The 144,179-nt window shown below is 42.8% G+C and overlaps 1 long non-coding RNA gene across 1 annotated transcript; it reads left to right on the top strand.

The window, feature by feature from the left end:
- The first annotated feature begins 34,833 nt into the window (after positions 1-34,833).
- Positions 34,834-110,312, top strand: LOC136610898 (uncharacterized). Its single transcript, XR_010790193.1, has 5 exons — positions 34,834-35,408; positions 84,682-84,760; positions 89,139-89,183; positions 90,883-90,933; positions 109,920-110,312. It is a non-coding gene; the product is annotated as an uncharacterized lncRNA (long non-coding RNA).
- Positions 110,313-144,179: the final 33,867 nt, after the last annotated feature.

Here is a 144,179-nt window from a genome sequence, read left to right as displayed (position 1 = left end):
ATCAAAGTGACCACACCAGCATCTAACTACTTCTAAACCCACAAGGGCAGTCTTACTATGGGGACAGGACAGGTTTCCTTTAAGGTAACACCATCCAAATAAATAAATAAATAAAAGGAAGGATAATTGGCTAGAAATTCTATAAGCAACACAAATTAGACAGTATTATCACTGGCATATAAGAGATCAGTGCTTCTGTCTGCCGTGATTCACTAAAAGTAGGGAATAGATCCCAGTAGATGGTGGTGGTGGGGGGATTCTTTTTCTCCCTTGTACTGGCATCCGTTTCCTCATTTTGCTGACTGATGATGGATGAACAGATCTGCGGAGCGCCATTATGAATGAGGCTATGGCATGCCGGCACAAATATAAAGGACTGTGACTTGGGTCATGCAGGCATTTATAGGTATACAGTCCATGAATATGTATACTGTAGGTGTTTTCATTAAATCTTCTATTAAACAGCTGCATGGAAAATTAATGTAACTGATGGCATAAAGGGGAAATATTTTGATACTTCTAAAAATGTGGAAAATGTTGAAAAGCAGCATATAATAAAGGAGCAATGTGGCTCGAACAGCTGATTTCATTGTTTTGTCTGAACATAATGTGTGTTTTGATTTGCATGGCTGTGAATAGAGCGTGGATTACTTAAGGTGGACGGCTTATATCGACACAGTAACTCTTTTTTTCACAGACTGCAAAGCACAGAAGGTTAGGTCATATCTGCTTCAGAAAATGACTCAGTCCTTCAGTCGGCGTGCTGTGTGGTCTGCGCCGCACAGGTATCCAGCTGTTCACAGCCAAATGAGGCTCTGCATCTTCTGCAGCCTATCCTTGGCCTATCAGGACTAAAATCGTGAAGTAGACATGAGCTTCCTGCCACTGACAACAGGAAGTACAAATTAGACTTTATTCCATTTTTATCTCAGAGAGATTAAAGCAAACACAAGCTAAAGTCATGCTTGAAGCCCACACTGCAGTTAATGAATACAGAGCTCAAACAATCCGAGCCCTTTTATTTCTTATCCAAAGCACAGCAAATGTTATATTTAATACACGGCGCATTCATGACTCATTATGTAAATACAGGCCTAAGATCTCATATTAGCCTCGTTCACACATTACAAATGGCTTAAAAGGAAAAAAGGCCATCACATACATGCTCTTTAGAACAAATATGAGATTTAGTTTTAAACTCACTAAACAATTTGGCCGATTGTTCCATATACACAGTAAAAGTATGAAATGAACTTTCAATGTTTTTGGGTTTGAGTTGAACTTCATTAAATTACATTTATTTTAATTAGAGGAATTGAGAGGATAGTGCCGCAGTAGCAATATAAAAGCACACGGGGCAACAGTTCACATCTAACCAGTGATACAGAGCCTCTTGTGGTGCAGAGTGTTAAAGCAGTGGAAATGAAGTCCTAAGCTCTCACTCACAACCTGAAGGTTGCTAATTCAATCTCTGCTTGGTTCAGGTTGCCGGTTCGAGATTGACTCAGCCTTATGACCTTCTGAGGTTGGTAAAATAAGTACCCAGCTTTGTGGGGCGTAATAAATAAATTACCTGACAGCACTGTGGAATAGGTTTGGACTATGCTATTTATTTTTTATTTGTTTATAAACATTTGCACAGAGTTTTATGCTCTCTTTATCCTTTGTGGTTTCCCTCACTCTATATATACATGGAACGATCACGGCATTAGGAACAGCTGGCGCGGGACATCTTGTGTTAAATTCGCACATAAAAGTCAGGTCCCATCATTATCCCCCACTGTGGCTGAGACAGCTGCATATAGAAAACCCCTATGAGGATTTTATCATTATTTTTCCATCCATGCATCTCTACCCATAGAGACTCCACTTGTTCATTTCCCTTAGATGTAACTTCAATTTTCATCCATCGCTGACTTCAGGTCTGCATGAAATCCTCGTCCCTCAGGACGATAAGATACAAGGGACCGCATGCTGTGTTCTCCGCGGGCAGTGCTGATAACAGCTGATAAGATTCTTTAACAGCTTTTAACGAATGATGTCCCGATGGAGAACAATAGCGATGTATTTAGAGAACAGACTACCCGCTGTTCTCTAAATACATGCAATGAAGTACTAAAGGGCTGATTTAGCCCATTAGTACCAATGCAAAATGATCGCTCAAAACTGTCAGTTTCTGACAAATTTTGAGCCAACATCTGTGTGTGTAAATGCAACTTTACATCCTAGTTCCCTGAAATAGTTTTTAAGGACTCTCCACTTAGCTCCAACTTTGTCTCTGGCGCCAATGTGTACCATAAGTATTGGATTCTCACTAACTATCAACAGCAGTAACCCCTGCACTGAATCCTCTGTTTAGAAAAGCATCATTCATTGTGGATTTTGACTCAGATCAGCAACAGGCTTCATTCCATTAATTGAAAGGGTAAAATCTGCTGTAGGTCTGTGTCACAATTCGCACATCTGCACGTATAGGTATGCGCTAAACACGATAACCAGGACCTTGTTAGGCTAATTAGCCATTCAAATCAGGATGGGGTGATTCCCCCACCTATGTGAATGAGCATTGCCTGTACAAATACATACAATATTTTCGCAGGTACGGGTGCAAAACACACTCGCTCACTGCACAAAAAAATTGCACAGGAGCAAGTGTATTGCAAAACACGCTCATCTGTCAAATTGATTATTCTGTGAAAGAAGATTGATGTAGGCAGGTTTGGGACAAGTCCACATGACTTTATTTACATGGGCATATGCAGTTTTGGTTAGTAAAAAATTCACTATTACTGCGTGTGTTTTGGGTGTGTATGTGTGCTTTTTTTACATGTGTCTTGCATCCATATTCACTGTATTTTTCACTCCCATAGACTTTCATGGACAATTTTGGTCCATGATACAGACCAAAATAAGCCATGCTATGATTTTTTCTCATGTATGTAAAAAACGCACATCTGAATGCACAAATTTAATTCATTAGGGTCCATATTTAGTCCGTATGCAGACAGTAAAAAAAAAAACGGACAGGAAATTTGCCTGTGTGAATGGGCCCTTAGCCAGACTACGGGTACTAGGGGATGTGACCCTGAAGAGGTCTAGTGAAGGTACTGCGACTTACAGATATAATATGTTTGCACCCAAACCTCACAGACTGCTGTTAGTTTCAGTGTATTTTAATGTATTAGCACAACAGTTTGGCCAAGACCATTTCTGACTGTGACTTGTCCTATTAAAGGAAAGATTAAGACAATCCATCACTGTTGGATATATAAATTAGAGGTTCTTAATATCTGACAGCTAAAGAATCCTTTCCTGTTAAATCGGAGATTTTCATGAATTATAGGCCTTAACATCGCCCACCAACATACTGCCTTAAGACCACACCAGAGCCAGACTGCGCCTTAAATCTGCGGTGTCAGTTACTTAATAACTTGTAGTAAAGCCTCTTCAGATACATATACTGACATAAATAACACAGCAGCTCAGAGCCTTGGAATCACCAGAACACTAGTAGACGCATCTATCTGAGTATAATCATCATGTCTTTATCTAGTCCTGAAAAAGGATACAAACGTTTCCTTGGCAAATTTTTGAACAGCACTATAATCATTAAAAAAGTGCCATTTACCATCAGCAAAATTGTGCTTGTAACATTATGTCCCGCTTTATGACATCACTTGCTAATTGATGGAAGTTCAAATGCTGGGATCACCAGGATCCTGAGGCCTCGTTTACACGAGCATCGTTTTAGCGCCGTAGAGGCACATTAAAAATCGTGCCTACCTTGCACTTAAAATAACGTGAATGGGCAATTTTTCATGCGCAGAAGACCTGAGCTTCATGCGCGTGAAAATCGCCCATTCACTGGAGCATCGTGCTGATTTAAAAAAGCGCAGCTGCTCCAAGAGGAGAGAGAGAAGAAGCCCCTTAGGGCTTCGAGATTAACCCATAGCCCAGCTCTCTCTCTCCCTGCTATATGTTAATCCACCATAGCCCCGCCCCACTCTCTCGCTCCCTGCTTTGGAGATCCCTCAAGAGATATCCCCATAGTGAAAAGAGAGAAAGCGAGGCTACAGGGGATCCCAGAGGGATATCCCCATATTGCAGAGGGAGGAGCAGAGGTAGAGGTCTCCTCCCTGCGATTTCCCCATTGCAAGTTGAAAGTGGGTGAGGCTAGAGGGGCAGGACTAGAGGGCAGATTCCTCTAGCCCTGCCCTGCTCTTGAGGAAGCCCTCTTACCCCACCCTGCTCTCTTTTGGGTAACCCGATGCTGGGGAGAGAGGTATTGGACGTCCCCTACTGCCCCCACTGCTGGGAAATTGCTTACAGCAGGACATTTAAAACTTTCTGCCCAGAAGCACATTTTAAATGTCCCACTGTAAACTCCTGTTAGTCCCCTCATCCCCGTGGGGACTAACAGGAGTTTACAGAGGGGCATTTAAAATGTGCTTCTGGGTGAAGCAGCACTGCTGCCATCCTGTTAATGAGTCTATGGAGACTCCTGCGCATCACGCACCAAAGATGGGTCAGGTCCTATCTTTTCATGCAGCACAGACCTGAGATGCAGGTATTGCAGTCATACATTTCCTATCCTTGTTAGGTGTGACTTTTTTGCGTGTCTAAAACTCCTTAATCTGAACGGTTCCATAGGAAACTATTGGTTCTATTAGAAACGATATTTTCATGCACCTATTCTGCATGAAAATGATGCTTGTGGGAATGAGGCCTGAGGGCGCCTACCCACTTGCGTTGCCGATTTTTGCGCGTGAAAAACGCGTCATTTTCGCGCGTTTTTTGCAGCCCTCCATTGACAATCATGGGTGCATTAAGAGAAAAATAAGGACACATATGCAACTGACAGTTCCTATGTGAAAAAACCCCACGAAACGGAAAAAAACCCCAGATGGACAAGAACACATTCTATACTAATTGCTCTTGAGAAAAAACGCAAAACATCACAGGAAAAAAAATTGCAAGTGGGTAGGCACCCTGACAATGATGGGGTCACAGCTAGTCAAGTGCTGCGGCCTCTTCATTGAGTTTTCTTGCACAGTAATGCTGTGCAAGAAACCTGTTTGTCTGAATGGTGAGCTCCTTACACAGAGGGTGGGTAGGAGCATAGCAGTGCAGGTAAAATCAAGAAGTAACCTTGGCCCCTTTGCTTTGGGGGAAGTGCTGGATGACAAATTTCTGCGATCATAATGTTATAGCATATGCTAAAATTACACTCATTGTCTAAAAAAAATCAAATACTTAGAAGGAGTTCGGCATGTAGTTACATCTCAGACAGATATACAAATTACTCTGTGCAACACAATTTTTGTCACAGATAAGCAGATAGGCGGCTCGTAGTAACTTTAGTGCTGAATTCAAATATGATATCCGTTTTTTTTCTGCCACGTAAGGTTTTCCAGTTATGGGAAATAATGTAATCCAATTGCCGTAGTATTGTATTTTTTGGAAATCTGCCCAAACAATTAACTAATTAACTATTTCACAATCGCTGTTACACACCGTACGCTGACTGAATGCTATAAGGGTAGATTTATGTAATATGTAGGGTATGTTTCCACATGGCAGAAACACTGCAATCGTCCACCAATAAGCTGTAATTAATGAACTCTGTTTTACAGGTCATTGGTTAGACTAAATAAAAGAATCAAAATCATAAAACAAAAATACATGTTTGGTATCACTGCATCCGTAAAAGTCCAATATATCAAAGTAATGTATTATTTACCACACACAGTGGTAAAAAATTAAGAACGACAGAAATCCACTATTTTAGTCATTCTGTCTCCAAGAAACAATGCAATAAAAAGTGATCAAAAAGTCATATGTATTCCAAACTAATATTATCCTTTGGCATTAAGGTTTGAAGTGTAAATTCTCTATGTCTGCTATTGCCTAGACTCTGATTGCAAAAAACCTGTATACCTCATAGTTTTAATTTCCAGCTGGACAATACAATTACATCATGTATATTTTAGAGTTAGAGGGCGCTGCGCTGAAAAGAATTTCCTATAAAAGTTCCTGGCTGGAATGTTATTGCTTGTTTACGCAGCAAGTCGTCAGTGTTTCATCCTTTGATTTATAGCAACGTCTACAAGTCAAGTTTACAACTGAAGGACAGCACAGAAATGTCACTGACAAAATAATAAAGACATGAGGAAGAATAACTCTGTCTTAAGTATAGACAGTCACATCTCATTGTCGTTCTGTTATTTGTTTTTGCAAAGAGTAATTTTGTTAAATATTTATTCAAGTGATAACTATAGAAAAAGTGTGAGGAAACTTCAAAGGTGACTTAATTGTGGCGGTATCTAATGACACTGTAGATGGAGATGCAGGAAAACAAAGTAGCCAAAGACTAAAGAAATCAGCCAGGATGCTACTCAGGTGTAAGGGCAGCTTCACATATGGCGGAGATGCTGCAGGATTTCTAAAGCGGATATTGATGTGGAAATTTGCAGCCAATGTGGAGATTAAACAAAACTCCTTCAGATGTGAGGCAAAAATTTTCCACAAAAAATCCACAGCATTTTTGAAAAACTCTGGTTTCTAAATCTGAAAGGGTTAAGATCTGTAGCAGATCCGCAAGTAAATCCATTTAGATGTGGATTTGGCCACTTTGTATTTACTGGGGAAGGGTGGCTTTACACAAGCGTATTTGTGCATGAAGAAGGCTGTTGAGGTAGGTTTGTGTACATATCTACGTATAGTACTATATTTTTTGCGCACGTGTGGCACACCCTTTCCGTGGACTTAATGGCTATTTAAGCCCAATGAGATCCAGATGTGTAATTTTTCTTGCATGTTGCACAATGTCACATACTCCCCCTTACGTATTTGTGCACCTCCCATAGACGTCTATGGGACTTTTGCTGTGCAAACCGCCGAAAGCTAGAGCAGGTCCTACTTTTTTCTGCTCATGCGAAATGCGTTCCTAAGGATAAACCCCATGAAATCAATTAGTCCTATTCTCTGTATTTAACGCACACAGATTTCGTGTGCGCAAACACGATCACGTTTAGAATCCCTGATTAATATGCGTTTTACATTGTAGAAAGCCTGAAGTGATTATGCAATGCGTAAAGGCGGCCTTAGAAAAAAGGTGATGCAATAAAAGGTTGTGGAGTCCACTTACACCTGATGATCACAGCCAATGTGTTTAGAGGGCAGTGGACAGCTGCCGGCAATCAGCTTTGGAGAAGCATGCACAATATGAAAAAGGCTAGCACTTCCATATAAAATCACCTCTTCTTTATTATGACATCAAGAATAAAAAGTCAATGTAGCAGTGCAACGCATTTCAAGCCATACAGCCTCTTGCCACTGTTTGGCTTGAAACGCGTAACAATTTTTATTTTTGATGTCATGATAAAGAAGAAGTGATTTTATATGGAAGTGCTGGACTTTTTACTATTTAGAATAAAGGTCATGTTCTTCATCAGTAAGCCACCTCCTCACATGGTGGAATCATTGCAGGCAATCCATAATGGAATACCAGCAGCAATTCTGCAATAATTCTATGGTGGTCAAATCCACACCTAAGTGGTGTGGATTTGACTGCGTGTTTACTTGCGGAACAGCTGCAGAATTCAGCCATTGTATTTCCGGATTTTTAAAATCCCCTCCACATGGCTTGTACTGTGAACACTGCAAAATCTCCACAGTGATTCTGCAAGCAGAAATTCTGCACTATTTCTGTGAAAAGGGGGCTTTATACTTGTAATAGGTGGTATTTTCTCACATGTTGGAATGGTTCTTTTAGGGCTACTTCAGACGGTGGTACTTACGTGCGTTTTTGCATTCAAAACACAGAGAATAGAGCCCATTGATTTCAGTGAGTTTGTTCTCATTCCGTTTAGGACCTTGTCTATCTTTCTGCATATTTGTGCATCAAAGGTCCCCATAGAAGTCAATCGGAGGTTCACAAATGCGCATGCAAATGTGCAATACATTGTGCACTATGCGGCGCAATGTCAAGAAAAAAAAACACACCTGGAACTCACCAGGCTAAACAGCTATTTAAACATTGCTATATTTGAATGAACCCAAAAACCCTGAAGGACCTCAATTACTTTTATAGGGCTTTTTGAGGTTTTAATGAGTGTTTCACTATTTTTTGCACTATTCTTGCCATCAACAATACACGAACCCCTGATGAAAAGGGAAAGAGAATGTGGTAAAATAACTAACCCTCAGCTAGTTGAAAGCTAGAGGTCCAAGATGTCAAAGTGAAAGCACTTCTTTTTTATTTAACAACATAGAGACTCAGCAAGTGAATACATGTTTCGGGGTCGAGCCCCTTCGTCGGTTCGGCTGGATTAAGCACAACAGGAGGCCTGGGGATGACACAATTCCAAAGGTTTTTGGATGTGCCAGAAGTCCTGTATGTGGCAGGGAGACAGGGAGGAAAGAGGTGCTGGTTGGCAGTGCCCCCATCATTCTAAACACTTTTTACCCCAGAACCATTTCACCGCTCCCATTGGGTCTTGCTCCACCATCCTTTTTTATCTTTGCTACTCACCTGATGAAAAGGGGGAAAACTGTCAAGCGAGCCGTCTTGCAGTCTTATGTAAAGCACTGCTTACACATTGTGATATAATAAAACATTTTGGCAAATGTATATATAAAGAAAAAAACCAACTTGGTGTCCAATCTCCAGTAAATGATGCAGCATTTATGGCACATTTTATTGTCTTCCAAGGAATCCATGTGAATTTGTGGCCTTTCAGGTTCATATGGCTATGTAGCTATATCAGATAGAGAGGTAACAGCCACACCCAAGCCATGGTACCTGAGGGGCCCAAAATACAGGTAAGGAGACACCGGTATTGTAAGCGGCATGTGGTAGATGGGGGACCCTGTAACAGATTTTGCATTGGATCCTCAGGTTACTGTTCATAATATTAGTGTAAAAAAGCCTGCCAACTGCGCCTTGGCTATAGGCTACGTATTTCTGCCATTTTTAATTCCATTCCTAAAGTGATCTGGATTGTAAGTGTGTGCATTAGACGAATGCCACCTGCAACTCTAACTGTGTATACAGGCTTTCAAAGCAAAGTGTTGGTTGAGAGCGAGGAGTTAAGAAAAAAAAGGAGAAAAGACGCACTATGGTCACAAAGATGGGAATAGTTCATTATAAGTGGTTTTCCCAGCCTCTTTCTAAACCTATCCACTTTTGTCAGTCTGATGCAGACAGTTGAGAGCAATATTAGAGGAGGTAATTGCTTGTATCATTCAACATCTTTTGTCCCACAGTCACCGAGACTTACAGAAAAATGGGCACAGGAATACACCTCACTGGATTAGAGGAAAAAGATCTTTCTCCAGTTTCTTCCTACTTACCAGCTGTTATTTTCTATGATGGGGTTGATGCCACGACACTGTCTGAGGCAGAGTGTAAGTTGCCAAAAAGTCCTTTCAGCAGTGTTTAGTGTCTTGCTTTTATCACAAGCTGGATGATAAAGAGGAGATTCTAGCTGCAGACCTGGCAGCGACAGCGAATATTATGCCAGTTATAAATTCAGATTGTGCCTCCCTTAAACCGAGCAAACAGAATGCTAGTTTGTAGTCCTCCAGTAAAACTTCTTTTTCGGGGCTTTGATCTAGTTTTAAAGGACTCCATAAATGGCACAGGTAGCCTTTTAAGCAAACATTTGGCAAGAACAAGACTGTTATCAGCTGCGTGTCGTAAAAAATACTGCAGGTACTTTCTATACACTAGTGGTTGCTAGCTTGTGTCAATAACATATTGCAGTACTATGGCACTACTCAATGGACACTCACTTGCTGTTGTCAAGACCTTGGCAAATAAAGAAAAACACTTGGTTGATTAAATCGCTTACAGGGGTTACCCCGGGAAAAAAAATTCATAGAAAAGGTAATAAAATAATTGATCACTGGTGGTCCAACTGCTGGGACCCCCATGAATTATGAGAGCAGCACATCCAGAGTCAGCAGGGGAATAGAGCACATTCATGATTACCTCCACATTCACTGTCTAAGACCCCCTTCACACAAGCGTATGCGTATTTGTGTGCGCCTGTGTGCAGCGTATTTGTGGACTGACCTCTTTCTTGGGGGGGACGCAGCAGCGTATTTTACTGCAAGGCATGTTCATTTGTGCACAGCAAACAAATATGCACACATTCAAATGGCTAACTAGTCTAATGAGTTTCAGATGTGTTCTTTTTTCTGCACAAATACGCAGTTTTTCAAGAATTTTCTAGCATATTTCTAGCATATTATACCTTTACATTCTAGACAATAATGTGCTGCTGACCATGTGGGTATACTCTGGGAATGGTGAGTAGTACTTCCAACAAGACAATGCAACTTGTCACACTTCCAACACTGTTCTTCACTGATTTGAGGACATAGATGCTCCTCAATTGGACTCGCCTGCACAGAGACCCGACCTGAACCCTACTGAACATCTTGGGAAAAAATGGAATGTTAGGTCAGGAAATAGGAACAGCGTCCATCATTTTTGAGAGAACTTACCAGATGTTTGCAGGATTAATGGAGGGAAATACCAGGTGAAGTATATCACACGTTTGTAGAGAATATACCATGGCAAGTATTAGAGGTCATTATGGCCAAAGGAGCCCCACTAAGTATTATCATATGGCAATAAGTACTACTTTTGATTCTTGCTCAGGTGTCCAATTCCTTTTGGTAGGTTAGTGCATGCTAGATGCATAGGGCCTCTGGACAGATTGGGAATGTGCATATAGTACATAGAGCTATCTTGAAATACTTATTTTTTCTCATATATTGATTATATAAAGTCAGTTGATGAGCCCTAATACAGTTTATACGTGATCTACTGTAAGTTCATGTAGAATCACACCTATGTGTATTTCTGATGTATCAAAATTAGTGATGAGCGAGCATACTCGCTAAGAGCAATTGCTCAAGCGAGCATTGCCCTTAGCGAGTACCTGCCCGCTCGAGAGAAAAGGTTCGGGTGCCGGCACGGGTGACAGGTGAGTTGCGGCAGTGAACAGGGGGAGCGGTGGGGGGGAAGAGAGGGAGAGAGAGATCTCCCCTCCGTTCCTCCACGCTCTCCCCCGCAGCTCCCTGCCCGCCGCCGGCAGCCGAACCTTTTCGCTTGAGCGGGCAGGTACTCGCTAAGGGCAATGCTCGCTCGAGCAATTGCCCTTAGCGAGTATGCTCGTTCATCAGTAATCAAAATGCTTCCCATGAACATGTATAGTTTTAGGCAACTATTACATAAATATGCCATCAGTAAGATTTAAAAAGGTACATTTATAAACCCCTAATAACTTTGCCTTTTAGGGAGTTTTCTTAACTTGAAATAATGCTATACGCATCTCTTTGCTCCTAAATATACTAAATAGAAGAACTGTGGGAGTGGCAGATTGATAAAATGCAGGGACAGAGATTAGGCTCCTATCAATCTCATAAGTCAGGGCCATAGGGTTAAAGAATGTATTTCTACTTATAGAATGAAAAATTTCTTTCTTTAAAGGGGTATTATGGGCATTTACTATTGATGACCTATCCTCAGGGGCTGGACATCTGCATTAGTGGTCAGTGCTGGAACTGTAATAGATGGCTTTGCTCCCATTGTTTTCAATAGGAGTGAAGCAATCTTTTATACCTCTGGCTCTGACCACAGTTGTGTGCATCCAGCCCTAATGCACTGACAGAAGACCGGAGCATCAGCTGGTTAGTGGAGATCCTGACCCCCACGCATCAACTATTGATGAGCTATCCCTAGAATAGGTCATCTGCAGTAAATGTCTGGAACACCCCTTTAATCCTTCCCTAACTTAATTGACACTCCATGTGTCATTATAAGGGTGATTTTATATGCATCAGATTTGTGGCAGAAATTTTTGCAATTGAGGATTTCTGCAAGCCCATTATATATGCCCAGGAAGCTGAAGCATAGAGAGCTGTTTGGTTAGTCCACTCATCACTATTACTACAGAATAACTTGGGTATGACTGGTTCCTAATTAATCAAGGAGTGGGATAGATTTTCTGGGACAAGTCTCCGGCCATCACCTACATACCATGTATGTACTGTTCATTTAATAGTTAATTTATAGAATCTATCCCCAAAATAGTTCTTTAATCTAGAAATCAAGGGGCAGAAGTGAAACAGGATGATGCAGTTCTCCATAAAAATTTCCCATGGCATATTACACGGACGAGCTATCACAGTGGCACACAGTAGCAGCAAAAAGTCCAGTCCATCAACTGGTTGTAATTTAGAATTTAGCTTCCCAAATGAGTTAATTTATTAAACACAGTTGATGGCTCAGGAACAGTGCCAGTAATGTCTGCGGCAGCTCTTAACCACATAGTGGCTGGCAAAGACTGCAGCGCAGTGAGCATTCCTGGATGGAAATTTCCCCTTTAAATCAAATGAACTGAATGGGTTAATAAAGAAACCCCTGCTAAATATATTCACTTGCAAGAGAAATGAATTGTTGTGCGTCCACATTCTGTGCTTCAAGTTGAATATCTTCATACTGGCCACATCTTCTAGCAGCTTTCTTACTATGTGAAAAAAATATACATAGAGGACTGTTTCCACATACAGGACTATGAAATATAGCAAATGATGTAGAAATGAACCATCCTACCCAAGAAAAGCACACAAAGTTTTTCAACAGCAGCACTAACTGACTGGTGTGTTATTATTTATATTGCAACATTGTAGTAGAAGAAATGTAGATTGATATATAGTTTTGCAAAGAAACAAATAAGTATAACTTGTAACTCATTTAATGATATCACTGCTCTTACTACACTTAGGAGTCTAGTGGGAGGTTTCATTCATTGGTTGGCAACCTATCCTGTATGAGCATGCACACAGGGATAGCTGTCAACCACCGATTGGACCGCCCACTCGAGTCCTAAATGCAGAAAGAGCAGTGATTTCAATCAATAGTTTACAAGTTATAATGAACCTTTTCTGACAAAACTATGTATCAATTTGCTCTGCTTATCCTGCTCTATAACATGCTGCTGGCAGATGGGACTACATGTTCAATGTGACAGGTTCCCTTTAAAAGGGTTGTCTAGAACTAGAAAAAAGTCAGTTTTTTGTCTAGATAATGTAAGTCCAAACCCAGCAGACTTTTTCTGCCATGGATCTCACAGAAAATCTGCAACAGTTTAACACAAGACCGACATATGTAACATGCAGAATTTTCTGTGTATTGTGCTGTGGCTTCCCTGTCTATTATATCTTTATATTTTGAAGGGGTGAGATTTGAAATGAAAATCTGCAGCATTTCTGCAGCAGAATGGGTATGCTATGTAGCTGAAAATCTGCAGTGCGTTTGTTTTTCTATTTAAAAAATTTCCACCGCACAAGGATAACGTTTTCAAAATCCAATCCACGTGTATTGCACTGGATTTTTGGTGCAGAATCCTCAGTGCATATCCACAGCAAATCTGCAATGTCTGCACATACCCAAAGAGTGACACATCTGATCATGCACTGTCTGGTTTCGCCATCCATGTCCATTCAAGTTAAGAAAGTGTGATTGTTCTCAGTAAGAGAAACCAAGTAATCTTGTAGATATGATACCTTTTAATGCCTAACAAAAATACATGATGTCATTGCGAGCTTTCTGGAGGAGGACATTGATGGGAAACTGATCAAATTTGCCAACAACACAAAGCTAGGAGGGATAGCTAACACTAGAGAAGAGAGAGAGAGTATTCAAAAAGATCTAGAAAAGCTTGAACAGTGGGCGGTGACTAACAGAATGGTATTTAACAAGGAGAAATGCAAAGTCCTACATCTGGAATAGAAAAATGAAAAAAGCACATACAGAATGGGAGGAAATGGGCTAAGCATCAGCACATGTGAAAAAGACTTGGGTATACTAATAGATCATAGACTGAATATGAGTCAACAATGTGATGCAGCAGCCAAAAGGCAAACAGAATTCTGGGATCTATTAAGAGAAGCATAGAGTCTAGATCACGGGAGATAATTATGCTGTCTGCTCTTCCTTAATCAGACCTTATTTGGAATACTGTGTCCACTTCTGGGCACCCGACTTTAAAAAAAGACAGACAAACTGGAGCAAGTTCAGAGAAAAGTTACCAAGATGGTGATTGGTCTGCAAATCATGTCCTATGAGGAACAGTTAAAGGATCTGGGAATGTTTAGCTTGCAAAACAGAAGGCTGAGAGGAGACTTAATAGCTGTCAACAAATATCTGAAGGGCTCTCACAGTGCAGAGGGATCAGCCCTATTCTCATTTGTACAAGGAAAGACTGGAAGCAATGGGATAAAACTGAATGGGAGGAGACACAGATTAGATATTAGAAAAAACTTTCTGACAGTGAGGGTGATCAATGAGTGAAACAGGTTACCATGGAAGATGGTGAGTTCTCCTTCAATGGAAGTGTTCAAACAAAGGCTGGACAGATATCTAGTGAATCCTGCACTGAGCAGCGGGTTGGACCCGATGACCCTGGAGATCCCTTTCAACTCTATCGCTCTATGATTCTATGATACGTTTAGTGCACCATTCAGACTTATAACCTATTAATGATGCCCCATTTGCATCCAGCAGGCTGCCCTGCACCTTATAGGTGAAACACATGGACACCGGCACCCCAGGCTCCCCCAGCATTCAAAGCTGCTCTGCAAGTTACTGATAAATTTGAGGTATTGGTTAATATTTTAGCTAAAAAAGAGAGTATACGTGTGTAAGATTAAGAGTAGAGATGAGCGAGCACCAAAATGCTCGGGTGCTCATTACTCGGGACGAAATTTTCGCGATGCTCGAGGGTTCGTTTCGAATAACGAACCCCATTGAAGTCAATGGGCGACCCGAGCATTTTTGTATATCGCCGATGCTCGCTAAGGTTTCCATTTGTGAAAATCTGGGCAATTCAAGAAAGTGATGGGAACGACACAGCAACGGATAGGGCAGGCGAGGGGCTACATGTTGGGCTGCATCTCAAGTTCCCAGGTCCCACTATTAAGCCACAATAGCGGCAAGAGTGGCCCCCCCCTCCCAACAATTTTTACTTCTGAAAAGCCCTCATTAGCAATGCATACCTTAGCTAAGCACCACACCACCTCCAACAAAGCACAATCACTGCCTGCATGACACTCCGCTGCCACTTCTCCTGGGTTACATGCTGCCCAACCCCCCCCCCCCCCCCGCACGACCCAGTGTCCACAGCGCACACCAAAGTGTCCCTGCGCAGCCATCAGCTGCCCTCATGCCACACCACCCTCATGTTTATTTATAAGTGCGTCTGCCATGAGGAGGAACCGCAGGCACACACTGCAGAGGGTTGGCATGGCTAGGCAGCGACCCTCTTTAAAAGGGGCGGGGCGATAGCCCACAACGCTGTACAGAAGCAATCAGAAATATAATCCTGTGCCACCGCCATCAGGAGCTGCACACGTGGGCATAGCAATGGGGAACCTATGTGCCACACACTATTCATTCTGTCAAGGTGTCTGCATGCCCAGTCAGACCGCGGTTTTTTATAAATAGTCACAGGTAGGTACAACTTCGCAATGGGAATTCCGTGTGCACCCACAGCATGGGTGGCTCCCTGGAACCCACCGGCTGTACATAAATGTATCCCATTGCAGTGCCCTGGACAGCAGAGCTAACGTCAGATTAAATGCAGGTGGGCTTCGGCCCACACTGCATGCCCCAACCTGACCGGGGTTTTTAATTCATAGACACAGGCAGGTACAACTCCCTATTGTGAAGTCCCTGTGGACCGACAGCATGGGTGGGTGCCAGGAAGCCACCGGCGATACGTAAATATATCCCATTGCATTGCCCATCACAGCTGAGGTAATGTCATGTTTAATGCAGGTGGGCTTCGGGCCACACTGCATGCCCCAGTCAGACTGGGGTTCTTTACAAGTGGACACATGCAGTTACAACTCCGTGTGGACCGACAGCATGGGTGGCTCCCTGGAACCCACCGACGGTACATAAATATATCCCATTGCAGTGCCCAGCACAGCTCAGGTAATGTCATGTTTAATGCAGGTGGGCTTCGGCCCACACTGCATGCCCCAGTCAGACTGGGGTTCTTTAGAAGTGGACACATGCAGTTACAACTCCGTGTGGACCGACAGCATGGGTGGGTGCCAGGAAGCCACCGGCGGTACATAAATATATCCCATTGCAGTGCCCAGCACAGCTGATGTAACGTCAGCTTTAATGCAAGAGGGCAAAAAATTAATTGGATTACACTGTAGGCGAGGGCCCCAAAAAATTGGTGTACCAACAGTACTAATGTACCTGAGAAAAATTGCCCATGCCCAACCAAGAGGGCAGGTGAAACCCATTAATCGCTTTGGTTAATGTGGCTTAATTTGTAACTAGGCCTGGAGGCAGCCCAGTTAAAATAAAAATTGGTTCAGGTACAAGTTTCAACGCTTTAATGAGCATTGAAACGTATAAAAATTGTTTACAAAAATTATATGACTGAGCCTTGTGGGCCTAAGAAAAATTGCCCGTTCGGCGTGATTACGTCAGGTTTCAGGAGGAGGAGAAGGAGGAGGGGGATGAATATTATCCACAGATTGATGAAGCTAAAAGGTCCACGTTTTTGATGGTGATAGAGAACAATGCTTCCATCCGCGGGTGCAGCCTACGTATTGTTTAGGTATCGCTGCTGTCCGCTGGTGGAGAAGAGAAGTCTGGGGAAATCCAGGCTTTGTTCATCTTGATGAGTGTAAGCCTGTCGGCACTGTCGGTTGACAGGCGGGTACGCTTATCCGTGATGATTCCCCCAGCCGCACTCAACACCCTCTCTGACAAGACGCTAGCCGCAGGACAAGCAAGCACCTCCAGGGCATACAGCGCGAGTTCAGGCCACGTGTCCAGCTTCGACACCCAGTAGTTGTAGGGGGCAGAGGCGTCACGGAGGACGGTCGTGCGATCGGCTACGTACTCCCTCACCATCCTTTTACAGTGCTCCCTCCGACTCAGCCTTGACTGGGGAGCGGTGACACAGTCTTGCTGGGGAGCCAGAAAGCTGTCAAAGGCCTTAGAGAGTGCTCCCCTGCCTGTGCTGTACATGCTGCCTGATCTCCGTGCCTCCCCTGCTACCTGGCCCTCGGAACTGCGCCTTCTGCCACTAGCGCTGTCGGATGGGAATTTTACCATCAGCTTGTCCGCCAGGGTCCTGTGGTATAGCATCACTCTCGAATCCATTTCCTCTTCGGGTATGAGAGTGGAAAGGTTCTCCTCATACCGTGGGTCGAGCAGTGTGTACACCCAGTAATCCGTAGTGGCCAGAATGCGTGTAACGCGAGGGTCACGAGAAAGGCATCCTAACATGAAGTCAGCCATGTGTGCCAGGGTACCTGTACGCAACACATGGCTGTCCTCACTAGGAAGATCACTTTCAGGATCCTCCTCCTCAGGCCATACACGCTGAAAGGATGACAGGCAAGCAGCATGGGTACCCTCAGCAGTGGGCCAAGCTGTCTCTTCCCCCTCCTCTTCATCCTCCTCATGCTCCTCCTCCTCCTCAATGCACTGAGATATAGACAGGAGGGTGCTCTGACTATCCAGCGACATACTGTCTTCCCCCGCCTCTTTTTCCGAGCGCAAAGCGTCTGCCTTTATGCCTTGCAGGGAACTTCTCAAGAGGCATAGCAGAGGAATGGTGATGCTAATGATTGCAGCATCGCCGCTCACCATCTGGGTAGACTCCTCAAAGTTTCCAAGGACCTGGCAGATGTCTGCCAACCAGGCCCACTCTTCTGTAAAGAATTGAGGAGGCTGACTCCCACTGCTCTACGCTGCTCATAGAGTCTGGCCAACATGTGGAGCGTAGAGTTCCACCGTGTGGGCACGTTGCACAGCAGTCGGTGCACTGGCAGATGAAACCGATGTTGCAGGGTGCGCAGGGTGGCAGTGTCCCTGTGGGACTTGCGGAAATGTGCGCACAGCCGGCGCACCTTTCCGAGCAGGTCTGACAAGCGTGGGTAGCTTTTCAGAAAGCGATGAACCACCAAATTAAAGACGTGGGCCAGGCATGGCAAGTGCTGCAGAGCCGCCACCAGGTTACAGCCGTTGTCACACACGACCATGCCCGGTTGGAGGCTCAGCGGCGCAAGCCAGCGGTCGGTCTGCTCTGTCAGACCCTGCAGAAGTTTGTGAGCCGTGTGCCTCTTCTCTCCTAAGCTGAATAGTTTCAGCACGGCCTGCTGACGCTTGCCCACCGCTGTGCTGCCGTGCCGCGCGACACCGACTGCTGGCGTCGTGCTGCTGCTGACACATCTTGATTGCGAGACAGAGGTTGTGTTGGAGGAGGAGGAGGGTGGTTTAGTGGAGGAAGCATACACCGCCACAGATACCAGCACCGAGCTGGGGCCCGCAATTCTGGGGGTGGGTAGGACGTGAGCGGTCCCAGGCTCTGACTTGGTCCCAGCCTCCACTAAATTCACCCAATGTGCCGCCAGGGAGATATAGTGGCCCTGCCCGCCTGTGCTTGTCCACGTGTCCGTTGTTAAGTGGACCTTGGCAGTAACCGCGTTGGTGAGGGCGCGTACAATGTTGCGGGAGACGTGGTCGTGCAGGGCTGGGACGGCACATCGGGAAAAGTAGTGTCGACTGGGAACTGAGTAGCACGGGGCCGCCGCCGCCATCATGTGTTTGAAAGCCTCTGTTTCCACAACCCTATACGGCAGCATCTCCAGGCTGATAAATTTGGCTATGTGCAAGTTTAACGCTTGAGCGTGCGGGTGCATGGCGGCGTACTTGCGCTTGCGCTCAAACACTTGCGCTAGCGACGGCTGGACGGTGCGCTGACAGACATTGGTGGATGGGGCCGAGGGCAGCGGAGGTAACGGTGTGGGTGCGGGCCAGGAGACAGTAGTGCCTGTGTCCTGAGAGGGGGGTTGGATCTCGGTGGCAGGTTGGGGCACAGGGGGAGAGGCAGTGGTGCAAACCGGAGGCGCTGAACGGCCTTCGTCCCACCTTGTGGGGTGCTTGGCCATCATATGCCTGCGCATGCTGGTGGTGGTGAGGCTGCTGGTGGTGGCTCCACGGCTGATCTTGGCGCGACAAAGGTTGCACACCACTGTTCGTCGGTCATCTGCACTCTCAGTGAAAAACTGCCAGACCTTTGAGCACCTCGGCCTCTGCAGGGTGGCATGGCGCGAGGGGGCGCTTTGGGAAACAGTTGGTGGATTATTCGGTCTGGCCCTGCCTCTACCCCTGGCCACCGCACTGCCTCTTCCAACCTGCCCTGCTGCTGCACTTGCCTCCCCCTCTGAAGACCTGCCCTCAGTAGGCTTAGCAAACCAGGTGGGGTCAGTCACCTCATCGTCCAGCTGCTCTTTCTCCGAATCCTCTGTGTGCTCCTCCCTCAGACTTACTGCCCTTACTACTACCTGACTGATAGACAACTGTGTCTCATCGTCATCGTCCTCCTCACCCACTGAAAGGTCTTGAGACAGTTGCCGGAAGTCCCCAGCCTCATCCCTCGGACCCCGGGAACTTTCCAATGGTTGGGCATTGGTCACGACAAACTCCTCCGGTGGGAGAGGAACCATTGCTGCCCATTCTGGGAGGGGCCCGAGCACAGTTCCTGAGAGTCTGCCTGCTCCTCAGAATGTGTCATTGTAATGGATTGAGGAGGCTGGGAGGAAGGAGGAGCAGCAGCCAGAGGATTCAGAGTTGCAGCAGTGGACGGCGCAGAAGTCTGGGTGGTCGATAGATTGCTGGATGCACTTTCTGCCATCCACGACAGGTCCTGCTCACACTGCTTATTTTCTAATAAAGGTCTACCGCGTGGACCCATTAATTGTGAGATGAATGTGGGGACGCCAGAAACGTGCCTCTCTCCTAATCCCGCAGCAGTCGGCTGCGATACACCTAGATCAGGAGCTCGGCCTGTGCCCACACCCTGACTTGGGCCTCCGTGTCCTCGCCCGCATCCACGTTCTCTAGGCCTACCCCTACCCCTCAGCATGCTGTATTACCAGTAATTTTTGGGGAAAAGCCCACTGCCTATATAGACTGTATATGTCTTTCACTGTCCCTGCCTCACCACTACTGGCCCTGGACTATGTAAAATTACTGCAGGACGCAATGCTCTGCACGGCCGATATACAAAAAAAAAAGTGCAACACTACTGCACACGGTTAGATGTGGCCCTAAGAAGGACCGTTGGGGTTCTTGAAGCCTAAAATAACTCCTAATACTCTCCCTATAGCAACTTCAGCAAGACAGCACTTTCCCTGATCTCTGTCAGAATGCATCTGTGGCGAGCCGCGGGAGGGGCCGATTTATATACTCGGGTGACACCTGATCTCGCCAGCCACTCACTGCAGGGGGGTGGTATAGGGCTTGAACGTCGCAGGGGGAAGTTGTAATGCCTTCCCTGTCTTTCTATTGGCCAGAAAAGCACGCTAACATCTCAGAGATGAAAGTGAAAGTAACTCGAACATCGCGTGGTGCTCATTTCGAATAACGAGCATCTCGAACACGCTAATACTCGAACGAGTATCAAGCTCGGACGAGTACGTTTGCTCATCTCTAATTAAGAGCCATGTTGAGTACCCATTAAATTATGCGAGGACTGCTATGTAACAGAAAGACTTTGAGCATCTACAGAGCTAACAAGCCTGTAAAAAGACTGCGCCATTTATAGAGCCTAATAGTCTAATATGAAACTGCATAATTAATACAGAGCCAGAGAGTCTAATAAGAGATTGTCTAAGGGTACTTTTAGACAGGAGGACTATTACTTTGCTTTCACAGAGAAGCAATAGTCATTCAGTGAGTGACGACGGCATGTGCTAGAGATCTCTTCCAGCCGCTGGCCTCTATTCCCTGTGAACAGGCCTATGCAAAGATGAACGACTGCCTGTTTATTCTGAAGTCGCTCACTGGTCTCTTTGGTTCAGTGAGCTGAAACAAAGAGACTAATGACTACTGAGCAATTTCCTACTCAGTACCTTGCCAGTTCCAGTATTTACACGAGACAGCTGGACAGTCTAATGAGAAACTGCAGAATTTACAGAGCCAGTCAATGTGTAGAGAGCCAGACATAATGCAAATAGATGGTGCATAGTTAACACGTTTAGGACCAGGCACTGTAAATTTACGACACCTGGTCCTAGGCTTAAAGCTCAGCCTTATGTAAAATTACAGCTTGGATTTAAGCCTTCTTCCTCTGCAATCAATCAGAGGCAGGATGGGTTGTCAGCTGATAACCCGGAGGAGGAGGCAGGAGGGGTTTTTAACCCTTTCTGCCTTCTCCTTCCCTGAGTACACAGCGCTCAATGAGTGCTGTGTACTGAAAAGTAAAAGCAGAAATGTAACTTCCACTACAGGAGCCGGGGAATCATGTGACCGCCAAGATTCCCTGCTATAGCAGAACTGAAGGGTCATCTAGACCCTGACCAGCTCTGCCAGTGACTAATGTCACTACAGGGGATGTTTTTCCCTGTAACTGGGGCTCCTATGGACATGGGTAGTAAAAAACATAATTACATACATCAGTAAATAAAAATTACAGAATACAACAACAATATATACATAAGAAAGAAAATAACCCAAAGCCGACACCAACCAAAACCAGCGCCGTATGCACCCTGTAAACCAAAACCATGCATATTGTATAGCAAAATGTCTGAAACAAAATTAGGAACCCTTTCCCATACTTTATTTTAGTGTAAATATACTAATTAAAAAAAATAATAACTATAAATGTTAAAAAAACATATTTTTAGCTTTTAACCCCAATAAAACGAGAAAAAAAGTAAGTGAAAAAGAGATTTTAAAAAAATAACGCTATATGTCGTGGGGAAAAAAACACAGCAAAAATAAATTTGGTAGCTACAGGAAAAAAAATAGGGCAATAAAACCGCCACATGGGTAAAATCACTAAAAAGTGTCTGGTCCTTAAGGTACAAAACAGCTTGGTCCTTAAGGGGTTAAAGAGACTGTATTTGATTCTGCAAGGCCTGGTAAGCCAAGAGAGTATTGCCAAGATTCCAGAGTCTGTATTGTTGAGTACTAAAGATTGCATTACCTAAGTATTTAAAGCTGTATTGCAACATTCTGAAACTGTGCCAATTTAACCCTTTCCAATCCACTGTCTGACCTCTGAAGACATTATGATTTACGGCTGTACAGCTTCAATGTTGGAAGATGTCCGTTGGGGTTCTCTTACTGTATATTGCCAGCCTGTCTGCTGTCAGAGCCTATCCAACATGTCACCTCATGCAGTACTGGCTTTAGCCAGCATATAGCGCCATTGTATAACAGCAGAAAAAGAGTAAGCCCCCTAGGAAAACCAGGATACAAATTGGATTGGAAAGGGTTAAAGTGACTGTACTGCTGATTCAGCTGCTAAATAAAGACTTTATTGCTTACTGTAACTCGTGTTGCATCTCTTACTCTACCTTCAAATGCAGCATCCCAAGAAACCCCTTTAAAACCCAAAAGATTAAAAAAAAACTAGCCCCATCTGGAATCTAAAGTTTTGAACCCTAAAGACTTTTGACCAGGAGTGCATGTTGCAAATCTTTCCATTACACAATTTCTCTGTAGGTTACAGTTTTGGCTCTGCCTTACAAAATACTGACCAAATACTGCTGTGTGACTGGGCTTTAAGGTAAATTTACATGTGGGAAGCTGAAATATGGAGAGTTGTTTGGTCAGGTCCTTCCGACTGAATGGCTGCTCTAGCTGTTGTCGTACGTATATACCTGACAAAGGGAAAAATATATCATGGTCATTTTCTTCCTTCACTAACAAAGTATTGTTGCTGCAGGGCTATTATTAAGGGAGGTTATATAGAGGTAGTAGACAGAATCCCATAATCAGGACCACTTGACTTCAGGGTCTACTATGTAAATATTCATTTGTATTCTAAAGAATTACTGAGCAGCTGGATTGGATGATTGCAAAGTGTCCCAGTGGCAGAGCATCTCAAGATGATCATCTAGTGGCAGAGATAGTTGCAGAGAATAAAGGATATTTATTTTATGACTTTAGCGTTAAAATGTTGTTGGTCAAGAGAAGAAAAAAAGCTGATGGCTTCCTTTCAAACCGTTTAGCATTTTTAAAATACTTTAATTATAGAATGGTAGAGTTAGTAGGGACCTCCAGGGTCATCGGTTACAGCCTGCCGCTCAATGCAGGATTCACTAAATCATCCCAGACAGATGTCTGTCCAGCCTTTGTTTGAACACTTCCATTGAAGGAGAACTCACCACCTCCTGTGGTAACCTGTTCCACTCATTGATCACCCTCACTAACTATTACATATTTTATAATATTATATTAATTATATATTATATTATTATAATAATGCAATATGGACAAAGACAATCTCTAGCTAATTACTGGATTGGGGGGAAATCTGGATTATTAAATTCTGGATGAATTAATCTTTTTACTGTAATTTAAAATGCTAAATATACAGTAGCATCTTGGTAATGGAATGGAGAAGGAATTTAAAAGTTTCCCTCTTCATTACAAATACTTGCATTGTGGTGCTATGAAAAGAACAATATAAACCAGTATTATGGTGTGATATCTTTTATTACATTCTTTATCTCATGAGATATTTTATTGCTGTGTTGTATTTATGATAGTACTCGCTGCATGTTTATCTTTCTTATAACTTTATCTGTGAATTAGTCATTGTCTGCACTAGAAATATTATTAACAGAAGGAATGGATTTTATTTTCTCTAGTAGGACTCTCATTGTTATCGTAATAAGAATGACAGATCTACATGAAGCCCCGTTAAGGACATAAGGAAGACGTTTGGCTACTGTACTTTGCAATTTGATATTTTGCACTGTGGTTTGAAAAACGTATGTATATGGCACAGTCTAAATGCAGCGTGTTTATATTGTTTTTCCGTAAGATTTATTTGCATCCTCTTTCTGATCAGGATTAACAGGATATATTAGATTTTTTGCACTAATTCAGGGCACAACAGGCTATTAATAGGAGGCACATGGACAGGGTTGCACTTGTCAGGGCAGATCTCCTGCTTGATAGGCAGAGCCATTTTTATTTTGGTATTAACAGAGTGAGTTTTCTTTTTATTTGGAATTGAAAGAAAATTAGCTTTATTCCAAACATTAAAAAACATCCATATTCAGGAACAAGCCAGCCAAACTAGCTTGTTCCTACATGTCGATGCTTTTTAATACTTAGAATAAAGCTAATTTTACTCTAATTCGAAAGCTGTTACTAGATTTTCATTCATTTTGATACTGATCAGAGGGTCTAAATTGATGTACCCTTCCGGTCAGGTGCCAACAGTTCAGACTGGGGGAGGTGGAGTAATGACGTGGGAATGTTGTAGGAAATGGTTTTTTTCGCAAACCCTGGGACTTCTGATACTTCTGGATGAATGAAACAACAAATTGCTGCAGTTGTGAAGGCAAAAGGAGGTCCAACACACTATTAGATAGGTGTCTCAAATGAAGTGGCCATTCAGTCTAGTTTCATCCTACAATAACGTCTATAACAACTATTGAAAGGGCTGTAATGGATGTCATTAGAGGATTTTTTATCTTTAGGGGAAATTGATTTCAAATATGGAATTATAGATTGTAAGTTTACAAAACTGTCATAAGACACCATCATGCTGTTATTGGCATTAGGTGGTCTGCGCTCAGTCATCAGTCATCTGTTCAGGCCCTCTGGCTGGCATCCTGCTCCACCATGCCACATTGGAGGTGGTATCCTCCATCCCTGGACTACAATTTGCCACCAGTCCTCTCTTCCAGGTGTCTACTGGCTGTCATAAGTCTTTTAAGGATCCTTCCCTCATCTCCAAGTGCCTGAATCCTTAAGGTATTTGCTGAAAACAAAGGTGCTCTCCTGGCCTATACTCCATAGCATCATTTACTTGTCTGACCTTCTGCCTGTCTTTTGTATTATCTTCACTCTACCTACCCTGACTTCAGCCTGTCTACCATAGTGATCAAACTTGACCTGCTCAGACATCTGCCGAACTGACTATAACTTCTGCTTGCTGCCTTGATACCACACCCTAGTATTGTCTAGTCACTTTCATGTCCGCTATTGCTAATGGAGATTACTCTAAATCCCTGTATAGGGGTTTGAGGGTGAATGCCTGGGAATCCCTTGGACTGTTCCCTGATATTGCCCAAAGCCATATCTATAGAAATCCAGTGGGTCAATATCATGTACAATACGGTGCTCAACAGTTATACAATTTTAAGAGTTTATGTGTAATAAAACTTACAAGCTATAAAATCATATTTCCCTTTTTTTTAAGAAAATAAACACCCTCTGGCTGACTGGAAGCAGAATCTCATGTAACCAATCAGCTTGGGGGCGGCCATTGACTCTACAATAGGTGAGAAAATTACTTGCTGCTATGGAAACAGTTGGCTGTGCGCTGAATCCTCTAGAATAATGGCACAGGCTGGTTTCATAGATGATTAATCTTTTCCCTTGTGAACTTTCTTGAATAAATTAACAAAACAATATGATACATTTGTTTATCCCAAGACATTTATTAAAAAATTACCTGCAATCATAATTCTCATTGCGCTATAGTGTACCCCATCAACCATATGGTGGGTAATAGACCTGAAGAGGAAGAAAAAATGCTTGGTTTCAACAGGTTTGAAAATTACGAACTATGACACATGAAGTCAGAAGTGAATTACAGAAATAAATGTTTCAATTGTCCATGAGAAAGTAGAATCCTTCTGCTTATCATGAAATAATGCTTACAATGTGTCATGTATGTAAAACTGAATGTTTTGTGTCATTGTTCCACTAACACGCACACATTCTTATCACTTCTAGTCACAGCTTTTCCATATTAAAGGCTTAAGCTAGTCCAGAGATCTACTTGCTGCGACCAATTTGGTACATATATAACATTACAAAGTATTAGCACATGCTCTTATCCTGTCAATAAACCTTATTTGCCTAATTCTATAGATTACCCTTTACTTGGCCTGTAGTCATGAAGTTTAGAAATGCTAAAAGAGGTCTAGGGGCACATGACGAGAACATTGTTATTCCTCTTTACAAGTCACTGGTCAGACCACACATGGAATATTGTGTACAGTTTTGGGCACCGGTACTCAAAAAGGGCATGTCCTATGTCTAGAGAAAAGAGGGTTTCTACAAAGACATAGAAAGTGGTTCTTTACCGTAAGAGCAGCCAGACTATGAAACTCTCTGCCTGAAGATGTAGTCATGGTAAATTCAATAAAAAAAGGTTCAAGAGGGGCCTGGACGCCTTTCTTGAGCGATACAATATTATATTTTTTTAATTATATATATATATAGAAGAGAAAGCCCTCACTAGCTGACTGACTCACTCACTCACTGACTCGCAACTAATTCTCTAACTTCCTAGTTTCATACAAACCTGAAATTTGGCACGACCATTCTTTAGGTCCTAAATAGGAAACGTAAAGTGGTCACAACTTGATTATTCAAGTGCAAAAGTAAATGACCCCCTATGTTATGTACCTAATCTAATTCCAACACTCATTGAAATAGGAACAAGAGGAACAAAAAAAATAACAAGAGACAGTCATATATATATTTTTTCCATCAAAACTTTGATATGCATGTAGAAAGTGTTAACATATAATTCTATGTCTTCTTTTCCTCCTTCCTACTTTAAACATTTCAGGATTTGTTAATAATTCACCAGCTAAAAGGAGGGCTGGGCAACAGTATTTTCTAAGTGCAAACTATATCTTTCTTTAGATAAAATGAAAATGACCCAGCAGAAGGTTAGAAAACAGCGGTGCACATAGAAAAACTTCAGTTTTAGTTTGTACAGTTTACTGGAGTAAAGTTCTTCTGTGCATTAATGGGCTTTACTTTGTGCACTGCCTTTATATTCTTAATACATTACCATTGTTTCACATTATTCTGGAGTAAAGATTCTAAAAGGGGGTGTAAGCCATTTTACCATTGCCTCTATTTTAGCTCTGCCTGTGGGACCACGGGATACATAAAGAGATGAGGTAAACACATTGCAGTGAACAATAACAGTCTTTATTTGAGCAGCAAAGTGGCAGTACAATCCTTCAAAGTTGAAAACAAAGGGAGAGATTTATCAACTGTTTTTTGGTGTAAAAAATTGCAAAAGCTCAAAATTTGGCCAAAGTCCCCATTGCACAAACATTTTGTGACTTTTTGAGCACTACACCACCCTGCATCACGCTTCCAGAAAGGGGGCATAGCCGCCCCAGACCGACATATTTATGTATAATTTACGCCAGAAACAGAAATCTATGCCAGCTTCTAGCTCACGTACATCAAAGTGCTAATGACCACGTCTGTCTTTCCGTGTGTGTGAGTTGAATGCAGAGCCTGACAGCACCTGTGAATGTCAGTTACCGGCTCTTAGCTCCGCCCTTGATCATATGACGGTTACGTCATCACAGGTTCTTTATACTTGTGTACTGAATGAGGGATTATGGGCAGACTACATCCCCCACAAACCCCTGCTGCCTCTGTTCCTATGGATACAGCAGTATTCAGTCTGGCAATTTGTACTTGGTTGGGAGACTCCTGCACACCTGTGTGGAGACTCCAATAAATGACACCTCACAAATGTACACATACATGGCTGGCACTGTATATTGACCAAAAACATTGAAGCATAGTCCTTCACCGCTATCTTCACATCTCCTGAACATTATATCATGTCATCTCAAGTGCTAATGCCACCGAAACCAGTCCAGCCTTCATCTAATTGTCAACCGTTGTCCAGGGATAAAACAAGCCATCACTGTTCTACAAACATGTCAACGTGAAGCTAATGCAGCTTACATGACACAGCGACAATCCACGATGTCACCTCAGCGACCAGCTGAAGTTTGTAAATCACATACAGCAGATATGCGAAAGCTACGAGTGAACATGTCTCCCCCGCGAGCTGCTGAAGTTCATAAATCATGTGCAGCTCATATGCAAAAGCAATGTAGCAGAGCTGTGTGTGTGTGACGTGCATGTAGCAGAGCTGTTTGTGTGTGACATGCATGTAGCAGAGCTGTGTGTGTGAAGTACATGTAGCAGAGTTGTGTGACATGCATGTAGCAGAGCTGTGTGGTGTGTGTGTGACATGCATGTAGCAGAGCTGTGTGTGTGTGTAAAATGCACGTAGCAGAGCTGTGTGTGTGTGACATGCACGGAGCAGAGCTGTGTGTGTGTGACGTGCATGTAGCAGAGTTGTTTGTGTGTGATGTGCATGTAAGAGAGCTGTGTGTGTGATGTGCATGCAGCAGATCTGTGTGTGTGATGTGCATGTAGAAGAGCTGTGTGTGACATGCATGAAGCAGAGCTGCGTGTGGGACGTGCATGTAGCAGAGCTGTGAGTATGTGTGATGTGCATGTAGCAGAGCTGTATGTGTGTGACGTGCATGTAGCAGAGTTGTGTGTGTGACGTGCATGTAGCAGAGCTCTGTATGTGACATGCATGTAGCAGAGCTCTGTATTTGATGTGCATGTAGCAGAGCTGTGTGTGTGATGTGCATGTAGCAGTGCTGTGTGTGTGGGACGTGCATGTAGCAGAGCTGTGTGTGTGTGTGACGTGCATGTAGCAGAGCTGTGTGTGTGTGATGTGCATGTAGCAGAGCTGTGTGGTGCATTGTGCCACAAGAAACACTGATAATTTCCTGATAATTAGTCATTTCTGTATAGGCCTTGTGAGGGATTAGCGTTTAGGATCGGTAGCAACCTGGGCATAAGCAGTCAGAGACAGTGACCCATAGGATAAAGTCTTTAGTCCAGGCTTTGCCTGGGTTTATTTCCAAGCAAACAAAAGCAAAATACAGGCCTTAACATCAGGCAAACATAACGTAAATCCTGCTCGTCCGAGCACTTACTAAACATGTAGCATCCCTGTCTACGTACTGGTAAACAAATGGCTCCTGCACACAGCCAGCCAGGACTCTCAGACCTGCAAAGGTCTCAGCTCTCTCTCTAGGCCCTGTAGGCCCAGGCTTTATAAGGCCTGGTACCAGCCCCACCTGGTATGTGAGAGTGACCATCCCACCCTTCACTTTGGTCACTCCAGGAAAAGCCGGCCCGGATTATGCGGCTTGGAGCCACCTACTTGCTACAACGTGTTAGTAGCTTAATGCTACTAACACTATACTGCCGGCTTCCTCCACCGAGCCCAGGCTGCTCGGTGGCACGTATCTGCCCAAGCGCTCCCCAACGCAGCATAGGAGAGCATCCTAGGCGAGATATACCTGCCCTCCAGCACCTTGCCTGTCACCGTCTCACAGCCTTTAGCACATAGCAAGCCTTTTCTGGCTCCAGGGGCATAAACATACAGTTTATGGGGAATATACACTCACAGTCTCTTCACACCATCATCATTCTCTGCAGATTGTGATGTGGAATTGAAAATCCGTTAAGGGCTTATTCACATGTCAGTATTTTGTAAGCCAAAATCAAGAGTGGGTCTAAAACACGGAAGAAATGCAAATCTTTCCATTATACGTTCTGTCCGTACGTTCCACTTCTGGTTTTGCTTACAAATACTGATGAAAAATACAGATGTGTGAATAAGCCCTTAAATCTGCCTGCAATTCTGCATCAAAATCTAGCTTTGAACCTGCAAGTTTTGGTGTGGAATTTCAAAGGGGCAGAATAAGCCACCAGTTTTTTTTTTTTATTGTAATACTTTTTTTATTGAGATTGTTGTTACATAACAAAAATTTGGCAATAAAACGATTTACAGTACAATAAGTCAAGACATTACGGGCAGCTTTACAAGAAGATGAAAATCAAAGAAAGACTCGGCGCAATGTCCATACTTCATGGTGATGCTGGCCATGGTAAATGTACTGGTAAGTATAGAGTCATAAAAGTCCATATGCATCATAGCAGAGAGTGATGGGGTAGACATGTTGTACTGCGATAAAATAACTTGGTTATATCTATTAGGTGTAAACCATAAGCAAAAAAAAAATAAATAAAAACGTTAAACAATAAACAATAAACAATAACATGGCATCTGTGAGTACGATGTATCTTCAATGGTCATACTTAGATCTCCACAACTCCCACTGTGCATCAAACTGTTCAATGGTATTATTACGAAACGCTAGCCACTTTTCACTAGCGTAATGCTCAGCTAAACGGTGTTTGAACTCTTCTATTTCCGGGGGGTCTGGTTTCCTCCAGTACTTTGCAATTATAGTTTTGGCTGTCATTAAAGAATGCGCTAACAAGGGTCTTATTTGTCTTGGAAGATCTTCAGATCCCAACAGTAGTAAGACTAGTGTTGCTGATCTAGGAATGGGGACTGCAAGTGTACACTCCAAGAAAGTGAATATCCTGTCCCAATACGTTTTCAGTCTGGGGCAAGACCAAAAAATATGGGCAAGCGTTCCTTTTTGACCGCACTCCCTCCAGCATAAGCCATCCCCTATTTTCGACCTATTATAGATTAATGAGGGTGTATAGTACCATCTTAATGTTAGTTTAGTTTGGGTTTCTAGTATACCCAAACCTTTTGTGGACTTGGAGGCCAGCGACAATGCTCTAGACCAAGAATTTTCTGGTATGCTAGCTTTCAATTCTTTTTCCCAGCTTATCATGAATGATTTTTTTTTCAGGGATTTATTGTTAGTCATGATGTCATAGTAAATTCTTGTCTCAGATTTTTTCCTTAAACCCGAGAGGTTGATTATATTAATCAACGGCGCCGGGAGTGCGATTTTGTGTAGAGAAGTGTCTTTCAAGAAGGAGCTTATCTTCAAATGATTGAAGGTTTCACTCACTGGGAGGCCATATTTGAGCTGCAGTTCTTCGAAGCATTGGATTTTATTTGAGACAACCAGATCCCCAATTCGCTTAATGCCTCTGACCATCCAAGGCCTCAAGTCCACGTCTGGCAAGTATAGGTATAATAATTCTATGGGTAATGAGGGTCTGCTCATGCTCTCTTCCGACATTATTTTGTCCGAAAGCTCTCCCCACATAACAATTGAGGTTCGCAATGTCACGGGGGCCTCGGGAAGTTGTAATTTTAATTTTTTGGGGTATAGATGTTTTTCGACAGAGATAGCATACATTAAAGCTTGACCTGGAATGTTTTTTAAAAAACCTCTTTCTATAGTAGGCCAGCCCAAGTCACCACTGGTGGGCAGCAACTGTCTAGATTGGTTCAATACAGTAGCTTTGTAGTAGGCGTTTATGTTAGGTATATCTGCCCCTCCATTCCTTCTGTGTAAGGACAAGACCGATAAAGCTATGCGAGGCTTCTTCCCGTTCCATATGAACGCATTCAGCTGTCTTTGGAATCTATTTAGAGTAAGGTTGGATGTTGCTATAGGCAGAACTCTAAAGTAGTATAATATTAGGGGCAGGATCTTCATCTTATATGCCATGATCTTTCCAAACCATGTCAAATTTAACTTAGCAAGGTGATCTAACTCTTTTTGGGTAGTATTTAGTAGCTTGGGGTAGTTTTCATTTTCTAAGTTTTTTAGCAGCGGTGTCAAGACTATTCCCAAGTATGGGATGTTTTTTTCCCGCCACACAAATGGGAACTCCGCTTGAATCTCCTCTCTTAGGTCTTTTGGCAAGTTAGTGCCAAGTATGAGGGACTTGTCCACATTTAGCTTATACATAGAGACCCTACTGAAGTGTTCCAGTATCGCGCAGGCAGAACGCAGGGATCCCAGAGGATGGGTCAATGTCAAAATTACATCGTCAGCGAATAGTCCCAATTTGTACTGCCTGTGGTTCACCGGAACACCCCTCACACCTGGGTCAACGCGGATCAGTTCCGCTAGAGGCTCAATAGCCATTACGTACAAAAGTGGGGACAGCGGGCACCCCTGCCTTGTTCCATTGGTAATTGATAGCGGATCAGAGAGCACGCCGTCCACCAGGACCCTTGCAGTTGGGGAGGAATATAAAGCCCGGACAGCACCCGTGATTTTATCACCAAAACCAAATTTCTCTAACGTTTTAAAGATATACCCCCAATGGACCCTATCGAAAGCCTTTTCGGCATCTAAAGTTAACAAGATGGTTGGGGTTTGCGTTTTTTCTATCAAATGTAATAGGTTTAGAATTTTACGAGTGCTGTCCGAGGCCTGTCTGCCCTTTACGAATCCCATCTGATCCGAATGGATTATATGTGGGAGGACATGAAGAATGCGCTGTGCAAGAGTTTTAGCATAAATTTTAATATCCGTGTTTAACAAGGATATGGGTCTAAAATTCTTTGGGGAGTTCGGTTCTTTCCCGGGTTTTGGTAACACTACAATCGTGGCTTGTAACATTTCTTGGGGAAAGGTGCCCCTTTGCATGGCTTCTGCGAACATACCCGTCATATATTTTGTTAATGACTTTGAGAAATTTTTAAAATATTCCGCAGAGTACCCGTCTGGGCCAGGAGCTTTATTGTTTTTCATAGAGTTTAAAACCTTGGACACCTCGGCTATAGTGATTGGCTCATCCATCATCTCCGCCTGTTTCTGGCTCAAGGATGGAAGATTCACCAGTTTAAGAAAGTTCTGAATTGAGATGTTATTAGGCTGGATCGTTTGGGCGTCCCCCTTTAAATTATACAGGCTACCATAGTATGACGAGAATGCATTCGCTATTTGCGATGGATGGGTCAGTTTGGTTTTTTTGTCTTGGTGGCTCCAAATATAGGGAATATTAGCTTTTATAGTTTTTTTCTTTAATAGATTGGCCATCCAGCGTGTGGGTTTGTTTAGTGAAGTGTATATGTTGGCTCTTTGAGCGTTTATTTCTTTCTCAAAGTCGCCCAGGAGATACCTACGAAGGTCTAGTCTAATTTTGTGCATGTCATCGTGTGTTTTTATAGAGGGATTAGCTTGGAGTTCTCTTTCTTTGAGGTGAAGATTTGTAAGCAACTCATCTATTTTCCTTGATTTATCTTTTTTATATTTAGACCCCAACTTTATCAGAATGCCTCTAATAAACGCTTTATGGGCGTTCCATAGAGTAATTGGATTTGTTTGTGGGACATCGTTAAATTCAAAATATTCCGAAATAGCTTCTTGAATTGCTTTTTTGTATTTTGGGATGGACATTAGGTATATATTATTTCTCCATGTTTTGTTGGGCTTATTAGGGCCATCTATATTTAAATGTAAGACCAGTGGCGCGTGATCAGTCCACGTAGCCGTACCAATTTCCACCTTAGTAATTGACGATAGAAGAGACCTCTCCACCAAGCACAAGTCGATTCTGGAGAAAGTCCTATGTCTCGGCGAGTAGTACGAGTACTCCCTCGCCGAGGCATTAAAGCATCTAAATGAATCATACAACGCGTTTCTATATAGCCAGTTATTCAAAGTGGCGTTTCTTTTGACTGTAGGATTAGTAGTGTCTATGTCTCTATCTGGAATTAAGTTAAAGTCTCCAATCATTAGTATTGGCCCCTGAGCAATTTTATTTGTTTTTTTCATTAATTTGTTGAGGAAACTAATTTGCTTTGTATTGGGTACATATGCATTAACCAGGGTTATTTTTTGACTCTTAAAGGTACCCGTTAAAATTATATAGCGTCCCCCAGGGTCGCAAATTTGCTTTTCTATAGTGAACGGCGTGCTCCCTTTAAATGCCATCATCACACCCGCATGTTTTTTCTTAGCACAAGCAAAGATGGTCTGTGGGTAGGAACTATGTAACATTCTACTACAATCGCTATCTAACAGGTGCGTCTCCTGAATACATACAATTTCGGCGTTCTGTGTAAACGCTTCTTTCCAAACGCTTCTTCTCTTGAAGGGTGAGTTCAAACCATTGACGTTTAACGATAGTAGCTTCACCGCCATGATGGTGGAAGTTGGAGAAAGTGCTGCAGGAGTGGGAGATCCAGAAATATGAAGATGCCTGTAAAAACAAAACACAGAACCAAAACGGAGTCCTCCATGTATGGTGGTCTGCAAAGTGGCCACGGACGGTAGCTAAAGACAGTTACGTGGAGAACCCAGAACAGGAACAAAACGAACTGGATACAGCAAGATTGAACTTGCATATTTCGTGGGGGAGAAAGTCCAGCTTCAATAGGCAGGCACTACAGTGAATGGTAGTATAAATTTACCGGCGGCTTCTTGAAAGTGATTCATTTCACGATGTGGAAATCTTGTTTGCTAGCTTGTTGACGCGCTTTTGGATCCCGTTTAGGAAGTGGGTTTGGTGATGTTTGGAGGGGTATGCCCCATGATGCCAAAGCATCTATGGCAGCTTTGGGATTGAGAAAAATGTGGTATTTGCCATCTTTGTTTGTAATAATTTTGGTAGGAAAACCCCACTTATATGGTATTTTTTCCTTCCTCATGGCAGCGGTGATTTCTGCGTATTTTCTTCTTTCATCTAGTGTAGCTTGAGATAGATCAATGAATAGACGTAAATCAGAATATGGATGCGGAAAAGGTTGGGTTTTTCTTGCCGCGTTCATAAGCTCCTCTTTTGTCTTAAAATAGTGTATACGGACTATCGCATCTCTGGGGACATTCTCGTCCAGAAATTTCGGACGCGGCAATCTGTGAGCCCTATCAATTTTTAGATCGTGTTCTGACATGTTAGGGAGAAGGGCTTGCATAAACTGCGTAATATACTTTGTTAGTTCTGCATTAGATATTTTTTCTGATATGCCTCTTATCTTCACATTGTTGCGCCTATTACGATCCTCCAAATCTGTCAGTTTGAGCTGAAGTTTGTTTACTTTGTCTTCTAACTCCTTATGCGCATCGATTAAGGAATTGTGTGAGGCGACAATCTCTTCCATCTTCTTGTCACTTTTGTCTATTTTGTTGTTAATTTCCTGGACTGAGGAATTAACTTTTGATGTTAACATAAGCATGTCTGTTTGTATGGTGTCCCTGAGGGCCATTATTGCCTCTTTAATGTAAATCTCAGTGACTGGCCTGTTGGATGCAGCAAGGCTAATTAACCCTCCTTCTGCTATACATTCACTGGCAGGAGTTGTGTCATCAGCACCCTCTGTTACAGCAGACATTCTCTGCTTTTGCTTGGCAGGGCTGCTAGTTGGGGATCTGGTGCTGGGGAGCTGCATGGCCGGCGCCATTTTAGGTGGGGGGACCTTAACACTGCTCATTCCCCTCTGGACTGACCTTGCAGCATCTGAAGGGTTAATGCTGTGCTGGGAGCTGTCGCTAGCTTCCTCCGGTGTCTGCAGCTGTCTCTCTGCCTCTCCGTCCTCCGCTGGGGCTCTGCTGCACTCTCTCAGCTCCAGCTCCGATATTGCAGGATCCGGTGTCCCCTCGGCGGCCATTACAGGAGCGGAGCCGCGCGCTGCAAAGAAGGACTCCAGTCTCACCGGAGTCTGCTTGGATTCTCTCCTTCTGGGCATCTCCGGTGCCTTGGGACCTTCCTACTGCTTTGGAAAGCAGTGAAGCCTCCGGTAAGCGCTTTTTAAATGCGATAAGTGCCTTGGCCGAACGGAGCCTAAGGATCTGCTGCCGTTCCGGTGCCTTGTCAAGCCACGCCCCCCCAATAAGCCACCAGTTTTGATGCATATTGCAGGCTAAGGCTCCATGTCCATGGGCGGATTTTAATTATAAAATCTGCACGAGTCTCCCACGTGGGAGATCCATAGCTCTAGCCGCCCATAAGGATGCATTAGCATCCGCAAAACAATTTTGGAGCATGTGAATGTGATTTCTTTCCCGGTGTACAGACTGCATGCGCTGGAAGTAATCGCAGCATGTTCCACTTTTCTGCGGATCCCACGGGACGGCTTCCATTGAAGTCAATGTAAGCCGTCCGATCCGCGGCACAGCTACAGCTGTCACTGTGGACGTGTCGCTGATCTGAGGGAAAGCAGAAGACGTAAAGGGAAAAAAATAGCATTGTGCATACGTCCGGCATGTCGCGCGCACGTCAGGACGCATCCGCCGTGCTGAAGAAAGAAGTTCCGGCTGGCACGGAGGAGACCCGCGCTGGATCTGGACAGGTAAGAAAATGTATTTTCCTGTCCATGTCTGCGGGCACGGCTGAATTCTGCTGCGGGATTCAGCAGTGGAATCTGTGCGTGCCGTGGACATTGGGCCTACACTGGCTAATCCAGCATGAGCGGCAAGAAAGCAGTGAGGAGACTGGGCAAGAAAGGGTAAATGAAAAATGTTATATACAGTGTTTGGGACACAAGAATGTGGCTCATGAACAATTATAGCAGGAGAAGAGCAATAGGAATAAGTTATGTTATTTGCATAAGGTCTATTGGCCACCTTTATAATGAAAAATGAAAATGTCGCAGCAAATATAAGCATGTACTAATTCACATGTGGTTGCACATTAAACATGTCTGAAAATTAAGTGGGTGTCCATTGATATAATCATTTGCTGCCAGCTGCCTGCTATAGCAATCGTCAGCACTGAAGAGCAAGAGTACAATATGACAACAAGGCGGTAGCAAGGCGTGACTATACACAGGTATACTAGTACAAAAGTTGTTTGAAATTATGTCATTCAGTTTTCTACTGAGGTGATGAGCCAAATCGGCCTTTGTGTAGAAAATCCTTGCTTACAGAACACTCCATTTCGTTTTTACTAGATGATCATCATATAATTTTCATGATTTGCTATAAACACTTGTATATTAACACTGCATGATAATAAGGATAATAGCTCCAACGAAAAGCTGATACATATTGACAATTTGTTCAAATATTATCACTCCCATGCATGTTTTTTTTTTAATCTACCTCTGATGCTTAAGTTGACATCCCCAAACTGTGAGGCTCACACTACTGGTGTCATCTATACACTAAAGTTGGTGCCCAAGACAAGTGCACACCGCCGACATTGGTTCCTAAAATCCAAGAGCTTTCAGATGAATAATCATTTTTTTAAATTTCCACTATTCTCTAAACTTTTCACCAATCTCTAGCATCAGTACTTAAGGGCTCGTTCACATGAGCGCTGTGAGCATACAGTATAGGCACACACAGAAAGCACTTCTATAGGAACCAGTGGTTTCCTATAGAAACATTCACATTAAAGAATGTCAGATGTGCTAAATTCGCGCACCTAACAAAGATAGGACATGCGACTGCAGGTTGCATCTAAGCTCCGTGGTGCGTGCTAAGATAGGACCTGACCTATCTTTGGTGCATGCTTTCCACGGACTCCTATGGGAGCTGGAAAGCACACACCACGCACCTCGGATCGTGTGAATGGGCTACTTCAAGTAGCTGGAATTAACTCGTTCATGCTATCTTAATGCAGTATAGCCGCGATCTTTGCATGCGGCTGTACTGTGTGCCCACAGCGCTCGTGTGAACAAGCCCTAATACATACTCTCTAATTCCATTCACCCCATTCCCTCTTTGCATTACCAGTTCTCAATGCAGGGCTGGCCACGTTGCCAGCAATCTGTAGTAGAGTTTGCTGACTTTCATAGCTCCTCTCTATGCTCCATCCCTTATTTCTCTTACATGTTATATATATTGTGGCAATGTCTGCTTGGGGGTTCGGGGGGTCTGCGAGGACATGGCGGCACACTCAGTCAATGTAAAAGTCTGAATCACTTTATTTTCTTGAATACTCAGAAAATCCAACGTAAGACAGTACCCACTGGCAGCACATACACTTTGTGCAACAAGCAAAACAAACGCTTGCCCATCAGGGCGCTGACTAATCAGCAGTACTCTCACTACTAATGTGCAGCAGATAGATAGATGTGCTCACTCCAGGCTCTGACCCTGACTGCCTGAACTTGCAGCCTCTTATGTCCCAGTGATTACCTCAATGTGTCCAGCTGAGCTCACTGGGATCTAAAAGGAAGACCTGTACTGGAGTTTTTTCTCACCCAGGCTAAGCATTACACTCCCTCCAGTACTTTTCCTTGCACATGTCTACAATATGTATAACATATACAAAATAATCGTCTAACATATATATCCTCAGTATATGCAAGATGAGGCTTTATTCACATGAGTGTTTTATCGTGGCTATTGTCACAACTGGAGTCCAGGCAGGGAAGTCCCTAGTACTACCCGCAACCCCTGTCCCTACATATTTGCCCCCCTAGGCTAGGCCCTAGAGTGACAACTGGGCAACAGTCCCTAGACTCACTAGGGATGTGGGGCAGGAGTCAGACTCACAGACAAATTCAGGACAACAAACAAACACAAAATCGGGTCAGGCAATATGGGTCAGTAACAGGAGAGAACGTGGTACAAGGGGTCAAGCGAGTCAAAGCAGGGAATCAAATGCAGGTAATGCGGGTGTAGCTGGAGACCAAACATACACTGGCAAAGGTCAGGAGGAAACTGAGCAGTTTAAATGCTGTCAGAACTCCCGCCCCAGCAGCTGATTAGGGCGGGCAGCCTGACAGCAGCAGGACCCAATCATAGAATGCTGGGAGTAAACAGCCCCCAGCACCCAGTGCCTGCTAAAAACATGCCCGGGTGACATGGCAACCGGGACACGGTGCAGGCAACCTGGCTAACTAGGCGCATGCTCCCTGTGCATGGAAGCGCGCGTCGGGAGCTGATGTACCGGATCATGGCGGCCAGGGGAGGTCACCAAGACCGGGGCTCCTCTGCGCCCCACCCCCGCAGTCCGGGTAATAGGACCAGTAGTGCGGGCACGGAGACCCCCAGAGCCGCCGGACCTGACAGCTATTTTTCCATGATAAAACGCTGGCCGAAAATCGTGACCATCTAAAACATTGGATTCCAATGTTGTTGTTCAGATGGGCGATTTTTTGGTGCATTGAATCGACCATCTGAAACAGATTTCCAGCCAGACGATTTTACGCACACCTGTAAAAGATAAGTCTTTACCTGTCTTTTGCGTGAATATGTCGGCTAGTCCCATAGACTCCCATGGAAGCCTATGAGAGCTGCCGGAAAAAGAAGGTGGGGGGAGTTTACCAGTCCCTCCTCTGCTCCTTGCTGTCAGCTCCCATAGGCTGGGGAGGGAGGGGGAAGGACTAGCCCTGCTAAGATCCTGCCCCATTCCACCCTCTCCCATTGCTGGCAGTTGGTGAGGGACGGAGAGGGGGAGGGAGTTTAGCTCACTAGCTCTGCTAAGCTCCCTCCCCTTCCTTTTTCCAGCAGCCAGCAAGAGGTAGAGAGGAGGAGGGAAGGGAGTTTAGCAGAGCTGAATTCTCTCCCCTCTTCTTGGCCAACGGTATTCTAGGCTGCGACATATATATGGGCTGCAGCATCTGAAAGAGTGTGAAAATGGGAGGTGCAGCCACGACTTGTTCACGGCTGCCTCTTGTTCATGTGATTTTCGGCCACAATGCCGAAAATCACTGCGGCGTCCTGAAATGTACACCTACATGAACAACACACCTACATGAATCACATATACACCTACATGAACAACACACCTACATGAATCACATATACACCTACATGAACAACACACCTACATGAATCACATATACACCTACATGAACAACACACCTACATGAATCACATATACACCTACATGAACAACACACACCACCAAAATGAGTAGAAAACAGAATCAATCTTTATTATGTATATAATTCATATAACACAATGAAAAGGTAGTATATCCAACTCACTAATAGGCTTCCTTCGGGTGTACATAAAATGCCAAGATACTATTCCATATCATAAAAACGCTAGTAGTGAATTACATAACATAATTATGTAATACATACAAAGTACATATACTGAGTAGTATGGAAGCCGTGCCCCAACCCATGTTGGCCTCAGCTTCATCTGGAGGGCCCCCAATATGTTATACCAGTATCCTTCTTTTCTCATGTCACTGCATAATAACTGATTTTTTTCTGTGCACGTACTTTACAATATGTACTTAACTCATGGCTTTTTGATGATATGGAATACAAGCAGGATCTTGGCATTTTCTGTATACCTGGAAGGGAGCCCATTTGTGAGTTGGATCAACTACCTTTCAATTGTGCTTCATAAAATATACACATAATAAAGATTTATTCTATTTTCTACTACTTGGTGGTGTGTGCTGTTTATGTTGTTATGCAGTATATTACTGTGTGACAAATGCTGTCCCTTTACCACTGCATTAGAAAGAAGCACTTATTATGCTATCACTCTCAGCTCAAACACCATGTCCAAATGGTTCTACAAAGAAATGTTATCATCCTACTTACCTTGGCCCAGTCGCCCAGTATTGGTGCTAGGAGTTACACTATCCCACCAAAAGTAATTGGACACCTGGGAAAAAAATCAAAAGTAGTATTCATTTCCATATGTTAATACTTAGTGTGCACTCTTTTGGCCCTAATGACATTAGATACTGTCAGTGACATACTTTCTGCTAACATCTGATACACTTCAGCTGATATTTCCCCCCCATTCATCCTGCAAACATAAGGTGAGTTCTCTCAAAAAAACTGACCCTATTCAGATTTCCTAACCCAACTTTCCAGTTCATCCCAAAGATGTTCAGTAGGGTTATGGTTGGGACTTTGTGCAGTCTAGTCCACCCAGGAAACATCCATATTCTCAAACCAACGTAAAATAGCGTTAGATTTGTGACAAGGCGCGTTGTCTTGTCAGAAATATTGCTGCCCATAACAAGAGTATTGTTGCCTAGAATCTTGATGTACATACATTTCCATGTTCAAGATTCTTACCACCACAACCCCCAGACCAAGACCATGACATGTAAAACATCCCCAGACCATGACGTAACCTCTGCGTTACGTCCATGCAGGCCAAAGGAAAAATGACCTACATGGACTCAACCCAAACAAGGGCTGAAGGGGAAAGAGGGATAGGAGAATGTACATACACGCTGAACACCAACATCATAAGCCAAAACGTGCATACACGCTAAACACCATAACAAACTGAACAGTAAACGAGACTGAACAGACATCCAAGAATGACTGACAAACGCCAAAACACTTTCCCATAATCCCAACACGTATAAGTAGTTAGGATTAGAGATGAGCGAGCACCAATATGCTCGGGTGCTCGGTACTCGAGTCGAACTTTTCGTAATGCCCAAAAGCTCGTTTCGAGTAACGAACCTCATTGAAGTTAATGGGGCACTCGAGCATTTTTGTATGTGACAGATGCTCCGCATAGGTGATGACTTGTGAAACACCAGAAAACATCAGAAAGTCATGGAAACACCACAGAAACGGATAGGGAAGGGCAGGGACAGCATGCATGGCTGCATCTGAGGCTCTGAGGTCCCACTATTAAGCCCAAATGGGGGCAAGAACCTGGCGGTCACCGCCCTAACAATTTACTTAGTACAAACCCTCATTAGCAAGGCACACGCGCTGGCACATCTTAGCTAAGCACCACACTACCTGCAACCAAGGACAATCACTGCCTGTGGGTGACACCACTGCCTCTTTTCCTGGGTTACATGCTGGCATTGCTGTCCAACCCTCTGCACGACCCAGCGTCCACAGCGCACACAAAATTTTCCCCGCGCAGCATTCAGCTGGCCTCATGACACACGCTCGCTTCATAGCCCCACCACCCTCATATCTAGTTATAAGTGCGTACTGGATGAGAAGGAACCAGAGGCACACACTGCAGAGGGTTCGCAGGGCCAGGCACCGACCCTCTTTGAAAGTGTGGGTGATAGCCCACAATGCTGTTGAGAATTGATGATAAATTGACGTACGATCATCCTTCCAATCCCGTGCCACCTTGGTCACAAAATTGTCAGGAGCCGCAAACGTGGGCATAAAGTGCCAGCACTTCTACACATCTCCACAATGCAGCAATACTCTGTGTGGGAAGCACGTGAGCGGGCCCAGGGTCAGGATCGGTCCCAGCCTCCACCTTGTGTGACCCAAGGTGCCGCGAATTACATAGCAATGGGAAATCCATGTGTCCCCACACAATTCATTCTGTGTAGGTGTCAGATAACTCAACACCACAATGGGAAGTATTTGAGTTCCTTGGGCTCGCCTATGCTGTCAGTACACAAAGATGGTATTACACAGGAAGAAATCAGAGTGCCCAAAAATGGCGGAGATTCAGCCCGCCATGGACCTCGGCCTCAGCCCACATTTCTGCTCTAGTCAGTCAGTGTATTTGTGCCAGACAGGTAAAACAATGCAATGAGAAGTCTTTATGCATGAATAGGCGAGCCCCTGAAACTCAAGGAAAGTATTACACATGAAGAAATCAGAGTGCTGAAACATGGCAGAGTTTCACCCTGCCAAGGACCTCCGCCTCAGCCCACATTTCTGCCCAATTCATTCTTTGTATGTGTCAGATAGCTGAACAATGGGGAAGCCTTTGTGCACCCACAGTATAGGCGAGCCCCTGGAACCCAGGGACAAATTAAACAGGAAGAAAAGAGAGTGCCCAAACATGGCAGAGTTTCACCCCGCCCAGGACCTCGGCCCACACTTCTGCCCTAGTCATTCAGTGTATTTGTGCCAGATAGGTAAAACACCGCAATGGGAAAACCATCTGCACCATACCTAAGTCAGTCAGTGTATTTCTGCCAGACAGGTAAAACAACGCAATGGGAAGTTTTTGTGCACCCACAGCATAGGCGAGCCCATGAAACTCAAAGACAGTATTACACATAAAGAAATCAGAGTGCCCAAACAAGGCAGTTTCACCCCACCAAGGACCTCGGCCTTGGCTCACACCCTCAGTAATCGTGGGCATAAAGCAGACTCGAATGCTAGCACAGCTGTGAACGTCTCTTTAAATCAGTAACGGTTGTTTTCATCGCTCCAAAGACTGGATGAACCACAAAGAAGTTCCACAGGCCATACCTGGCGCAGTTGATTTTTCCCCCCAGAACCTTGGCCTCTGCCCACACCCTCAGTAATCGTAGGCCTCAAGCGGACTCGGATGCTAATGCGGCTGTGAACATCTCATTAATGCAGTAACGCTCCTTTTGCTTGGCCCAAACCGCTGTCTCAGATAACTGTGGTAACATGAGAGAAAATACATGTTGCCCACCGCTGATCTCCAGACCCCAAGCAGGAGGCGGAGGTGACATAATAAGGCCGAGAAACCATGACCGAGGTAGGACCCGCAATATTCTGTGAGGGAAGTACGTGAGCGGGCCCTGGGTCAGGCTCGTTCCCAGTCTCCACCTTGTGTGAACCCAAGGTGCCGTGAGTTAAATAGCTGAGGGAAATCCATGTGTCCCCACACACTTCATTCTGTGTATGTGTCAGGCAGCTAAACACCGCAATGGGAAACCTTTGTGCACCCACAGTATAGGCCGACCCCAGTAACATTTCTGTAACAAGAGTATAGGCAAACCCCGGTAACATTTCTGTTGCAAGAGTATAGGCGGACCCCAGTAACATTTATGTAGCAAGAGTATAGGCGGACCCCAGTAACATTTATCTAGCAAGAGTATAGGTGGACCCCAATAACATTTCTGTAGCAAGAGTATAGGCGAACCCAATCACATGTATGTAGCAAGAGTATAGGCGGACCCCTGTATCATTTCTGTAGCCAGAGTATAGGCGGACCCCAATAACATTTATGCAGCAAGAGTATAGGCGGACCCCTGTAACATGTCTGTAGCAAGAGTATAGGCGGACCTCAATAACATTTATGTAGCAAGAGTATAGGTGGACCCCTGTATCATTTCTGTAGCAAGAGTATAGGCGGACCCCAATAACATTTATGTAGCAAGAGTATAGACGGCCCCCTGTAACATTTATGTAGCAAGAGTATAGGCGAACCCCTGTAACATTTATGCAGCAAGAGTATAGGCGAACCCCTGTAACATTTCTGTAGCAAGAGTATAGGCGGACCCCAATAACATGTCTGTAGCAAGAGTATAGGCGGACCTCAATAACATTTATGTAGCAAGAGTATAGACGGACCCCTGTAACATTTATGTAGCAAGAGTATAGGCGAACCCCTGTAACATTTATGTAGTAAGAGTATAGGCGAACCCCTGTAACATTTCTGTAGCAAGAGTATAAGCGGACCCCAATAAGATTTCTGTAGCAAGATTATAGGCGGACCCCTGAAACATTGGTGTACCAAGAGTACAAGTGTACCCCTGAAAAATTGCTCAACCGCGAGGGCAGGTGAAACCCATAAAAAAATTTTATAGATACAGCTCGCTGTTGCTTAATTTGTAACAGAGCCTGGAGGCAGCCCTGTGAAAAATATTGGTTTCTGTTAAAGTATAAATACTTTTGAAACTGAAAAATTGTAAAAAAAACCTTTTAGACAGAGCCTTTTGGGCCGCAGAAAAATTGGCAGTTCAGCGTGATGACATGCTGTTTTGGGAGGAGGAGGAGGAGTAATAATATCCGAGAGTGATTGACAAAGCTAATTCCCCCTTTTTTGTGGTGATAGAGGATGCATTTTTCTCCTGTTGCAGCGAAAAAAATCATTAGGTTCTGCTGCTTTCCGCCGCTGGAGAAGAGAAGTCTGGGGAAATCCAGCCTTTGTTCATCTTTATGAGAGTACACATGTCGGCACTGGCAGTTGGCAGGTGGGTACCCTTATCCTTGATAATTCCCCCAGCTGCACTAAACATCCTCTCTGACAAGGCGCTAGTGGCAGGGCAGGCCAGCACTTCCAGGGCGTACAGCGCAAGTTCATGCCATGTGTCCAGCTTTGACACCCAATAGTTGTATGGAGCAGAGACATCACGGAGGATGGTGGTACGATCGGCTACGTACTCCCTCACCATCTTTTTACAGTGCTCCCTCCGACTCAGCCTTGACTGGGGAGTGGTGACACAGTCTTGCTGGGGAGCCATAAAACTGGCAAAAGCCTTGGAGAGTGTTCCCCTGCCTGCTCTGGGCATGCTGCCTGATCCCCACACCTCCCCTGCTACTTGGCCCTCGGAACTGCGTCTTCTGCCACTAGCGCTGTCAGATGGGAAACGTAGCATCACTTTTTCCACCAGGGCCCTGTGGTAGTGCATCACTCTCATACCCCTTTGCTCTTCGGGAATGAGAGTGGAAAGGTTCTCCTTATACCGTGGGTCGAGAAGGGTGTACACCCAGTAATCCGTGTTGGCCAGAATGCATCTAACGCGAGGGTCACCAGAAAGGCAGCCTAACATGAAGTCAGCCATGTGTGCCAGGGTCTCAGTATGCAACACATCGCTGTCCTCACTAGGAAGATGACTTTGAGGATCCTCCTCTTCAGTCCATACACGCTGAACAGATGAGAGGCAAGCAGCATGGGTACCCTCTGCAGTGTGCCAGCTATCTCTTCCCCCTCCTCCTCCTCCTCCTCCTCCCCCCTCCCCTTCTTCCTCCTACTCCAAAATGCGCTGAGATATAGACATGAGGGTGGTCTGGCTATCAAGCAACATACTGTCATCCCCCGTCTCCTGTTCCAACCGCAAAGCGTCGGCCTTTATGCTTAGCAGCGAACTTCTCAGCAGCCAAAGCAGCGGGATAGTAATGCCAATGATGGCCGCATCGCCGCTCACTATCTGGGTAGACTCCGCAAAGTTTCCGAGGACCTGGCAGATATCTGCCATCCATGCTCACTCCTCAGTAAAGAATTGTGGAGGCTGACTACCAGTCCGCCGCCCATGTTGTAGCTGGTATTCCACTATTGCTCTACATTGCTCATACAGCCTGGCCAACATGTGCAGCGTAGAATTCCAGCGTGTGGGCACGTCGCATGGCAGTCGGTGCTTTCGCAGCTGAAACCGATGTTGCAGGGTCCTCAGGGTGGCAGCGTCCGTGGTGGACTTGCGGAAATGTGCGCAGACGCGGCACACCTTGCTGAGCAGGTCAGACAAGTGGAGGTAGTTTGGATGCCCGCGTCCACGTCCTCGACCCTTACCCCTACTTCTCATCATGGCGGATTAAGAATAGAGCAGGGCCCAAATAAATTACCCCACTGTACAGCACTGACAACTGTGGCTAATTCACCGAACACAGAGACTTGTAGATAACGGAGGCTCTATGCTGTGACTTGAAAAAATTAACCCGCTGTCTTGCGCTGATACCTAGGGGTAATTTACCGGTCACAGAGACTTGTAGATAAGAGAGGCTGTATGGAGTGGGAGAAGACTCTACAGCCAGTGGATAGTGCTGGTAACTGCGGCTATCTCAACCCCACCAAGGAAAGGGTATTGTGAGACGCTCTGCACAGTGGCAGAACTGAAATACTTTGCAGTGGCCCAGGAAATATTACAGTACTATTTGGTGGTGAGACCTCTGTCTAATGCACTGCAGACATAGAATGATATAACTGAAATAGTTTGCAGTGGCCCAGGAAGTATTACAGTACTGTTTAGCAGTGAGACCTCTGTGTAATGCACTGCAGACATAGAACGATATAACTGAAATAGTTTGCAGCGGCCCAGGAAATATTAGAGTACTGTTTAGTGGTGAGACCTCTGTCTAATGCACTGCAGACATAGAACGGTATAACTGAAATAGTTTGCAGTGGCCCAAGAAATATTACAGTACTGTTTCACGGTGAGACCTCTTTCTAATGCACTTCAGACATAGAACAATATAACTGAAATAGTTTGCAGTAGCCCAGGAAATATTACAGTACTGTTTCGTGGTGAGACTTCTTTCTAATGCACTGCAGACTGAGAATGGTATAACTGAAAGAGTTTGCAGTGGCCCAGGAAATATTACAGTACTGTTTCGCGGTGAGACCTCTGTGTAATGCACTGCAGACATAGAACAGTATAACTGAAATACTTTGCAGTGGCCCAGGAAATATTAGAGTACTGTTTAGCGGTGAGACCTCTGTCTAATGCACTGCAGACATAGAATGGTAAAATGAACTACTTTGCAGTAGGCTAGGAAATTTTAGAGTGCAGTTTCACTGCAGGCTGAGACGGCTATTATTGAAAGGCTGGGAACAGGCCTAGATGCGTAATACAAAAGTTGGTGCACTACTGCTCCCAGCCAGCCACAACTGTAAAGCACACGGTCAGATGTAGCCCTAAGAAGGACTGTTCGGGTTCTTGCACAGAGGATCAGGAGTCCTGTAAAACTTTTTCTATATAGGCAGCTCTGTCCCTAAACTCTGCGTAATACACTGCAGACTGAGAACGCTATAGCTGAAATGGCCTGCACAGCCCGAAATGCTTAAAAAAAAAATGGTGTACTACTGCTTCCAGCCAGCCACAACAGTAATGCACACGATGTGGAGTAGCCCTAAGAAGGACCGTTGGGGTTTTTGAAGACAGGATCCTACGCTAACACTATCCCTGTATAAGCAGCAGCACTTTCCCTAACCTCTGTGGACCAGTTTAAGTACTCGGCAGTCACCTGATCGGCCCAGCCACTCACTACTGTGGGGGGGGGGCTGGCACGTCACAGCAGTAAGTGATAATGCCTTCCCCGCATGTCTATTGGCTAGAAAAACATGCAGGGAAGGAAATGCAATTGACTCAAGTACCGCGTGGTGTTCGTCTTGAGTAACGAGCAAGCTCGGACGAGTGTGCTCGCTCTTCTCTAGTTAGGATAGCTAACAAATATGAGATATTAGTAATTTGGCCAAGAGTACATAAGCTCACAAGCCCACAACAAGGGTCCTCGTGTCGCATGAGTCCCTACTCTAACAAGACAGCTTAAACCACAGAGATGGCACCACACTGAAACCTAAGGGCCAGGCTTGTATTAGATGCTAAATGATATAAAAGCTGAACAGGATACCGTTCACACCAAGAAGCAGAAAACTACTAACTGAACACATTGCTGTTCACACCAAGAAAACAGACAGAAACCCCACACAGAACTCATGCATACACATATTAAACAGAAGCTAGGATAAGTGTCTTTACAACAAGGAGAAAGAGCGTCATACACCGAACTGACGTGAAGGGAACCATGTCAGGCATCACCCACCTGGCAACATACATGACATCAAATGTCTGAAGGACTGTACCCATTAAAGGGGAACGGAGAAGGGGGTCTGCATAAAATGCAGACAGGGAATACAGGTGTCTAGACCTTCCTCAGGGATGGTGGGAAAAACACTTCAAACTAACATCATACATAACACCAAGCTCTGAGTGGCATTAGATAAAGGATGAATAAATTACCAGCATCCTCTAACAAGAGGGGCTGGTATATATATGCAGCAGACTGGTGGTGACTGGCTGGCTGGAGAGCTCCACACCGTCAGCCATCTGATGGCATGGCACTATCTTAGTGCTTGATGGATAACCAGTATTTGCAGAATGCCAGATTAGTAATTTTACTGTGATAGATTAGATTGTGGTGCGCACCGGAAATACGAGGGGTAGGTGGTAATGGCAATGGTGGTGGCTCCACTGCCCTCCTCACAAATGGTGGCGACCGACAGAATATAAAAATTTTAAGTCTCTAGTTTGGCATTTCTTTAGTGCTACCCATTGGTTGGTTGGGCAGCGTATGGGGGTAAAAATTATTAATTTGTTTGTGACACCAGCCTGTATACAGGCCTAAACCTGTTCTAGGCAAAAGTAAATAAAAAGGAAAAAATAAAATAAAAATGGGGAATAGTCCCTCCTCCCCCATACCCATACCTAAATTGTGCTGCCTGTTCTATTTTTTTCATTTTTTAACGCATCTCCTCACCCATCACCATGATGGGGTGCATTAAAAAGTGCTGTACCATGTGTTCAAAAACACTGCTCGAAATTGCGCTAAAAATGCCTCAATTTCGAGATGCGTTTTCTGAACGCATGTGTGAGAGTGGCCTTAGGGTGTATTCATGTTTTCAGTTGTACTTTTGAACCACAATTAAGAAAAACACATAAAAAACCTGCATGCAGTATTCAAAGACCACAAACATTTTTAAGAAACTGCATACACTATTAAAAACTGCTTGTGCTTTTGATGCATTTTTATTGTGTGTAAAGTGTGCAATTATATACAGTATACACAGGGAGATGTATAATTTATACCAGCCGTAGATAGATAGATAGATAGATAGACAGACAGACAGATATATATATATAGATAGATAGATAGATAGATAGATAGATATGATAGAGAGATAGAAAAATAGATATGAGAGATGGAGATAGATAGACAGATAGATACATACCCTGTGGCCCGGACTACTTCTCTCGGTGAGGAGAGCAGCAGGGCACGCACACGCGTTCGCCATACAGCAGGAGGCAGGAGAAGCAGGATGATCATCATTGATGACATCATTATCTAGCTCCGCTCTGCTTTGGTTTCCTCTCCGACTGAATGTGCATTTGTACATGGCGGAGGGTGGCCTCTGGGCTCTATCAGAACAGGGGCCCATTCGCTATTGCAACCCCGGCAATCCTTGATGGTACGCCAGTAGATAGATAGATAGAAGATAAATGGATATATAAAATAGATAATAAGAACATGTTGAGATCAAGGTATATCTATACCTATTATATAATTGCAAAACATAAAGCAACTGCATTGATTATAAAATGTGTTACAAGTCTATTTATACAGCACAATATTTTCCTCTGCGCTGTATGACAAAAAAGCATATAGCATGTCACATACTGACAATTACAGTAATGTATGTTTTCTTAATTGCACATTAACATGAAACATAATCACGTTTTACATGCTTTTTGCAAGCTAAACAAGAAAAAAAAAGGATTTCTTGGTAATTACAACAACTGGATTCCATGTTGTGTATTAAATGGTTGCTATGTAATTAAAAAGCAAATCACTTTAAATCTGACAGTCACTGGAGCATTTAAATCTTTTAAAACGATCCGTAATTCATGCCTGTATTCTGATAGGCAGTGAAGCAGAAAGATGCAGGAAATTAAAGCTCTAACTACAAAAAAATATTATATTGACTTTTTTCATATGCTCCCTCATATCTTGCTTCACTATTAATAAAACTTCCCAATAATTTATTTTAGGAGTCTTTAAATCTACAATATGAAATGAGTAATTACAGTGTATGGTAATTGGTGACTACTTTCTTGAATTTCTTGTATTATAGCACTTGTCATAAAAGACAATACATGTGTCACATCACCTCTGCCCCGGTTGTGTGATCAGCCCTACCAAGAAATTAAAATTACATTGCTTACTTGAGTGGATAATGCATAATGTAAATAATGTAAAATAACTGAGTGTATACATAATACTACAGTTTACTAATATATATTATGCAAAGATGTGATCCCCAAATCCTGATCTCTTTTTTTGTTGTCATCATTCTTTATGGAAGGATTCGTACACAAGAGGGAATTAATACAGAAAGTTTCATTATACAAATAATAAACTTTGTTTTTACATGTTTACCTATAGAGTGATGAGAAATGGTACTTCTGTGCACAGTGCTCTCTAAACCTGCGCATTATGTACTATACAATTACCACATACATCAGAGGTGTATGAATGTAGCAAAGTGGGAATTGAGCCTAAGGCCTCATGTCCACGGGGAAAATCGGGCCCGCTACGGATTCTACATGTAGAATCTGCAGCGGGTCCCTCCTGCCCCGCGGACGTGAGCGCTGAAAATAAGAATTTATAAGAATTTACCTATCCATAGCGGGCGGGGACGCTCTGCTCTTCCTCACGGACGGATCTTCTTTTTCGGCCGGCGGATGAATTCCTCACGCCGGCGGCACGTCGCCGGCACGTCGTCGACGTGCCGCGCGCATGCGCCGGGCACATCCGCCGAGCCGAAGCAAGGGAGATGCGGCCGTGAGGAAGAGAAGACCTTCCCGGCCCACTACGGGTGAGTAAATTCTTTTAAATTCCTATTTTAGGTCTCCCGCGGATCCCGACGGCTTCCATAGGCTTCAATAGAAGCCCGCGGGAGCCGTCCCCGCGGGAGACCCGCACGAAAATGGAGCATGGTCCAGATTTTTTCATGCTCCATTTTTTTAAAAATCTCTTTTATTGACCATCCGTGGGTATTTATCTACCCGCGGGTGGTCAATGCATCCCTATGGGGTGCGGATCCGCGTGCAGGTAATCCGCTGCGGATCCTAAATCATATTTTCCCCGTGGACATGAGCCCTTAGGCCAGGCTCACATGAGCAGGTAGGATTCCACATATGGGAGGCCCACAGCGTAATCCGTTTGCGAGCCCGGCCGGTGACCCTGCATACCTCCCTTAAATGTATTGCGGATGACGGTGGAGGTTCGCAGGCTGTCATGCGTAGTAGTTTTGTTTTTTTTGTTTGAATCTCCCACACCGCTGCTTAGCAATGATGCAATGTTAATGGGCTGCAGGATGGATGCTTCCATTTCAAAGTAGAGCATGATACGATTTTTCTCCACTCGCGAAACACGCAGTTCGTATCCGTTAGTGTGAAGGAAAAATCAAAAATGCATGCCTTTCAATGCCCATGTTTTACCACTGATTGTCCACACGGACAGCAACTGCAAAATCTGCACTACAAATACACACGTGTGAGCCCGGGCTTAACGTGTTACTGTTAATATATTTTTTTCTGTGCCACAGTTTGCTTACCCTTCCAATTGCTTTACAATGGCATTTGTCTGAATAGGTCATCAATAGTTGATTGGCGGAGTTCAGTATGTTTGCATTGGTGTTAAAGATGGAAGTGTAATAGAGGGTTTCATTCCCAATGAAGTCAATGGGAGTGATGCCTTCTATTACACGTTCAGCTCGAACGGCAATTGAGGAGTCAGAAGTGTAATAGAAGGCATAGCTACCATTGATTTAAATGGGAGTGAAGCCACCTATTACACTTCCATCTCTGACCACCAGGCCCTGCTGCACTGACCATGTACGGGATGATCAGCTGATCAGTGGGGATCCCGAATAGTAGACCCCCACCATTCAACTATTCCTCAGTATAGGTCATCAATTTGCCCAGAAAATCCCTTTAAGATTAATTTAAAGTACAGCTACTGGACATGTTTAATGCTATATCATGTCGAACAACTGCGTTAGGAAGATCTCTTCTAACTACTGTTTTTGATTTCAAGAACCAATTACTGAGCTTATACAAATTTCATAACATTGGCTTTTTCAGTCATTTCATATGGACATAGCTTAGTGCCAAAACATTTACAGCTTCCCGTTGCCTAGATTAGAAAGGACTAGCAAACTTACAGATACAAGCTCCTTCATGCCATGACTAGAAGCAGCTCTAAGATATCAAAACTTCCAGACAGTAAACTATCTTAAGCAAACACCTCCAAGAAAATGACAGCCCACACACCTGCAGGACACCTACATTACAGCAATCAACACATGTCAGGGAGGTTTAAGATGGGATAAAATAAATAGGCATATACAAGCAGAGCTATTTAACAAAATACCAAAAATGTGTTTCCGCCTTTCATTTTTTGTTTTTCCTTAAACAACAAGAACAAGATCTAAGCAAAGGCAAGTTCATAAATGTGCTTAGAGCTTCTTTATGCAATCCACAGACATGTGTGATAAAGATGATGTCCACATTTTTTCTTGTCACTATTAGGTAATAGATGCGGACAAAAAGAAATGTTACAGGTGTAGCCAGTGATACTGCACTCTAAAGGCCATTACGAATGCACACTGGTGGGCAATGTACACTAAATGATTACTGCGTTAGTAACAGCTCGCACGTGACATACTGTGATCAGTAACGTGGTACCTTGTGATGGCTGCATCATGATCTGCACTTAGATAATGTGCCGACCTTCCCTCTGCGCAGCAGAAGGCAACATTAAGCAGTCGGGAGTAAATTTGGTGACTTGGTGAACATTGATCACAGAAAGATTGTTGGTGCCCAAAGGTGGGGTGTCAGCATTTCTGAAACATTTACACTTGTTGGCTGTTTCCAAACCATGGTATCAAAAGTGTACGAAGGCTGATTGAACCATGGACAGACATCTGGCAGACTTTCACACAGCAGCAGGCCACGTGTGATGGCTCCCAGAGGCAAGAATCAGGAGTCATGCCTGGTATGTCAAAAATGATATGCCACAGGGATGAATCAGCAGTACAACAGAGGAAACAAATATCCACAATGACCATGCGATGTACCTTGCGTCAACTAAGGTTCAATAGCCAAAGACTGACGAGGATTCCCCTCATGTCCCCACATCATCACCAACAATGCCTCGCATAGGCACAAGAAAGATGTTAATGGACCTTGGACACAAGGCAGTAGATCAACTGGAGGGACAAGTTCCATTTCCTGCTGAACCACATGGATCCACATCTGGTATAAACGGCATGAAGCCGTGTCCCATGCATGTACCGTAGGGATTCAACAGGCAATGTCATGGTCTGGGGATCGTTTTCCTGGCATGGCCTAGGACTTTTGGTTATCATACCACTATCTTTGAATACTGAACACTAGAGGGACCCTTTTGCTGACCATCTGCACATATTTCTTCAGGAAGTCTATCCCAACCACAATTCCATCTTTCAACAAGGCAACACTCAGTGTCATTGAGCTTAGATTTCTAGGGACTGATTGACAATGAATTCTCCACATTTCTTTGCATCCCCAACTCACCGGACTGTAGCCCCATTTAACAGGTTTGGGAAATGCTGCAAAGGCCTGTGAGATCTACTCCTAATTATCAGCAAACTGTGCACCACCTGAAGGAGCTGCTACAGCGGGCATGGGTCAAGTTGGGTATGGAGGATTTTTGCCTCATCGTGGAATCTGTTTTCAGACATTTGAAAGCCGTAATCAGCCAAAAAGGTGGACGAGCCCATTATTGAGTAGGTGTTCCTAATATAGTAATCGCTTAGTGTACAGTTTATTGTTATCAGTTATCATGGAAAGTGAAATCAGTCCAACAATTGCAGCCTCATTCAATCTCTTACATAGATACATTTCAACAAACCAAAGAAATGAGCGCCCTTTGTTCTAACAACAGTGTTCATTTCCTTGGTTTGTTTAAATGCATGTTTAGGGACCACTATATCTATCTGGTGGATGCAAACTCAAGGGATCCGTTTGTGCAGATGTTCTTTTCATAAATACGTTTCAGCAGATTTTTCTTATTGTTCTCAATAAGAGAAACAAAATAATCTTGTAGATATGATAACGTCTAATAGCTAAAAAAAAATTATGTTAAGGGCTCGGTCAGATGAGCGTGCAATTCCGCGCCGTAAAGATTGTGTGAATGGGCTGCTTCAAGCTCCCTGCAGCAGTCTGCTCACGGTGCGGGCTGTGGGTTTTCCAGGCTCCCATAGGAGCCTATGGAAAGCACGCAGCAAAGCTAGGACATGTCCTATCTTTGCCGACACATCGGAGCCAACATACAAGTTTGCACTCACATGTCCTATCTTTTGTTAGGTGTGCAGAGTTTTGTGCACTTAACAACCTCCATATGAACGCTTCTATAGGAACCCATTGGTTTCTACTAGAAGGGAGTGCTGTGCGGAATTGCACGCTCATCTGAACGAGCCCTAACAGTGCAAGCTTTGGAGACTACTTTGGGTTTCTTAGTCTTGAAAGCTTGTACTAACATAATTTTTTTGTTAGTCATTAAGAAATATTTACAAGATTACCGTATTTTTAGTTCTATTAGACGCACCGGTCTATAGGACGCACCCTCGTATTAGAGCGGGAAAATAGGGGAAAAAAATTTGAACTCACCCAGAGACAGCACAGGCTTAGTGCTGGGTGACGGAGCAGAAGAAGCAGCAGAGGTCTGAAAAACCATCACTCCATGTCACAGCGGCGCTTGTGTGCAGCAGGAGGAAGGAAGCTGTTTGGTGGAGGCGGGAGCAGCAGTAGTATCCGCCGGCGCTCACCACCAATCAGAGGTATGTATGGGCGGCAGTGGGGAGGAGAGAAATCTTCTGACTGATCGCACATTTGTTCGTGCGATCGCGAGTTTAACACGCAATCGCACTAACTAAATCGCGTTTGCGCGTTAAATTCATGATCGCGCTAAAAATGGCTATCGGAACAAATTTTTGGCACATTCGCTCTATAAGACGCAGCAACTCCCCCCCCCCCTGCTTTGGAGGGGGGAAAAGTGCGTCTTATAAAGCGAAAAATACGGTACTTTGTTTCTCTTACTGAGCGCAATAACATTTTGTTCTGCTGAATCACATTGTACCAAACTATTTTCTTTTTACCACAAGTAGATTTTTCTGCCATCAATCAAAGACTAAGATACTTAAAGCAACAGCCTTTAAACTGTACAGTGATCTACTGCTTTTTAAGCAATTTTTTTCTCAAATGAACACGAGGTTCTTAGTACAGGTTTTGCTCAAACTGTATAAGATCACTTGCCACTTAAGATTGATGTATTTTAATTCGGTCTTTATTGTTGGATGCAGTACTACATAGCAAACAATGACACTGAAGCACAGTGTCTGCAGAAATAGCTGCACAGCAACTAAACAGCACTCCTGCTGCCAGAATAAAGCTGTCCATACATACGGGATTATAGCCACTAGAAATGGCAGATTTGGGAAACTTTGGGCAACCATTATTTAAAAATGGCCGATAGCAGACTATAGTTTGCAAAAACTGTGACCAATCATATTGGAAAAGTATCACCCATGGTCACTAAAAATAGAGTGTATGGTGTGATTGACCGAAATTGACCAATCAATTGCTACTGTGCGTAAAACCCAGAGTGTGTGTGTTTTTACACTTGTTTTTTAACCCTAGATCACTAAACAAATTTTGGAGTTACGCTGTCACTACATATTAGTCTCAGAGACTAACAAAATTGAACTTCAATATTTTATTTATATATCATATTTATTAGTGAAAAAGAAATCTATATAAATTTACCTAAAAACTATCAAACTAAATAAACATTCCTTGCAGTTATTGCAAACCGGTACTGTGTGTTCGCCAAAAAAGCCTTACTGCAGGAGGGGCATGAGAACTTAGTCATCCTGTGCTTCTAATATGGACAAAATGTGCAAATTTTGCATTTGTTTGGCTGTGCTTGAGAAGTACTTTGCATGACACTTTCAATTTTCAAAATATCTTTTTTTTCTTTTTTTTAAAGAAACGTTCATTGGGCATTCTCATACAATATAATACAAACATGCATAGGAAGAGATATCAGCAGTGCTTTGTAAATGTAAAGATTAGAACTCTTGTACTCCTCCCATGCTTTGTAATTACATGTACCCTTTTATTTATTTCCCCCCAAAACAGAATCCAAGATTCCCAACCTGGGAAATAGTAACTAAAACATAAAAACAAAGGTTTCACCCACAACACGGCCATCATCACAGCAAGCATTTAATATCCCTGTGCATAGTGAGGAGCAGAAAAAGAAAAACCTCCAAATTTTCCTTTGGCCAAGAAGCTAGTCAGATATGCCTGATGCAGTATCAGGGCAGTCAACCCACCGGGCCCATATTTTAGCAAATTTGACGGGGTAGCCTCGGGCTATGTGTGTCAACTTTTTTTTCACACTGCCAAGCTGTGAGGTCCGGCAGCTCTCGGGGTCTCCGTGCCCGCACCACTAGTTCTAGTTCCTGAGCTGCGGGAGTGCGGCGCAGGGGAGCCCCGGTTTTAGTGACATCCCCAGGCCGCTGTGATCTGGGGCGCCAGCTCCGGGCGCGCTCCTGTGCGCAGGGGGTGTGCGCCTAGTTAGCCGGGTTCTGGGGACGCAGCAGGTTACCGCCCCGCGCCGCGTTCCCGTTACCATGACACCCTGGTGCACCTGCTCTGTATTCATTGTTTGCTGTCTGGATCTCTGATCTGCACCTGCTGCACTATGTCTGAATCCTTGCTCTGGACTCTCTGGGTGATGTCTGAGCCTGTCTTTTGCAGGCTCTGGGGGCTGTTCTCCCAGCGCCCTGGGATTGGCTCCTGTTGCTGTCAGGCTCCCCAACCCAATCAGCTGCTGGGGCGGGAGTTCTGACAGCATTTAAACGTTCAGTGTTCCTTTCCCCAGTGCCAGTGTATGTTAGGTCTTCCTGCTTCACCTGCATATCCTGTATTTGATGCTCTGTTTTTTGACTACTGTTGGGACCTGACTTCTCTTTCGCCTGACTCCTTGTACTGCGTTCTCTCCGGTACCGACCTGGATTGCCTGACCTGTTTTTGCGTCTGTTTGTTTCCTCATTGTCCATTAGTCTGACTTCTGCCCCGCATCCCTAGTGAGGGTAGGGACCGTCGCCCAGTTGTCGCCCTGGGGTATAGCCCAGGAGGGCCAGTAGGTAGAGACAGGGGTTGCGGGCAGATTCTTAGGGACTTCCCATACCCAGACCCCAGTCCTTGACACAAGCAGCCCTAGTAGTTTTTTTGGGGATGTTTCCAGTTAAGCAATATAACCTTTTTAGCATAAAAAACAGCAATATATATATATAAAAGGTGCATGTTACTGTGTCAATTGGAATGTCCCCCACAAGGCCAAAGAGACAAATTTTCAGATACAGGATGTGCAGGGCCCCGATGCATTTCCATAAACTCAAGGACATCTCTCCGATAGGTCTGCAAAACATGGCATTCCCAAACCCTATGCATGATTGTGCCCACACATCAAGCATCTTGGGCAGTCTGCATTGGGAATTAGGCCCATGGTACACAAACGGGTGTGAGTATAGTAGATTCTATGTAGGAACTTGACTTGGATTAACCTGTCCCTTGCACTGATCAAGGGCAGTCCTGAGCTGGCCAAAAGGCCATCTCGGTCGTCCGAGTATAGGTTCGGTATGTCCAAGCCCTGTCTTTCAGCGAGGCAAGACCCCTTGTCAGTTGTCTATAAAAACAGGAGAGCGGCTTCACATTGTTGGCCACCTGTGCCAGCTCCTCTAGTCGGGTCAGTGTGAGGGGTATATTCAGGCCTCCAAACTGGGCTCTGAGTGCATGACGGAGTTGAAAATATCCAAAAAGGGAATTATTAGGAAGGCCCAGTTGCATCTGTAGTTGTGAGTAGGTACTAAGAACACCATTCTCAACCACATCCGAGAGGGTAGTTATCGCATGATGTCTCCTGAAGATAAAGTCTGGCATTTCTTTCAAGTGCGGGAGCTTAGGATTTCTCCACAAGGGAGTATGAGGGGACCATTTTGCTGCATCGTTCTGTGTCAAGTGGAGGGCTATACTCCAAACCTTAAGGGTCTCCCATATAGGTATAGGCAGGTTAGTTATGCGTGAAGTAGGGCCCCGTAGCAATAATCCTCTCAAACTTTGTTCAGGACTTACTGTTTTGCGCTAAAGCCCCACCACTGGGTTATAATCAATAGAAGACAGCCACCACCCTGCACATACCAGCTGACTAGTCAGGTAGTAGTAGTTCAAAATATCTTTAGTACTTTAGTTTTAGCTTTAATTTCCCCCCTCAAAGTCACAGTATCGAAACATTCAGGCAAGCACGTCTCAGTGAGAGTATCTGTGAGACTAATGTTTGGTGATCTAGGGTTAAATTGTATCGTTTGTTGGATAGTTTAGACTGGCACGTTTCTGGTGGGATCTTTTGTATAAATGATCACACAAAAAACTGATTGGCTGCCTTGCAGTGGTAGCCTGGGACCTTAGGAAGGCTCCCAAGACTAGCATGGCGTATTAACAGAATTTAATAGTTTAAAGTTAAGGCCTTATTCATATGAGTGTTTTTACACAACTAATTTAGCCGCGGTAAAAAGTCGCAACCAAGGATTCCAATGCATTCATTCATAGTAACATAGTATGTAAGGCTGAATGAAGACAATGTCCATCTAGTACAGCCTGTTTATCCTCCTATGTCGTTGATCCAGAGAAAGGCAAAAACCTAAAGAGGCAGGATCCAATGAGCCCTTTTGGGGGAAAAGTCCTTCCCGACTCCCTAATGGCAATCAGACTGTTCCCTGGATCAACCCCTAATAGTTCCTACCTGCTTGTATACCCGGATTAACAATTAACCTAAGATTTATATCCTGTAATATCCTTCCCCTCCAGAAAGACATCAAGTCCCCTTTTAAACTCCTCTATGGATTTTGCCATCACCACATTCTCAGTCAGAGAGTTCCACAGTCTCACTGCTCTTACAGTAAAGAACCCTTTTCTGTGTTGGCAATGAAACCTGCTTTCTTCTAGACATAGTGGATGCCCTCTCGTTACTGTTGCAGTCCTGGGTAATAATGGTCGATTATTATTCACGTAAAAATGCCTGTCCGGTGCAGATAGGGCATCGTCGGCCAAATACGCTGGCCGATGTTTTGACGTGGACAGAAAAGATAGACCTTGCCCTATCTTTCGGCCACGACAAGCTGCCATAGGCTTCTATGGGAGCTTCCAGCAAAGGGTGGGGGAGGGAGTTTAGCAGAGGCCAGCACTGCTAAACCATGTCAGCTGGCTCTATTTAGTCATGTGAAGGATTTCTCCTGGCCGAGAGACTTTCGGGGTGCGGCGTATATAGGCTGCATGAATGAGCAAGAAAACGCTAGATTGAGATGCAACTTGGTCATTGCTTTTTCTCGTTCATAGGATTTTCGATATGGGTGGACAAAAATTGCAACGCTCGTGTGAAAGAGGCCTAAAAGTAGAATATACTATAATAATGAAGTACTGAAGTACAAGTCGAAATAAATTTAATTAAAAAATTAAGTATTTAAAAAATATATTAAAAGTTCAAACTGCTCTTCTTTTCTCAGTAGACAGATAGAAAAATAAGCACAATAACAAAAAACTACCAAATTCATATGGCTGCATCCCGAAAAGTCTGATCTAATAAAATATTGCATTATTTACCTTGCATGGTGAACACTGTCAGGAACAAAAGTACAGCATACTAGAATTGTGCTTTTTTTGGTCAACCCATAAGAAAAATCTGAATAAAAAGTTATTCAAATTGCAGCATGCTCTGTGTCAGGTGTTTCTATAGTGTTCTTCCATAGGAAAAAATGCCAAAGAAAAAAATGCATGTTTGACTAAAAATGCCACCAAAAACACCAGTTAAAAACACAGGTATGGTTTAAAAATGTGTGATTTCTCTGGCCTTTTTTTTACCCAAAAGCAGATGTCAGACTATGTCTGAAGGAAGCTTTAGGCTGGTGACAGAGTATATATTTTTTCCTCCAGTTTCAGATTTGAGAGCGCAGTGTCTACAGCTTTCCTATGAATGAGTCATGGTGGCGGTCTATCTCTCGGCTCTTGGAGGCACCTGCCTGATACCTGAGGAGAGTTTAAACTGTTCAGCACCTGGACACAAATTAAAATAGACCGATAAGGATAAGACATGCTTGCTTATCCTACTGTGGGAAGGGTTTCATCACAGGTAAGAATGTCTGAAGATTTCCAGTTTTAAGTTTCAAGTTAACAAAATCAGAACTAGTAATAGAGAAGAAATCTTAAAAATGACACAATTCCCGTATCAGCGATCGATATTTCAATGAATCACTTGTGTAAAGTGTTAAAATTAGACATTCACAATATGCTATAACATCCAGAAAGCCGTTTTCACAAACTACAATGTGTAAAGTAGCAAGTGTGAATGTGCTTGATGTACTAAAACATGCCTCCTCGCATATAGAAACACAGGTGTAGGCTATTCCCAGTTACTCCAGGATTACCTGTCCTTCTGAACACCTAGTAATAATCTGAAATCTGAAGCGCTACTTGAACTTTTCTACTAATTCAGTAATTGCTGCTGTGCCTGAAATTGGCCTCTTTCCTGCGATTACTCAATATAGAGGCTCAGTCAAAGAGGTTAGCACCTGAACCTGGATTCTAATTAACACCTAAGGAAGACTTTTTTGTTTAAAGCTTATTAAAAACAGGGACTTTTCCCAGCATAAGATTTCATCCTTGTTTACACGTAAACACACGTACTCTAGATTAGCCAATGGATTTGGCTGCCCCAAATTGTGACCGGGACAAAGGTTACCTACAGATCATAGGTTACCATCACTATATTGTAGTTGACATTTGCTACACGTGCTAAAATTGGTCAGCTGGTTGATATTAAGAATTATGTACAGAGGTTTTGCATTGTATATGTTGTCGTTAATTGAATATAACATTTTATACTTTATCCATGCTTTGTCACTGCAACAAAAGAAAATCTTCACACAATAGAACGGCTTTCTACAGAGTATTATGCGGATAATAGAACTTCCCTCATTGAATAAGGCCAAATTATAAGCAAGAGATGGTGAAAGATGACAGACAATTACTTAACAGAATGTTTCAAGGAGATCACCTGCAAAATAGTTCTAAAGTACTATAAATCTGAACTATGTAAAGTAATAGGGAAACTAAGGAACACAAATGTGATTGTCCCATCATGCATAGCAATAAAAATTCAGGACCCTTTTACCTTACGTCCATTCTCCAGAATATCTTGTTCAATCAGCGGAGGATTGGAGTGTGACTCAAAGGGACAGATTCTTTTACGAAAATGTTAGTGTGAAGGACATGCACACAGTATTCATAAGACATTTGTAGAGCTGTTGAAGAACTCGTATTTCTGTTGCTATCTGCAAAATAACTGAATATGATGGCTTACAGTTCATCTTTTTAAAGCAATTAAGTAAAAGTCACAAAGCAACCAAAAATATGTGAACCTGCCTTTATATAATGCGTACATCTGACCACCAGCGAAAGGACCATACAATCTAGAAGTGTAGGAATAATATTCTCATACAATAGAAGTAATGAATCAAGAAGTGATGAGCTAAATAAGTAAAACTAAGTCAAAGAAAAACTTATATTGGAAATGAATTAAGGCCCTTTTACACGCAATGATTAGAGCTCACAATTTGCTCAAAAGCCATCTTTTGAGTGATAATCACTGCGTGTAAATCTGTCCATCTTTCACTTTTCTGCTGAACGATGATTTTATGCTTGGCATAAAATCCATCCTTCAGCAGAAAAGCTGATAGCAGGAACTTCACGCTGTCTTCTTTGCGGGGAGCGCTGATAACATTGTCTAAGCTGTCAGCCCCGCGGCAGAACAAAGGGAAAGTATTCAGAGAACAGACCACCCGCTGTTCTCTTAATATTGCTCCTGGCGGCTCACATGCATTAATAAGCTACTAAATGGCATTGATACCAATTAGTAGTTTATGCAAAATGATCACTCAAGCCATCTATTGAGCGATCATCTTTGTGTGTAAAAGGGCCTTTACAAGTAAACATATTCTAAATGATAGTGAAAAGATATGGACAATAAAGTCATTCATCCCTGAAAGCGGTGATTGTGTGCGGTGTCCATAGCAGCCACTTACAGGAAATATACTACTTTTATAATAAAAAGTTGCATAACTTTCTAATATACTTTATATGTTAATTTCTGTGTTTACATCATTTCACCTGGAATTTTTGTGTTTTTTCATCTACATTTATAAAGGCTTGTCTTTTGCTGGATAATTTGAGATTTTCATTGCTACCATTTTGGATTGCAAAAAAAAATTATTTATAGTTCTTTGTTGCATTTTTAGGGATTTTACCAATGTGGCGATTTTATTGCCCTAATTTTTTTCAGCGATTGCGGCCATATCAAATTTATATACATTTTTTTTTCCTACTATTTTTGCCACTGAAAGTATTCCACTGATTTCTTTTCTTGCACCACCATATTCAGAAATATACAGTTTTTACATTTTTTCATCTACGGACCAGATTGAGGACTTGTTTTTTTGCATGATGAGTTGATGTATTTATTGGTACCACTTTGGGGTGCATGTTTTTGGAACTGAGGTGTACAAAAAAATGCAATTCTGACGTTGTGTTTTATTTTATTTTTTTCACATGCCGTTGACAATATGGCACAAATGATAAAAATGGTATTCTTATTCTGTGAGTCATTACGATTCCAGCGATACCAAATTTATATAGTTTTTTTTTTAGATTTTATTACTTTGAGACAATCATATAATTTTTCATTATATATATATATATATATATATATATATATATATATATATATATATATATACATATATATGTTTTTTTAAATCACCGTATTTCATGGTAGAGTAGACAGATATTTGTCCAGCCTTTATTTGAGCACTTCCATTAAAGGAGAACTCACCACCTTCTGTGGTAACCTGTTCCACTCACTGATCACCCTCACTGTCAGAAAGTTTTTTCTAATTTCTGATTTGTGTCTCCTCTAGAGATGAGCGAACGTACTCGGTAAGGGCGATTTCGCAATCGAGCACCGCGATTTTCGAGTACTTCACTACTCGGGTGAAAAGTACTCGGGTGCGCTGTGGGTGAGCGGGGGGTTGCAGCGGGGAGTGGGGGGGAGAGGGAGAGAGAGAGGGCTCCCCCTTGTTCCCCCTGCTACCCCCCGCTTGATTGCGAAATCACCCTTACCGAGTACGTTCGCTCATCTCTAGTCTCCTCCCTTTCACTTTCATCCCATTGCTTTTAGTCTTTCCTTGTGCAAATGAGAATAGGGCTGATCCCTCTGCACTGTGACAGCCCCTCAGATATTTGTTGACAGCTATTAAGTCTCCTCTCGGCCTTCTTTTTTGCAAGCTAAGCATTCCCAGATCCTTTAACTGTTCCTCATAGAACATGATTTGCACACCGCTCACCATCTTGGTAACTCTTCTCTGAACTTGCCCCAGTTTGTCTATGTCTTTTTTAAAGTGGGGTGCCCAGAAAAGGACACAGTATTCCAGATGAGGTCTGATAATTACCTCACGTGATCTAGACTCTATGCTTCTCTTAGTACATCCCAGAATTGTGTTTGCCTTTTTGGCTGCTGCATCACATTGTTGACTCATGTTCAGTCGATAATCTATTATTATACCCAAGTCTTTTTCACATGTGTTGCTGCTTGGCTCAATTCCTCCCATTCTGTATGTGCTTTCCTCATTTTTCTTGCCCAGATGTAGGACTTTGCATTTCTCCTTGCTAAATACCATTCTGTTAGTCGCCGCCCACTGTTCAAGCTTTTCTAGATCTTTTTGAATACTCTCTCTCTGGATCCCCTAGTGTTAGCTAGTACCCCACTTGATACATTCTTCCACTTGGATGTGCAGCCATTTATGACCACTCTTTGAGTGCGATCACTCAGCCAGTTGTGAATCTACCTAACAGTTGCCTTGTCAATCCCATATTTGGTCATTTTTTTAGTATTTGGAAAGTCATAGCTTATTTTTCCATCTACGCACCTGTATGAGGGATGGATTTTTGCGGGACGAGTTGACGTCTTCATTTCTACCATTTTGGAATGCATACAACTTTTTGATCACTGAGGCAGGATGATCAAATTTAGAAATGTTGGCATTGTTTTTTTTCCTTTCATTTAAATACATTCGCCATAGGGAATAAATAACAAACTAACTTTGTAGTATTGATCATTACAAATGCGTCAATACCAATTTGTGTGGGTTTTTAAATTTTAATTAGCATTTCTCCAATAATAGTGTTTAATGGGGAAAAAGAATACACTTTTCGGATCTATGTTTTTTGGCGAGGGGTGTGAAAAAACATTTTTTATAACGGTTTATATCCTTTTTGTTGTCTAAATCCGACGAGGGGATTGGAAGATGTAATTCACTTAGATAACACTGTACTACATATTATACTGCAGGGTATTATCTGACATTGTCACTTCGTCACTGACAGTATAGCCTATTACCGTCAGTGATGAACTGACACTCACAGGCCACCATTCATGGCAGACTCGAAGATCATGATCTAATAACCATTGATACCCTGTGATCAGATTGCCGAGTTGTTAATGGTGAGATGAGAGCTCTCTCCCATCACAAACCCTCTAAATGCACCTGCGAGAATAGACCGGGGCATCTAAAGGGTTATATCACTGGGATCTGAGCTATGCCTCATCCCGGTGGTTGCAGCGGGATCGTGGCTGTAAGTCACAGCCGTGATCCCACTCTGATTACGGAGCTCACCTTCTATTGGAAAGGAGTTAAAAATCCAATCTGTTCTTATACTTACACAATAATCAATCAACTTCCTATTAGGAATATTCGATCCTCTCATCTAATGTGTGCTCACGTATGAGCTGAGTATGTCCATCATCTGCGTGTATGACTCAGGCTGCCTGGTATCTGGCAAGATAAGGCAGCTGTCAATGGAGAAGGTTCATACGTACCACTCACAATACAAGGGGCATTAGTAAGGCTACGTTTATGACATTACTGTTAGCTCAGACATTAAGAGAAAGGAGAGAAAGATCTCATAATTACATTGTAACAGGTCTGTGACTAACAATGAAAACTATTTACATACATGACAGATAATCATGTAATAAGTAAGTATACATCATCAAAGAAGACTACTGGCACCAACTCAAAACAAGGTGCCCAAATGCAGTTGAATACGTGCAAACTGGCAGATGCTGTCTATGCCTGAAGGTTGTTACATTCCCACCCAGAAGCCAAGTAAATCTTTAGATTGATTTAGACAAATTTTGGATTGGATTCCACAGCTATTAATGTTAGGCTCTGATCTAGTGCAGAGTGTGCTACGGAGAGGAAGAACCCGTCACGTCCCCGCAGCATCGTAAACTAAGTTATGGACAAAAATAATACTAAGGGCTCCTGTCCACAGGTGGTTTTTCATTGCGTTATCCATGGTGATAATCTGAATGTGGGTAATGCATGAAACGCTTTCCATAGGATAACTATGGAAAGCGCAGCCTAATGTACAAAGGCGTAAATCCGCCGCGGCATTGAAAAGAGTCGGATTTTCATGCCCCGTGCCTACTTCAGTGGGTGACAGCGCTGGATCACCAGAGCTCCCTGTCACCTACCCAAACAGCACCATAACTTAGTTTATGGTTCTATGGGGACGTTAAAGGTTTCCTTTAAGAACTTGAGGTCAGCTCAAAAAATTATACACAACGCTGTTAGCATTATTTTTGTTAATGGGGAAAATGCTTTTAAGGACATTTATGATGTTATGTGCTCACTGTATTCCCCTGTGGATGTTCAAGTAATATTCTCACCTATTTATTTCCTTTGGGTATAATAATAATGCACTTTAGCTGACCTTAAATGGGATTATGACATGCAGTAATACAATACATTGCTCAGCTGCACTTTATTGAGCAATGTTATTTTATATCTAGGAATGTTTTTACCACAAGTAATAAATACATACATACATACATGAATGACGGGTGTATATATTTTATGCCTGGTAACGGGACGGCTGTGTACGAATACTTAAAAGTGTAAGTAAATAACAGAACTATTTTATTTTTGAAAGAACATGTATATCGATTAGTCATAATAACATTAGAACCAATAACAGGTGATGTGAATAATGATAACACTAGAGAACAAAAACTAACTTTTTTCATGGTGCATGGAATTTTAGACCTTATTCTGGGCATTTTTGTGCCCCTGATTCCATTTTGTCCTAGGAGCTCTAGTTTTTCAGATATTCCTGATGTCATTATCTATTTTTGTTATGTATATTTTCCTGCCAGCATTAGCTTACTATTAGTACATGTGGTACATATTGCCACCACTGCACATCACACTTGGGTTGATGAAACAAAGTGTAAAGACATTGAAGAGAAATGGAACGTGTTTTGGCTACAAATGTAGAAAATTTCCTGCGCTGAGCCTGGAGAAGCTAAAAGAAGGTAAATTCAATGGACCACAAATCCAGGAACTCATGAAAGAGCGGCGTCTCCAAGATTCAGTGGACAACTTTGAGGCTCGTAGGTTGTTGTTTTGTATGGCTGTAAAGCTTTTCCTTGGGAACTATTAGGCCACAACCTATGGTGAATTTGTAGAGAATATTCTGGCAGACTACAGTTGAAACATCAAGCGCAAATGTCCAGGAATATCTCATCGCCAGAAATGACAAAAGTGTAGTTTCATCCAATTCTCAATGAAATAAATTTTGTTTTATTCGTGTTCTAGGCCTTTTGGGATTTATCTTTGAACCTTCAGCTTTTGATGTGTAGATGTATATATTTATATAGACATATATCATATCTTGATAGGCAGACCTGATGGAGGAGTGGGTGGGATGTATTATGTAATTTACTGGATATATTATGTGGCAAGTGAACAGTCCATTTTTGAAGTTGACATGTTGAAAGCATGGCAAGTGTAAGACTTCATTAAGACTTACCAAGTCAGTCTTCCCATCCATTTTTGGCATCTCAGACAGAACCCTTGATAGGTTGTCATTATTGCAAGTTTTGGTCTCTGTTCCAACAGTTTACCATTGTTTAGTTTAGTTGACTATTTTATTCTCTCTGGCCAAAGTGCCAGAAACTAACTGAGCCATCTAGGGTTCCAGCCATCGAATCTATGAAGCCACCTATGGATCCATTTAAATGCCGTTTTCAGCATGTCAAACTGAGCCCGCAGAAGTGAAAGCTGGACAGGGGACAGAATGCAGTCTGAATGAAACCTAAGGATCTATGGCATTGTATAGATTAATATGAGTGCAAAGGTTTTTAGCCCTTAGTGCTAAAGCCGACAATACATATAATTTTGGTGGAATCGACTGGCAATCAAATTCATAGGCAAAGATCCAGGTAGTCCCACAATGACAGATGTTGGGGAAAAGAAACATTTTGGGTTTCAACATGCCTGTTCAACATGCTTCAGCCTGTGAATCAGATGAGTGTACCATAGGATCTGTTAGTTTACACCAGAGAAGATGATTTGGGGTGCACGTGGTCCCCACAGGAGTATCTACAAGTACTTAGTAAGCCTGGATTGTGAAAATTTCTCTGTAAGATAAAGTTTCTTTGAGTTGTAAATTACAATATCCACCAATATTATTGGGATGAAATATCATTCAGAAATTGTTGCACAGTTTTATCATGCTTAATGGGAATGACTTGTAAAAAGTTTATTATTGCCTTTCTTTTCTTCTCATCTATCACTGGAGGATCATGCTATCTGACAAATCTCTTTCTGTGAAAATCCATGTGTGTTAAAATCTTGGAACTGCATGGGAAACTAAGCAATATCTATTCTTAGATGTTAAAATTTAATTACATGGAATTTAAGATGTTATATGCGGTTGTTCTGCTATTTGTCTTTTTCGGGAAAACTGCTGTGTCTGGCTTCCCTGAGGCGGGTCTGATATCATATTCTGAAGCGTCTAGTAGTATCACAATACCACCCATGTCTGTTCATTGACTTCTCATGATGGGGTTGAGGACAGTTTTACATTTGTTTTGCGGGAAAAATCCCTCTCATAAAACTTGCCCTGGTAATAGTATTTACCTTTTGTCACAGTTATTATATTGTGCATTGCACTGCACTCTATATGACTATGGGATAAGTCTGGTTTTCATCCCATCCTATTGCTGTCCGGTTGGCTCAGTATCTTTTCTCTATATTTCTTTTTCTTCCTTTATTCCCTTTTTATTAAGCAGAGAAAGCATTTTCCGTCTCATAATTAATATCTACTATTGGCCACATCTACTGGGAACACATAAATGCACTCACATGGCTTTTGCCACAGCATAAGAGCTTCACCTTTAAAAGTAATTTCATGATTATGTCAGGGACTCCACTTAGTGCTGGCATGTCTATCCTGGCATAGTTTGGAGCAACCTTGAAGAACTAGGATACAAGTTAGGAAAATATACGGTGTGAAGAAGGATTTGGATGTAAACCATTCTGACTCAAAAGGTAGCGTTGAGTGAACCAAACTAGTAGGGCTAAAAATCCTGTTCAGCATGAATTCAAATCAAGCTTTAAGCAAAGTTCTACCCAAAATAGGGTTCTACTGGTTTGTTTCGCACAACACTAGTGCTGAACACTGATGTATAACACTGTCCAAGAACCATAAAAGCAATGTGGCTCTTAGACAATGTTATATACTAATTTTAGAGGTTTTGGAGAACTTCAGTTTTGACTAATTTGGACTAAAACCAAACTTTTCGACCAAACTAATCTTTTCAAAACTCTGCTCCTCATTATCAGAGGGCATCAAGCATTGCCATACCCTATTAGATTAACAAGGGTATCTTAAATGCTTTTGGCATTGTGTTATGCCTTTATCTCGGCATTAAGCACTTGTAAGATTTGCCTCCTCCTGTAATTCTCCAGAAAACCAATATGTGATGAAAAGCATCTTTTTTCAGTAAATTTTAATATTTTTAGATATAAATTTGAAATTACATTCATCTTTTATCAGTCTGTTCTAAATTACTAAATATACTTGTTTTAAATGTTTACACAAATACATATTAGGAGTTATACAAGAAGTCCTGCTTGTTGTAATTGGCTGGGTAGTAAAATTGTCCCAATTTTTGACAAATTGAATCGGATCTGTCCGGCCCAATTTTTGACAAAAATTGGGAAAATCAAATTTCACATAATGCCTGGCACAGCCAATCAGCAGCCAGGGTGCCTTGATGATGTCACCAAATGTGTGGGGCAGCTTTGTTCTATCTTTTAATATCAGTATTAGACCACAATAGGATAAGGTAGAAAAAACTCACGCTCCTTTGCAGTTGTGTTTACGACCGAGGTCATCTTTACCTGCGGGCTTCCTCCCAGATGCTCTCCCTATTGGTTAGGGATCCTGCTCTTTTGGATACATTCATAAAGGCTTCCTGGACTGACTGTGTGGACACCTGTCATTAGACAAGTGTTCCACACCAGGTGAGTCCTACCTATATATTAATACATCACTTCATAGCCACCCTCTTTACAATACCATTTTGATTGGAGCACTAGTCCACTGACCTATATATAGTAGTAGACCACAGGCATTGCTATCCCACGCTATTAACCATTTGGGTCATTGATATTACTCAGACTATAGCTAGACAGTCATGTAGCTTCCCTTCATGTTGAATGCAGGAGAATGTTGTAAAAAGTCTGACAATCAGATCATGTAGTCCGATGCTATAGACAGTGCCCTGGATGCTGCCCTGTATCTCCAGTTTGGGAAAATTTATTGGTCTCTATGGGGAATGCGTGCCCTGTTTATTACTTTTTGACCATCCTTTCCAGTACCGACCTGCTGAATAACACATACAAATATAACTATAGCCATACACTGACAGCTATCTTTATATGGAATAACATTGACAATGTGGATAGTAATAAACCTATATATTAAAAAAATATGTCTGCAGCACATACTGGACTTTAAAATATTTTCATTTATATTTGCACTTTTTGTGTAATTCAATAAAAGTTATATTTTAAAGGGATCCAATTCCCAGTTATTGCTTATATTGATTAAAATAGGACTGGATTGGATTCTGAGTCTTTTTTCCAACTTACATTTGGGCAGGCACTGTCTTAGCAGCAGCCACTTTACAACTCAGCATAGGACAGAGAAGCTGTAATGTATTAGGGGAAACATAAAAGTGGCAAAAAATGTATATGCCTAAGCATAAGGTGCTCTGTAGAGATGAGTGAGTATACTCGCTAAAGGCAATTGCTCAAGCGAGTATTGCCCTTAGCGAGTATCTCCTCGCTCGAGACGGAAGGTTCAGGTGCCGGTGCGGGGGAGCAGTGAGTAGCGGCAGTATGCAGGAGGGAGCAGGGGGGGGGGAGGGAGAGAGAGATCTCCCCTCCGATCTGCTCCGCTCTCCCCCGCAGCTCCCTGCCCACTGCCGGCACCCGAACCTTCCGTCTCGAGCGGGGATATACTCGCTTAAGGCAATGCTCGCTCGAGCAATTGCCTTTAGTGAGTATACTCGCTCATCTCTAGTGCTCTGTACTTAGGGAGATCATAGTCTGCAGAGGATATAGTGCTGCTGGTATGAAAAATTGCATACCAGCACAGACGTGGGTTGTATTAGAGTGATCAGAGAAGTTGCATCAATTTTATATGCCTGTGCAAAAAGTGCCATGAGCTTGGGGAGAAATACTCTGCCAAGCTTATATTTTTGATCATACAAGCTGCATTAACTTCCTATGCCTATACAAAATGTGCTCTGCACTGTGTAAGAGATGCTTTACTTTGCAGAGCAGATATTTCAGCTGCTGTCACAGTATATAGCAGCAGATAGATAAATGATGCTGTTGAGTAGGGAATATTGCAGCTCTCGGTTTATGGCATCAGACATATTTCAAAGCCGCAGGTCTGGCAAATAGAAATTACTTGTATATGTTACTTGTATACATTATGCAGCTACTTGCAGGGGGGTATGGGCAACTGAATTGCCGCTAAACAGGGAAATTCTAGAATATACAATTTGTATTCTCTGACCTTCTGTTCTCACAAATTGTGCCACACTGGGATTATGGCTAGTACATTGTAAGGAAAGTGTCAGTGGGTTTCTGTGAAGTAAAAAAAACATACAGGGAAACAGCTAAAACACATACTGTGTGCTTGCGGACTCAGTCACGAGTCCGGACAATATAAATTGCTAGCATATAACTCAGCTGCCAGTGGTTCTCCGCAAGCTAAAGTTAACTGGACATTTCAGTTAAACTAAAAACTAGATACAAACAATGAACAAAAAAGAAAAGAAAAATGAAATAAAAAATATCAAATAAAAAAGACCAAAAATATGAAAAAGGCAAGGTATAGGGAATGTGTCGGTAGTCGTGGTGATGGTAAAGGATGGGCCAAGTTGGCACTTCAATTGGCTCCTACTGAAGCAACAGCTCCACTTTGTGCAGGAGGCGAGGCAAGACCACTGCCCATTCTTAGAAGTGGTTCTGTGTGTTACATCCGTATCATGCAGAACAGGTCATAGAGTGGATGACATAGCATACCTCAAGTACCACCACCTCCTCTTCCTCCCAGTTGCAGGCACACAGCAGTCAGTCTGCATTAGTCACTCGGTGCCAAATTCCCTCCACACTCAAAAGCAGTCCCCATGGATTTGTTTCATCTTTCAGTGTCATGGATGTCAATGGGGGCAGTCCTAACAACCCGAGGAAGAAGACCAAGACATTGCATAAACTCAAGCCCAACCATTTGTTTCCTTGCAGAAGAAGATGAGGATTGGTCATTTGGGAAACATGTCAACATTGATATAGAGAGCTATATTTTTGTGGGGGGTCCAGTATTCCCTATATGTGTGGTTTTAAATAAACGTAATGGCAACCCGAAAACTAATAATGGCCTCCAGCTCTGCATGTACAGAATAAACACTGGAGTTCAAAATCCACACCAACATCCATATCAAAATCCACATGGCACGGATCAGCACCAAAAATCTGAGCTGCAGGAAATCCTCTCCAGGTGAACATACCTTTAGATCACAATGTGCCATGGCAAGCATTGGCTTGTATGTTTCTGGGTTAATGGACTGTGTGTATTATACAAATATCTGTTATCTGCACCGTGATCCATAACTGCCATCTATTGTCTAAATGCTGTACAATGTCCACAATATGTTTAAAGCAAACATTCTAGGTGACGAAGAATGATCCACACTAAATATGGGCCATTCTGTATAATCTTCAGAAGGTTCTTGTGTATTTATTATCACAGCACTAATTAGTTCTGACATGTAGAAATGCACCGCTTCCTTGTACTAATTATAATCTGGCACAATAATGTCACTATAATTTACATTCTACTTTTGGGTTAAATAATCACTTGGTAAATTCCTTTAGTAAGAGCAGTGAAGTAGAATAGTATCATTCTAGTATCAAAAACAACCTGATAAGAAGCTTTAAATCATTAGAGAAATCTTCACTAGCAAAAATATATATTTAATTACCGGAATGTTTGCTGTAGGAATGAACAAACATTTCATGAATGTGGCTAAGGCCTCATGTCCACGAATGTGTCTGTACTGTAAAGCACTATGGACCTCTCAGCAACATTTAACTGATGTTCGTAAACAACGGCTCTGCCGGCAGAGACTGCGTACGGTTGCGAGTACATTATGCGTGCCCGCGTATCACATGGACATACACAGTGTGACTCTTTTTTCTTATTCCCAGCTCTGTTTCAGACCGGGGTTGCGTATGAAAACACTTCCTATACACAATGTAGTGTGTATGGACAGCGTTTCATATGCTGCCTATACCAATGTATAGGGCTTACGCTGCATGGTATGCATAGAAATAGAGCATGATGTGATATATTTCTCGTACGTATTGATACTCCGTGTTTACATGCACATGTGCATGGATCAATGAGAGTCCATTGACTTTTATTGACTCCATTCATCGCATATTACGTAGCCATACAATGCACACCTAATACGCAGTGAAAACATGGTTGTGGACATGAGCCTAAATCTTCCATTGGTAATGATTGGTTTCCATGTTAATCTATACTCATCATGGCAAACATGTATATACAAAAGTATTATGTACTCTTACATACTAATTTGGGCAATTTCTACTCTCAGGCTGTGGTGATTGCGATATGTAGTTGTTACGGACGACCCACTGTGCCACCCAACCAGTTTGGCTTAAGGTTAAACCTAAGGGTGTTATCCTGCCGATTACCCAGGATTCATCCTTTAACCCCTCTACAGGGATCTGGACTCCGCTGCGGGAAGCCGAGCAGGCCGCTACTTCTTGGATTGGTCCCAGTGTGGTTGACCCCCAATAAGCACCGGTGTAAGGCACCGTGAAACAGGCAGACCTTTAAGCAGAATCTAGTGCAAAGTCAGGAAAGGCAGGGAACAAACGTATGCAGATAAACAGTGCAGATACTAAAGTCAGAGACAGAAAAGCTATGCTGGGTGACTGAGACAAACACATAAACAGGATCTGGCAGTAGACAAGCATATACAGATACAAGTACAGGATAAGAGCAGACAATAATTTCAGAGACTGGAAAACCTATGCTGGTTGACTAACAAACTCACACCAACACTCAGGCAGAGGAGAAGGGGCCCAGCTCACTTAAATAGGAGGGTAATAGCCTATAAAGCACCTACAATGCTGATGGAAAGCACCCAGCACTGGGGAGGATTAACTCCAGCAATGCTGATAGAAAGCACTCAGCTAAGAGCTATTCACATAGGAGGAACAGAGCGACACCGTTGTCTGCCTGAAACGGCAAGAGGGCGGTAGACACAGGTAGCCGGGCTAACAGTAGTTATACATAGAAGAGAGATGGTCCAACTGCATAGATCAATCCAATCCCCCATAAAAGTACAGGGCTTTGTCACCCTGACCAGAAGGGCCTGTTATATATTAACTGGCTGATATACCCGGCTTCGCCCGAGTTAATTTGGTACTGGTGTTTATCTGGTGTTCACACGGAAAAGCTTATGAAGTCATGGTTACTTTAGAGATACTGAGGAAAAAAAATATGTTCACCATTTTGCATAGTTCTCTACGTTACCCAGTAAATACCACGGGGAGGTAACCATGCGACGTTTCCTTTATATAAAATGACATCAGGAAGTGAGAGAATTAGATTACATACGTAAAATTTGGACACTAATTCTTTTGCGCTTAGAATTAAATAATCGAGTTGGGACCCATTAGCTTTTCCTATTTATGACATAATCAATGCTCGTGCCAAATTTCCCGTTTCTATGACACCGGAAAGTGAAAAAATTACATTCCGCTCGTAAAATTTTGACGCCAATTCTTTTGCGCTAGAATTGAATAATCGAGTTGGGACTCATTAGCGTTTCCTATTTATGACATAATCAATGCTTGTGCCAAATTTCACGTTTCTATGACACCGGAAAGTGAAAAAATTACATTCCGCACGTAAAATTTGGACGCTAATTCTTTTGCGCATAAAATTGAATAATGGAGTTGGGACCCATTAGCTTTTCCTATTTATGACATAATCAATGCTCGTGCCAAATTTCCTGTTTCTATGACACCGGAAAGTGAAAAAATTACCTTCCGTACGTAAAATTTCGACGCCAATTCTTTTGCGCTAGAATTGAATAATCGAGTTGGGACCCATTAGCTTTTCCTATTTATGACATAATCAATGCCTGTGCCAAATTTCATGTTTCTATGACACCGGAAAGTGAAAAAATTACATTCCGCACGTAAAATTTTGACGCCAATTCTTTTGCGCTAGAATTGAATAATCGAGTTGGGACCCATTAGCTTTTCCTATGTATGACATAATCAATGCTCGTGCCAAATTTCCCGTTTCTATGACACCGGAAAGTGAAAAAATTACCTTCCGCACGTAAAATTTTGACGCCAATTCTTTTGCGCTAGAATTGAATAATGGAGTTGGGACCCATTAGCTTTTCCTATTTATGACATAATCAATGCTCGTGCCAAATTTCCCGTTTCTATGACACCGGAAAGTGAAAAAATAACATTCCGCACGTAAAATTTTGACGCCAATTCTTTTGCGCATAGAATTGAATAATCGAGTTGGGACCTATGAACTTTTTCTATTTATGACATAATCAATGCTCGTGCCAAATTTCCTGTTTCTATTACACCGGAAAGTGAGAAAATTAGATTCCGTGCGTAAAATTTGGACGCTAATTCTTTTGCGCATAGAATTGAATAATCGAGTTGGGACCCATTAGCTTTTCCCATTTATGTCATAATCAATGCCCGTGCCAAATGTTAAGTTTCTAAGGCATTGGGAAGTGACAGATTTAGATTATGTACGTAAAATTTCGACGCCAATTCTTTTGCGCTAGAATTGAATAATCGAGTTGGGACCCAATTACTTTTCCTATTTTGGAGATAATCTATGCTCGCGCCAAAATTCTTGTTTCTACGATATCAGGAAGTTGGAGAACTTTTGGCGAGTCAGTCAGTGAGTCAGTGAGTCAGTGAGGGCTTTCAGCTTTATATATATAGATAATGATATGACTCAGAGTTCTGCAGCTTTTGATATACTTTGAAGGACATTTTTTATCCAAAATGCTCCAAAAAACAATGGAGCGAAAAACTATCAATAAATATCCAGCTTTTGTTTCCATTCCTCACTATTTGCGACGGCGAGTCACCGGGTCCATCCACAGTACAGAAAAGACAGCAGCAGAGCAGGTAAGTGCGGAATCCAGCTCTGCCGTGTGCAAGGGTCTCACTGAACTGGTGTGAAGTCTCCCCATCACTGGTGTCATATTCTGCACCTGTCACCTGTTACAGAGCCATACTGCAGGATAATGGTTTGAAGTAGATAAATTTGGGTCCTTTTAAGCTTTAGGCCTGATTCACACGGGCAACACAGTCGCACGATTTTCTTGCGCTGCAACAATGCTACAAATCACATGTATGTGAAGCCCATGATTTTCTATAGGTTCCTTCACATTAGCGATGTCTTGTAGCATGCAACATTGCGAGTCAAAAACCTTGCAGGTTTCGCGATAAGGTTTCCTTATGGAGCCTTTCTCTCTGTTGCATCACATCGCATGAAAACGCAGTTTGCGTGCGGCACGATGCAACTTTGACAGTAGAAAATCCTACTGTCAAAGCCCTAAACAAAGCCCTAGCAGCATTTAAAAAAACCAAAAAAAACACATACATCACCTAACAAGGTCTGTCAGCTCCGCTACATCTTTTCCCCGGTCCACGGTAGTTGTCTTCAGGAATCTCTTCTGGTCAAGGATTGGAAAATCCCCACCTCCAGGAAGCGCTGCCTCTGATTGGCTAAGGGCCTCGACTTAGCCAATCAGAGCCAGCACTCGATGAACCAATCACAGCCATTCAGCCATTCAATGAATGGCTGTGATTGGTTCATCATGCGCTGGCTCTGATTGGCTGAGTGCCATGTTGCTCAGCCAATCAGAGGCAGTGCTTCCTGGAGACCGGGGTTTTCTAATCCCCGGCCAGAAAACATGCCTGAAGACCAGTGTCGGGGAACGGACAGCACTTCTAGGTGATATATGTGGGGTTTTTTCTGCAGCTAGGGCTTATTTTCGGGTAGGGCTTATTTCAAGCACCACTAGCAAATTTGTAGTGCAACAAAATCGCAGTGTTGCCACGAGAAAACACAGCAATTTCGCACTGACCACTGATGCGATATGACTGCGATTTTCTCGTGGAGATATTGCGACGCCCATATTAATCAGGCCTTACTGACAATATGTAAAACTCTTAAGTGCAATTTACTACATATAGATATATCCATAAATGAATGTTAACATGTATTCTATACAAGTGTTGTTTCATATGCTAGGTTATGATGTGGCTTCTAAAAGATCATTTATACCCCAGAATCTATAAGCAAGACCACAACAAAAAAAAGTATTTTTGAGTGAACTAATCCAGAAGTAGTCATGCAGAATGCACTGTGCACTCTCCATCACATCATGGGAAAAAAACGGAGGGACCTTTGTACAATTAAGTAATCAGCTGCTTTTGGTTACCCCTAACAACTCGGCCAGATGAGAAATTACTAAGCAAACAGGCAGCAACACAGAAAAAAATCAAAAGCCAATTAGAGTAGTGAAAATGCCCACATTCCCAAGGCAAGCAGAGACTTTCTATTTTCGGAAGAGGAAGTGGGTTCCTGTGTTTCGGAAAAGCTTTTAGGAAATTTGCACATACACACAAACACATCCAGATATCACCCACACACAGATGCTACAAGAATCTTGCAGCCTGACAATTTGATCTAAGTGTAACAATAAAACTGAGTTTGAGAAGTAATTACATCCAATTTAATATTAACATCATGATTGCAAAACTATGCGTGAGTCACACCAAGGCACTGCTAAAAGCTTGCACTTTGTAGAACAGGCAACTGACTTCAAGGGCAGCATAAAATCTCTTCCTCTATTGTTTATTCCAGTGATGTGCTCAAATGATGAAATAAACATGATTTGGGAGCAAAGGTTTCGTTTATTTTATCAGAATTAAAAATATGTTTAAATCAAAATGCTCGTTTTAAAGGAGAACTCGATCCTGAGAACAAACACATTAAACATTCTCTATAGGATGGAGTACAGGTAACAGAGTCACACGAAATGAGAAGTAGGAGTGGAGCCTAAAGGGAGAAGAAATGTATCTGAATGCGTCATACGCGCCTTCAATTTTGGATAAATTCCAAGATTTGGCTGTAAAAATACAAAAAAACTGCATGCAAAATCAGTATTAGGCTCCCTTCATACAGGCGTTTTTGCACATGTATTAATGCATGCAGAATGTGTACATGAAATACGCAGAGAATAAAACCCATTGATTTCAACGAGTTTTTCCTACACATTTCAGACACGCCAAAAAAAAAAAGTAGCATGCTTTATTTTTGGGCGCATGTGTGCAACCAAAATCCCCATAGAAGTCAATGAGGGTGCGCACATGCATGCAAAATGCGCTAGAGGGATGTGTGAAATACTGCATAATTGTGCAGGACAAAGAACACATCTGGAACTCATTGGACTAATTAGCTGTTTTAATCTGTGCATCTTCTTTGTTTGCCACGTGCAACTAAACATGCCTTGTTGGCACAAACAATGCAGTGAAATCTGCCAATGCACGCGCAAAAAATATAGTTCATTCCGCAAGTGCATAGCACTCAGCCACGTGCAAATATGCATATGATCGTGTGAAGGGGGCCTTACATAGAAAAATGCATACAACAATGTATAATCGTGCAGCCAATGGGGTTCATGAAGATTTGGCACAGAGGCCCATTCAGCAAGCAGCACTTTTTTATGCACATAGCTCTTCATTACTCAGTAGGTAGCGTTAAATGGCAGAATTTATATGTGGAGCTTACATTGCCATAAGGAAATATTACAAAAGCTAAATGTACAGTGACAACAAAGGGGATTCATGACATCTAGTATGAAAAAAACGACAGGCTTTTTCTTGCACCGCACTTTGACCCTTTTGCGTGACCTCTGATGGATGATTTGGGCGTCATTAGATTTGTGACATCCTCAACACTGCCGTAAAATCATAAAATTTGAGCTTGATACATTGACCTTTCAGGCAAGGTCAAAGTTCCTTCGTTAAGTCTAGCGGTGCTGTTGTGTTTCAACCAGCAGCGCCACTAGGGAGAGTCAGGGCTTCTTCACACTGGCGAGGGCAATATCAGGATATGACTCCACACATCTATCAGAATTTGGTGGAAAGCATACTTAGGAGAGTTACTGCAGTCATTGAGGCCAAAAGGCAGCCCGACACCATATTGAAAAATGTGAATAAAATTGAATTTCATCACCTTATATGTGCACCCTAATACTTTTGTCAACATAGTATATGTTAGAGAAGGAAAGAAGGCTTCTTAACCAATCCTTCAATTTAAATACCGATCATTCAGTCATTCTTATTCATTCATACAGCGAAGGTAGCGACTGAACAATTTCTCGTTTGAATGAGCCAACGATATATGTGCCTACATAAACAGGCTGCATGGGCGAACTCTGACATTGTTCTCTCACTCAAATGAAAATTGTACACATAAGGGCTCTTTCACACGGGCACTGCGATTTTCGGCTGGCCGTGTCACGGCCACTGCGCGACCAAGTCACAACTCCTGTTTATGTGCCCATTCAAATGGACCGGGTCTGGCAAGGATATCGTCGGGCAGGGGAGAGAATTTAGCTCTGCCAAACTCCCACCCCCTTTCAGTCCCCTCTCCGTCCCTTGCTGGCTGCCTGCAATGGGAGGGGGCGGGACAGGGCAGGAGCTAGTATGCTAATCTTCTGCCCCATCTTGCCCCCTGCCTTTACTAACAGCCAACAAGGGGCAGAGAGGGAAGGAGTAGGGACTTTAGCAGAGATGCTCCTAAACTCCCCCCACACCTCCCTTTTTCGGAAGCTCCCTTAGGCTCCTACAGGAATCTATGGGACCGGCCAATGTATCCGGCCAGAAGATAGTTCCAGAACTATCTTTTCCGGATGGCTTAAAAACAGACAACCAGAATGCGCACCGTATGGGCCATCTGAACTGAGGCATTGGAAGCCAATGCCTCAGATGGGTAGCGTATATCACCCAGCTTTGAAAACAGGGCCGATATACGCTCATGTGAATGAAGCCTTCAGCTGCATGAGTTCCTCACCAGTCAGTATACATATATGAAGTGCATTACAATGTTATGGTGTTTGAGGGATATAGTGGGATGAAGGGGGTCAGGTTTTGCAGAAGAATATAGAAGATATGTTACAAACAAGAGGAAATGAGAAGATGTGATAAGCTTGCCTGAATAGATCTGTTTTAAGAGCACATTTAAAACTGTGGTTACTGGTGATTAACCTAATTGTCTGCGGTCGCACATTGCAGAGAACCTCATGAAATATCTCGTAGATGGGAGTTACAGATCAGATTATGGAAAATGGTAGTCGTAGATCATTGGCACAATGGAGAGCACAGGTAGAATGAAGAGATATAAGGTGGTGCAGCACTGGGGGGAGCTTTAAGGATGAGAGTCATACGTTTAAGTTGTATTCTATAGTGGACAGGCAACCGGTGCTGTGCCATTGTATAGGCACCTCATGGCCCTAGCGTAGGCACAGTCTGCTATGAACATTACTATTATTTTGTGTCTAAAATGGCACTTCCTACAAATGTAATATTGCATATCAATATTATAGTGTAGTGCTCTCTATGTAAACCCGATCATCATGTTTACATTGCATACCTATACTGGGTAAAACATTAGAAAGTTATATATAACATGATATTAATCTGAATATTACATTTTATGGCCCAACTATGCTGGCAAACTAATTCCTGTCATTGCTACAAGCTAATGGAATGTATGGCATATTCACTCATTATTGTTCTATTCAGAAACAGTTCTGGGATTTAAAATGTGTAAAGCCTCTTAAACATATCAAATGTTAAATGGCAGAGGTGTAACATGGCTAAGTGCTTCCAATTTACAGTAAATTCCCTACATGCTGCTAAGTGGGATCACATGCTTCATGCATAATGTTACCATGTCAGACAAAGCTGATTTTTCCCTTAAGAAATGGAATGGAAATAACATTGGAGTTGTGCCATGTTGGTTGCTGACATTTTAAATGACAATTTCCATGTTCTATAAGAAGTCATTTGCAAAGCTACTGGTGGTAATTGTGATTGAGTCTGTCACTAACTCCTCGGTAATAAATCCCAGCCAGCGGGCTGCAGTTCTAAACATCCAGCTTCTCAAGCTAAATATGCAACATATTGGCTCCTGTAAAGCTTTCAATACTCAACTGAAACTGTACAAAAATCATCCTTGTATCCTTTCACGTTCTGTTATAATAACATATTTATTTTTCTTACTATTCTAATATACGCTTATTGATGTTTAAGGTAACATTGCCCATTTTCAGTTACAGTTTGGGTAAATCAACTTAACCAGTGCAGTTTAAAGCGCCTTCTAAGTAGAATGAACCTGCTTCATAGGATCTACGGGGCCCAAAATTGTGCATGATATAGCAGTGGGATATGACAGTTACTTCCCACCCACTTGGAGTAATACTTAAAAGGAAAAGCTTGGCATCAGTATTGAAAAGTGAGTGGAAAGCACTTCTCCATTGGTGGTCATGTTTCTCAAATACTTAGATATCTAACATCAAAATTATTTTAAGTGATATTAGTACTTTCATTCCTGGCTCTGTCTCCAAATCCCTGGTTGCCTATAAGTGAAGAACTACAGAAAACCAGTTATATGGCATAGTCTATACAAAAGATTAATAGAAGATAAGCAGAATTTAGTGACCAAGCCGGTTTGAGCCTTAGTGACAGAGCCAAATTTTGGAAATCTGACATGTGTCACATACAATAAATCCGTAAATGTTTTGCATATCCAAGTGAGGGCTCCTGCACACTTGCGGTTTTTTTTGACGCATTATAGCTTGCCTCTTTTTTTTACACAATATCACTGCTTTTTCTTCATGCCATTGTTAATGGGACTTTCTAATGTTAAAAACATTAGAAAGTCCCATTGACAATCGCGTGAAAAAAAAAAGCAGCAATACCGCGTTAAAAAAATACAACTGTGCAGGAGCCCTGATTCTGACATTGTTTTTTCGCCACAGATTGTACTTTAGGTGGTAAAAATACACCAATAGAGTTTGTGTATATTTATTAAAAGTGCCAAAATTCGGAACATTTTGGGGAACAATTTTTTTTTTCACATTTTCAACTGTAATATCTCAAATATGTGCAAACCTTTTTGATAAGATATATGTTTCCATCTGTTTACTTTATTCTGGATGCACATTTGAAAAACTAATGTTTTTTTAACCATTTAGGAGACGTACAAATTTAACATTACTTATCAACATTTTGAGGAACATTTTGTTTCTTACACCAAACCAAGATTGCAAAGGCTCATAAGTGTCAGAGTGATAGATACCCCCACAAATGACCCCATTTTAAAAACTACACCCCTTAATGTATTAACTGAGGGAGGTCATGAGTATTTAGACCCCACAGTTTTTTTTACAGGAATTAATTCATATTTTTGCAAATATGTCATTTTAAAGACGTTTTTTTTCTATAGTGCACATTAAAAAGGGGACTTAAACCCCCAAATAGATACCCCTGTTTGTCTTGTATTCAGAAACATACCCATTGTGGCCCTAATCTTATCTCCGTATGCACAATGTGACCCAAACCGAAAGGAGCAACCGGTGGCTTTCAGAACAGACATTTTGCTTGAAGGTGTTTTAGGCCCCATTGCCCACTTGTAGAGCTCTTGAGCGGCCAAAACGACAGAGAACCCCCACAAATGACCCCATTTTGAAAGTTGGTCCCCTTAAGGAATTCATCTAGGGGTGTACTGCATATTTGGACCTCACAGTTTTTGAATGAATCACAGCATTTTTTGGCAATTATGTAATTTTAAAAACCTCGTTTTTTTGTACAGCACATATCTGAATGAAGACTTTCACCCCAAAATAGATAGCCCTGTTTGTCCCGTGTTTAGAAATATACCCATTGTGGCCCTAATCTTATGTCTGGCTGCACAACAGGGTCAACTGTTTTTACCTTTTATGTGATCGCCATTATCCATTGGATAACACCAATCATGTGACCGGGCACCACTCACAGCGGCCCTTGGTCACTGCTCCAGGCTCTCGGCTACCGTTAGTAGCCAGGAGAAAAAGATTTTAAATTTCCTGGGCCTTCCCCAGCTTCTGCACTTGCAACCACCATTTTACCAACGGGCGCACGCGCTGAAGTTGGGGAAAGATCCGCGGATAAAGAACCGGTCAGGGTACCTCACCAGAGGCTGCACATGCTGGCCGGGAACAGAGGGGTTTTAAATCTCCCAGTGGTGCGAGCCCTTCTACGCACATCGGGCGCGCATGCGCAGAAGGTGACGTAAGGTCCTGGAAGGACCAAATCGCTGCGGGACATCGTTGAGGACGGGGATGAGTATTTTCACCTCCCTTCATGGAACTGATTAATGAGGGGAGGTAAAACTTTTACTTTATTTTATTTTTTTAACTTTTCCATGATCGCTGTTATCCATTGGATAGTGGCGATCACGGGCCCGTGTGACATCTCCTGCTTCCCGGCTACCATCAGTAGCAGCGATCACTGGCCCGGGGACCCTCAGTAGCCTAGAAGCAGGAGATTTCAAATGTCCCGCGACAATCTGGTCTTCTGCACATGCGTCGTCATTTTTCCTTTAGTGTGCATGCGCAGAAGACGACCGAAGGTCCTTTTCAAACCAGATCTTCGCGGACATCACTGAGATCTTTTTTAGCCTTGTTCACATGACTGTATATATGCAGCTATTTAGCCTGGTTAAAATATCGGACAAAAATCGCGAACATGTGAAACATTGGATTCCAATGTATTCATTCAGATGAGAGATTTTTAGCCGCATAAACAAAATAGCGCCAGGAAAAAAAGCACATCAGCGACCGCTTTTGCTCGCTAATTTTATACGCTGCATCAAAAGATATGTCTTGCCCTATGTTTTGCAGATATATGCTGGAAGCTCCCATAGACTTCTATGGAAGCCAAAAAAAACAGAGTTAATATCTTTTGAGAGAAAACCCGCCATAGAGTATTAGACTAATTCACAGAAACGGGAGAGTCTATAGTTTAATTAGTTATGCCCTTCATAGATATAGACTAAAATAATAATTCTTTATTAAGATCCTTTAAAAACTTATTGTAGTATCCTTTGGTCTTTATGTTGTGTGTGTACAAATTAGCCCGTATATGTTTTTAAAGGATCTTAATAAAGAATTATTATTTTAGTCTATATCTGTGAAGGGCATAACTAATTAAACTATAGACTCTCCCGTTTCTGTGAATTAGCCAAAAAAAACAGAGGGGGAGGGAGTTTAGCTGCGTCCAATGCTGGAAAAAGAAGACAGCTGGCTCTATTTAAGCATTAGCAGTCATTCCGAGGATTTCTGGCAATCGAGGGATTTCCGCGCCGCAGCGTATTTTTTTGCTGATACGCAGCAACCGCCTGTGTGAATAGCTGAGAAAAGCTAATTACAATCGGTACTTGATCGTGCCAATTCTTCATTCATGTGATTTTGCGGCGTCCACAGGCGAACATAAAAATTCATACGGTCATGTGAATGAGGCTTTAGCCTGATAAATTGTTAAGAGCTCTAAAATGTGTTGCCTAACTTTGTGGTAATCCTTTCCAATAAACTTTAAGGCAGTTTAAACAACTTTCCTGGAGTCTCTGGAAACTTTGGACATCCCTCTAGGTGTATATGTGGACCTCAAAGGGAGTAGTTGTTTTTGTTCCTTACTCTATCCCCTATACCAAGTAAGTCCTTTTTTACTACCCTTATATCTTTGCGGCGTTATACCATGTTATATTCCCTATATTGGAAGGGTGCCTATAGTAGAACTTATTATTTTCATGTAAAAATATGATTTCTTCAGCCTCAGTAGCTGACTCTCAGATATAATCTGTATTTTAAGGCCTTCCCAGTGACATTAGCAGCTGTCCTTGCTGATACAACTGCCCAAGTAAAGACAAACACAGTTGAAAATGATTGATTAGCTATATGTACTTCATTTAATTTGACAGGCATCAGAAACTTCCCTGAGCCACGTAACCTGAGTTAATGAAATCATATTTAACTAAGGGTGTGTATGTAGACTTGATCTTAGTGTGGTGACTTAGCCATTAGTAGGAATTCACTGTTTACTTTTAGAATTCTTATCAGTACTTAGCCAAGGTTTATGTGTGATTTTTCACCGATTGCTCAATCTTCCTAGTGTTCAACTATCGTCCACCAAGTCAGAACACAGCAAGATCACAGGCAATCCACTCAACATTATCTAATCTGCCAAAATGGTAAGATATATTTTTTTGTATTCACAACCACAGAGTGAAATCACAATTTTATTAAATGTCGTTAGGGGCATATCCATATATGCAGTATATATTCACATAGGAATGTCTCCAATTATTGCAAATGTCTCACATTCAACCGTTTCTGATCATTAAACAGAAAATATGGATATGGAGACCTGAGCAAAGAAAGAGGACACTTGCTGAATTATTACTGTATGTATATGGATAGTTACTGCACTTAAAGACAACTTGCATTAATATGATGGCCAATGTGATCGTTTGCAAAAGTGCAAATTAAATTATTTACAGAAAATTATGTTTTTGTGCTGAAAAATCACTCCAAGTATTGGCCACTAGTGGTCTCCCTTCCTTCTAATTTTCTGACCACTGCCTGTTGTCAAGTGATGCCTGTCTTAGTAACAGAGATAACAAGATGGGTGACAGGAAGTAAAGGAGGATGATGACTGATGCCACACATAGAAGTCTAGGGAAAAAAGAGGGGTAGGTCATTCGCTGCTTGGTACCACCATCCATCAGCTGATTGTCCAGGTTGGATGTGATCATCCATGGTCAGAGGACGCATTGAAATCAATCAGATAGCCATGCTGCTTCTAGCTCCTCTCATGGTCAGGACATCATGCCCTGTCCTGAGCAGGGACTATAGGGGCAGTTGGGAGCTCACATTGATTCCTATGGAAGTGAATCCAGCACAATTTCTGCTTTCTTTCACCAATGAAGATGACTCTGCAGCAGGCCAGAAGATGGGGAAATCATAGTGATCATATTGAATCTGTCTATCTCCTTATACCTAGTTGTACATTGGCATAACTATACCTCTGGCAGCCACTGCAGTTACTATGGGGCATTGGGGTTAAACAAGCTCACTAAAGCGCCTAGAGGGGTTGTTCAAGTTAAGGACACCACTGTCCCTGAGTCCGCCATGGTATAAAATACAAATGAACAGTTACACACTTATCCTCGCTCTCCCATTTTCCCCCTGCTGCCAGCTCCGGTCTCCCTGTGATGTCACTCTACTGAACCCATGACTGGTCACTGTCATTGGCTGCTACAGCAAGTTTACGGGACATCAGGGTTGTCTGTAAACGGTCTGCAGAGACTGGAGCTGGCGGTTGAGGACGAATATGGAAGAGGGGAGAGGTGAGTAAGTGCTCATTTGTTATTTTATACCATAGGGGAACCGGTGACAGGGGTGACCTTAACACAAGCAACCCCTTTACACATACTTTTTGTGCAGGGGCGTACATAAAGGCTCAGGGGCCCGGGTGCAAAGGTTAAGCTCGGGCCCCCCCTCCACCACGGGCCTCCACCCCACACTCCCCCGTACCCATACGTAGATCGTGATGCATACATGATCTGCCCCTTAGTGTAATCTTTCCAAACATTATGCATTTCTTGCACTACATGAAAATTTGTTTGTAGCCCCACAGGCCACTCTCACACACACCGCTTTTTATCACTATTAGCGCGGTGTCCCGAGCGCCGTACTAACCGCGGTACAACACTCCCATTGATTTTAAAGGGGTTACTCAAACCTGCCTTCGAATGCAGTGTTCCTAACGTCGCGTTTTTTAAGAGCTGTCTGTTCTATTTTTGTGTTTTCGTGGTTTTTAAGACATCTCATCACCCATCACAATAAACACGTGTGAAAGCGGCCTTAGGGTGTATTCATGTTTTTGTTGTACTTTAAAACCACAATTAAGGGCTCATGTCCACGGGCAAAAGAAGAATTAAAATCCGCAGCAGATTTTAACTCTTCTCCTGCCCGCGGATCCGCAACCCATAGGGATGCATTGACCACCTGCGGGTAGATAAATACCCGCGGATGGTCAATAAAAGGGATTTTAAAAAAAATGGAGCATGAAAAAATCTGGACCATGCTCCATTTTCGTGCAGGTCTCCCGCGGGGACGGCTCCCGCGGGCTTCTATTGAAGCCTATGGAAGCCGTCCGAATCCGCGGGAGACCTAAAATAGGAATTTAAAAGAATTTACTCATCCGGAGCGGGCGGGGAAGGTCTTCTATTCCTCACGGCCGGATCTTTCTTGCTTCGGCTCGGCGGATGTGCCCGGCGCATGCGCGCGGCACGTCGGCGACGTGCCGCCGGGGTGACGAGTTCATCCGCCGGCCGAAAAAGAAGATCCGGCCGTGAGGAAGAGAAGACCTTCCCCGCCCGCTCCGGATGAGTAAATTCTTTTAAATTCCTATTTTCAGCGCTCATGTCCGCGGGGCAGGAGGGACCCGCTGCAGATTCTACATGGAGAATCCGTAGCGGGCCTGATTTTCCCCGTGGACATGAGGCCTAAGACACATAAAAAACCTGCATGCAGTATTTAAAAACCGCGTCCGTTATTAAGAAGCTGCAGACACAATTAATAACCGCATGCGGTTTTGATGCGCCTTTTTAATTGTGTGTAAAGAGTGCAAATAAATACAGTAAAACCAGGGAGATTTATAACTTATACCAGAGATAGATAGATAGATAGATAGATAGATAGATAGATAGATAGATAGATAGATAGATAGATAGATAGATAGATAGATAGATAGGAGAAAGATAGATAGATAAATAGAAGATAGGATATAGAAAGCTAGATAGATAGCTATAGATAGATAATAGATAGATAAATAGATAATAGATAGATAGATAGATAGATAGATAGGAGATAGATAGGAGATAGATAAATAGATAGATAGGGGAGAGATAGATAGATAGATAGATAGATAGATAGATAGATAGATAGATAGATAGATAGATAGGAGATAGATAGATAGATAGATAGATAGATAGATAGATAGATAGATAGGAGATAGATAGATATGAGATAGATAGATAGATAACAAATAGATAGATAAATAGATAGGAGATAGATAGAAGATAGATAGGAGATAGATAGATAGATAACAAATAGATAGATAAATAGATAGGAGATAGATAGATAAATAAATAGATGATAGATAGGAAATAAATAGGAGATAGCTAGATAGATACATGGTTAAATAGATAATAGATAGATAGATAGATAGATAGATAGATAGATAGATAGATAAATAGTAAATAGATAAATAGTAGATAGATAGATAGATAGATAGATAGATAGATAGATAGATAGATAGATAGGATATAGCTAGATAGATACATCGATAGGCTATAGCTAGATAGATACTTAGATAAATAGATGATAGATAGATAGATAGATAGATAGATAGATAGATAGATAGATAGATAGATGGATAAGATAGATAGATAGATAGATAGATACACACACATAGACACACACATATACACATACCCCTGGGACCCGGATCACTTCTCCTCCATGTTGCAGCAGCACAAGCAGACACAGAAGCTTCCGTTCAGCAGGAGGAAGGGGCAGCACATGATCACATGATCAGTCCCTGCCAGCCCATGTGACTGCCTCTCTCCTCCTTCCCCTGCTCTTCCCTGCTTCCTCTCAGGCTGGCCGCTCTGCCTGCAGCGTGATCGGAGCCATGCTGCAGAGAGGCCAGCCATTAATGCACTAAATGTGCATATGTGCTGGGCTCCCTATATGGAGAAGAGAGGTCTTATGGGCCCCCTAAGGCTCCTGGGCCTGGGTGCAACCCCTGCATCCCCTATGGTTAGTGCAGTGATAGGCATTAATCACCCTAGAAGCCTTGTCTCCTTGCTAAAGCTTAGTTTAACATTTACTTATTAAAATGTGATAGTAGAATATTTTTTAAATGCCCCAAAGGCTAATCTTTGGGCTACATGTTTTTCTACAGGTGTTCTAAACAAGTGGTAAAACCTTTGTACAATACCTATAGCAATTAGCTGAGCACATTACTTGCCCTATAGTTAACAAATACATGGGATTTTTACATGCATGGTGATTCAAAAGTCAGGGCCACTCAGAATATCTTCCGAACCGTAAGAGATGCAAGTAGGAAACTTTGTAGAACATTTTGATAGGTAGGGATAAACTTTTTGGCACTATGGTGCTGCCTTTTGGCAATCTTGGTGGCAACCATCTTTGATTTAGCTCAAGAAACTTCAACGGAAAGGGGATCGTGAGATACATGATTAAAGGGTAGAATTTAATCAGAAATTGATAGGTGCAATTATTTTTTCCATATCTGCAACTATTTTTGTGTTATGGACTTCCTATATCTCTGTTTTAGAACTGCCAGGGCTGTCAGTGTCTTAATAAACATATGATACAGACAGTCAGCCATATCTTCTTATGTACCTACTACTTTGTCCTTGTTACGTGACTTGTATTGAATGCTGTTATAAGTAACAATTATGTCTTGTTTGTCATATAAGAATAAATACAGAAAATTGTAATTGATTTTTAATTTTGTAATATTGGCAAATAAAGTGGAAGAAGAGAGAATGCACTAGATGAACTATTTCATGCATGAAGGTAAGGAGAAATATGATTATTTATTGTATGATTTGCTATTTTTATGAGCTCACTCACTGTCATACAGTGCACTAATTGAACCAGGGCTCGCTATGAGTAATGCAGAGTATGACAGGCATTTTAATTCCTGCTGATGGGAATGAACCTCTCTTGTACTAAAACACGATTGTGCAGGCAGCGAGTCCTGCCCACTAATCAGGTTCTGCCACCCTGCTGGTGAATTATCCGCAGATTAACTAATGCTAAGGCATGTGGGCAATCTACGCAGTACTGTACAAATCATTTCTCTGCACACAGAAAAAATCAGTACTTTGGAGAGCTTCCAGTCTGACCTTGGTGAAAAACCTTAAGGATCAATTAACATGTTTAAGGCCATCGGGATATAATAGAATAGGTAAATAGCAGATTATGGAGGACAATATTAGAATATCTAAAGGAATGGAAACCTTCATTTATAATGTTGACTTTAACACCTGAACTTAAAGAGTAGTAAATTATGTTCAATTTTCTCTATACAGTCCTTCACTCTCTATTCTTAGAAATGTAGCAGGAAAGAAGGGATACATGTAACATAGATAGTTGCATGTATTAAAACACATCTGCATTCTGAAATATCTTCTACCCCAGATCTTCTACCCCTATGCCATGAAATAGTAATATCAATTTTTGCCCCCCAATATAGTAATAATGTTCCCCCTTGTGACACCACACAGTATTAATGCCTTCTTTCATCCAACTATACAGCAATAATGCCCTCCCTACTTATCCCCGCATAGTAGTAATCCACCTTTGTGCTCACTATGTAAAGCAAATTTTGCCACAGTGCGCATCATTGCTTCACAATATTCCGTGCAATCTAAAGATGTTCCAATGCCTATGAGGTAGCTTTCCTACAAGTCAATATCTGACCTTTTAACAGGCCTTGTAGCAATTTTCCACGATCAGGGATTTGGCAATATTATACATGGAATGGTTGAGTTTGTGTGCTAGTGCTTTTTAGTCCCAGTCTGACCCTGATTTTAAATATTAGTATTATATAATCTGATTGCTTAAAACTGGCAATTTTTCTTACTTTAACTGTAATAGGGTGTCACAACTATCATATATCACTTATAAAAATGGTCATCTCATATAGGGTAGAGGGACCTTTTGGGCTCCTTCTGACTGCAGGACTTTGGTGTGTAACTAGATCTGGCCACTGTTAGTGTGGAGCTCTGTATTACAGTTACGATAAGGGTTTCAGGCATATTGCCCTCACACATATAGAAAGATATTTATGAGCACATATCTAAAAATATCAACCCTACAATAGAGTGACACTTTTTTGTTTACTGTTAGTAATATTTGTTCAAGAATTAAGATATACTTAATACACATGTCTGGCAAACTGTACATGAGCAGAATAGGTGCAGCTGCTACTAAAGGCTTGGTTAACTTCTTTGTGAAATCTCCAATGTTACTTTGTGTAACTATGATATTATGTATTATACATTATTAAGATATTATCATGCACACTGGCGTTTGACGGGGTGAGGGGGGGGGGGTAATAATTTCTTTAAAGGAACGCTAAAAAAAGGATTCTTTAAATGACTAACTTCAATAGGCCACTGAGCAGCGGATTGAACAATGAATGCCAATATCAGATTCAGCTTTCAATCATTTTCTTTCTTTACCTTTCTTTTCTTCACACCTGATCCAGGCATTTGTGTTGAGTCCATCCATGTGGTGCTCAGTCTGACACCCTCTAAAGGTGAGCTTTTCCTGTAGAAACTATGTCTGCCATGTACTTTGCTTAGGACGTGTCGTACATCTTGTTTTTAATTCTGTCAGGCTTTATATCTAAATCCCCAAAAATTAGGATATGGATGTTCCATAATTGGGCTGGCTTCACAGAGTCCCGACTTGAACCCTAGTGAACATCTTTGGAACGAACTGGAACATTGGGCCAGGAAATATGAACAGTGTACATCTTCTTTGAACCCTACTAAACATCTTTGGAACGAACTGGAACGTTCGGCCAGGAAATATGAATAGTGTACATCTTCTTTGAACCCTACTAAACATCTTTGGAACGAACTGGAACGTTGGGCCAGGAAATATGAATAGTGTACATCTTCTTTGAAAGAACTCACCTGATGTTTGCAGGATGAATTGAGGGAAATGCCAGCTGAAGTGAATAAGACATTAGTAGAAAATAGACCAGCGAGAGTATCTGATATAATTGAGACCAAAGCAATAAATATTACTTCTGATTCTTGCTCAGGATCCCAATTACTTTTGGTAGGATAGAGTATGTTGCCTCTTTTAAAAAAACATCTGTGTTTCTGTTTCGAAAGTTGTAATATATTGATAAATATGGGATATGTTTCTAGCATTTTTCTTGCAACAACATGTCCTAGAGACAATAATATGATGTAGTAAATTCAACACATAATTGGTAGGCTAAGATTCGACTTTCCATCCTATAGTATTAGAATCACATGCAGGATGTCTCACGATACTTGATGCTACCAGCATCTGCAGGTTAGACACCAAGAGCCCTAATTACTTTTCCAATGTAGTCTATAAATTACACATAAGTGTCATGAAGAGGCAATCTGCTGTGCTTAAATAAACATATTGTCAGGCTTATTACTTATCCCACTGCAAAAATGGGAAAAGGCTTATTACCTTCCACCTAATTCAGAGGTCATTTCATAAAGAACGCGCCGTCCGGCAAAACACTAACTGCTAGGAATGGTATAATTATTTTCAGTTTACTTTCAGCTCTGAGGAACGTTGACAGAGTGATTAAAAGAAAATAAGTGAAAAAAATTGAGATACATTATATGGTCTGTGCGCAGGAGGTTCTGAGGCCTGGGCCCAGGGCTTATTTGAGGAAAGATTATCTTGACAAATTGGATAAACATCTTATGCATGACAGGACGCTGATGGAGAGTATGTTCAGCAAGCACACCTGGTGATAGTTTGCTTAGTGTGTGACCAAGGTGTTCAGCAAGCCCTGCTCTCTCCTTGGAGGATTTGTTTACAGTTGAACAGGTAGAGGCAGATCTGAAGTCTGGGCCTTGGTAACGAGTGTTGCTATCTCTGCAGATGTCTTACTATTGTTGGATGAAAAAAAAAGCCTCCTGGCGAGACTAGCCCGCAACAGATTACACTAGACGTTATCAAAGTGTTGCTACTTAAAAAGACCGACTATCTTATATGCCATAAGCCAATAAAAATGGCAAATAAATGCCCTTAGTTTCTACTCATATCCTGGCAGCTCTCCTAAAGAAGCAAAAAGACACACTCATGCCAAGAATAATGTTGACTTTAGAAAGAACTGAGACTTCTATCCTAAAATAACCCAAATCGGGACAATTGCTGACATTTTATTGCTTGTAAAACGCTCTACGTGTGTTCTCTTTGCCGTGCTTCCTATTGTATTTTTATATTGCAATACATTTGTATGATAGATCAGAAGCCTTTACGGAATTGTTGTATTAAAACTGGCATATACATTTCACAGCATGTATTATATTCAATCAATGTGACACTGAATACCCCATTATATTTTGGAAGAGATAAAATAGAATCAGATCTTAGAGGGGTATTCTCATCTCGGACATTTATGACATGTCCACAGGAGACCCACAGCTATCTTGATAATTGCCCTCCCAACCTCATCCTGACTCCCTTCCTACTGCTCTCTGCCATATACAGGCTGCCTGGGCTTTACAAAGCCAAGTGGACTGCTCTATGCTGTTTTCTTACCTCCCATAGAATTGATTGGAAGTTGCGTAAACAGCATAGCCCATCTCAGAAGTTACAAAAAAGAACGTTGCTCACCTTGATACATTGTTTATTTGACTTTCATTCACTTCTATGGGAGTTACGGGAACACCATAGAGCAGTACACTAAGCTATGTCTGTAAAACCTAGCATTTTATACAGCTTAGATGAAGCACAGAGCACAAAGATGTGAGCTAGGAAGTGATATGGGAAAAGCTCTTTAAGCCCTAAAGAAGCCTACCATTATGATGAGTTCTGTCACCTTCAGTTGGTCACCTGCCAAGTTCCCAAATAGAAACCTTATAATAGTAGCAAAAAAATGGTACCATAAAAATTGTTTAGATGACCTGTAATCACCAGATGACCAAGGTTCTGCATGATGTATGTTTATATCTCCATAAAATGTCTACGAAACTGGTGATTTTTAGTCCTTGACTAAAGTCCACAACTTTATTGCAGATCTGTATTGTATATACAATATTCAAGTATCCATAATACACACCCCATATATTGCTATGGATCCATACAGCACTTCTGTGTTCATCAAAGAAAATAATTACATTTTTTATCACAGATTATGGAGATATTCTACCCTATAGCATTGCCTCTAGTGTTTAGTGAACCTCTGTAAAGTTGGGTTCGGCCAGTTTGGCAAACTTCAGCAAAAAGTGCGGTTCAGTTCAAATTAGTTCTAACCGAACTAAAACTTCACAAATACCCTTACAAATATTGTATAATACTGTCCATGCAAATTCTTCTCCTTCTCTACTATATAAATAAAGGTGATTATTATGAAGAAGAAACCCTCAACAACACAAGAAGAACATACAAATTCCATGCAGATGTTATCCTTGGTCATAATTGAACCTAAGACCCCAGCACTGCAAGGCAGCAGTCATAACCACTGAATCACAATGCTTCGTCTTGTTCTTTCCCTCATCCTTCTCCTCCTGAGGAGGCAGTGAAATGAGAACCAAGGTAGCTCAATGGTTAGCACAGGTGCCCTGCAGTACTGGGGTCCCAGGTTCAAATCTGGCCAAGGACCATATTTGCATGGAGTTTGTATCTTCTCTCTGCATTTGTGAGGATTTCATAATAATCACTTTTATTTATATAGAGCATACATTTATTGAGAAGAAGGAAAATAAATAATAATGTGGCTGAGACGAATTCGGGTTCGCTCTGAATTGAATTTTTAGTAAAGTTTGACCTGAAAAAGGGTTCAATTATTTTGGCTCACTCAATAATAATTGTCTCATTTGGTGTCTCACAGAAGCATCATATCGCAAATTAGGGCCTACAGGTACATAGTGTGGATCAATCGGGACTCTGCTTACCATGACTTTTCTGTGTGCCCAGAGAGATGACAAGGACCACTCTGGAAACATGTAGATTTAAAACAAGTATCCTGCTTCTGTTGCCCATTCTCCCTTCTCATAGATTACACAGACATGGCGTCATCCTGCGCTGCCCTGTGATTCGCTGATAGCTTATGATTCAGTATCTGTGTGTCTGAGATGAAGGAACAAGAGGAAAAAGTCCTATAGCAGTCAGTAGAGGCAGTTAACCTATTCACTGCCCCTGACTACCAGGGACACGACTATTAACATTCCCAAGACCAATGGGGATGTTGCCATTAACCCCTTCACTGACCCAGGCAAGTTAAAATATTACTATAAACTCTTTCACTGCCCTAAACTACCAGGAATGAAAACATAAACCTTGTATTTGAGCTTTATATGCTGATTGTACACATAGCTGGAAATGTCTTCCTTGTATTGGGTCACACTTAGGGTCTTTTTAAGTGGGATGACTGTCAAGGACTTAAGCTGCCGACAGTCATCCCAACAATTATTCCTCCTGTGTTTTCACACAGGAGCAATAATTCCTCACTGAAAGGAGGTGGAGCGTGTCAGAGATTTCTTCCTGCCGCCCGCCTTTATTCAGAGTAAGCCATATTTCATAGATGAACAACTGCCTGTTTTCACAGGCTGATTATCGTCAGGTTTATATGCCTGCATAAAATACAAGATGCATGATTAGCAATTCAATTATTGTTTACCGTTCAATCGTTGACCATGGTTGCAGTGAACAATTATCGTTCAGTTTCAAATGATCCAATCCATTTTTTACATATAATCGTTATGTGTAAAAAGGCCCTTAAAAGAGGTATCCAGGCAAAGAAAACTGAAAACTGCTCAGTGTGGTAAAACATAAAATAATTTTTCCCAACTCACTCAGTTGCTGCTCTTATTCCACCAGTACCCAGTCCTCTGCTGCTCCTGTTCCACCAGTACCTGGTCCTCTGCTGCTCCTGTTCCACCACTACCCAGTCCTCTGCTGATCCTATTCCACTAGTACCCAGTCCTCTGCTGCTCGTGTTCCACCAGTACCCAGTCCTCTGCTGCTCCTGTTCCACCACTACCCAGTCCTCTGCTGCTCCTGTTCCACCAGTACCCAGTCCTTTGCTGTTCCTGTTCCACCAGTACCCAGTTCTCTGCTGTTCCTGTTCTACCAGTACCCAGTCCACTGCTGCTCCTGTTCCACCAGTACCTGGTCCTTTGCTGTTCCTGTTCCACCAGTACCTGGTCCTCTTCTGATCTTGTTCCACCAGTACCCAGTCCTCTGCTGCTGCTGTTCCACCACTACCCAGTCCTCTGCTGCTCCTGTTCCACCAGTACCCAGTCCTTTGCTGTTCCTGTTCCACCAGTACCCAGTTCTCTGCTGTTCCTGTTCTACCAGTACCCAGTCCACTGCTGCTCCTGTTCCACCAGTACCTGGTCCTTTGCTGCTCCTGTTCCACCAGTACCCGGTCCTCTTCTGATCTTGTTCCACCAGTACCCAGTCCTCTGCTGCTGCTGTTCCACCACTACCCAGTCCTCTGCTGCTCCTGTTCCACCAGTACTCAGTCCAGTGCTGCTCCTGTTCCACCACTACCCAGTCCTCTGCTGCTCCTGTTCCACCAGTACCCAGTCCTCTACTGTTAATGTTCCACCAGTACCCAGTTCTCTGCTGTTCCTGTTCCACCAGTACCCAGTCTTCTGCTGCTCCTGTTCCACCAGTACTCAGTCTTCTGCTGTTCCTGATCCACCAATACCCGGTCCATGCTGCTCCCCACTTCCTGCTGCAGAAATGATGACATTCCAATAAAGGGAAATGTGACTGCTGCAGTTTGTCATTAGCCAAAGCCAGTAATTAATTGACATTATGTCATTGCTGCAGCAGGAGCCAGAGAGCAATGGCTTGGGTGGAACGGAGGCAGCGGGGGAATGAGGAGAGGTGAGTATGCCTTTTTTATGATTTTCCCAAGCTGTTTCAAAATTTTTCTTATTTTGCCTGCCTAACCTCTTTAATCAAACAAAAAGTGTCAGTACATAAATTATCAAATAACTCAACACTTGGCAGCATTTCATTTCTCACATCTGATTCTCACTGGGAGGTTCTCCTTTCTTGAGGCTTATTCTTTAACTATTCTTTGTCCCTACATTTGGCCTGATTCATAGAAGTGTGTGGATAAACACATACGTAATTGTCAAAGGATTGTACTAGTATCCTCCAACTGACGTGTTTTTGGAATAGTCCACTTTGCTTCTATTTAAATAGCGGCAATGACCCTGGTCTCAAGTGGTGCAACTGAGATGAAGCCTGAGGTGGAGTGGTACCTGGGAAACTCCCACAAAGCAGAAATGCCCTAGGTGCCATTTCAGTTCTTATCAGTTGCAAAGGTGTAATTTAAAGCTGCTGGGCCCTAGTGCGAAATCTGTAACAGGGCCTCAAACTGTAATACTGAATTTCTAGTTTTGGTCTTCTCATATGGTAAATAGAAACCTTATGCCCCCCCTAAAGCTCTAGAGCCTGGGTGCAACTGCCCTCTCTGCAGCTATTATACTTATGACCCTGCTGATTTGGTAGAGATATGGATTAGCTAGACTCATATAGTATGGGTGCATTTGCAGTTTTTATCAAGGCTATTGTGGTTGGCAGGAGGACATTATGGTCACCTAGAGGGGAGGAAGAGGGGTGGGGGTTAGAGCTATTATGGAGGACATTGTGGTAGACATTGGCGCCTGGTGTTCAACGCGGGTGATAAACTCTGCAGAGACGTGTCATAGACAGGAGCAGAAAGAGTATTGGATTTTTGGGATTCATGTGTAAACCTAGCATGTCCTATTTTGGTATGTATTACGCAGTTAAAGCACCCACTATAGTATATGGTTGAGTAAAGTACTCTGTAAATAAGCATGCTACATGCATACTTGTTGTGTACTGCGTATTACGAGCGTAAAAAATATGCACATAATATGCAGCCAAAATATGCTCATGTGAGGCCTGATATTTACATAGAAACTAGAAAGTAAATTATTTGACTGTGTATTATATGTTCTCATTAGGGATGAGCGAGTATACTCGCTAAAGCACTACTCGCTCGAGTAATGTGTTTTAGCCGAGTATCTTCCTGCTCGTCCCTGAAGATTCAGGAGCCGCCGCAGCTGACAGGTGAGTCGCGGCGGGGAGCAGGGGAGAGCGGGCGGGAGAGAGGGAAAGAGAGATCTCCCCTCCATTCCTCCCCACTCTCCCCCACAGCTCCCCGCCACGCGCCGGCCCCCGAATCTTCAGGGACGAGCGGGGAGATACTCGACTAAAGCACATTACTCGAGCGAGTAGTGCTTTAGCGAGTATACTCGCTCATCCCTAGTTCTCATACATGCTACTATTTGAGCTGAGCTAATATCTCATGCAAGAGTTTATAAATAATGTACGAAAAATTACAGAGGGTGATGAGGAGAAAGCAAATCTATTAAATAGTTTTTTTTCCACTGTATTTACAAAGGAAAACGAAATATCAGATGAGATGCAGAGGGATAAAGTAAACTCTCCACTAAATGTCACTGTTGTAACCCAGGGAGAAGTGCAAAGCCACCTTAAAAAGATTAAAATAGCCAAATCGCCGGGTCCCGATGGCATACACCACCGGGTATTTAGGAAATTAAGTAATTTGATAGACTGACCGTTGTTTCTTATATTTAAGGACTTCATAGTGATGGGGTCTGTTCCACTGGAATCACGCATAGCCAGTGTGGTGCCAATATACAAAAAGGGGTCAAAAGTGAACTGGGAAATTTCAGGCTGATAAGTCTTACTTCTATTGTGGGTAAAATATTTGAAAGGTTTCTAAGAGATGCTATCCTGGAGTACCTCAAGGAAAATAGCTGTATTACTCTGTATCAGTATGGGTTTATGTGGAGTTGCTCTTGTCAAACCAACCTACTCAGCTTCTACGAGGTGGAAAGTTCTAGACTGGACCGGGGAGAGTCATTGGATCTTCTGTATCTGGACTTTCCCAAAGTTTTTGATACTGTGCCACATAAACGGTTGGTATATAAAATGAGAAAGCTTGGTCTGGGTGAGAATGTGTGTAAGTGGGTAAGTAACTGGCTCAGTGATAGAAAGCAGAGGGGGGTTATAAATGGTACATACTCTGATTGGGTCACTGTTACTAGTGGGATACCACAGGGGTCGGCATTGGGCCCTATTCTTTTTAACATATTTATTAATGACCGGGTAGAAGGATTGTGCAGTAAAATATCAATATTTGCAGATGAGGACACAATGCGGTTGCAAATGGATCTGAATAAGTTGTCGGCTTGGGTAGAAAAGTGGCAAATGAGGTTTAATACTGATACATGTAAGGTTATACACATTGGGTGGAGAAAATACACATGTCACCGTTACACACTTAGGGCTCGGTCAGAGGAGCGTGGTTTACATGCTGCTAAGCAACGTGTAAAACCACGCTCCTGACATGCAGGAAAAGATTGGGTGACAGGGCTGTCTCTAGCTCCATGGAGCAGCCCGGTCACACATCCATGGTGCGGGTGCATGCTTCCACGGCTCCCATAGGAGCCTATGGTAAGCACCCTGGACAGCGCGCACCACGAAACTGACAGGCAAGTCGGAACTCACTGTCTGTCCTTTTTTAGAAGCGCAGATTCTGCGCTTCTAAAAAGGGTTTGAGTGATCACTTCTATAGCAACCCATTGGTTGCTATAGAAGGGTAGTTTTACACGCTGCTGTAGCAGCGTGTAAAACACACTCTTCTGACCGGGTCCTAAATGGAAAAACACTGGAAGCAGTGACATGGAAAAGGACTTGGAGATTTTAGTTATTTTGCTTTCTCTGCATCAACATTGGAGTGGTAATAGGCTGAACAGGATGGACATATATCTTTTTCGTTCTAACATGCTCTGTTAAGAGCAGCAACACAGGGTTTGTAGAAATGAAACAAGTGAAGATAGCAGTCTTGTCAATTCATTCCTCATTTGGCCTTACTTGCATGGGAATATTTCATAAGTATGTCTTAACCCCTTAAGGACCGGGCCATAGTGTTTTTACGTCCTGCAGCTGCAGGACGTGTATGCAGGGAGGTAGCGCCGCTATCTCCCTCTATACAGCGCGGGCGGCAGCTGTTTATTACAGCTGACACCCGCGGGCAATAGCCGCGCTCGGCCGATCGCGGCTATTAACCCTTTAAATGCCGCTGTCAATTCTGACAGCGGCATTTAAATCCCCCGAACGCTGTTTGGGGGTCCCGCACGGCCCCCTCGCGGTGAGATCGTGGGATCTGTGCAGGTGTCATGGCAGCCGGGGGCCTAATGAATGGCCCCAGGGCTGCCTTAGCAGACTGCTTATCAAGCCATCCACACAGGGTGGCTTGAAAGACTGCCTGTAAAAAAGCAGTATGACGTAATGCTATAGCATTACGTCATACTGCAGGAGCGATCAAAGCATCGCATGTTAAAGTCCCCCAGGGGGACTTCAAAGTAAAGTAAATAAAAAGATCAATAAAGTTTTTTAAATTGTAAAAAAAAAAGTTATAAAAGTTTAAATCACCCCCCTTTTGCCATATCTATTATTAAAAAATCTAAATCATAAAATAAAAATATGTATTTGATATCGCCGCATCCATAAAAGTCCGATCTATCAAAGTAGTGCATTATTTTTTCTGCACGGTGAACGTCGCCTGAAAAAATAAATAAAGAACGCCAGAAATGCATTTTTTAAGTTACCCTGTCTCTCAGAAAAAACGCAATAAAAAGCGATCAAAAAGTTGTATGTATTCCAAATTGATACTATCGGAAACTACAGAACATCCTGCAAAAAATGAGCCCTTGCTCAACTACGTAGACGAAAAAATAAAAAAGTTATCGTGCGCACAAAATGACCGCAGAAAATAATTGAAAAAAATGTAATATCTTAAAAAAAAAATACAAGTACTACAGCAAAAACAATACTATATAAGTTTGGTATCGTAGTAATTGTACTGACATATAGAATAAAAATATCAGGTCGTTTTTGTTGCAGTTTGTGCGTCGTAGAAACAGGATGCACCAAAAGATGGTGGAATGTCGTTTTTTTTCCCATTTCTCTCCGCTAAGAATTTTTAAAAAGTTTTTCAATACATTATATGGTACAATAAATAGTGCCATTGAAAAATACAACTCGTCCCGCAAAAAACAAACCCTCATACAGCGTCTTCGATGGATAAATAAAGGAGCTATGATTTTTTAAAAGGGAGTAGGAAAAAACAAAAATGGAAAAAAGCAAAAAAGCCCGGTCACTAAGGAGTTAATGGTACTTGTATCCTGGGAGAAGTTCTTTAAATTTGATAAAGAAACAGAAAAATCTAACTCTTTTGCCTGTATAGACTTATTTGAATATAGCCTTATTGGTAGTGCACGAAGGCTATACAGTGGCCTAGTACAAGGCAGCGTGGCCTCCATGTGCTATCTCCCTTGGGTGCTGAATGTATGGAGCTATTCTCCCTTAGAAGCAGTGTCATAAAGTAGGAAATTCAACAGAAAAAAATTTCATATGCAGTTTTATGAAATTGGGGAAATATTGCACTACTGTGAGAGCTATATTAGAATACATTTACAAATGGCATATTTGTTGCAGAAATATAGGCCCATGCATCTGAAATTCAGTCCCATTCATCTGAATGTGGCTGTTTCAGCAGCAAGCATGTGGATTTCTGCAAGTCCCATTAAAATAAATGAAAGAGTTGCACATATTTTTGCAGCAAATCTGCCTTGTGTGAATTCACCCTTGCAGAGATAGAATATCACCATGTGCATGAGGCTGTAAAAGTAGAAAAGGTAATTTGAGTAAAGTTAGAGGTATACTTTTTGATAGCCATTTGTAGTATAATGCTAAAGGAAAGCATATACGCTGAGCTTTTCTACAGAGCCTCAGTGAGGCCTCTCTTACCTTCACCCATCCGAAACTGAACATTTCAAATTAACCAGTTAGAATTATACACCTCACTAGTATTGAAGCTCTTCAATGCCGGTATAAAGTGTGGAGTAATTATCAAGTGAGTGCTTTGCTTTTCTTCCGCGTAAAGATGGATTCGGGTTCTTGAGCCCATGAGAGGAAATGTTTCTGAGGGCCTTCCCTCTATCTATTCTGTACATGTTCACATTCACTTTTAATTACACGGTGAACTTTGTTCCTATCATTGTTCACACAGGATATATCATCAATAAGGTCTTGTAAGTTATTTTAGAATCAACTCATAGTGTAAAGTAATTAGTTCTAAACTTAGCAAAAATTAGATTGTCTTCTGCTAGATGTTTGAGTACCATTTTTATGCCAGTCTGGGCCAGACCAACCAAATATCTTTGTTCGTGGCATCCACTGACATATTGATATTCTTCCACTCCAGGTTCCCATTGCTAGAGACTAAAAAGAGGCTGACACCAAAGGAACAAATGTTTTTTGATTGTGGGGGTTACACAGTGCAGGAAGATTAAAGGCCCTTTTACACACAAAGATAATCTTTCAAAGGACTAAAAGACTGAAAGATTCAGCAAATTGTTTGCATAAAGTGTTAATGGCCATTAACACTTTATCATCATCATTTGCATGTAAAAGGACCTGCACAAGGTTTTTCTTAGAGCCCAGCATGCGTTTAAACACATGCCAAGCTCTGTAAACAGCTGCCAGCACATTCCATTGTACTCCTCTTAGCTAGTGTAAACATGCCATGGAGAGAACAGCATGCAGGCTTTTGAAAGATGAGTGAAATGCATTCAAATAGAATATATTTGCACAGTCTTTCAGTGGCTGAACGATGGATTTTAAGTGAAGTAAAATCCATCATTCAAACGAAAAGTGCACCATGCCCGTGTTTACATGTAATGATTATCGTTCATTTTCAGCCGTTTGGACAAATTTTGAGCAATAGTCATTGCACGTAAAAGGGCCTTAAGAGACAAAGCACATATTGCAGTAATCAGAACAATCGTTACTTGGCAACTGATTAAGTGGTGCAAAGTTTCTAAACTTTGCAATACTGTTTCAGTATTTGGTGACTCAATCTGTAGTGCTTCACAATGCAGAGTTTAGAATCTTGGCCCATGTGGAAACACACTGCAGGCTCTTTAAATATATAGTTTGCTTGATATGGCTTCAGGATGCAGTCACGAGTCAGAATGGTTTGCACTCCCAGTTTCTATAGTGAAACTTTCTTTGCAATACAGCAGATCAAGGACCAGAACTTTGCAAGCTCTGTTCAGACTGACTGGGACACTCTCAGTGACGATCAGGATGCTTCAGGGCTTTCACACAGTACAGTGCTTTCGGCTGCATTCAACCTCTGAGCAGGTATTCAGGGCTCCCTCAAGACCCCAGCTTCAGTCCGCACCCAACTTCTGCTCAGACGTCTTGTACTTGCTTCCACCTCTACCACAATGGCAGGAACAACAACATTCTGTATGCAATACCTCACCAGTTGTACCACACACAAGCATCACCCTGTACAGCTAGATGAGCCTTACCATTCGCCAGACAGATCCTCAAGTCCTGCCCAGCATGGCGATCCGTTACGGACTCCCAAATAAGCTCACGATATTGGAAACAAAAATACACCCACAACATCCACAGAGGCCATGACAGAGTTTGTTACATCAATTCCATTAAGCAGTTGCATAATAAATAGAGATGAGCGAGCATACTCGATAAGGCAAACTACTCGAACGAGTAGTGCCTTATTCGAGTACCTGCCCGCTCGTCTCCAAAGATTCGGGGGTGGGGAGCAGCGGGGGAGAGCGGGGAGGATCTCTCCCTCCCTCCCTCCCCCCCCCCCTCCCCCCCCCCGCTTCCCCCTGCTCACCACCGCAACTCACCTGTCACCCGCGCCGGCAGATGAATCTTTAGAGACGAGCGGGCAGGTACTCACATAAGGCACTACTCGCTCGAGTAGTTTGCCTTATCGAGTACGCTCGCTCATCTCTAATAATAAACCTTAGCAGAAGTGCAATAAATATTAATCATTATACAACAATCTTCAGTAACCATATCATTTCATCCAATACATATCAGCATCCTATGTCCTATATCTAAATAAACACTAGCATTTATAACATGAAACTGACTGCACTAAAAACTTAGCTTTTTTAGCCCTCTCATACACTCATTAGCAATATGTTGTAAACTGCTTTACATTTAATTGTTTCTTTTTTTTAAAAGATGTTGTCCAAAATGAAGGTTTCTGCATAAAATTTTAATGAATTCTTGGAAGAATTAACAAGTGCCTCCCAAGATAGATCATCTTAATATTATAACAGGTTGCTGACAATTCACATTAATAACATTCAAAAAGATCCTTAAAGGGGTTGTCTCACGCCGAAACGTTTTGGTTTTTTTATTCAATAGGCCCCCCGTTCGGCGCGAGACAAACCCAAGGGATGGGTTAAAAAAAAAAAAAGTTTATTACTTACCCGAATCCCCGCGCTGCGGCGACTTCTTTCTTCCTTTACCAAGATGGCCACCGGGATCTTTACCCACGATGCACCGCAGGTCTTCTCCCATGGTGCACCGTGGGCTCTGTGCGGTCCATTGCCGATTCCAGCCTCCTGATTGGCTGGAATCGGCACACGTGACGGGGCGGAGCTACGAGGACCAGCTCTCCGGCACGAGCGGCCCCATTCACCAGGGAGAAGACCGGACTGCGCAAGCGAGTCTAAAAACGCCAGAAGACAGCGAATTTAGACGGATCCATGGAGACGGGGACGCCAACACCGGAGGGGGTAAGTGAATAACTTCTGTATGGCTCATATTTAATGCACGATGTATATTACAAAGTGCATTAATATGGCCATACAGAAGTGTATAACCCCACTTGATTTCACGAGACAACCCCTTTAAGTGCCATAAATATTAAATGTTTATGATTAGCTAAAGGATGAAATCCACTGGAATCGGGTTTGTTAAACAATGTAGGAAAATTAATGACTATATTCAATATGATTGTACAAGAATAAAATGCCAAGTAATCAGCTGATAGTAGGGCACAGGGCAGAGAGGAAATGCATCACAGGGAGACACAATGCTCGGCTCTGTTTGTCTCCCACTCTTTGGCTGTGTAATCCAGACAATTCATTATGCATCAGAGAAATTTATGAATGAGACACATCCACATTTCAGTAAATCCTAAAGCAGCTGTTTTGATTATTATAGTGAACTTTTGTCATAGTATGTATCAAAATACAATGTTATATAAGCCCTGATAATATGAGAGGTGTGTAATATCACTTTTCCAACTAACCATTGAAAACACTTCTACGGGTATGTAGTCAATTCCTGGCAACCATGACTGCTGATTCCATATTAATCCAATGACATTTATCATCGTACATTACCAATCTCGCTAACCTTAAGATGGTCACGCCCTTAGCATAAATGTTGGACAAACCATCTGATCCCACGTGAATGGGAGTCTGAATAGCAGATGTTGGGGGATTTCAACTTGCCTTATCTTTTGGTCTCACAGGAGATAAGCTACTGTCAGGGGTGTTAGAGGTGCCCCTTTCATTGAGCATGTTTATGATGTCATTTGGCTGAAGCTTATGACTCAAGTGCATGGCTGACATTAGAATTCATGCCACATTATAGCTCTGTTGTAGAGATCTTAAATACAGTAACATTTGTTTTCTACAGACTCAGGGCTCAGTCACATGGGCACATCGGCACCCGTACACAGGCGCCGATGCGCCCGTGTTACTGCAGGAAGAAGACGGCCGTCTCTCTGCAGCGCTGAAGAAAGAACACATGACCGGCAATGAAGCCGGTCACATGCTCTTTCTACCAATCTAGCTTGTTCTTGTCAATGTGGCCTGGTTCCTATGTTTCTGTAGTCCAGTCATGTCTCCGAGCCTGTGGTTTTGTCTTCTCATTTCTTGTTCATATCTGCCTAGCCTTGGTTCATTATTCAGTTAGCTTGTTTGGCTTCTTTTCTGGATGCCAGTGCCCTCTAGTTCTCAAAAATAATAATCAGACAGTGGGCTATTTAGGGACAGTGGTGTCTATTGTTAGGGTCAGTGTCGGTGAGATTAAGGAGAGCCATAGGGAGAGCTAGCATTAGGGATAGGATTTATCTGATTGTTATTTCTGTTCCATACCACCTTCTTCAGTTCTCCGCTGTGAATTTCGGCATCATCATAATCATCATCCTGTTACCATCACCTTTTGCCCTTGTAATCTAATTATAAGTCCCTAGTATATTTGTGTTTTCTTTTGTGCTGATATGTGCTTTATATTGATTATTCTTGTGACGGTCCAGTTGTTACACTATCTGAGTACCGAGAGACACAGTTAGTACCCAGGAAAGGCATCTGTTATAAGTGAAGTCAAGTTTTAATGTTAAATGTCCAGTCAGCGTTACTACAAATTGCCATCATTCAAGGTCCCTTCATATGGCATTGCCACAAGTATGAGCCATAACATCTCTTGCTTACTCATTAGAAGATATGTAAACTTGCTCATCTGATTAACCTTTACATTGTAAGGGCTCGGTAAGACAAGTGTGTTTTACACGCTACTACAGCAGCGTGTAAAACCACGCTTCTATAGCAACCAATAGGAATCTGCACTTTTAAAAAAGAATGGACAGCAAGTACCGACTTGCCTGTCAGCTCCGTGGTCCAGGGTGCTTTCCATAGGCTCCTGTGAGAGCTGTGGAAGGAGACTGCCCGCACCATGGATGTGTGAACAGGCTACTCCGTGGAGCTAGGCGCAGCCCGTTTGCACACAGAATTCCCTGCATATCAGCAATGTGGTTTACAGGTTGCTTAGCAGCATGTAAATCACACTCGTCTGACCGCGGCCTAACCTGGATTCTGGTAACACAGCTCTTTATTGCTTGATTTGTGATAATATTCAATAAAAATAAAGATTGTTAAGAGAGACTACAGAAGTAGAGAATGTTTGAAGGGCTTCTTTTTACAGTTATCTTAAAAGCCTCCTGCAGATGGCCGGGGTGGATCCCACTGCGAGAATTCTCACAGTGGGATGCGAGCCGTGCCCCTGCAGTGACCTGGCGCTCACCTCCTCCCGGCATCTCGCTCTGCACCGGCTGTCGCACAGCCGCGCATGCACAGACAAGAACCACTGTGTCACCAGGCTTGTATAGAAATAGGACATACCGCAATTTGTTCACCGCACGAGTTTTTACATGGTCAAATCTCGTGTCTTCATGGGATTGCATTATCTAATGCAATCCTATGGCAGCGGGCACAGGCAGAAATTCTGCGGGAGATTCTGCTGCGGAATTTCCGCCCATGTGCATTTGGCCAAAAGTACGTTTTATATGCGCTTTCAACAAGTTCATTGTTTATTGTTCACTTTGAATTTCTGAATTTAACATACAACAAAATGGAATATATTACTTACAACAGATACAAATACAATTTTTATAAGCATACATAATTTCAGATGCATTTGACATGATCCTAATAGCACAGTAGGGAAACTAATCTTCTGTATGGATCTGAATTCTTCAATAAAGCAATTTGTAATATAGCTACAATTATAGAACACCATAGCTTACAGTATAACTCTGAAGAACAACTCGCAGCAGTATAAACTGTGTATCAAATAATATACTGTTGTCATTTCAGATTTTTTTTGACAATTGCGTATGTAAAAAAAGACAAAGCATGTACTAATAAGCAGGCATGTAACCCTTCTGCGTTTGACTCATTTACGAACATTGCCTGTTGTGTTAGAGAACTGATTTCAGTTTTAGATGCTCTCAGCTTCTGCATTTTTGACTCCGCTCCTCCCTCTGTTGGTCTGTTCAGCAGAAGCTGTGGAACTGAAATTCTACTATTTATTTCTAAACTATTCACAGTTACTAAAGCCAGTACCAGCTTCCTGGAGGGATAGATTGATAGATAGATAGATAGATAGATAGATAGATAGATAGATAGATAGATAGATAGATAGATAGATAGATAGATAGATAGATAGATAGATAGATAGATAGATAGATATGAGATAGATAGATAGATAGATAGATAGATAGATAGATAGATAGATAGATAGATAGATAGATAGATATGCGGGATAGATAGATAGAATGACTTGTAGATAGATGGATTTGAGATAGATAAATAGATATGAGATAGATAGATAGGTAGATAGAATGATGTGTAGATAGATATGAGATAGATAGATAGATAGATAGATAGATAGATAGATAGATAGATAGATAGATAGATAGATGGATAGATAGATAGATTTGTTAAACTAAAAGAATAAATAAAATAAAAAATACAGTTCTCATTTTATTTTATTTTTTATAATCCAGATAGACGGATAAATTAAAAAAATAACACTACAATCCCAAATATAACAACACATTTGGAGTGCTGCATATTTTCCAAGTTTATACACTGACCTGAAATCGAGGATATAGTGCTGGCATCCTTTTTCGTACATGGACTTTCTTTCATAGTGCTGCTCTTTCCTCTTGGTGATACATAGAAAGATATGAGATAGATAGATAGATATGAGATAGATAGATATGAGATAGATAAATAGATAGATAGATAGAATGACTTGTAGATAGATAGATATGAGATAGATAAATAGATAGGAGATAGATAGATAGATAGATAGATAGATAATAAATAGATAGATAGGAGATAGATAAATAGATCCATTGTAGATAGATAGATAGACAGATAATAGATAGAAAGATATGAGATAGATAAGCAGATATGAGATAGATAGATATGAGATAGATAGATAGATAGATAGATATGAAATAGATAGATAGATATGAGATAGATAGATAGATAGATAGATAGATAGATAGATAGATAGATAGATAGAATGACTTGTAGATAGATAGATTGACAGATAATAGATAGATAGATAGATAGATAGATAGATAGAATGACTTGTAGATTGATAGGAGATAGATAGATAGATAGATAGATAGATATGCAGGATAGATAGATAGAATGACTTGTAGATAGATAGATATGAGACAGATAAATAGATATGAGATAGATAGAATGATGTGTAGATAGAATGACTTGTAGATAGATAAATAGATAGATAATGAGATAGGTAGATAGATGTGAGATAGATACATAGATTGGAGATAGATAGTGGGATAGATAGATAGATAGAATGACTTGTAGATAGATAGATAGATAGATAGATAGATAGATAGATATGAGATAGATAGATAGTAAACAGATGGATTTTTTCCAATTTCATGAATGACTTATAGAAATGTGGAAAGATAGATTATTTCAAATATGATGACATTTTGAGGGAAGAAAATATGCAATAATTGTAAATATGAAATAATGTAGAAAGTTATGGGTTGTAGAAAAAAAGCTGAAATAAATGAAAAGATTGATCAGTAGATAAATAAATGCATTCACTAATCGATCAATTGATAGATGCTAGATAGATAAATAGATATCAGAAAAAATAACTGTACGGCGACATCAGTTTTCTGCATTTGAACTAAATGTTTGTTGTGGGCTTATTATCTCTTGTCTTTAGAAGTCACTACTTACTACAGGTAATATTTAAGTCTTTTCCAAATATCTTGCATAAATATTTTAAGAGACTCCAACTTTCAGAATGCCTCGTTCCTTTAAAATGTGAGCATTGTGCTGTGACACTGCAAGGAACTAAACATTATTGAGAAATGTGGAAAAGAGTGAACAAAAAAATTCTACAATATGATGCAAAATAATTCCTCCTGCTCTATGGTTGTAATTTCTTTAGAAAATCATCTTTTAGGAATTTCTTTTAAAAAAAATGTAGAAATTCATTATGTTCACATTTAGGTTTTATCTGTATGTTAGAAATTTGTTATAGTCCAGTTTAGATTAAATTAGTTTTTAAACAGTCATTTTACATTATAAAAGAAACAAAAGGTCTGTATTATAGGCTGTGGCAATTGTTTGTAGGAGTCCTTAGCACAATGAGTTAAGGCTTTAATGTAAACTGTTTCTAGTAATCCCAAAACAAGTGGAAAAATAATACAAATGAACATTTAGGAGGCAGATATGTGTTATCAGAAGGGGCAGATTTGTCATACAGAATTAATATTCAGCGGGAAAGGGGACCAATCTTGGATCCATAATGTGATTGTGTAAAGATATCACCTTCTCATTAATTTTCTTAAATTGTTCCCATTGCGTATAGCGTTAGTTTAATTGATTTAACCCTTGCTATGGAGACTGGAATTCTTTTTAATTAAAATTCTTTGTGCATAGACTCTTTCCACTGAAATACATATTAAATTATTAAAAATATTACCCTCTTATCCATGTGGACTATAGGAGTGTTTATTTCTGTACTGTAGGTTCTATAATTTTGAAGAACATTTTTTTATATTTTGAATTATTGTATTAAATGTTATTTAAATCCATCGAGCCATTGAAGCCATCTAATCTCCAGGAACTGATGATAAGCAAGAAGTGAAGCATATCATTTTGCTGGCTGTTATAACTTTCGATTACATTATAATCATGCTATAATAATATATTTTTGCATGACCTTGTAAAGTCTGAGGTCAGTGACCAACTGTATTTGAGCTACAAAAAACTGAAAAGAGCATTAAAAACCCATTTTTTATTCTGTATTTTTCAGAACGAACTAAAATTGGCCGAAGTGAGGCTGTCCCAGTAGTCCAATGCTTAGGAATGGTCATGGTCATGGTCTAGCTTCTCTGTCTCCATCCCACATGATCCACTATTATCACAAGGGGCACCATGTGGTTTCTCTGCTCCCCGGCAGCAACCATTCCAATGAATGGGCAGTCATTTGATGCATTATTGCATTGAGTCTGTCAGCTCCTCTATAATGGTCATATGCAATACATCCCCCACTATTGTAACCATATGCAGAGGACTGTGCTTTGCGGATCAAGATTATCTTTGGTTATCTTACCAATTGAAAATGCATTTCTTTCACAATGAAGTATCCAGGTGGCAAGAAACATAAGAAAAACTAACACAATGAAGCTTTGAAGTAATATTTAATAGCAGGTGGATGTTAAGTATGTCATGTACAGTACACATATATGGTGGGCATAAGAGATGTGTTCAACTGTATGGTATTTTTTCTCACCTGTTCAATACTTAAGTATTTTAGAGATTTACATTTTACTATGTTAACACACCATGCACAAATACATTAAAAGAGATTCCTGGGACTAAACTATTGATGACCTACCTTCAGGACAGGTCATCAATAGTTGATCGGCAGGGATCCGCCAATCAGCTGATTGAAGAGGATGCTGTGCTTTAGTGAGCACTGTGGCCTCTTCTCAGGCCTTTGATGTCACTTTCATGAGTCACAGGACCAGAGAGCAGCTCAGTCCATTTTAAGTGAATCGGACTGACCTGCAGTACCAGGCAGAGCCACTATACATTGAGAATGTTGTGCCTGTTATGGACTGAAATGACAGCGGAACTCACCGAAGCTCCACTGTCACTTTAATCAGCTGATCGGTGGAGATTCCGAGTGGTGGACCCCTACCGATTAAGTTTTGATGACCTCTCTAAAGGAGAGGTCATCAATAGTGTAGCACCAGAAAACCTCTTTAATGTTTTACAGTGCCAATAGCTAGGTCATTGAGGAGGTACTTTCAGTCACACTTTTAAGCTTTGATGTACTGCTGCCAAATCTTCTGAAAACTTTTGCCTTCTTAATTCTAAAAGTGTCATGTTTCCTGAGATTGAATGGGGTAGTTGTGCACTTTTTGATGATACAGTGTTAAACTTATTTGGCTACCAATTTTCTATATTTCAGTGTTTATTATTTTGTGTGTTTTAGTGTTAAAAACTTATATCCATCAGATGTTTATCAGATTTGTTTGTACACTTTTATTTTATAAGAAAGCACACCAAATAAAAATGGAATAAATATCATATCTATATATATAATAATATGTCATATAATATGTGACTTGCATATGGTATGTTGAAGTCATAAGTTACATTTTTCTAAATCTTTTTAAATCTGTTCCTTTGGTTTTCCAAGGTTTAGCTAGGTTCATTGTGTCCAAAAAACGTATAGTCTAGCATTTGTGGATATTCACTATGAATAACAAACTGGTGAGTCAACGTTTCATCTTCATGTGGCAATATCTAGAAATCTTACCTGCATTGATGAATCTACAAGATGAGCATCAAACCACAAAACTCTTTGTGAATCAATTCTACTCTCTTGAGTAAATAATTGTCCCTACACAGTTTACCATATACATCTGATTGAACTCTCCCACCTACTACAGTTGAGGTTGAGATTTCATCCAACTCTTATTTCATTTGTATGTTGACTCATCTGCCGAATGTTAAAAATGTTGCTGTCCTCACCTGCTATATTGACCTCTTAATAATCCCAGCCAAATACTCATTATGTTGAGTGCCAAATAAATGATCTAACTCAGTTATGCCAGTCAACAGCTAATCCGAATCTTTAAAGTTGAATGTATATGAATAAATCCCAACTGTGAAATACAACATCACTATGACAACAAGGAAGTGTTCGCGGAATATTCTCACAGGCTTGGCTCTGTCTTGGCTCAGTTTCATTTGCAAACTGTATAAAGTACCAGGGTCAGGAGCACACCATGAATTCAGGCGTAGAGTCCGATTATAATTTACCATTTACTTGACAAGACAAGTTTATTATTTTTGCAAGCTTCACTTTCTATAAAGAACTTCACGTCTTTCATAGTTACATAGTTAGTGAGGATGAAAAAAATAAGAATGTTCTTCAAGTTCCTACCTATGGAGTCCCACTAAGTGGGCTTCACATCTGAGTTCACATTTCAGTTTTTCTGTTCTGTCTTAGAAACAGAGAATAAAATGAAAGCAGTTTAGGATATGTTAAATGCCGGACACCAACGGTGCTCATTGAACTCCTCTGACTATTACCATTTTTGACAAAATTTGTGACAGATGTTCCAAATGGAATCTCCAGTGTGGATATGCACAAGACCATGTAATGTGAAAAGCTGGATTGTCGTATTTATGAAATCGCTTACCACCTGGGCCATTCTGACCAAACTGTTAGAATGTGTTGGGACCAGTAGAAGCATGAGGGCATGCAAACAAAGTAACTGGGCTCAGGACAGACCCATCAAACCACCAGTAAAGAGGACAAGCATATGTGACAAGCACGAATAGCTCCAACTGTTTTGCTTTCCACCATCAGTACTGGCCCCTATGTTTGTCAGAACCATTTCCAGGCGTTTAGCTGAAGGACATGTGGTCTCACAGTGCCAGTTATATGTACTGCCAGTTTTTGGTGGTGTCATGAACAATGAAACTAGACTGCTATAAAATGCAACCAGGTTGTCTTCAGCAATAAATCCAGGATTAGTTTGGGCACTGATAACAGCCGTGTTCATAAATAGAGACCTAGAGGTCAGTGACTCAATACTGCCTTTGCTTTGGAGCGGCACACTGCCCCTACTGCTAGTGGGATAGTCTAGGAGGCCATCAAATACGATAATTGGTCACCGCTAGTAGTGGTACGAGGGGCAATGACAGCTCAGCAATATGTTCAGGACACATGTATTGCCACTCATGGCAGGACTTCCAAGAGGTATTTTCCAGCAGGATAATGCTCAGCCACGCACACAAGGGGTCAAAGGAATTTTTTCACAACATTGCCACACTTCTGTGGCCTGCCTGGAAGTCAGATTTATCACCAATAGAACATGTACGGGACCATCTGAGACACTAACGTTTACAGCCTACGTGTTTGCACGATACAGAGGTTCAGTTAAGCAAATGTGGATCGATATGCCGCAGGATACCATATGGAACCTGCATGCCTCCATGCTGGCCTGTATCACATATTGCATCTAAGCTAGAGGTTGCCCAACAGGGTACTGGAGCCTCCATGTCCACTCGTATCACATCTTGTATTCAAGCTAAAGGTGGCCAAACACGGTACTAGAGCCTCTATGGCCCCCGTATCACATCTTGTATCCAAGCTAGAGGCGGTACAACAGAGTACTAGAGCCTCCATGCCTGCCTGTATCACATCTTGTATCTAAGCTAGAGGCAGTACAACAGAGTACAAGAGCCTCACTTCAAATATTCAGTTTTCCACAATAACGTATCCCTATGCTCTGATATTGTAATCACTTATTTCAACATTACAATCACACATAGAAAGTTTCATTAGATTCTGACAACTCCTTCTCGGGTAGGGATTAGAGATGAGCGAACGCGTTCGTCCGAGCTTGATATTCGTGCGAATATTAGGGTGTTCGGGATGTTCGTTATTCGTGACGAACACCATGCGGTGTTCTGGTTACTTTCACTTCCTTCCCTGAGACGTTAGCGCGCTTTTCTGGCCAATTGAAAGACAGGGAAGGCATTACAACTTCCCCCTGCAACGTTTAAGCCCTATACCACCCCCCTGCTGTGAGTGGCTGGCGAGATCAGGTGTTCGCCTAATATAAAAGTCGGCCCCTCCCGCGGCTCGCCTCAGATGCGGTGTGAGTTAGATGAGGGACAGTGCTGTTTATACCGGAGCTGCTGTAGGGAAAGAATTGGTAGTTAGTGTAGGCTTCAAGACCCCCCAAAGGTCCTTATTAGGGCCACTGATAGCTGTGTGTTGGCTGCTGTTAGCAGTGGGATTTTTTTTTCTTCTCAAAATCGGCTCTGCAGAGCGTTGCACCTGGCATTAGGGACAGAAGTGCTGCATAGGCAGGGAGAGTGTTAGGAGTGAGTGTAGCCTTCAAGAACCTCAACGGTCCTTTCTAGGGCCATATTTATCCGTGTGCAGTACTGTCCAGGCTGCTGTTAGCTGTGCTGCATTTTTTTTGGGCTTCTCAAAATCGCCTCTGCAGAGCATTCCACCCTCCATTGATACTGCAGGGAAAGAATTGTATAGGCAGGGCCACAACACAGTTATTATTCATTGAATATACGCAGTGCTGCCTGTTGGTGGGAAAAAACTGAAAACAAATCTATTTGTCCAGCCTCTGTCCGTCCTTACGGGCGGTGGACACGTGTGAGCTGCGTGAAAAACATTGCTAAATCATACGCAGCCAGCTACGCTTTACTGCTGGGTTCGCCATTTGCTTTCCTTAATTGGGAAAAAAAATACCTGCTCTCCAAGAGTTATAATAACTCTGCTACCCTCACGTTCTGTGACACATAAGCAGGGACACAGCACAGTTATTAAACTTCTCAGGTTCATTGAATATACGCAGTGCTGCCTGTTGGTGGGAAAAAACTGAAAACAAATCTATTTGTCCAGCCTCTGTCCGTCCTTACGCCTGTGGAGACGTGTGAGCTGCGTGAAAAACATTGCTAAATCATACGCAGCCAGCTACGCTTTACTGCTGGGTTCGCCATTTGCTTTCCTTAATTGGGAAAAAAAATACCTGCTCTCCAAGAGTTATAATAACTCTGCTACCCTCACGTTCTGTGACACATAAGCAGGGACACAGCACAGTTATTAAACTTCTCAGGTTCATTGAATATACGCAGTGCTGCCTGTTGGTGGGAAAAAACTGAAAACAAATCTATTTGTCCAGCCTCTGTCCGTCCTTACGCCTGTGGAGACGTGTGAGCTGCGTGAAAAACATTGCTAAATCATACGCACCCAGCTACGCTTTACTGCTGGGTTCGCCATTTGCTTTCCTTAATTGGGAAAAAAAATACCTGCTCTCCAAGAGTTATAATAACTCTGCTACCCTCACGTTCTGTGACACATAAGCAGGGACACAGCACAGTTATTAAACTTCTCAGGTTCATTGAATATACGCAGTGCTGCCTGTTGGTGGGAAAAAACTGAAAACAAATCTATTTGTCCAGCCTCTGTCCGTCCTTACGCCTGTGGAGACGTGTGAGCTGCGTGAAAAACATTGCTAAATCATACGCAGCCAGCTACGCTTTACTGCTGGGTTCGCCATTTGCTTTCCTTAATTGGGAAAAAAAATACCTGCTCTCCAAGAGTTATAATAACTCTGCTACCCTCACGTTCTGTGACACATAAGCAGGGACACAGCACAGTTATTAAACTTCTCAGGTTCATTGAATATACGCAGTGCTGCCTGTTGGTGGGAAAAAACTGAAAACAAATCTATTTGTCCAGCCTCTGTCCGTCCTTACGCCTGTGGAGACGTGTGAGCTGCGTGAAAAACATTGCTAAATCATACGCACCCAGCTACGCTTTACTGCTGGGTTCGCCATTTGCTTTCCTTAATTGGGAAAAAAAATACCTGCTCTCCAAGAGTTATAATAACTCTGCTACCCTCACGTTCTGTGACACATAAGCAGGGACACAGCACAGTTATTAAACTTCTCAGGTTCATTGAATATACGCAGTGCTGCCTGTTGGTGGGAAAAAACTGAAAACAAATCTATTTGTCCAGCCTCTGTCCGTCCTTACGCCTGTGGAGACGTGTGAGCTGCGTGAAAAACATTGCTAAATCATACGCACCCAGCTACGCTTTACTGCTGGGTTCGCCATTTGCTTTCCTTAATTGGGAAAAAAAATACCTGCTCTCCAAGAGTTATAATAACTCTGCTACCCTCACGTTCTGTGACACATAAGCAGGGACACAGCACAGTTATTAAACTTCTCAGGTTCATTGAATATACGCAGTGCTGCCTGTTGGTGGGAAAAAACTGAAAACAAATCTATTTGTCCAGCCTCTGTCCGTCCTTACGCCTGTGGAGACGTGTGAGCTGCGTGAAAAACATTGCTAAATCATACGCACCCAGCTACGCTTTACTGCTGGGTTCGCCATTTGCTTTCCTTAATTGGGAAAAAAAATACCTGCTCTGCCACAGTTAATAACTCTGCACCCCTCACGTTCTGTGACACATAAGCAGGGACACAGCACAGTTATTAAACTTAGATAATTCATTCACTAGAGGCAGTGGGGCCTTTCGTTTTCCAAAAAGGGCAAAAATTATATTTGGCCTGCAGTCTTGCGCCAATTTATTTCCTGCCTGTGAAATCAAATCACTGGTAATACAGCATGCTGAGGGGTAGGGGTAGGCCTAGAGGACGTGGACGCGGCCGAGGACGCGGAGGGCCAAGTCAGGGTGTGGGCACAGGCCAAGCTCCTGATCCAGGTGTGTCGCAGCCGACTGCTGCGCGATTAGGAGAGAGGCACGTTTCTGGCGTCCCCACATTCATCGCCCAATTAATGGGTCCACGCGGGAGACGGTTATTAGAAAATGAGCAGTGTGAGCAGGTCCTGTCCTGGATGGCAGAAAGTGCTTCGAGCAACCTATCGTCTACCCGCAGTTCTGCGCCGTCCACTGCTGCCAATCCGAATCCTCTGTCTGCTGCTCCTCCTTCCTCCCAGCCTCCTCACTCCACTACAATGACACCTGCTCAGGAGCGGGAACACTCCCAGGAACTGTTCTCGGGCCCCTGCTTAGATTGGGCAGCAGCGGTTCCTCTCCCACCAGAGGAGTTTATCGTCACTGATGCCCAACCATTCGAAAGTTCCCGGGGTCCGGGGGAAGAGGCTGGGGACTTCCGCCAACTGTCTCAACAACTTTCTGTGGGTGAGGAGGACGATGACGATCAGACACAGTTGTCTTGCAGTGAGGTAGTAGTAAGGGCAGTAAGTCCCAGGGAGCAGCGCACAGAGGATTCGGAGGAAGAGCAGCAGGACGATGAGGTGACTGACCCCACCTGGTGTGCAACGCTTACTCAGGAGGACAGGTCTTCAGAGGGGGAGTCAAGGGCATCAGCAGGGCAGGTTGCAAGAGGCAGTGCAGTGGCCAGGGGTAGAGGCAGGGCCAGACCGAATAATCCACCAAGTGTTTCCCAAAGCGCCCCCTCGCGCCATGCCACCCTGCGGAGGCCGAGGTGCTCTAAGGTCTGGCAGTTTTTCACAGAGACGCCTGACGACCGACGAACAGTGGTGTGCAACCTTTGTCGCGCAAAGCTCAGCCGGGGAGCCAACACCAACAGCCTCACCACCACCACCATGCGCAGACATATGATGGCCAAGCACCCCGCAAGGTGGGACAAAGGCCGTTCACCGCCTCCGGTTTGCACCCCTGCCTCTCCCCCTGTGCCCCAACCTGCCACTGAGATGCAACCCCCCTCTCAGGACACAGGCACTACCGCCTCATGGCCTGCACCCACACCCTCATCTCCGCTGTCCTCGGCCCCATCCAGCAGTGTAGTTCAGCGCACCGTTCAGCCGTCGCTTGCGCAAGTGTTCGAGCGCAAGCGCAAGTACGCCGCCACGCACCCGCACGCTCAAACGTTAACCGTCCGCATCGCAAAATTCATCAGCCTTGAGATGCTGCCGTATAGGGTTGTGGAAACGGAGTCCTTCAAAAGTATCATGGAGGCGGCGGCCCCGCGCTACTCAGTTCCCAGTCGCCACTACTTTTCCCGATGTGCCGTCCCAGCCCTGCACGACCACGTCTCCCGCAACATTGTGCGCGCCCTCACCAACGCGGTTACTGCCACGGTCCACTTAACTACGGACACGTGGACAAGCACAGGCGGGCAGGGCCACTACATCTCCCTGACGGCACATTGGGTGAATTTAGTGGAGGCTGGGACAGAGTCAGAGCCTGGGACCGCTCACGTCCTACCCACCCCCAGAATTGCGGGCCCCAGCTCGGTGGTGGTATCTGCGGAGGTGTATGCTTCCTCCACTAAAGCACCCTCCTCCTCCTCCTCCTCCTCTGTCTCACAATCAAGATGTGTTAGCAGCAGCATGTCGCCAGCAGTCGGTGTCGCGCGGTGTGGCAGCACAGCGGTGGGCAAGCGTCAGCAGGCCGTGCTGAAACTACTCAGCTTAGGCGATAAGAGGCACACGGCCCACGAACTGCTGCAGGGTCTGACACAGCAGACCGACCGCTGGCTTGCGCCGCTGAGCCTCCAACCGGGCATGGTCGTGTGTGACAACGGCCGTAACCTGGTGGCGGCTCTGCAGCTCGGCAGCCTCACGCACGTGCCATGCCTGGCCCACGTCTTTAATTTGGTGGTTCAGCGGTTTCTGAAAAGCTACCCACGCTTGTCAGACCTGCTCGTAAAGGCGCGCCGGCTCTGCGCACATTTCCGCAAGTCCCACACGGACGCTGCCACCCTGCGCACCCTGCAACATCACTTTAAGCTGCCAGTGCACCGACTGCTGTGCGACGTGCCCACACGGTGGAACTCTACGCTCCACATGTTGGCCAGGCTCTATGAACAGCGTAGAGCTATAGTCGAATACCAACTCCAACATGGGCGGCGCAGTGGGAGTCAGCCTCCTCAATTCCTTTCAGAAGAGTGGGCCTGGTTGGCAGACATCTGCCATGTCCTTGGTAATTTTGAGGAGTCTACCCAGGTGGTGAGCGGCGATGCTACAATCATTAGCGTCACCATTCCTCTGCTATGCATCTTGAGAAATTCCCTGCAAACCATAAAGGCAGCTGCTTTGCGCTCGGAAACGGGGGCGGGGGAAGACAGTATGCCGCTGGATAGTCAGGGCACCCTCCTGTCTATTTCTCAGCGCGTACAGGAGGAGGAGGAGGAGCATGAGGAGGATGAGGAGGAGGGGGAAGAGACAGCTTGGCCCGCTGCTGACGGTACACCGGCTGATTGCCTGTCATCCTTTCAGCGTGTATGGCCTGAGGAGGAGGAGGAGGAGGAGGATCCTGAAAGTGATCTTCCTAGTGAAGACAGCCATGTGTTGCGTACAGGTACCCTGGCACACATGGCTGACTTCATGTTAGGATGCCTTTCTCGTGACCCTCGCGTTGCACGCATTCTGGCCACTACGGATTACTGGGTGTACACACTGCTCGATCCACGGTATAAGGAGAACCTGCCCACTCTGATTCCCGAAGAGGAAAGGGGTTCGAGAGTGTTGCTATACCACAGGACCCTTGCGGACAAGCTGATGGTAAAATTCCCAGCCGACAGCGCTAGTGGCAGAAGGCGCAGTTCCGAGGGCCATGTTGCAGGGGATGTGCGTAGATCGAGCAGCATGTACATCCCAGGCAGTGCAACAGTCTTTAAGGGCCTGGCCAGCTTTATGGCTCCCCACCAAGACTGTGTCACCGCTCCCCAGTCACGGCTGAGTCGGCGGGAGCACTGCAAAAGGATGGTGAGGGAGTACGTAGCGGATCGCACGACCATCCTTGGTGACGCCTCTGCCCCCTACAACTACTGGGTGTCGAAGCTGGACACGTGGCCTGAACTAGCCCTGTATGCCCTTGAGGTGCTTGCTTGTCCTGCGGCTAGCGTGTTGTCGGAGAGGGTGTTTAGTGCGGCTGGGGGAATCATCACAGATAAGCGTAGCCGCTTGTCAACCGACAGTGCCGACAGGCTAACACTCATCAAGATGAACAAAGGCTGGATTTCGCCAGACTTCTGTTCTCCACCAGCGGACAGCAGCGATACGTAAGCAATACGTAGGCTGCACCCGCGGATGGAAGCTACGTTCTCTCTCACCATCCAAAACGGGGACATTTCTGCTTCATCAATCTGTGTCTAATATTCCTCCTCCTCCTCCTCCTGCTCCTCCTCCTGAAACCTCACGTAATCACGCTGAACGGGCAATTTTTCTTAGGGCCACAAGGCTCACTCAAATAATTTTTCTGAACAATTTTTATAAGTTTCAATGCGCTTAAAAGCATTGGAACTTTAACTTGAACCAATTTTTCGTTACACTGGGCTGCCTCCAGGCCTAGTTACCACTTAAGCCACATTAACCAAAGCGATTAATGGGTTTCACCTGCCCTCTTGGCTGGCCATGGCCAATTTTTGGGATGTACATTAGTACTGTTGATACAGCAATTTTTGTGGGCCCTCGCCTACAGTGTAATCAAATTAATTTTTAGCCCACCTGCATTACAGCTGACGTTACCTCAGCTGTGTTGGGCAATGCAATGGGATATTTTTGTGTACCGCCGGTGGGTTCCAGGGAGCCACCCATGCTGTAGGTGCACACTGAGTTTTTAATACTTCTGTACACTTCTAAAGAACCCGTCTGACTGGGGCATGCAGTGTGGGCCGAAGCCCACCTGTATTACGCACGACATTACTACCTCAGCTGTGTTGGGCAATGCAATGGGATATTTCTATGTACCGCCGGTGGCTTCCTGGCACCCACCCAGGCAGTGGGTCCACAGGGAGTTAAACCTACATGTGTCCACTTGTAAAGAACCCCAGTCTGACTGGGGCATGCAGTGTGGGCCGAAGCCCACCTGCATTACGCACGACATTACTACCTCAGCTGTGTTGGGCAATGCAATGGGATATTTTTGTGTACCGCCGGTGGGTTCCAGGGAGCCACCCATGCTGTAGGTGCACACTGAGTTTTTAATACTTCTGTACACTTCTAAAGAACCCGTCTGACTGGGGCAGGCAGTGGGTCCACAGGGAGTTAAACCTACATGTGTCCACTTGTAAAGAACCCCAGTCTGACTGGGGCATGCAGTGTGGGCCGAAGCCCACCTGCATTAACCCTTTCCAGTCCACTGTGTGACCTGTGAAGACATTAGGGTTTAAGGCTGTACAGCTCCGTTGTTGGTAGACGTCCGTCGGGGTTCTCTTACTGTATATTGCCAGCCTCTCTGCTGTCGGAGCCTATCCTACGTGTCAGCTCATGCAGTACTGGCTTTAGCCAGCATATAGCGCCGTTGTATAACAGCAGAAAAAGAGTAAGCCCCCTAGGAAAACCATATACAAATTGGATTGGAAAGGGTTAAGCACAACATTACTACCTCAGCTGTGTTGGGCAATGCAATGGGATATTTCTATGTACCGCCGGTGGCTTCCTGGCACCCACCCATGCTGTAGGTGCACACGGAGTTTTTACTACATCTGTACACTTATAAAGAACCCCAGTCAGACTGGGGCATGCAGTGTGGGCCGAAGCCCACCTGCATTAAGCACGACATTACTACCTCAGCTGTGTTGGGCAATGCAATGGGATATTTCTGTGTACCGCCAGTGGGTTCCAGGGAGCCACCCATGCTGTGGGTCGACAGGGACTTCACAATAGGGAGTTGTACCTGCCTGTGTCTATGAATTAAAAAGCCCGGTCTGACTGGGGCATGCAGACACCTTGACAGAATGAATAGTGTGTGGCACATAGGTTCCCCATTGCTATGCCCACGTGTGCAGCTCCTGATGGCGGTGGCACAGGATTCTATTTCTCATTGCTTCTGTACAGCATTGTGGGCTATCGCTCCGCCACTTTTAAAGAGGGTCGCTGCCTAGCCGTGCCAACCTCTGCAGTGTGTGCCTGCGGTCCCTCGTCATGGCAGACGCAATTCTAAATAGACATGAGCGTGGTGTGGCATGAGGGCAGCTGAAGGCTGCGCAGGGACACTTTGGTGTGCGCTGTGGGGGGGAGGGGGGGCGGTTGGGCAGCATGTAACCCAGGAGAAGTGTCAGTGGAGTGTCATGCAGGCAGTGATTGTGCTTTGTTGGAGGTAGTGTGGTGCTTAGCAAAGGTATGCCATGCTAATGAGGGCTTTTCAGAAGTAAAAGTTGTTGGGAGGGGGGGGGGCCCACTCTTGCCGGTATTGTGGCTTAATAGTGGGACCTGGGAACTTGAGATGCAGCCCACCATGTAGCCCCTCGCCTGCCCTATCCGTCACTGTGTCATTCCCATCACTTTCCTGAATTGCCCAGATTTTCACACATGAAAACCTTAGCGAGCATCGGCGAAATACAAAAATGTTCTGGTCGCCCATTGACTTCAATGGGGTTCGTTGTTCGAAACGAACCCTCGAGCATCACGGGAAGTTCGTTACGAATAACGAACACCCGAACATTTTGGTGTTCGCTCATCTCTAGTAGGGATGTTTTTGACAATGAATGTATTTCAAATAACATATTGAACTAGTGAGCAACAAGCTTATACTATATGGCTAAAAGGTATGTGGACATTCCTTACAGACTAGGCATTGTCAGCTATGTGCAGATGGACCTCAATTAGAATATCAATTAATATTAATGTAAGTAGATGGCACAACAGAGTCAATTACTATCATTTGTATGACCATCGGATTACGTACCATGGTATTATACCATATGACTGCGGTGGCCCGTTAGAGAAAAGAAACCCAACAATGACTTGCTCCAGCACTTTGCTTCTAGGTTGCAATAGGAACCACATTCTTAGTAAACAAGGGCTTGGGGAATAGGCCTAAAAATCACAGTAAGAGTGTGTGGGTAAAAACAAACACCAGTCCATGGTTGGCAAAGTCCAGCATCAGATTCCCAGGGGGGTTAAAGGAGTTACCTCAATGGGGTTGTCCAGTTACCGAGCAACATTCCCACTATAGCACCCACTATGCTAAAATAACAAAAGGAGCAGTGGGAGCACCGGTTCTTGGTTGCTGTAACCGGACATGATCCATTGCTGAAGCCCCACCATGGTACCAGTTTTTGTTGTGGAAGTTGATATCACTGGAAGTCACTTGAATGACATTATCTTCCACAACAAACACCAGGACCACAACTGGGGTGCAAGCGCTGGATTGTAGAGGCAGAAAATGAATAAGTACTGTTTTTTTGCTAGTTTAGCACAACAGAACAACCCCTCTAACTCATGTGCCATCTATCAAGTGGTACTTTATGGGTTTTCATGAATTTTATGTTTTATTAATTCTTAATGAAATGTGCAAAGTAAAGAATAAACAAAATCTTACAGACATAGCAAAATTTAACTCGAGACTTAATGTGCTAAGATACCATCATGTGCCACAGGTTGTTTACTAGAGATGAGCGAGTATACTCGCTAAGGCTAACTACTCGAGCGAGTAGTGCCTTAGCCGAGTATCCTCCGGCTCATCTGTAAAGATTCGGGGGCCGGCGGGGAGCAGCGGGGGAGAGCGGGGAGGAACAGGGGGGAGATCTCTCTCTCCCTCTCTTCCCCCCGCTACCCTCTGCTCACCGCCACAACTCACCTGTCACCAGCGCCGGCAGCCGAATCTTTACAGACCAGGATACTCGGCTAAGGCACTACTCGCTCGAGTAGTTAGCCTTAGCGAGTATACTCGCTCATCTCTATTGTTTACCTTTCAATTATTTTACAATGAATTTTTTTGTGTTAAGATGAAATTACAGGAGCTTTTGAATGGCTTAAGATAGGATAATGTTACAGAAAGTTATCATACTCAAGTTAAACCTTGCTACTTCTGTACATTGCATGAAGTATGAAATTAGGCATAGGGAAGGGATTTCCTATTATAATGATACCCACTAGGACAATAAATTGGTATTGCTAAAACATACTTACTAAGTATTTGAGAAAATAATAAATATATTTTGCTTTTCATGATGCATTCCACATTCTGAAGATAGATGAATGTGTCCCTAGAAAGCAATATTGCAAAGCAGGACATCAAATGAGGAATTTGCAAGATATGTCTGTAGGGGTTTTAATGGGTTTAACGTATCACTGTCCCAAACTCCTAGCATCATGGCGCCCAGGATGTGAGTACTTATGTCATGATAATGGACAGCAGCGGTCACCTGACTTCAGCCTTGACTTTATTAACGGTGAGAAGAGAGATGACTATTGTTGTTTTAAGTGAGCTGTTCAAAAAAATGTAAAAGTGGAACAAACCTGCTAAGACAAACTCTTAGGGACCTTTCACAATTGGACGGAATATTCTGTATTGTGGAACATTACGTCTAGAGATGAGCGAGCGTACTCGCTAAGGCAAACTACTCGAGTGAATAGTGCCTTATGCGAGTACCTGCCCGCTTGGCTTAAAAGATTTGGGTGCCGGCGGGGGGCGGGTAGCAGCGGGGGAAAGCGGGGGGGGGGGGACGGGGGGGAGATCTCTCTCACTCTTCCCCCCCCCCCTCCCCCCTGGCCCTCCTGCTCACTCCTGCAACTCACCGCTTTCCCCTGCCGGCACCTGAATCTTTAGAGACGAGCGGGCAGGTACTCGAATAAGGCAGTACTTCCTCGAGTAGTTTGCCTTAGCGAGTATGCTCACTCATCTCTAATTATGTCCCTTAACTGCGGATTTTGATATGGAATTACTGGCAGGATTCTGTTATTTTCAATTCCATACCAAAATCTGCACGTTAGCAGTGTGGATTTTGGGTCTGAATGTTCTGCAGGAGGACATATTCCGCAGTGATGTTGTGGAATATTCCGTCCCGTGTGAAAGGTCCCTTAGAGCTGTGTTCATGCTACTGCACAACGCTGATAAATCCATAGGATCACACAATTAAATAGGACAAAACAGTGTCTGGGCAACAAGCAGAGGAAAAATGTACAGCTGCAACTATATTTTTCATACGTTTATTAGAAAGGGCTTTACAAGGGGTTAACTCTAACCGCAAGACACAAAAGAGTGATTTATTACCATGTCATGGGGGAGTCATATGGCCACACAGGCTTTAAATGTCTTCTGTACATTTTGTCTAAAACATTTAGTACTTGCTGTGAAAAAGGAGTAGGCAGCGAGTGACATTATGACGCTGTGTATACACCAGCAGATACCTGTATCCTAGAAGTACAGCAGATATTAGCATATGTACTACTGATGACAGCGTAGTAGACTAAGAACAGGCTCTATTTTATGGGCATAAAGGGGCCCCTTAAAAGTGTATGAGGGTACACAAAACTAAAGGCAATGCGCGAAATACAGTGCAAAACCATGGGGAAAAGAACACATCTAGAGCTCATGGGGCTAAACAGACTTCTAAATCAGGGTGGGGATGTGTTGCACAGACATATGAACAGGCCCTGCGTGCGCAAAAGATAACAGTACAATGCGCAGACATTCATGCAAAGGCCTCATTCATAGCGCAAATACGCATTTGCACATACGCTTGTGTGAATAAGCTCTGAGGATGCTTTTACATCACCTGAGCAAATGAGCAAATGATGTCCCACTTTGCTCGTTCGTTTGGTTAGTCAGTTTAGACACAAAGATGAATGGTTTTTCTTTAATAGAATCGTTCAGTTGCTCAGTTCGCTGTACTGGTGAATGAGGACGAGTGAGCGCTGTTTAAACCGAACGATTAGTGAATGAGCCAACAATGATTTCTATGCCTGCATGAAATGAATGGTAAATGATAAGTAAACAAATTATTATTCATCTTTCAATCATTGGCCTTGTGTACACTGAATGATCATTCATTTTCACTTGTTTAAACGATTTTTTGAACGATTACACTGTGCAACACAATTTTTGTCACAGATAAGCAGATAGGCGGCTCATAGTAACTTTAGTGCTGAATCCAAATATGATAACCGTTTTTTCTGCCACAGAAGGTTTTCCAGTTATGGGAAATAATGTAATCCAATTGCTGCTGTATTGTATTTTTGGAAATCTGCCTAAACAATTAATCTAGCAGGCTTGCCATTAACCTTGCTGAATAAAAAGAATAACAGAAGTGATTGCGCAACTATTTCGCAATCGCTGTTACACACCGAGTGCTGACTGAACACTATAAGGGTAGGTTTATGTAACATATAGGGTATGTTTGCACGTGGCGGAAACACTGTGATCATCCACCAGTAAGCTGTAATTAATGTGTTTTTACAGGTCATTGGTTGGACTAAATAAAAGAATCAAAATCATAAAACAAAAATACATGTTTAGTATCGCTGCATCCGTAAAAGTCTATCAAAGTAATGTATTATTTACCCTGTACGGTGAACGTCATCCCAAAAAAAATTAAGAACGCCAGAAATGTGCTTTTTTTGTTCATTCTGTTCCAAGAAAAAATGCAATAAAAAGTGATCAAAAAATTGTATGTATTCCAAAATGGTACTGATGCAAACTACAGGGCGTACTCCAAGAAATGAGCCCTTGCATAACTATGTGGACAGAAAAATAAAAAAGTTATTGCGTGCAGAAAAGGGTGGCAGAAAATAATTTAAAAAAAATGTAATGCCTTTAAAAAAAATAAAAGTAGTGCAGCAAAAAATAAATAAATAAAACGACATAAGTTTGGTATTGTAGTAATCGTACTGACCCATGGAATAAAGTTATCATGTCAAGATGCACCGAAAGATTCATTTTACTCCACTTCGAACTTTTAAAAAGTTTTTCAGTACATTATATGGAACATTAAATAGCACCATTGAAAAATACAACTCGTCCCACAAAAAAACGATCCATAATACTGCTACATTGAGGGATAAATAAAGGGGTTACAATTTTTTTAAAACAAAAAAAATGCTTGGTCACTAAGGGGTTAAATAACTTGAAAATGAGACGTACTGCTATTATTCAGTTTTACCGGTGGTATCAGCAGGTTTTACTTTTACAGAAACATATCGATTACTGTGTGTTACGAGAAATTTTTAAAAATTTGTTGCACGGAGTAATCGATAAGTCCAGGCCACTGGGGAGCTTTCTTTTTTATAATTTACTGTTCCCTTTCTGTTTTCAAGTGAAGTCTCTAATAACAGACAAGAAGGCAGATTACAGGGAGGGGAAGGGGGTGTTGTCTCATGCTGCTCATAGACGTCTATGGAGACTAGGGGGGTGTAACTTCCCATTGTTCTTTCCTTTTAGATCCATGTTGTATAAAGTGATTATTCAGGCAAAGTAAAAGCATATTGTGGTTTTACTTTACTTTAGGAACATATAGAAACGTTTGGTAACAAACATAGATAGCTTCCTAACAATTTCAACGACGCTTAACAAATCCAATAAGAATTACAGCAGAACTTTTAAATATGGCTTTTTGAGCCGCAAAGGTCTTACTAAATTATTTGCCTCTATTCAAAGACACCACAAATGAGGCAACACAGTACAATCAGAATGGCTCCTGTGGAGAGGGTACCACCCAGGTACCCTTTTAATCAACAAAATAAGCATTTTACACTGGGAAAATTCTGCATTAATCAAAATCGCACCGAAATCTGCACCGAAAAACGTTATGAAATCTCTATGTTTTCGTGAAATGCAGGCAACACGCAGGAAGGCTCCATAGGGAAGCATGGGCTACAAAACATAGCAAATAGCGGCAATATTCAGCATTCCTCAATTTTTTTTTAGCGCAGTGTAACAGCCTACAAAACATCGCTAATGGAAAGGAACCCATTGGAAAGCAGGGGCTTCACATATGTGCGATTTGTAGCTCTGTTGCATTGCAAGAAAATCGCACGATTTTGTCGCCCGTGTGAAAGCGGCCTCAGTAAAACTTTCTGGTAACATGGAAAAGGTCGCAAGCTTCAGGAACAAGGGTTAATCTATGTGAAGCAGCACGTTCTAAAAGCTCCTAAGGTTGGGACTTTTCATTGGCTGGAAGCAAGCTTTATTGCCTTAAAGTCTCATAGAGTGACAACCCTTATAAGGCGGCTTGGTCGCACCAAAAAGCTGCAAGATCTCCACAGGAGAGACACAGCTTCAAAACCCACAGCATTTGGCCATTTCAGGTTTTGGAGCGGTTCGGCCCCTCTCTCCTCATAGAGAGGAGTAAGGCCACAACGGAAAAAAAAAAAAGAATTGACATGAGCGGTTATCAATTCCACGCCGCATTGCTGGTTCCGCCCAGCTTTGCTGTGACGGATTGGCCGCCCCATGTGGACGAGATTTTTGCAAAATCCCATCCACATGGTTGGCTAATTTCGGGATTAGGAGTCTCGGGCGGATTTGCCGCACAAAAATTCCACACATTATTTCTGCGGCAAATCCGCCGTATGTAAACCCAGCTTAATGTCCCAAAATATTCCTGGACAATGTGTGCAGCATTATGAGGGCTTTCTTGTCTGTTTTTTTATGTTGCTCTCTAATTCATGAAGAACTCGAAGGCTTTACAATTACATTTTTTTTAATCTAGCAAATTGATTCTTCTGTGGCTACTTTTTTGTTCTTTTTCCCCAAATATCTTTTAACTTTATGGACGCAGTCTCTAAATCGAGAGTAATAACGATTCAGTAGGAGTTTCTGAGAAATAATAAACTATTATGTAATTCCCTAGCAAACAATACGTTGCATGGTAGATTATCTTGCTTCTGTACATGATTCAGTAAGCAAGTGTGATAATGCAGTCTATTACCAGCTCAAATGTTATGTCATTTGCTGATGGACAAGATGTTTACTGTGCCAGCAAAATTGTCATGGACTGAAGCATGCAGTCTATGAAATATTACTCATGGATATTGCCTTTCTCCATGCCAGCTAAATTGTTCTGCATACTCGCCTTGAGTTATTCGCTTAAGTTTCTTTTACACTAAACCCGCTTGTCATGTAAAAGTTTAAAATGTTATCGACTAGAAAACTGATTTAAACTGATGGGAAAAGAGCCCACTGCCTCTAAGGTTACCATTTGTAAGCCTTTTACTCTGTTCTGTTTGGGGCCATTGTTCTGGCCAAATCATCCATTGAAAATCAGGCCCTCCAGCTCATTACAAATTCTTCATTGGAGGTGACCAAAAGTACTTCCTGCAGCCTGCTTTGGGTGCTAATTACCTTCTCAGGCACCTTGTAAATACCTCTCTGAACAAGTCACATGCCCATGCCACATGCACAGCTCACCTTTTACTCTGCACAATCAATATATTCTTACTCCCAGCTTCCTACTTTTTACTCCTCCTTCCCCTTTGGGAGGTTTAGACTGCAAAGACCCCCTGTCCAGATCACTGCTGCAGGGCTTAATTCAGACAGTTCAACCTACTCATACCCCGTCACCTATTGACTGTATCCCAAAGTAATGATAGGAACCAACAATTCCTAAATGTGGTTAGATACTTCTTTCTATGCAATAAAGTATTATATGAAGGGTGCTTTATATCTAGATTAATTATATGTGCAATTACAAATGAAACGTTTTACATTTTTTCTTTAGTAACATTTCTATAGTCTTGAAAGAGTGGTACGGAAAGCCAAGTGGTCTGGCAAATTGCTGCAAGTTGATATGGAATTGATTGTTAATACAGATCCAGAGGTGGAAAGAGGCAGCTAAGGGAGCTCCCTGACTCAACGATCTTGAAAAGTTATCGGCCAAAGTTTCAAGGTGCTTTAAGGCTTGGGCATACGGTTGTATTATGGCTCCAATTGTACAGATGCATAATAGTGCGATCATGGAGATATATAGGGTCTCTACTGTAACTCCATAGTCCTCTAATTTCATATAAGGACATTAAAAAATCATTGTACGTGCAGCGTCCGAGAAGCGGACCCTAGCCTAGGAGACAGCGGGGTAGAGTTTAGGCCTTGTCACGGTGGCTCTACCATCCCCCACCAGGAGGGTAACCAGTGACACATTCAAAGGGCCACGAGCAGGCTCTTAAAATTAGGTTAACCTGTTGAGGATTTGCCTTAGTCCACTTTTGTCGCGGTGATGCCACCGTTCCTTCCTCCGTGGTGATCTCTCGATGAATGAAGAAAGAGTCCATACACAGGGTTGAGGTTTAAAGGCAGAACCGGGAATGGTCGGTAAAGCCATTTACTCAAACACAACTAGTAATAACTTTAATACAGTCCACACTTAACATCCACTGGCACTATAGGTAGTGCAGGAGAACACGTGATGTGACAGGGAGGAAACATGGGAGAACAGAGTGACTTACACAGGCCAAGTTATCTGTGGTTCTCCAGTCCCAGAAACTTTCTCACAAACACCTTGCTGACTCTCTACTGTACACAGTGCACAGTGGGAACTCGCACTTCTTGAGGCTTGCCACACTTCTAGCTCTCCATACAGGGAAGAAGGGGGCCCAATGCACATGGCTTCTATCCGCTCGGCCTCCTCCATATCCACTACACACAGACTAGTGGTGCCATTGTGCAGAGCAGCTCCTCTCAGGAAAGACTAGAAGACCATCCGCCAAGACAGAACAACTCACTCTCCAACACCTTGCACCCACATATATAAAACAAGGGCACATGACACACAAAGAGATACTTTTTCAGACATAACCCAGACTGTAACCCATTCAGTGCTGCAGCTATGCAATATACATCATATTCACTCACATGGAACACATTGGCAATACACATAAGCACAAGACTACATAGATCATTCAGAAACATCCAGAAGCTTCCACACATTGACTTCTGTACACTGCATACACTCCATCAAACTTCACATGCAAGCAGTGCTTCTAGGTAAGCATATTTCCATAAACATGATGGTCAAAGATGCTTGTACGCCAATGTATGGAAGCCATGCATCTCAGCACTGAGGACCTATACAACCTTCATTCATTGATATTCAGGCAATATACATACAACTGTTATCATGTACATCACAGAGTTTAGGACTCTAAAAATTGACTTAATAGTCTGATAATCGATAAACTGTTTTACTATCAATTGCTAAGCCAATAAGTGTCATGATTAGACATTTAGAGGGAGATTTATCAAAACTAGTGTCAAGCAAAAGTGGAGTGGTTGCACATAGCAATCAATCAGATTCTACTGTAGGCCGGAATCCGATTCATATTATGGATGTCTTACACATAACATAACAACCATATGTCATCAGTATTTGCCTCTGTATATTTTACTTTCTACTGAGCAAATACTGATCTGTATTTAGCCAATAGAAAAGAATAGCAACAATGAGGCATAATATGGAAAAATAGGTCATGCTGCAGTTTTAGGAAGCGACCATAAAAAATACAGCCATGAGAATAGATACATAGATTTACATTCGCTCCGTATTGCAGTTCCCAAAAATTAAGCTAAAATACATTTTAAGTGACCTTAGGGTGCTTTCACATGGGCCAGAATTTCAGGGCAAAACACACCACAACACACAGCTGAATCGGTGTCATCTGAGCACCATGCGGGGAAACGGCGGGGAGCTCCGCCCCCCCCCCCCCCCCGCCTAATGCTCGAACGAGTAATCAGTTACTCGAAAAGACCGATGCTTGCTCGAGCATCAACCTTAAACAAGCGTGCTCACTCATCTCTACTAACTACTCCATTATTCATGTGCACCCATTTTGATAAATCACTCTCTAAGGCCAGTGTCACACGGGCACAAGCACATTTATGCGTACATTTGCTCTGTGTATTTGCACAATGGATGTTGCATACTTGTGCATGCATGTGCGTGTTTTGCTGTACATATTGCACGCGCAAATCATGCACATGCAACCATGCTCTTATTCACTGAAATGAGCAATTAGTGTAATTAGATCAATATGTGCTATGTTCATGCGCAAATTTTTTTTGTGGAAACTAAATGTGCACCTAAAATACACTTATATGAATGAACCCATTGAAATTAATGCTATTCACTGCGTATTGTGCATGGAAATTTGCAAAACGCTGCACAAACACCTTTGTGTGAATCCGGCCTAAGGGTATGATCGCACATCATGGAGAAAATCTGGACCAAAATCTGTGTGCACATTTTTGTGTAGAATTTTTGGTGCTGATTTTCCCGGGAATTCACTGATTGCATTTCCACTACATATAGATCCTGCTATGGAATTGCAAATCTGCAGTACGTATATGTAAGACTGGGTTCACACGGGGCAGATTTCCCGCGGAAATTCATGCGGAATTTCGCTGCGGCAAATCCGCATGCGGTCACGAGTCCCGGGATTAGCCAGCCATGTGGACGAGAATTCTCAGAAATCTCGTCCACACGGGACTGCAAATCCGCTGTGGCTAAGCCGGCAGAAGCCACCACTGCGGCACGGATTTGCCGACCGCAGCATGTCCATTTTTTTTCCCCGCTGCGGCCGCGCTCTCCCCTATGGGAGCGCTGGCCGCAGCGGAAGAGCGAGCGGCCGGGCTGCTTCAAAGCAGCCGCGGGTTTTGCAGTGGTGGTTCTCCCAGAGGAAATCTCGCATTTTTTTTCTGCGGCCAAACCGCGAGATTTCTAACGAGAATCCGCCCTGTGAGAACCCAGCCTAATGCTACGGATTTTTTTCTGCTGTAAATGAATGGGCTTTGCTAAAACCCCATTCACTTACATTATACTGTACATTGCTGAAATTTTGGTTTCCCTTCCACAGCAGAAATTGCGCAGCAGTTCTGTTATATGTGAACTCAACCTTAATTTATTGAATGACTGTTTACATTGCCTAAACTAGAAAAGTGATGATTAAACATCTTTACTTAGACCTTTATGTGTTAGATCATCAGACTGCTTCAAAATAACAGAGATGATAGCCTGCAGTGCTTCCAAATGTTTCTGAGTCTTGAATATTGTATAATATAGCTTCTAGTTGAAGAACTCGAGGTGATTGAACGAATTAAGAGAAATAATGAAGAACCTGGATGCATGAAAACAAAAGTTGGAGCAATTTAATGCAAAACTCACTTTTAAAGTTATTCTTGCTCCCTGAACTATAGATTGTTTTGAAGCAATTCCTTTGGGACATTAAGGGTTAATATAACTTCTTCTCCATTGGATGTAATTGATCAAGAAGTGGAAAACCCAATGGGGCATGAAAAAAACTTTGCACAGAGAAAACTATCTTCTTTCAAGCCATGGTAAGTAAAGAAAGCAGCAGCTGGGTGATTTGCAAGCATGTAATCAGCTTTTGTCAAGGTCTATTTTTCCTGCCTTAAGGGTATAAAGATCTTGCTTTAAAGGTCTCCATATTTCACACCTCGGTTAAAAAGGGAAGTGAGGCCTGGTCCTTGGTAACTACTGTAAGTACATCACCCAGAACTATCCTGTCCTGTGTCTGAACTATCATAATGTCATGGATTACACTATTTTATAGACTTATACTTATATGGTAAAGGCAATAATAGTGGTAGTGCCACCATGTGGCATAGGTGCCGCAACGTGAACTACCATATTAGAAACTTTCATAGTCATCACTTGCCTATATGAACAGTGCTTCTTTCATGAGTGCAGTTATTGGGAGAACATCATGATAAGCTAGGAGCAGTTTGATATGCTATCTTTAATGTACAGGTTTTACAGACCTTTACACCTAAAGTACATTTTTTTTGCCCAAAGAATAGTCAGTAAATCTACATAAATGATTTGTGATCTACTAAGTGTTTTGAAAAGTCTATGCACTGATTCTTAATGTTGGCAGGGTTCCCATATTTTGGCCATCCGTTATTTTTCCCATCAGGTGTTTTAGTGAAATGGCATCCAGCACAATAGTTTTTATGCCGGATACCTCCCTGTGTTGGACAGAAATATGCTGCATGCAACATTCTTCTGTCTGGCTATGGAAGCTAGACCAGTACCCAATATGTAATGAGTCAGGGGCCGACTGGCCATTCAACCCACCGGGAGAATTCCAGGGAGACTATATGTGACATTATTACTGAGTGAAGCCTGTGAATGGCATTATTATTGAGTAGGGGCCTATTTAGGGTAGTTTTACTGAGCGAGGGCCCATATGGAACATTACTACTGAATGGGAGCCTATATGAAGCATTATTACTGAGTGAGGCCTATATGGGGTATTATTACAGATTGAGGGCCAATTTGGGGTATTATTACAGAGTGAGGGCATAGGGTGAGCATTATTATAGAGTAGGGGCCCTTTTACTGTGGCACTTACTATGTGGGGCCTACAGAGAGCACAAAAAGGGGATAATATTATTATGTGGGTCTGCTCAAGTGGCATTACCACTATCTGGAGCACTATGGGTGGGGAGATTATATAGAATTTTGGACATTGAAGCTAGCTCCCTGGAAAATTAAGGAGTCAAAGATGTCTGTGTCAAATTCTGCAGAGACCAGTTGTGACCGGGAGACGTCATCATGATGGTCTGGGCCAGATGAAAAAAAGAGATAGTGAACAACTCCCGTCAGAGGGGATGTCACCTGTGTTCACTGGATATAATAGTGCTGTAATTACTTAAATAGTGTGCAAAGTACCTGTGTATCACATTCGTGCGGCACACTACCACCACGCTCAGCACGGATGCAGGGTGCCACTCACAACTACTGCAGTTGAAAATACTATGCACTGTAGAACAGTGCGCACCACAACAGGAGTACGTAAAGCAGAATGTAAAGCTCGTGCAACACAAGAGTACTACACTCAGCACAGGGTAAGATAATGTAACCACTGCTTGAAACAGAAGCACATCACGCTATGCTGAACAGTAGCACCACTCTAGGGAGAAGGAAGCCTGACCCTAACCTAGCAGGGGGAAGAAGGGTCCCTGCCTAGAAGTGGAGTCATTGCCTCAATAGAGGCCGCCCCACGGTTTTCTTCCTGGGCCCTGATTGTTCCTATAGGAGACCCTGGATAGATAAACTAACACAGCAAAGCAATACAGAAATGAAAACAGAAATACAACGGAAAAGGAAACTGCAGCACTTATCTGGTAGTAGCAATACACCCAGCACAGAGGAGCTCCACACTCCAACTACTCCTCCATGGAACTGAATAAGCAGTATTGAGCAAAGAGAGGGGTGAGAATCTAAGGCTACTCCACACCTGAGGACTGGCAGGGCAATTAGAGAACTACACCTCCAACCTTCTACCAGGCATGACTAATCTAGCATGCATCCATGCAGCAAAGAGAGACAGCACCCAGGAGTCTCTGCAGATGGTGCATTAAACCTTGGCCTGCATAACAAGGCGACAGGTCTTTGCCTGTGTTGAGGCCACCATGCCACGGCACTGTGCCGACTGACAAGTCGAAACACTGTGCAGATCTAGTATATACAGGTATATGGTCACTGTAATGTTGGTCTTTGTATTGTTTTTCTTTTAAGTAACACTTTGGTGTTATTATTTGGCCCTCATATAGTATTATTATTGGTACTATTGATCTTGGTAGTGGTAGTGGCCTTTATTCAGTGACAGCATGTTGGTATTAATTGGATTATTCGGCCCTAATATAGTGTTATTATTAGTAATGTTGGTCTTGGTATAGTGGGTTTTGTGCAGTGACAGTAAGGAGGTAATGATACAGGCCATGATGATTACAATGATGCTGTGTGTGTGGTTTATTTTTCTTCATTTCTACAAACGGAAAAAAAATGTAACTGTATTTTTTAAATAAAGTTTATTAACATTTATTCCTTTACCAAACTACTAACGACCAAGCCTGACCAACAGAAGAACAACACAGTTAGGACTCTGGGAAGGGGAGGACAAAAATAACAAAATGAGAATATAACTAAGCCATTATTATCTCAGACACAACTCAAGATCCAGTGGGCTGAAAGACCTGCGGTGATGTCACTGCTGTGGAAGGAGCCATTATGCAGTTTGGTAGAAAGTACAGTACTGTATACTGGCTAAGCTGACAGCAACTACCAGGGCCTGTGATGATGTCTACATCATGTGATCACCTGTGTGGGTAGAGTCAGGGATCCCATGACCAGGGGCTGATGACTGTATCCTGGAGTCTGCTGAGCTGGTGATGTCTGGAAATCAGCCGGATGTACCACAGCTATGTGTGTGTGATGTGTGTGAATCAAGATGCATGTAGCAGAGCTGTGTATGTAATATGTGTGAATAAGGATGCATGTAGCAGAGCTGTGTGTGTAATGTGTGGGAATCAGGATAGATGTAGTAGAGCTGTGTGTGTAATGTGTGGGGTTAGGATAGATGAAGTAGAGCTGTGTGTGTAATGTATGGGGTCAGGATGGATGTAGCAGAGCTGTGTGTGTAATGTGCTGTGTGTGTAATGTGTGTAAATCACATTGTATGTAACAGAGCTGTGTGTAATGTGTTATGTGTGTAATGTGTGGGAATCAGGATGAATGTAGTAGAGCTATGTGTGTAATGTGCTGTGTGTGTAATGTGTGGGGTCAGGATGGATGTAAGCTATGTGTGTAATGTGTGGGGTCAGGATGGATGTAGTAGAGCTGTGTGTGTTTAATGTGTGGGAATCAGAATGGATGTAGTACAGCTGTGTGTGTGTGATGTGTGGAAATCACAATGGATGTACCATGTAGCACAGCCATGAGGCGCATTGCACTACCAGAAACACTGGTACTATAAATGTGAACTGAGCCCACAGCTATTTCCGGGTTAGGTAACAGTTAAAGGAGTATTTCAGGTATTTACTATTGATGACCTATCCTCGGATTTGGTCATCAATAGTTGATCGGCAAGGATCCTCTGCTCAGGATCACCACTGATTAGCTGATTCTTCAGCCCACTGTCAGTGCAATACTACCAGATATCCACATTGGTGGTCAGAGCCGGAACTGTAATATAAGGCTTTAATCTCATTGAAATCAATAGGAGTGATGCCTTTTATTACTCTTCCAGGTCCTCATTGCAGTCAGAGCCGGAAGCATAATAAAAGGCATCCTATTGCTCCCATCCCTAGCCTGAGGATAGATCCTCAATAGCAAATGCCCAGAATACAATTTTAATATGAAGATTATTATTGCAGCCCCAAAAGAAGTTGTTACTCAGACAGGCAGATAAACTTATAATTTATGAGTGACAACATCAGTTACAGCACCAAGGTCAAAATGTACCCTAGATGACAATGATGCAAGAAATACAATTAGCCTCCGACCCTTAAGATGTATTTTACTTTCACTTTGGATGTGGCATTGATTTTCATGTAATGGGCACAATACAAATAAAAAATAGCTTACTGTTTAATCTACCCCAGTGGTGTGCAACCTCTTACCCTCAAGCTGTTGGCAATATACATTAAAACCCTAAGAATGCCAATGTAGAGGTGGTGCTGTTCCTTGATTTGGGGTTTTTGTTTTTCATTTTGTTGCTGATAGCACTGTGGCTGTATTGATAAACCTACTACTGGCCCTACAAATGGCAAGGATCTGTGGGAACGCAAGCATAGGAAACAGGAAGTGACCTATGGCCAGTAGTGTAAGCGAAGACACAATTCTGAAAGAACACTGTGGTTAGTTATAACTTCGGACTCCACTTTGGACTCTGTCCAGGCAAAACCCTCTTTGAGGGAGCTTGACAATTCTGCTAATGCAAGTACCAGTTCTAACTGGCTCTTCACTTACAGTTATGATACTGCTGGTGTTCCTGCATACCTCCGTCTAGGCTGTGCTGAAGATAACTTTGGTGAACACAAGGACTGTGTTTATTCACCAGTGTCCTAATGAATGTTCTGTTCAATGCTCCAGGTTTCTGCTAATATGTGGTCATGACCAATCCCTATGCCATTGAATCTCACCTACCCGGTGGGCAACGTTAGCAATCACACTTTCGATCCAGCCTACCCATCACCACTAGCCAATCCGGTGTTCCCTTGTTCCAATGAGACTGGTTGCCATGGACATTTGATCCCCTCTGCCCACCCAGCCGAACCCTGTTTCCATCACCTAAAACCCTCAGTATGCCCTGACAGCCATGATTATATACTGAGATTTGTAGTTTCTTAACAGCTGGTGGCCTGCAGGTCACACATGGGAAAGTATTGAATTATATTGTGAAAGTATTGAATTATATTTTATGCAGTAGTGTCATGTGTATAATTTTTTGCTTGGTGTGCATAGCAAGAAATATGTGTGTAAAACACACACATCATTGGTCTCTGTATTAACAATTATAAGTATGGAAGGATTGCCTCACCAAAAGGAGTTGTAGGCTATCCATAAGATAGGTAATAACTAGCTAATCATTGGGAATACAACTGCTGGGACCCCACCGATCCTCCAGTTGTGTGATATCCATTCCAGTATCAGCTCTGACAGTATCAGCCATCTTGTCCTTTGGCGGCCGGGTCTTCTTTTGCCACTGATCGTTCCAAGCATTATAGATTTTCTGGCGACTCTGCTCTCATTATATGGCCAAAATACGTGATCCTAAGCTGGGCAATCTTCCCTCCAGTGATATATCTGGTCTTATACGATTCAGGACCTCTGTTTGTTACTCTCGCTGTCCAGGGTATACGCAGCAGCTTTCACCAGCACCACAGCTCAAACGCATCAATCCTCCTTCTATAGACATTATACAAGTTATATACATTTAATGCATTCCTTATGATGACATATGCCTCTATCTAACTAGGCCTGCTTTCACATCTGTGTCTGGGCTTCCACTTTCCTACTCCATTACTGATCCCAATGGATCTGTCTTATGACAGAACCAAACAGTGCCAAACGGACCCCGTCGCCCATTGGGTCCATTTGGTTTCCGCATTTTAGTGTACAAAAAAGCGCTGCCAGATCTGCGACAGAACTTCTTAATGGAGGTTCCAGCACAGATGTAAAGTGCGACTTGCAAAGTATATTTAGCTACTAGTTATGTTTTAGGCTAAAGAAGCAAATCAAAGTCATTACAAAGTTTATATTTAGAGGAATGGTGCATAATGGGTAACTGATCAAATATGCTATGTGCTGTTCCGTGTGTGAAGATGAATCCAATGTGAATAGCACAGCAACACTCCAGAAATATAACATTGCTAGTGCGAGGTGTAAATGGCATGCAGAGCTTGCAAGCAGGAACCAACTCCCAGGATCCAAAAGAAACTTCATGAGATACCGAGAGCAAGCAGCATAGCCACGTCTTGATAAAAACTTCAATGCATCCAAATGGATGCTCCTTTATTGCTTCCAAGGATACACAGATGCACAGATAATGCTCTGTGTGAAGATGGACTGCTTTCCTCAAGTGATGGTCCATGCATGTCACTCACATAGACAATGAAGCCATGCTCACATCTTGGATGTCACATTCTACACTAGGGGATCTTTCACACCTGCAAGAATTTCAGAACCCCTGGATTTTTTTTCCACTCCACTAAATCCGAACATTCTGACATTCAGATCTTCAAGAAGAAATGATCCTGGAATTTCCAGTATTCTATCCCACTAACGTGTGACAGTGGGGTGCTGACAGCGAGTGCAAGTACGGCGGTGGCACTACAATGCTCTGCATCTGTTTCCATTCCACATAGTAGCTAATTAAAACAGATGGCCAATCACAAAATTCTTGCTCTGTTACCAAAGTGATATTTGACTACTTCAAATACAGAACACGGTGACGCACAGAACAGTCCAGAATGAATCCTAATGATATAATGAAGTTCTTCCTGTGAAGATTTTTCTGGATTATCCTGAACTTCAGTGCTTTACATTTTGTACAATGGATGTGCATTCTTTTACTATTTTAATTTTAATATCAAAGCCCTCGTTTCTGCAGTATTTCTCTGTGCATGTTTATAAGTGTTCACTATGTCTTTTCATTCTGCTTATATTATGCCTCCATGTCAATCACATGTTCAGCTTTTATACCTTTCTTATGTCAATGTATTCTCCAAATATGTATAAAGAAGCAATTGTAGTTCCCTTCTGAGTTGAATGCCAAAGACATGTTCATCGCTGAGTCTTTATAGCACGGCTGATGCTGATTCCAGGGTCAGCACTTCTGTATGTCTTTGTCACTGGTGTCACGACACAGATTCAGATTCAGGATACGATGCAGCAGATGGAGAAATCAAAAGGTACAATATTTATTCAAAGAAAAAAGTATGAAAGTGAACAAAGTTATCATGGCAATTATGTGGTTTACCTTTTACCCTAAAATGGCTTGTTACTAATTATCGCTAACTAAATCTTAGGATTAATACTACTGTGTGTTTAATATGAAATTATATCAATTCTGGAAAACAATATAATAATAATCTTTATTTGTATAGCGCCAACATATTCCGCAGCGCTTACATAGACAGGGGGAATACAGAAAGACAAAAGTACAAAAATTACAGAACCACGGTTACATAGTAATCAGTTGATGGAAACAATAGAGGTCCTGCTCCAACGAGCTTACATACTACAAATAATGGGGTGATACAGAAGGTAAAGTGACTGGAGATGTGCACGGTATGGTGAGGTGGAGAGTGAGGGATGCTATACACATACAATGGTCAGACATTTAGCCGTGTGAATCGTTATGACTGCAGGATGTTATAATGGCTAGCAGGAATTGCAGTCAATAGGTCAGGGAGCATGTTATCAGGCGGCGTACAGAGGGGTTTGTTTAGGGTACGTGGTATGCCTCCCTTAAGAGGTGCATTTTTAGAGCACGCCTGAAGTTCTGCGAGTCCTGGGTAGCCTTTGGTAATGCATTCCAGAGGAGCGGTGCTGCTCTGGAGAAGTCTTGGAGGCGGGAATGAGAAGTTCGAATTAGTGGCATGTGCAGTCTAGTTTCGTTAGCAGAGCGGAGAGCCCTGGCTGGGTGATGGATTGAGATGAGGGAGGCAATATAGGGGGACGCTGCACTGTCGAGGGCTTTGTGGATGAAGGTAGTGAGTTTAAATTGAATTCTGTATTTAACGGGCAGCCAGTGCAGTGGCTGGCACAGGGCAGAGGCGTCCAAGTAGCGGCTGGACAGGAAGATGAGTCTGGCTGCTGCATTCAGGATGGATTGGAGGGGGTAGAGTCTGGAGCAGGGAAGGCTGAGCAGCAACGAGTTGCAATAATCGAGCTGTGAGTGGATGAGGGCAATAATAAGCGTTTTTAGCGTGTCCACAGTGAGAAAAGAGCAGATTCTTGCGATGTTCTTGAGGTGCAGCTGACATGTACGGGCGAGAGATTGGATGTAGTGGGTAAATGATAGATTAGAGTCGAATATAACCCCAAGGCAGCGGGCAAGCTGTCTGGCAGTTATGGTGGCGCCATACACTGAGATGGAGATGTCAGGATGAGGTCGGTTAGTGGAGGGTGGAAATACCAGTAAGTCAGTTTTAGAGAGGTTTAGTTTTAGGTAGAGAGAGGACATGGTGTTAGAGACAGCGGACAGACAGTTGGTGATGTTTTGGAGTAAAGGTGCAGAGATGTCACGGGAAGAGGTGTATAGCTGGGTGTTGTCAGCGTAGAGGTGGTATTGGAGGCCAAATCTCCTGATGGTTTGTCCAACAGGGGCTGTGTAGATAGAGAAAAGGAGGGGGCCGAGGACCGAGCCCTGGGGGACCCCAACAGCAAGGGGAAGAGGAGGAGAGGTAGAGCCATCAAAGGAGACGCTGAAAGAGCAGTCAGATAGGTAGGAGGAGAACCAGGAGTGAGCAGTGTCCTTTAGGCCGATAGAGCGAAGCATACTGAGGAGGAGTTTGTGGTCAACAGTGTCAAATGCTGCGGAAAGTTCGAGGAGGTTCAGTAGGGAGTAATCGCCCTCGATTTGGCTGTCAGTAGGCCATTGGATACCCTTGTAAAGGCAGTTTCTGTTGAGTCTTGGGGTCGGAAGCCAGACTGTAGAGAGTCGAGGAGAGAGTTCTCTGATAGATAGCTTACAAGGCGGGAGTAGATTAGGTGTTTTAGTAGTTTGGAGATGAAGGGGAGATTAGAGATTGGTTGGTAGTTGGCAGCATCAGTCACGTCAAGAGTCGGCTTCTTTAGCAGTAGGGATATGATGGCGTGTTTGAAAGAAGAGGGAAAGATGCCAGAGGTCAGAGAGAGGTTGAATATAGTGGTGAGATGGGAGATGACCACTGGGGAGAGGGATCGGAGAAGGTATGAGGGGAGAGGGTCGCTAGCGCAGGTGGTGGAGCGAGCAGAGAAGAGCAATTTGGAGACTTCTTCCTCTGTCATTGGTCTGAGTACAGGCAGTGAGCAGGAGCTAGATGCAGTGCTGACAAGACTTTGGTCAGGGCTAGTCTGGGATTGGGAAGTTATTTCCTGACGGATGTCATCAATTTTCTTTTTGAAGTAAGCAGCCAGCTCTGCACTGAGATCCATCACTGGGGGCTGCGGTTTAGGGCTGAGAAGGGAGTGAAAAATATCAAAGAGTTGTTTAGGGTTGTGCGATAGTGAGGAGATGAGAGAAGTGAAGTAGACTTGTTTGGCGTGGTGGAGGACGAGGTTGTAGGTTCTGAGCACAAATTTGTAGTGGAGAATTTCCGCAGATATTTGCGACTTCCTCCACAGCTGTTCAGCACTTCTAGAGCACCGCCGGATAAAACGTGTTTGAGGCGTGAGCCAGGGTTGCCGTGGTCTGCATCGGATGGCTTGGGTCGTGGGGGGTGCTGCTTCATCCAGAGTATGTTGGACAGTGGTGTTGTAGTGAGCGGCAGCCAGGTTGGGGCAGGAGTGGAGAGAGATAGGGGACAGAGAGGACTGTAGGGATTCAGCAAAGTCCTGGGTGTGAATGGCCTTAAGGTTCCTGTAGGTATGGTAGGTAGGTGGGTCTAGAGAGATGTTAGGGAGCGTGACAGAGAAAGAGAGGAGGTTATGATCTGAGAGCGGGAGAGGGGAGTTAGTGAAGTTGGAAGCAGAGCAGAGATGGAGGAAGAACAGATCAAGAGTGTTTCCATCTCTGTGAGTGGCAGAGGCTGTGAGTTGTGAGAGAACAAGGGAGGAGGTGAGCGAAAGAAGCTGAGAGGCAGATGGGGAGTTGGGGTCATTAGTGGGGATGTTAAAATCACCTAGGATGAGGGTTGGAATTTCGCAGGATAGGAAGTGGGGGAGCCAGGCAGCAAAGTGGTCAAAAAACAGGCGAGGAGCACCTGGGGGGCTTCATGCCACACAATCTTGTGCCATGTACCTGATACTGGCGCACGGCCAGTCTTTTCCCTGATTTTCTGACAGGGGGCAGAGCCTAGCATGGCCACAATGGCCACTGGGTAGACTGGATGGGAGTAGCTACAGCAAGGGCTCTCATACAATTGCGTTTGTTTTTTCGCTGCGTTTTTTTTAATGCAGATGTCAATGGGACTTTCATGTTAAAAACGCATTGCAAGTTTGTGCTTTGCAATTTTTGTGCCATGCGTTTTTAACATTAGAAAGTCCCATTGACATTTGCGTTAAAAAAAAAAAGGCAGCGTTAAAAAAATGCAAGTGTGTGGGAGCCCTATGGCCGGCTGCACATGGCCGTGATGGGCTCCGCCACGTAAATTCCATGGCGGAGCCCGTCACGGCGCTCTCAGAGACCCGAAACTTACCTGTGGATCCGGCATCCTTGCTCCCGCATGACGCTTCAGTGTGACGCACCGCAGCGTCACATGACACACCAGCCACGTCACAAGACGCGGTAGGCGGAGAGGCGATTTTACGCTATCTTCCGCTGTGCTACAGCGGAAGATAGCGTGAATGGACGGCTTCCATTGACTGCAATAGAAGCAGTCCGCGCGTACACCCGCGGCAAATAGAGCATGCCGCGGGTGAGGATGGGAGATTTTACGGTGCGGAATTCCGCGGTGGAATTCACACCGTATTACGTGGCGGAAATCCATCTGTGGGAAGGAGGCGTAAGAGAGGGAAGTATGGCATCACTCCCCCTCTTAGACCTTGCTGGAAGCTATTATTTTGTGGACCGCAACATTACAAATATAGTGTTGCTCCTCTTCAAGTTGTATATATAAAATAACCATATAAACCTAATAATTTGTATGTACCATACAGGGGACGTACAGTATATGCTAACAAATATATCTATAAAAACTTTCTACTGTTATTTCTAAAGTTACTGTGGCTGATGCTTTGGCCACCATGGCTGGCATAGGGGGTTCTGTGGCTAACACTGGGGGCACTATGGCTGTCATTGCTGTAGGGCCAGTGCTTTCAGGCTTGAAAATTCGACACATCAATCTTTAAATGTTAGTGTATTTTATAGATTTTGCCGAGATCTTACAAGACCCTAATTAAACTACACCCATAAGCATGTAATAAGCATGAATGGTTGTTCAAGTACGCCTGTTAATGAGGGAGCTGGTAGAGAGCTGTTTTATGTGTATGGCTAGCTTAATTCTGTCAGATGAACAGAGTCACTAGTACCAAGATCTACTGTAATTATACCATATGTTTATTTAAAATAACTTGTATATACATGGTGTGGACAAAAATATGGAAACGCCATGGGATTTTAATTATTAGCACTGAGCACCGCTTTTGGCTGTGAGCTTTTCCTCCAAATTTGTGTTTACTTCACTTCTTGCCCTGCTCTGAGGGTTTTGGGAGCCAGCTGGTAACAGCAGTTGAGTGGCTCAAACCCATGACCAACGAACCTTGTTTCTCAGGTAGATGTTCACTTCTGCCCAGCAGCATCTGCATCATATTACCTTCACTTAAAATCAATGTCTACATGTCTTATTGAAATATGATTTATAATCCCATGTAACGTAAAGCATGAATTTCGTATTTTTG

This window comes from Eleutherodactylus coqui, chromosome 1, assembly GCF_035609145.1.
Source record: "Eleutherodactylus coqui strain aEleCoq1 chromosome 1, aEleCoq1.hap1, whole genome shotgun sequence".
NCBI classification, from domain to species: Eukaryota; Metazoa; Chordata; class Amphibia; order Anura; family Eleutherodactylidae; genus Eleutherodactylus; species Eleutherodactylus coqui.
The sequence above is the reverse complement of the archived record's forward strand: the minus strand, read 5'-3'. Positions and strand labels throughout refer to the sequence as shown.